Below are 144179 nucleotides of genomic sequence, written 5' to 3' on the forward strand. Positions count from 1 at the left end.
GTATAAAGATTTACTTTTTTGTGATTAATCATTAGAATTCTAATAGAAATCTTGATTTGCATTGAAAACAATTAATTTGAAACTTCTCAAGCTTGAGAGGGGTTGAGAAGTGAAATCTTTTGAGAATATTAATGAAAACCATGAAATTACTTCTTACCTCTAGATTTGGCTTGCTTCTTTATCTTCGAAGGAAGCCCCCAACCAATCAATTGGTTTAGTATGTTGAGAAGACGGCTCCGAGGATTGTTGAAGAGAGAGAGAAGCTCCAATCTCTCCAAAAGTAGAGGATTTTTAAGGGATAATAGAAAATATCATTATTTTAATGTAATATTGGCATGGTATAGTTCACATATTTTTTTACAAAAGAATAAGGATCTTTTTATAGGTGAGCGAGACTACTAACCGAGTCCAACTGGGTTCTAGAATTTTCCAGGTTCAGTTTGACTCAATTTGGACAAGATTTGGATCAGTTTGGCTCCCTTTTTTATTTGGTTTGATCCAGGAGAGAGGATAGATAAAAATATCATAATTTTTTTGAATTAAAAACTCATCCACATGGAATTAGGTGCCTATCTCAAGAGTCCTCCTCTCCTTACCAAGGTGTCAAAAATGCATCATTATTCCAAAATATCTCTTTTTTTTAGTAATATCTCATAGTTTTTAACTAATAAACTTTGTACTCAGTCCACTCTTCATCTTATGTGAGCATTTCCTCATTTTTAGGTATTTTCTTTTATTCTTTGGATTTATCTCATCCCAACACTTGGATTAATCCAATTGGCCCATTAGAACCTTAATTGGACCATAATCCAAAAATTTCTAAAAATATAGACCCTTAGGCTAAGGTCCTTTTATACACATTTTTAATTAATTCCAAATGCACATTGGAAAGTTCCTTTTGAATTTCTAAGGGGAATCCATTTTAGACACTAGGAAGATTTTTATATCCAAAGATATCTTAATTTAGGATTATATCTCTCTAGGCCAAAACAGGGTAAAACAAGATCTTTCTTCTATTTCAGAGAGGGGAATAATTAAAAGAACAGAAGGGGAGGTTTTTACACCTCAAAAGTTAGAGGGAGGAATCTTACATGGTTCCCAAGGTGAGCATAGCAAGGCGATGACATTTAGTCATATCAAGAACCTTCTTGTTCTCTAGTAAGGAATCATAGTGCTAGTGGTTAGACCACTTGTCTTGGATCATGGAAGTGAGAGGCTAAAGAAGCCAAGAGGTGTGTCAATCCCTCTTGTTTAAGTCCTTTCTCTACTCTCTAATCAACTAAGAAATTCTTCCTAAAGGCAATGGTTAAGCTAGGAAGCTTGAACCACCCTCTTCTATAATTATGCTCCATTCTCACTCAAGCAAGAAAGCATGCACACTCCATACACTGCTACTGATTGATGCGACAAAAGCAAGGAACGAGGCCATGATGGGTAGTTGAGAACGAGGCCATGATGGGTAGTCGAGAACGAGGACACAAATGGAGAGCTAGACAATAGATAGTATGAATGAGTTTGATCTAACTTATACTCATATTTATATTTACATTCAATTTTATACTATTTGTAATAAATTTATACTTATATTTTTTAATAAATTTACACTCAATTTTATAATTTTTAAATAATTTTTTTTTTATTATACTTATAAATAGCTATAAACTCATATTTATTTTTATATGTATATCTATCGGCTTACAAATTAACCACACTTCATTAAAACATAATAAATCAAAAAACGTACTTATATTTCTAATATAGTTACTTATACTTAGATATTATTTGCACTTAGACATGTACTTATACTTATTATTGCGTTTATACTTACCTAAAGGTTATCATTATTTGCTTACATATGTAGAAGTTTGAAACACAATAAACTTAAAAAACCACAAGACTTTATTAAAATTAAATTTACAACACTTTTAGAGAAATGGTTTCTTGTATTCACTTGGAAGAATAAGAATTACATTGACTCCACAATCTTGAGGATGTCTGGAGCAATATACTGCTTGCATGTTTTTTTTGCAACGTTCACTCCAAATCCTAACCTTCCTACCATCCATCGACTCCTACATTAACGCTAAAAGGGTCATAGCTCTCCCAAAGAAAAACCACATCAATGAGTGATAAATGCATGCCATCTTGCATGTCTTAGTCCAAGCTGAGCCAGTCCCCTCTCGTAGAAGTTTTTTCACCTCCTACACTTGAAGCGAATGTACAAAGTTTTTCTTGCAAATGAAGAAGTACCTGTCATTAAAAATAAACAATGAGCAACATAAGTGCAATGAAGTACTTGTCAATAAAAACAATCAACAATCAACATAAGTGCAATCTTACCTAAAGGTAAGATCTGATAGAGTGATGCACTCAATGATATCATTATGGTGAGTTCTTTTGAGATTTCATGACTCACGCAGTAATTGAGTCATCCAATCCTTAGATGGGCACTTGCATTTGTAAGTAACCTTAGTTTCCTTCACTACTTTAGAGGATCCAAACAAATGTGCAAACCAACCAAATGGAACAAACCAACTTAGATGCACATCTATAGAGCCTATGGAGGGTCTCTTCATGGCACCATGAGCATCATTTTTTATATTGACCTTACATGCTTCTAACATGTCCAGGCTAGGATAATACCATTCTTGGCTAGACAATAGTGGTAGTGGACTGTACTCCAAACTACGAAGACTATTATGTCTCTCCACAACATACAATGAATCATAAAAATATACATTCTGAGATGCCAATTCACTTGCACTCTCGTGTTATCATGAATCAAGCCACCTATCTTTGCACGGAAAACATATAGCTTTCTGCTTACATTCTACCATTCATGGAGAGTAGATGAATATAAAGCTACAGGCAAACTCTATCTAATTACCATGGACTTAAAGCACAAGAATACAAAGCAGTGAGATATAAACCTATTGTTAGGCTTATGTTTCGTACTCAAGTTTTCATGATTCACTTGAATCTCTTTGTGCATATAAACATGCTGAATAAAAGCGTCTATTATTGTACTCATACCATCGGTGTGTTTCCTGTAAGCTCTATGATTCTACCCTTCCCCCATTATTTTTTGGGGTTTGTTATATCTTTAAGCCTAACTTGAAACTCTCATAAATACTTGGTCGCATTAAAATCCAATTTAACTTACTGATCAGGGATTCAGTTACCTTCAACATATGTCCTATTTAACATCTCCATTTTTTGAATATTATTGATATCTCTCCTTCTTGAAGACATATACAATAAATAACAAAGCACCAAAATAATAAAGTTAGACTATATGATTAATTATAAGCAATAAATAAAGATTAAAATAATAAGAAATATTACCTTCTAAAATAATAATAAATCAGACTATATTATTAATTATAAGCAATAAATAAAGCTTAAAATAATAAGAAATATTACCTTCTACAAACTACTACTTTGATCCTATATTAGAGCTCATATCAAGGTGAAACATAAACAAACCTTAAACCAATGAAATGAGATAAATGATCACTACTACTTAGACTTTGTCCACAAGATGCCACTTCAGATGAAGATAGCTATAGTGTACTGCAGTGAAAACAAGACAAGTTAGATGTGGTGCAGAGGAGAGAAAGCTCATATGAGAAAACACGCATAACTCATTGAGGTTTTATCCAAATAAGGTAAAATTTTATGAGGACATAGCTATGGAGGAAAACAAGCTACCTGTAAAATCTTGTGAAGAAAGATCTAGAGTTGCAGAGGATATGATGAAATTGAATTTTATCAAAAAAGGGGGGAAAATTTTAAAGGTAGTAGAATACAAAAGGAGGGAAAGTAGAAAGTGAAACATAAAAAAAGGTCTAAAATGAAAGAATTTTAGACCTTTTTTTATGTTTCATTTTAGACCTTTTTTTATGTTTCACTTTCTACTTTCACTTTCTCACACCACTAAGTACATCTAACATGAAAGAATAGTTACTGGGGTGAGAACCACAAGGACATCTGACATTTCTCTATTTTTTTAAGTTGTGAACTCTATTTTTATATTGTCCTAGGAGACTTGGGTAAAGATATGACGAAAAGATCCACATGACATGGATCTAGAGACCTAGCTCTCTCATTGGTTAGGCCATTCTTGTATTGACTGCTTAAGTTCCTAAATGGGAAAACAAGACCACATTTTTTGGCAAATGGCCTATCCCATGAGAAGTTGATTAATCAAGATTAAGCAAGATGCATGATCAAGGAAGAAGCCCCTTTTAATTAATACTCGATTAGTTTATAAGTAAGACCAAGATGGATAATGAATGTGTAAGACAAGATAAATTTTTACTATCCCACTCCAAATGTTAATGGACACACCACCATTAACACTAGTTTGGTACCAAAATAGGACACTTGAGTGTCCTTTTTTGGGGGTTGCGAAAAAAAATCAAACTCCTAATGTAGGCTTTAAAAACCAAAATGCTTCATTGGGCATGTAGAACATAACCCTATGCTTATGTAAAAAATGCTAAATATATAAAATGCCTTTTTATTTGGAAGTACATAAGCAACAAAGTAGCATATGTCTTGAAAATGAACATTTTTCAGGATTTTTCAGGATTTTTCCAAATATGCAAGCATCATTCTCTCAAAAAAAAATCCAATGATATCAATAGAATTTTTCCCAAGATATTTTGATAGCATATATCAGTCCAAGGAGGTAGAAGTTCACCAAAAAAATCATTTTCCTTTCCTAGAATTTTTTCTAAAAAAAGTTGTATAAAATCAGCAAAAGTAACGCGTATTATCAAAACTCAATCACGCCACTAAAAAAATTGTAGCCCTATCAATCAGAATGTTGATTATTGGTTTTCATGCTTGAGATGAGATAAATAAGCCATAATTTGATGTGTATGACACTAACTTAGCCTCCACTTAAGTAGGTTCTTATCGCCGCCTAGTTCTAAAAAAACTGTAAAAAACAAAAATACAAAATTTGATCATCTTTTTTCAAAAACTAATCATAACTATGCTTGCACAAGTAGTCTACACCTATAGTTACAACAAATAATGCACTTACACAGCTTTCTCCTTTGATGAAAATCAAAATTAGGCTCATAATTAGACATTTTACGTATTAAAAACAGGTTGCGTAAAAGGCCATGTATGAGAAGAGGCCCAAAAAGTGGCTCTAAAGTTTTGGAAAATTCAAAACAAAGTAGTATTTACCCTATATAACATGGGTGCACCTCAAGTTTTACATTATTAGCTTGCATATGGAAGGAGAAAAATTCATGCTCCACCTGTATAAAAAACATCATTTCAATATTAGCGAGTCAAAAATTTATCCAATAATTATCATTTGATGATTCCAAGATTTAGTTTACATCATGGGCTTTCCATCAAGCCAAGTTTCATGATCAAACTATGTCCCTTCTAAAAGTTATGTACAAATTACTACTATTTTGAAAACAGCAAAAATCATGCGTTTTATCAGCATGTGTCTAAGAAAATTAAAATATTGCCTTGCAAAAGCTAAGAAAAGTGCAATTTAAAAAATCTCAAAATTTTTTTTGGGTCTTGAGGAACATCTATGGATGTTAAGCATTTCAAAACTCTTAATAGATTGCCCACAAAAATTCACGAAAAATGCTAACTTTCAGGACACTTTAGTGTCCTCGGGACACTTTAGTGTCCAATTACAGAACTAGTGTTAAGAAGGTTTTACTATCAGGCTTGTGGTGGTGACCAATGTTGTTTGGTATTGAGCTTGTTAATAAATGTTGCAATGAATTCCAACAATTTTTTATCACCTATGATAAGGATGGAATGCCTCGACACACTCTTATTTCTCTACAAACCTTTTGAAAAAATGTTCCATCAACTTTGTTTGATTCATTAGTCTCATGGGAACATAATATGAAAGAAAAATACATTAGTGCAACTACTAACTATTGTGCCAAATGGGTTAAAGGTAAATGGCTAAGTTCTTGCTTAAAAGGTCATCATGTGGTTTGTGTGACCACTCAAGCTTGTTATGACCTTATTGCTTAGTCACACATAGGAAGTCTTCATCCAACTACCAACCATAAGCTAGAGGCAAAGAGCATGAACATGACCATATGTGTGTTGTCATGTCCAAAATTATAGAAGCTAGCCATAATGACTAGGAACATAAGCTACTAACAATATTATAAGATTATTGGACCACCTATACGGTGGTCATAAACACCACATTATTTATCTTGTATCTATGTAGCCATGCCCATGGAATTTTCATTGCCAAGCGTACAAATCACCATCAAGGCGAGACTAAACAAAATATTTCCATTGGAGCGACTCTATGAATTAAAAAGATTAAGGAAGCTTATCAGTCTATGGAATGATTATTTAAAAACTACATCAAAGAAGTGGTTTAACAATAGACTCAAGGATAAGGAAATGAACAAAGGAAACATAAGGATAAGAAAATGAACAAAGGAAACATAAGGATAAGAAAATGAACAAAGGAGACACGATAAGGAAATGAACAAAGGAGGCATGATACTTTCTTTTTTGGCAAAAAGGTGACTTTATTATACTAAGTGAGGAAAAAGATCATCCAATACATGATGCTTTTCCCTGAAGAAGCATAAATATTTAAAAAAAACTATGAGCACTAGTGATATCATATTCAATAGGGCTAGCAAGGTTTGGATTAGTTCCAAATCTTCACTCATCAAGTTGACCTCTTCATTTGAGATCACGTTGTCCTTCTCTAGGGAGTCTTGCTAGATGCTTCTAATCTAGTTCTAGAATTCATCCTTGGCACTCAAGAATTGAATCATCTCATCCACATCATGCATAGTGTATTAAGCCTTGCACATCTTAAAACCTGCTTGATTGTCAATTTTATTTGCATAGACAAATCCATGTAGATATTGTTGCATGTTAATTTTTTATTTGTTAAATAACCACGCATTTCTACACAACCACATGGGCCAAAGGTATTCAGCTCTAATGATGTTCATCAATAGTGCTATGGAACACCCAATATGTGCACCAAGCAGTAGCTATTTCTAGGTGAGGTCCCTGTCTAGGACTAGGTGCAAGCACTCATGTAAAAGCCTCAGACCTCCTTATTACACTAACAAGTAATGAACAGATGAGCTAGCGTGCTCCTAAGCCCCCTTCATTCTTTAGTAGTGTGCAGGTTTGCCAAGCCACTTTCGGGATTCTGTACACCCCGTCATCTTGACCATAAGAAGTTTCTGCACGTGGTGTTTAACCCTTTTATTTTCCTAGCTAAGGGTTTCCAACAAGAAAGGAAGTAGATGGAACAAGAGAATGTGTTTCAAGACAACTAGCCTTGGATTGCTAGACTTTGCTAAGGGTTTCCAACAAGAAAGGAAGTAGATGGAACAAGAGAATGTGTTTCAAGACAACTAGCCTTGGACTGCCAGACTCTGCTTGTACCCCTTCCTTCTGTCAAACTTTCTCTAAACCTTGTCCATCACTCCATTCCATCTTTGGTGAAGTGTGACTCCAAAGCCCATGGGGATGCCCAAGCGCCGAAATAGCTCACCTTCTTGAATGAACTTGCAACCCTAATCCAGCAACCATGAGGGGGTTCTTGAAGGAAGGTCTTTATCCCTGTTTTTCATTGATTATCCTTAAATCCAGAGGCCAAGAAAAAGAGATGAAGGTATCTCCAAAATGTTTTAATTGATCTCTCATCATTGTGAACAAGGTTGTAGATGATCCCTTTCAAGCTCCCTTTTCTCATGGCATCCTGGACTCTACCCACCCAAGAGCATCTACAACAATCGTAAACATAAGAGGGCAAGAGGGCATCCTTCCCTAACGGATATTTTTAGATTGAAGGCTTATGTTAGTTGGCTATTGAACGTGACTCTTGCTCTAGCATGACTAAAAAGGATATTGACCCATGTGATGAATTTATCCCCCATCTGCATGTCCCTTGGGGATTGTAAAATGAAGTCCTATTCTAGTATGGCATATTCCTTGTCAAAGTCAATCTTGAAGAACATGAAGTCCTGGTTGGTTTGTTGGGCATCTTCTATTCCTTCCCACATGACAATGATGGCATCTGAGATGTATATTCCCCTTTTTATTATTTTCTAACCCAATCCTTTAGGCTTCCACATAATCTTCTCACCAAGGTTTTTGTAAATATTTTGTAGGCGGTGTTGAGTGTGGTTTATCGGTCTCCAGTTGATCAATTCTTGCCAAACCAAGAGAAGGGGGGCCACTCGGAGAGGCTTAAAGACTTGGAATAATTTTGAGGGGAATCCATCAATCCCCGAGCTTTTCCTATGTTAAGAGAGTCTATAGTCTCTCCTAGTTCTTCCAAGGTGAACTCTTGATCAAGGGCCACACAGCTAGCCGTGGAGGCACCATCTTGGTTCTACATTCAAAGATTAGCCTTTCTTTCCCTTCAAAGAGGGAAGAGGAGGTGCTAAAGACCTTGGAAAGTGTTCCTACACAATATTCAAGTTGTCTGGTATGGAAGTTACATTCTCGTTTTGTCGAAGAAGGAGAGGGATGTGATCCTTTTCTTTTAATAAAATTAGCATCTTGAACTTCTTTGCAGGGTATGTCGACCTTTCCCGCCCACCACTCTCCTCTAAGGAAGAGATTCAAATGCTGGTAGCTAATCTCGTCCTCTTTTTTTAGATCTACTCTCTTCCTTACTGGGTATTCTTGAAGATTATGGTTTCCCTTCATCAACCAGTCTCTCAAGTTCTTACAACTCATCGTATTTTCTTTCCCTTCTAAGGGTTCTTATTTTCCCTACCATTCAAGAACTTTTGAGTATCTCTAACTGCTGTCACCCTCGTTGTTGTCACATGCACACCTTCATATGGTGCCACACGTAGACATGATTATTCCTTACAGCCACATTAAGGGCAAAGTTAGAGGTCATATATGGGAAATTTGGAGCCATTTTGGTGGCCCTATAGGTGCCCAGGACATGCACCAATGGTTGGGACATATTATGGGCACAATATGAACACACTTTTTATTACTTTTTATGGCCTACAATGTGAAAACTGACTTGATTATGACTTGCTATCACTTTACTATATAAAGGCAGGTCATGGGTCATTTATAATCATTTAAAGACAGAGATTGTAGAGCCAAGACCAAGGACATGCAGTCTAATAGTTTGGACTAGCCAAGTACATCTCCAAATGAGTGTTTTCCATTAACACATAGTGGAGGACAGTAAGCATAAGTTCTTTCATAGCATTCATAGTCTAGATCTACATTGGATCTATGACAACCATTGTAATTACTCATTCATTCAGTAATATATAGTAGGAGTAGGTTAGGTAAAGAGTATCTCTCCTCTCCTTCTCTCTACTTCTCTATGTCATGAGCATGTGATTAACATCAATCTTTATTTCTTTGTGTTAATCAATCATTAAGCACGCTTCTGCGCATAGTAGTCATGTTACATTGGTATCAAAGCATGTTCCTAGGAAAATTTTTGCATCAATGCTAGGGTTTTCATGTAAATCAATAAATTAGGGTTTGCATTAAATCATCCTTTCTGCATCAGCTTTTTACTCATTGTCAGCATAGTATAGTACGAGAAAGTCTATATTTCAGTCTAGCATGGTTCTAGGGTGTCTAGGATGCATGTAGAAGCCTAGGTTTAAGGTTTTGGGACTAATGAAAAAAAAAACAATCGTTTCTTCATGGAAACCATAGAGGATATTTTTGTTTTGATGAAAAGGCAAAGTGAAGCTAGTTGGGCAATGTTCGAACTTCGAATGGGCACCGTAGGAAAGGGCAAAGATTTAGCAACAAGCATGTGAAGACCAAGATTACCGAAGGGAACAACATGAAGAAGAAGCAAGGCAAAGAAGGGAACAACGTGAAGAAGAAGCAAGGCAAAGAAGAAAATATGATGAAAGACGTGAAGTAAAGGAGTTTTTCACCACATGATGAGTCAAAGTACTCCAGTGGAAGCAAGTGTGGTAAAGACCAAGAAGAGGACAAGAGTACCGCAGTAGAAGACCAAGGCCAAAGGGATACCAAAGAGGCACTAGAAACCATGTTGGATCCATAGGTTGAGGTCAATGAAGAGGTGCAATTGTTCAAGCATGTAGAGACAAACAATTCCAGATTCCATGCGAGTTCTCGAGATCATCATAGCCATCGAGGAGGTGACAGTTCACGAGGTTCCCACAATTATCTCCGAATCCATTGATGAGGAGGAGAAGATAAGTACTTCAATTTGCTAAGATGTTCATGGAGTCTACCATGCCAATAGAGATTCCAAAGGCAAAGGGGCAACTTGCATTCCCCATGATTCCCGGGATAGTGGAGACACCATATGGGAGATCGAGTATACAATTGAATCGATAGCTTGGATCAAAGGTGCATCATGTGCACCCCAGCTCCAATTTTAGCAAGAAGGGACACCTTCATCCGGTGCCACATAGACATTACAGCCACCTTAAGGGCAAAGTTAGCGGTCTTATATGGGCAATTTAGAGCCATTTTGGTGGCCCTATAGGTGCCCGAAGGTGTCCAAGACATGCACCAATGGTTGGGACAGATTATGGGCACAATATGAACACATTTTATGATATTTTTGATGAGCTTGAAAAGTGAAAACTGACCTGATTACGACTTGCTATCACTTTCCTATATAAAGGCAGGTCATGGGTCTTTCATGATCATTCAAAGACAGAGATTATAGAGTCAAGACCAAGGACATGCAATCTAAAAGTTTGGATCAGCCAAGTACATCTCCAAATCAACGTTTTCCATTAACACACAATGGAGGACAGTAAGCATAAGTTCATTCATAGGATTCATAGTCTAGATCTACATTGGATCTATGACAATACTCATTCATTCAGTAATATTTAGTCGGAGTAGGTTAGGTAAAGAGTCTCTCTCTTCTCCTTCTCTCTACTTCTCTATGTCATGAGTACACTTCTTTGCGTTAATCTCTTCATTAAGCACACTTCTCTATGTCATGAGTACACTTCTTTGCGTTAATCTCTTCATTAAGCACACTTCCACATAGTAGTCATGTTACACTTGCTCTAGTCTCTCTACTTCTCTATGTCATGAGTACACTTCTTTGCGTTAATCTCTTCATTAAGCACACTTCCACATAGTAGTCATGTTACACTTGCTCTAGCTAGGGAAACAATCGACCATTAAGTTCTCCTTCTAGATCCTTCCTTCATCGTAGGGAGTCCGTGTGCAACCAACCCGCTTTGACTTTCTAAGTAGTTTTTTCAAGGAGGCACAAGATGGGGAAGTGGTCAAAAAGCACAAACGTTCTCAACACCTTGACCTTGAAATTTAGGGAGTTATAACTAAGGCCTGAGGACATTTAGCACCTCTCTAATCTTGCTTTTTATGAGGTTACCCATCCTCCCATTTCCCCATGTAAACTTTGGGTCAAAAACCATACGAGTGAAGATCCTTGCACTTTCGCCTTTCTTTTCTTGGCCTGTAATGACCGGCCCAAGTTCTTATATCTATCCAATGGTGAGTCCACCATATTATTGAAGTCACCCACCAAGATCAACGGCCCATACGCAATGGTCTAGACTGCAACACACCGACTACCAAGGTGTTTGTAAACCTATTTCATAACGTATACCAACCAGGACCCGAAGCATACACACAAGGGCCAGAACCATTCATTCCAAACCTGTATCTATCTGGACTACCACCCTCTAGCTACCAAGCTCTTTTGAACATGTTTAATAATGTATACCCACTTATCTAACACTCCCACCGAGGTGCCCCCACTCCCTTGGGTGTGTATTGCACTGAACCATGTGTGCTTGTTTGAGATCTTCTCGAGACCCACCCTAGTGCCCCCAGTCCCTTGGGTATGTTTTGCGTTGAGCCATGTGTGCTTGTTTGAGATCTTCTCGAGATTCTTGTGCAATTGGGGTCGATTTCTTGTAGGCAGAAGAAATCCAGTTTGATGCCGCATTGATGCAGCCATTCCTTGATTATGCAAAGACGCTTACTGTCTGTGAGACCCTTTGTGTTGAACTACAGAGGCCTTTTCTGTTGGAAGAAGGTGAAGACATTCCCCCAACGTATGATTGTCTCCTCTTAAATGTTGATGACTCTAGCGCGGCCGCGGGGGGGGGGGGGGGGGGGTTTGTTGGTTGGAAGAGGGGAAGACATTCCCCCAACCTATGATTGTCTCCTCTTAAATGTTGATGACTCTAGCATGTTGGCCAAAGTGTTCCTGATGTCATTCTTCAGGATAGCCAATGAGGGTGATTTTGTTTTTCCTCCAGGAAGAGATTCTTCTTTCGCTTGAGAAGTTCCACCCCTAAGGTTAACTACAGAGGCCTCCTGAAAGTCCATTTCTTCGCACCATTTCCTCCTCTTGCACTACTTGTGCCAATGGAGTCACCGGCCTGTGCTAGATGTGATATATCGGTGGTCAACCAACAAGGGTGTACCTGTTAGAGTTTCTATTTCGGAAGTGCTTGGATTCTTGTTGTTATTTCTGGACTTGCTCCCTACCATCTGAAAACCATGGTTTATCTTCTTGTTTCAGTTGGGGGGTTTCTTTGGCCTTTGCTATTGTGGGTGTGAATTTTGTTGGGCACTGATGCAGGAGGAGGAGGGGAGATCATTACTAATATCTACTTCTCCAGCGCTTGGGGTTTAAATCATTGGGGAGCCTCCGCAGCACCTCCTTGAGATAATAGGGTTTCGCCTCCTTGTCTTCGCCTCTCATCTTCGGGCGCTTCTACAGAGGGGCCTTGCTCTCGGTACCATGGGAGGGGCATGCCGGGCTGCTCACCATAGTTCTTTAGATTGTCAATTTACTTCCACTGTGTAATCGTTTAAAATTGGCATATGTTGCATGCACTAATCGAAGGATGGTCAAGTCATGTGACAATAGGTCTAAATTTTAATGAGTTTTTAAATGGTCATGCATTAAAGGTCCTATATGTGTCCTTGCATAAGCTTGATTGAGCACTCATCTGGTCGCTTCGGATTATGCTAGGTAGCAGGCGATAGCTTTGGGGGAGACTCTAATGGTGTTCAATCGTTCAAAACTCCAATGGTGTTAGAAAATCACATTGAAGATTCACAATGACATGCCTGCTTAAGGGACCTTTTTAAGACATTGTTAATTCAAAGATATGGTTTTCAGATTTAGTCTGCTAAAACGTACGGGAAAACAAAAATGAATAATCAGCATGTTCTCTAATTGCATCGTTTATCTAGTGATTTTGCCTTTAATGTTAGTGTCGTGGTGGAACATGAGAGGGGTCAAGGGAAAAGCCTAGAAAGTCTTTGTAGAAAACCTTGTATTTTACAGTTAATAAAAAGTCCCCCTCGCATATATATTAAAGAGAAAACTTGAGTGAACAATTAGTCCTAGCTAGACAGGCCACACACATAAGTTGTTACATCCTTGGCATGGATAGCTATGGGTTGTGGTTACTCTATGGTTATGTAAGGTGTAGCGTGGGTTGACATTTGGTTAAAGGAGAGTAAATTTAAAAATTCACTTAAGGTTCTTTATTTGCACCTACGACCTATGTAAGTGTACACAGAGAGAAGTGTTGAGCCAACAATGTGGTCTACATCAAGTTCGATGAGGATACAAGGCAAGCCGATGTTGGGGGTGGGGTGGAACGAGTTTGTCGTCCCTGCACAAGGTCGCCTATAGTATCAGAGTGACCGCTTGCTTTCAAAAAGCAAAGCAAACAGCATGATTGCTCTTGCAATGAAAAGAGAATTATGTGCTAGGATTGCCAAGAGAGGAAACAAAAGATAATTGATGCTTTTCTCACTACAATTGGGACAAGAAAAAAAAGTGCTTGCTTTCTTGAACACAATAGAGATTGTTGTTACTTTGAGACTCCACACGATTGATGCATAATCTTCTCTTCTTTGAGAGTGAAACCTTCATATGGTTTTTGGGGAGCAGGCTACTTGTTTGATGGCATGGATCAACTCATCTCATGGTCCACGAGACATCTTGATAGTGGATGAGAGCGGGCCTTGTGGGTAGGTCACGACGACCGACTAGTGATGACCGGCTTGCCCATGAGTCATGCTGGCATTCTCATTTGTTTTCTGAATCGTAGGATCGGTCACTTGCGAAGATATTAACCTTTGTCTAAGAAATCAAAATCCATTCACCTTCAAGTATTTTTGGTCCCCTCTTGGGTTGAAATTCTCAATGTTGTGGGCAGAGTCGACAACAATGTTGAGAGATTGAATCACCTCTCTGAGATGGTGCTTGAGGTTGGAATGGAAAGTGATTTTGTTGAAAGATTAAACTACCTCTCTGAGATGGTACTTACAGTTCAAATCGGAAGCAATTTCACAACTAAATGGTTGTTTTGGCAAGTCTAAGATTCTTTTCACCATTGCCAAAACCACCTTGATGGATGGTTCAAATACACCATGAGTACTCTTCTACTACTACTTTTTGTTGCTGCCTTTTTGTTCCGTCACTGCTGCTGTTAGTTTTTGTCATCCTCCTTGTAGAAGTCGTTAAATCTGCGAAGTTACCTATTCAGATGCATTTGCATAAGATTATTTAATATGTAGGCTTCTATTCACAAAGTAGGCATGCCCAAATTAAATAATCAAATTGTCATCAAAGCAAACTTTAGTGAATATTTGGTCATGCCTATTTTGGACCACCCCAACAATGACAAGGCCAAGAAACCTCACACTAATATTGGTTCAGCCACCATGATGAATTTGAGAAGACATTCTCTCTCTATCAGTGTGAAGCCAACTAGATAGAATATAAGAAAGGACATCTAGTGCAGATGTGCAGCTGTCTTATGGGCAGGGTGGTGGTATAATGGCACACCTGTATGAAAGAACCAAACAAACTGATGGAACAAGATTACCAGCTAGCAATTAACTTTATATTCTACCAGGTTTAAAAAACCTCATCTATTTAAACAACCCACTAGCACAACATGACGCCCTATAATTAGTCCTCTAAAAAACAAGTAAAATGCGGCCTTGCATGGGGGGCACACACATTATCCACCTAACCCAAGATGACTGAAAGAGTGCCGTTAAAAATATGGAATCGTGACCATTTACAAGATACTATAGACAAAATGGCAGCATATGTCCCATAGGCCATTTACTTGGAGGTGATGAGGATAAATAGAGATACAGCATTTTTTACCTCCAGATATCAATATGAACATAGAAGGCTCAGTAAGGAGAGATGGTTGTGTACTTCCTTATAGAATGACACCAGCTCTCGAAACACTGCTGCAAATTGGGCCATTCAGAAGACGAGGAGACATACTCTCTCAGCCAGCAAGCAAGGACTGTTTCCTGATCAGAAACTGAAAGAGAAAGGATGTTCTGTTCAAGGGCCCTTAGTATCTCAACCTTCTCAGAAGGTGTAAAAGTCGGACAATCGAACCCACTCTTAGCATGGCAGAACAAAGGGAGCCACAACAGTAGCAGATTAAATTTCAAACTGCTACTCAAACTGTCTGATTCGCATAATGCCAATTCTTTAAGCAAAAGCACTGTAACACAAAAAAACATCATCCATATCAACACTGATATTTTGCCAGCCCATTCACCTGTTGACAGAAGTACTTATTTCTTTTATGAAATAAAGGGAATAACACAAAAATAAAGGTCAAGCTTCCCTTTTTACCATAAATAAAAAAGTCAAAGCAGCAAGTAGCAGAATCCAGTAAATAAATGCATACCACAAACTCGCAAAAGAGAGGCCTGAACGCGTGGATGAGCAGACAGGGACAGCTTTGCAAGACAGGACTGGGTACTCCATTTTCTAGCAGCTTCATCAATGAATGAGCACTCCTTCAGCTTTTCAGTGATCCAAAGGAGTTCTTGTGCAAGCTTTTCTGCCACTGCACTCATGCTAGCTCTTCCACCACTTGAAACCAATGTTAAGGGTGACAGCTCTGATGAGAACCTTGTAGAGTCAGTCGCTGGGAACAAAAAATTACTTATGCACATGCGCACATGTTCTAAAGAGAGGGTGTGAGGAGAGGTAGCGAGGCCTCTGAAGAAAACCGAATGAAGTAGAGTCCATGACCAGCTACCTCCCTTCACTTCTTGCTGCTGCTGCAGTTCTTCAAGTGCAAGGTTTAGCAGGTCAAGAGTCCTCGAAAAAGCAGCTTGAAGTGCTACTTTATTTGTGTCCCATAATGTGGCATCACCTTGAGCCATGTTCTGTACAATAATTTTGTCAACCAATGTCCGTGCAAATTCATACTTCTCAGATAAGACTGGGGTGTCATTGACCAATGCAAACACCTGAATGCAGAGATACCAAAACAAATCATCCTTTTGATCAGCCATGTACAACAGCTGCATCAGCACAAAACTTACGGATGATTTAAGTTGCAAAACAAATGGCACATTGGTCAGCAAAACCATCACCTGTCCTAACAATAAGCATTGTCACCTGTCCTAGCAATAAGCATTGTAGAGGTTTTACTTACCACAGCAGCATTTCAATAAATGACATAAAGCTTATAACATTTACATACTCCAGTCTTTCCCTGTTAGGATACTTTATCGAGGCAGCATTCACACTCAAAAGACAGCAGTTTTTCAAGCTATAGAAGTAGAAAACAATCACCTGACAAAGTGCTCTACCCATGGCACTATCTGAGGCCCGAGATACATTGCTGGTGGCACTTTCCTCCATTATCTTAACTGAAGGAACCTGACTTGGAAGATGCTCACGCAGCAAGTGGGTTATCCAAACAACAAAATCAAAGGCAAGCACAACCGTTCTTCTCATGAGATCCAAAGCTGCCCCTTTTTCCCATCCCACCTTATTCGAACTTGTTATGAACATCAAGAAATTCAGGACACAAGCCAGCGGAAGCAAGATGGGGCTTCCAATGAGAGACTTGTACAGAGGATTCAACTGATTTGCCATTTTTAGAATGTCAACAGCAGACAACCTTTCTACCTCACAATATTTCTGGTGTCAAATTTGACCCTTGGCCAATGCAAATTTTATCTCCTCTTTGCTTCACCAATCTTCCAAAGGTATAGTCTCCTTTATGGCATGCATTGTAGCTTTTCCCGAATCAGGAACAACCTGGCAGTTGCGTGAAATAGAATACCTCTTGGTCATTAACTGCAGACGGAAAATTTAGCACTACAACACTCTTAAACCCAATAACCTAAAAACAGAAGAAAAAAAGCACACATACTACTTAAAGAACAAGAAGAAAAAGAGCTATAAAAATTAATCACCAGTCACCGAAGCCAAATTGAGGGGAAGACTGCGAGCTTGAATTAAAGTATGGGAACCATAAAATTTACGGCAGCTGTGAACATGTTGACCACCACCAAAGAAAAAGAATAGCAAAGCCATGATGTGCTCACCCACACGAAGACACCATAGCCACCGCTACAACTATGCACAATGGGAGAAGCCTCATGTGAGCTTGTTGAGACTTGCCTGGTGCACTCTGTGTATAGGGCCAGTCTCTGCAAGAGAGCAAGGCAAGAAAGACCCTCTCACTGGACCTCTACGTGCTGCCAGCCAACTAAAAAGAATCATATCTTCTCCGTCCCTCTTTAAGTGTGGTAGCAGAGCGAGAGTGGCGTCCAAAGTCTGGGGGACCTGCGCCTCACCGACATTGTCACTCACTTTTCCATCTCTCCTTGCTTGCTGCAACTATGTTTGTGTTGTTACATTGATCTCCACTCCAACATAATTAGCCGTTAACTCATAAATAGCTATAACTTATGGGATAACACTAATAAACCTTAACCCAAGTAATTGCACTAATCCTCAAGGTTCCCTAACCCCCAGATTAGGCCCCACTAACCATGTGGTTAGTGTCAGGTACGTAACATCTATCCTCACAGGTTTAATCAGCTTTGCCTTCGCTATGGTCTTATGGAAATGTCCAGAGATGAGTTTCTTATGCATTGTAAGGTACATGTATAGTAGCTACATGGCCATGAAGAGAAGTGTTTCCGCATATATTTTCTGCAGATTTTGCACTGAAAATGCAGCTCTGAATGCACTTAACAACCATCAAGGCCTTGGAAATCTGTTCAAGATACTTGGAAATATCTTTTGGTTGTAAGATGGTGACCATGTTTGCAGGTTATAATCAGCTCACTCATTGGGAGATAAGGGATGCTTAGCAGCATGTTATTACCATAGATGGTATTGCCACTTGAAAATGCATGCCGCAAATTTGGGAATGTTGAGATATCTTGTGGTTGCTAAAATGTGGCTATATTTGTAGCCCATAGCCAGCTCATGTCTATGAAAGACAAAGGGATATTAAGATGCAGGATAAAACCAACCTATGATGTATTTCAAAAGGCTATGCAACCCAAGTAGGGATCAAATGCAGTTACATATATGCAACCTTCTAAAGCAAGAGGGTTCGTGTATGCATTCAGTGGGACATGCAAGATGCTAGTGTGACTAGTTGCTATGTTCTACAACTCAATTGCTAGAATGTGGCCATACGCGTCTCATGTCTATGATAGACCAAGGATATTAAAATGTATGATATGAAATGAGAGCCATCTAGCCCCTAGGGATCACCATGTGCTGAGGGAGGTTCTTCAAAGAGGCAATGAGCACTCAAAGAGTATTGAGGCCTGCCGCCCAAGCAACAGTTGCCACTGCCGTCTAGCGAAATATCCAATCACAAGCGCAAGCTCATAGTACTCTTTAGGCCTACCAGGATATCAGAAATATCACATGCTAGCCAACAAGAGGTGTGTGTGTGTGTGTGTGTGTGTGGGGGGGGGGGGGGGGGGGGGGGGGGGGGGTTGGGTGACTGTGTTGTTGTGCAGAGAGAGGAAGGGGGAAGGTTGCTGGGTTATGAGGCTCTCCAGGTCCATCTGGGATTCTTTTATTTGATTTGGTTTGAGCTGTTGTATATATTTAAGACGATAATGAAATCTTGCAAGGCAGCGCCTTTACAACCCTTGTTGATGTTAGATACCAAGGAATTGCTCTGCCTGTTATGCTTGCAAGACCCTTTTTTTTTTTTTCAAGAAAGAGACTTCTATTAAGTATGAAAAAAAGCAAACAACAATCAAGGCTATAAGACGGAATAGAATAGAATCACCCCAATATGCAAGGTGATTTCAACTACTGAGGAGCATCATGATGCCATGAGAGACCTATGGGACTAGAGGAAAAGAAAATGCCATGGCCCCACTCCCGCATAAATACAAAGCGCTTTGCCTACGCGGAACGAGAGAATCCTTGAATACGAGCCCAAGTAGCCATGAGAGTATGGATGATATCACCCCCTATACAATCACGGCTATAAGCCGGAATAGAATAGAATCACCCCAATATGCAAGGTGATTTCAACCACTGAGGAGCATCATGATGCCATGAGAGACCTGTGGGACTAGAGGAAAAGAAAATGCCATGGCCCCACTCCCGCATAAATACAATGCGCTTTGCCTACGCAGAACGAGAGAATCCCTGAATACGAGCCCAAGTAGCCATGAGAGTATGGATGATATCACTCCCTATAGTACTAATGCACTGAGACCCAAAAATCTAGACACCCTCAATAGCCTCCGTGCATCTAGCTCTCCAAATCTGTCATACTGTAATACTGGCAACAATCTCCCAACTGGTGTCAATCCTCTATCAGGGGGGTGTATAATCAGAGTGAGGGACATCCTGCAATAAACTATGCTGGGCAACAACTCTACGAATGAAAATAGTAGAGTCTGTACCATTGCCCTCATAGAAAAGCTGCGGACCAAACTAGAAAAGCCAAGCAATTGCCCCCCAAGTCACATACATGGCACAGCCACTCAATTTGCCCACAAGTTGTGCTATAGAACCCCAAATATGATGTGCAATGCTGCATCCCCATAAACAATGTTGTACAGTCTCATAATGTGCTACACATCTTGGATAGGTAGGTGCTACACCAAAAATTGATCTCCACTGATTTGTGAGGAGACAACCATGTAAAATAACCAAAAGAAATGAGAGATCTTGCTCCTTCTGTATGAATGCCAAAGCCTATGCCAATATCTGCGTTGTATCACTGGAGAGATATCATAACTCTCCCAATGAGGCTTGAGAGAAGGGATCCTATGCATCTATCCAATGTGAAGAAGCCTGGCATTCCGGACCATGACACTGAAAAAGGGAAGGCATCAATCCACTCCCACTCTCCTGGATCCCACTGAAGATATCTAATAGGACTGCCACCATATAGCCACAAACACCAGGAGCCATGAGTCACTATCTACTAAGGGATCAATGAACCAATGCTTCCCCGAACGACCAACAATCCTCACTAGACTAAGCCTAGTATCTGGGATGATCGCCTCAATGCCTGCAAGACCTTGGTCTTGCCTTTCAAGGTCTTGCCTTTGTGTACAAAAGTAAATTGGTTAGGCCAACCATACAACTCGACAAGAGAAGCCTTACCAGAGAATCTTTCAAAGGCAATCTTCATAAGCCAATCACACATGAGAACCTGATTGGGTAATATAGGTAAATGTTGCAACTTTCTGGGCGAGATCAAGAAGATTTACTGAGCGGGGACGCCTGCCAGTGAGTCGTGAAGTTTGCTTTGTCTTCTGACGAGTTTTGGTGCATGTGAACAGGTGGTAAGTATATTGCACATGTTAGTTTAATAGTTTATCTTCTAACCTTTTGTTTTATAAGGTTATTTGTTCACACACTTAAAAGTGGGCACCCACTTAGGGGCCAAGGTGGGGAGCCACACTAGACTTATGTGTGTGTGGGGGTGGGTGCATGGTCACCTACCCACACCCCCATGGAACTGGCTGCCCACATGCAAACGTGGGGAGCCAGCCAAATCAAATGGTTCTACTCTACTCCAATACCTTAAAAAAAGATGGCAACCACCCTTCTGAAGGAGAGAAAAAAAAAACACATGATCGTGCGCCTCTATCTACAGCCTGCGCCACCTTCACCTCTACTCCCTGACGGCTGCACACAGCAGGCGGTGGTGATTTCCTTTACAGGCTGCAGCCCGGTGGTTTTCAGCATCACGGCAGACATTTTGGATGCGTGAGGCTGCTCCTCCATGCCTCTTCCTCTTCTGGCTGCAACCAGGCGACTACGGCAACACAGAGGCGGCTGCTCCTTCAGCCCTGCAAGTGGCTGTTTTACCTTTGTCCAGCAGGCTGCGCCTATTTGCTACAGGCGCTTACACCACCTGCTCTCCTGCAGGCGGTTGTACTGGTTTTGGTGGCTGCACCAGTTCTCTTACAAGGCGGCTGTTCACTCTGCACTACAGGCGGCACAACCCGGCGCCCCCAATCCTTTAGGCGGCTGTTGTGCTCCTGCAGCCAGGAGGCTATACCTTACTCCAGGCAGCTACTCCTCTCGACATGCTGCTGTGTCTCAGTGTCTCTTTCAAGTAACTGCACACAGACACCATGAGGATTGATCTTCAATCTACAAGTAAGTGAATTTTCAGATTTAAGTAAAGTACTTTGTGATAAATCTGGTAAGGGACTCTCTCCACGGCAACACCGGTTCGGTGCCGAGTAGTCCAAGCTCTTGGAGAACCACGGTCCAAAGGGATATCGGGAGAGCCAGGCGTTAGTACGAGAGCGCCTGTTTGTGCGTGGTCTTGGAACACCAGTGGAGCGCTCTCCGCGGAGTCCAGTGAAAGCACAGGACCGTAGAGACTGGACCATGCTAGTGGTCGTTCTACTTCGAATATCTACTTCGAGCCTTTTGCTTGGTACTGTATTCATTTGTACATGGACATCATCTGGTTCTTGGAACCCATGGAGCATTGTATTTGTTAAATATTCCCAATAAATATATCATATATTGAGATTTGTGTTCTCCTGCACATAGGGAATTGCATGTACATTAGCCTTGGTCTGCTTGTCCTCGTGCTTTGGTTTGCGGTCAGGGCATTGTCGAAACATGTGCTCTTTGCTACCACAAGAAAAACATTTTCCCTCCTTGGCATATTGCTCTCTTTGCTCTGGGGTCAAGCCGAATTTGTTCTTCTTTGGGCCCTGATCTTTAGATGAGGTATTTTCAGCTCTATCTCCCTTGTGGGTCTCCCGGAAGTTCTTTTTAGGTGGCTGTCCACCTTTTTGCAGATTTGGGACAGCCTTGTCTTTCCCCTTTGAACCGCCCTGATTCTGCTTAATTTTGAGCACCAATTGCTCTGTAGCAAGAGCAGAGGCTGAGAGCTGTTGCAAAGTATGTTTCGAGTGTAATTCAATGCCCGAACGATAAGTTGGTTGCAGTCCGGAGCGAAACTTCCTCTTTCTTTCATCCTCAGTGATTTGCATAAAAGGAGTTACTTCCAGCAACACTTTCCAAAACTTGTTGACATTGTGTTGCACGCTTTCATTATATCTTTGCTCAAGTTTGTCCCACTTTTGGGTGAGAGTTTGCTCCGCATTTGGTGGCAAAAACCGAGCATAGAATCTATCCTTAAATTCCTTCCAGGTGCAAATGGGATCCTTGGTAACTTTTTCAGCGATCCACCAATGAGCAGCAGTCCCTTTCAAAAACATGCTAGCATGGCGTACTTTAGACTTCTCAGTGAAGTCCTCATCGCTAAAGGCAATGTCAAACTGTGCCATAAATGCTAACACTTTGGAAGCATCATGCTCTCCATGAAAGACATCAAACTTAACAGACTTGTCACTTGCTTTAAATTCCTTGAGCTTTCTAGGATGAGGCTCATGGTCTTCTCTTTTTCTTTTCCTCTTATTCAACGGGGTAGCCCTATTTGCATGGGCTCCATGGGCCGTCATAGAAGTTTCATGAGGCACGGTTGCATGTGCTCGACGAACTTGAAACTCAGATGCATGTGACTTTCCTGTATAAGGCATTGTCTCTCCATGAGACAACTCAGAAGGCAAAATTTTTCTAGTGGGAGACCTGTCACCCTTACCATGGGATACATGTCTTGAATGCATGTGACCTTCATGCCCTCCATGAGCACTAGCATACATATATCTGTCATCAAGCTTTGTGCCTTGTGGGGAAGACGCATGACGAGAGGTGACTGTCACCTCTTCCTTTTGCATAAAAGACTTCAGCCTTTGAGATGCGGGATCTCCATGCTTCAAGCGGGGTGGATTTTTGAATTTCAGCTCTCCGTTGTCCCTCTCTTTGATATCACCTTGCCAACTCCCTTGGCTTCTTGCCCACTTCCCGTGCCATGGACTCAAAAGTTACATCCACGATTGCATCAGCTTTCCTAGCTTCAATGGCACTTTGCACATGGGGATCTTCATGCAAAAATTTTAACTCTTGCTCTTGTGCCTGCAAAAGTTTTCTCATATGTTCCATTTCAGCCCTCATTGCATCAGGCTCTTGTTCAAGCATGACTGTCTTTCCTCGAGACAGTTGACCCTTTGATTCACTATCATTAACCCTTTCAAGGGGCTTGTGTCTTCCTCGCAGAGCATCAGAACCACGAGAGGCACTAGATGGACCCCTCGAATTAGGCACTTCCAAAGGGTTGCCTTGGCTGTCCATTGTATTAAGTGTGCTAGAAGCGGGGTGTCCAGTACATAGGTTTGTTTCCCCACTAGGAAGAGGAAAACAACCGTGCTCTGATACCAATGAAACCAATCCCGTCAAGTGGGAATAGACTCCGTTGGACACCCACACGCGTAATAGCACAACTTAATATCACAATTTGAAATGGACAACTTAATAACAACTTGAAATTGAAAAGAAATGAAATGAGATAGATGGACACCAGCATTGGGGCCAGAACGGGCCGACCCCCCCCCATGATGCAAAAGAGCGGATGGTATAGAAGGCTTGGGGACAAATCAAGGATCAGCCCGCCTTATTCATGTTTGATGACTGTGCAACCGATAACTTCATCTCTATGCAAACGGTAGCTGCTTTGGATATTGAGGTTGAGAACATGGGACCTCAGATTGAAGCCGAAGCTGCATTTATTGGTAAAGAGGTGCAGGTTACCCCAATGATCTACCTTGATAATGAACATTTCTTAGTTGCACCACTAAATGGATGTGATGTATTGTTGGGCAAGCCATGGCCTCATAGGCTTGAGCCCCGCAAAGAGTACAAGACCAATATGATTTCTTTTATGCATAAAGGCCGCATGCATTTCATTGATGTTGGCAAAGAAGGGGATTCCATCCCACTTGTATCACACATCCAAATTAATAAAGCAATGAAAAAGAGTCTTTCTGTGTACTTGGTTTTTGTTTGTGATAGCATTGTGCCAAATCATCAAAATGTGGATGCTATGACTAATGATAGGCTGAATTTTCTTCATGCATTCAATGACTGTTTTGCTGATACTTTGCCAGGAGAATTACCTCCCCAAAGGCCCGAAGTTCATCGCATAGATCTTGTGCCAAGTAGTTCTCCACCCAACAAACCCACATACCGAGTGAGTGCTGCACAACAAGAGATCATGAAGCAGGTAAACGAGCTTTTAGAGAAAGGTTTGGTTCAGCCCAGTTCCTCACCTTACTGCTCCCCTATGCTTCTTGTTCAAAAGAAGGACGGCTCATTCCGCATGTGTGTGGACTATAGAGCTTTAAACAAGCTTACCATCAAGAACAGATTCCCAATTCCGCGTATTGATGACATTTTGGATAAGCTTGATGGTTCGGCTTGTTTTAGCAGACTTGATTTGAAGAGTGGGTATCACCAGATACGAATGGTGCCACAAGATGTCCATAAAACTGCATTCAGGACAGCCTTTGGATTATATGAATTTTTGGTAATGCCTTTTGGTCTCACCAATGCTCCTGCCACGTTTAATCGTATGATGGATAGGATATTCCGACCCCATCGCAAATTTACACGAGTATTCTTTGATGACATCTAGGTTTTCTCCAAGAATGAGCAGGAACACAGAACTCATTTGGTCACAGTGTTCGAAGAGTTGCGGAAGCATAAACTTTTCATTAATGCCAAGAAAAGTGAGTTTTTCCTTTCAGAGATTCATTATTTGGGACACATTGTATCCAAGGATGGAGTTACAATGGATCCTGCAAAGATAGAGACCATTCGGAATTGGCCAGGATTGCAAAACGTACATCAAGTACGTAGTTTTCTAGGATTATGTTCGTATTATAGGCGTTTCATAAGGCATTTTGCTATGATAGCCACCCCTCTACATGATCTCACAAAGAAGAAAATCACTTTCAAATGGACTTCAAAAGAACACGATGCTTTCTTGCAGCTCAAGCATGCTATCATATGTGGTCCAGTTTTAATTGTTCCTGACTTGCACAAGTCATTCGTAGTTGAATGTGATGCTTGTGGTGATTGTATAGGAGCTGTCCTAAATCAAGAAGGGCATGCAGTTACATACGAGAGCCGTCGTTTGCATGATGCTGAGCTTCATATGGATATCTATGAGAAAGAGCTCTTGGCTGTAATTCATGCCTTAAAGATATGAAACATTATCTTCTTGGGGCTGAATTTGTAGTCAAGACAGATCATCAAAGCTTGAGATATTTTCTATCTCAAACAAAGCTTTCAGAGAAGCAGATGAGAATGGCAAACTTTCTTTCCATGTTTCATTTTCAGATTGTGCATACTCCAGGAAAGAAAAATGTGGTGGCCGATGCATTATCCAGGAGGCCTTATGTAGCTGCAGTCTCAGTGGCCTCTCATGGAGACTTATCTGCTATGCGAGATTTGTACCATTTGGATGCTGATTTTTGCCATATATGGACTGATTTGATGGCTGGTCATTCACATGCATTTTATGTTCTCAACGAGGGTTATCTTATGAAGGATAATTGCCTATGTGTGGTGAAGGATTTGCGTCCAAAGGTTATGGAGAAACGTCACGCTCCACCTTATGCTGGTCATAAAGGTATTATGCCCACTACACGCATGATTCAGAGATATTTCTTTTGGCCAACCATGCGTAAAGATATTGAGGCTTATGTACGTGCATGTATTACTTGCCAAAAGGTGAAATTTGATAGGCAAAAACCTCCAGGTTTGCTTCAGCCATTGCCTATTCCCTTGGGAAAGTATTACTATGGATTTGCCTAGATCCCAGCATGGGAATGATGCTATTTGGACCATTGTGGACAGGTTTAGCAAGCAAGCTCATTTCTTGCCCGTCAAGAAAACCATTAAAGTTGATCATATGGTAAAGCTTTTTCTTGCTAATATTATCAAGCATCATGGTATGCCTAAATCCATTGTTGGGGATAGAGATCCCAGGACTACAAGCCTCTTTTGGAGGGCTTTATTTGATAACATGGGTACTAAACTTGAGTTTTCATCAGCTTATCATCCCCAAACGGATGGCCAAAGTGAAGCTGCAAATTCAGCCGTGTTGGATTTATTGAAGTGTTATGTGGCAGATCAAAAGACTGCATGGGAGAAGTATCTTCCATTTGTTGAGTTTGCCTACAATAATACGATCCATTCCTCCACGGGAAAGGCTTCGTTTGAGATTATTTATGGCAGAGCGGTATTACCACCCATCCTTCGTACAAAGGATGAGATTTTTGCAAGCTGATGAATATGTTCGTGACTCACGGTCACAAGATAAGCATAAAATGGCTGCTGACAAGCATAGAAGGGACATGCAAGTCAAAGAAGGTGATTGGGTTTTGCTGAAATTTGAGAAGGCCAGGCTTCGGAAGAGGCTAGGACGAGAAGGATCATATCCTAAGCTTTCTCCTCGTTATTATGGACCCTTCAAGGTGATTCAGAAGATCAATGAAGTGTCCTACAGGCTTGCTTTGCCTAGTCACTGGAAGATTCACAATGCATTTCATGTGAGTCTATTTCGGAAATATGTGGGGCCAGATCCTAACGAACCTGTCACAGAAGATCCTCCAAAGATTGATGAGCTTGAGGAGATCCTCTAGCTAGAACAGATTGTTTTTCACAAGGAGCGAAAGCTACCTGCAGGAAAGCTTTCCAGGAGATACCTTGTGAAGTTTAAGAATTATTTACCTATTGATGCAAAATGGGTAAATGAGGACTATTTTGTTGATTACCCACATGTGTTGCAGGCATATCTTGAGGCTTTTCAGTTGAGGACAACTCTTTAGAAGCCCGGGGGGATGTCACCAATTGGCCGACCATTTGGTCCATCTCCAGATTTTGTGTCTCGTCCACTTGAGGCCAGGCCGGTGTCTCATGTGAAGAGGCCACTATTTTGCTGACATGGACGGGAGCCAAACTGGTGCCACCCGTGTGTTAGCAGGATGGTGTCGTATGGACAGGAGCCAGTCTGGTGCCACCCGTGTATGACCTGGACTGTGTTCTATCCATGGGATTGTCACACCATGGAAGAGCCAGTATTCGTGCCGTGTCTTGCCTATGGGACTGAGGGAGGCTCGTGCCTGGAACTGTGTCTTACCTATGGGACTGTCACTCCATAGGAAGACCAGGATTTATGTTTTACGTCGTGCCATTTTTGTGCCAACAGATATTTTGTACTTGTTCCATGAACGGGAGATATGTCCATGATACTATTTGCACATGCACTCATGTTCTACATGTTTGAAACTATTTTCGTATGACTTGTATTTTTGTGTTTGCCTGTTTGACGTGTCACTTACTGAGCGGGGCCTGCCAGTGAGTCGTGAAGTTTGCTCTGTCTTCTGACGAGTTTTGGTGCATGTGAACAGGTGGTAAGTATATTGCACATGTTAGTTTAATAGTTTATTTTCTAACCTTTTGTTTTATAAGGTTATTTGTTCACACTCACTTAAAAGTGGGCACCCACTTAGGAGCCAAGGTGGGGAGCCACACTAGACTTGTGTGTGTGTGGGGGTGGGTGCATGGTCACCTACCCACACCCCCATGGAACTGGCCGCCCACATGCAAACGTGGGGAGCCAGCCAAATCAAATGGTTCTACTCTACTCCAATACCTTAAAAAAAGATGGCGACCACCCTTCTGAAGGAGAGAAAAAAAAAACACATGATCGTGCGCCTCTGTATACAGCCTGCGCCACCTTCACCTCTACTCCCTGACGGCTGCACACAGCAGGCAGTGGTGATTTCCTTTACAGGCTGCACCCCGATGGTTTTTAGCATCACGGCATACATTTTGGATGCATGAGGCTGCTCCTCCACGCCTCTTCCTCTTCTGGCTGCAACCAAGCGACTACAACGACACAGAGGCGGCTGCTCCTTCAGCCCTGCAAGCGGTTGTTTTACCTTTGTCTAGCAGGCTGCGCCTGTTTGCTACAGGCGCTTACACCACCTGCTCTCCTGCAGGCGGTTGTATTGGTTTTGGCGGCTGCACCAGTTCTCTTACAAGGCGGCTGTTCACTCTGCACTACAAGCGGCACAACCCGGCGCCCCCAATCCTTTCGGCGGCTGTTTCCTCGTTTATCTCTCAGGCGGCTGCACTACAAACTGTGCTTTGCAGCCACGCCGTTGTCCACCATCAGCAGGTTGCACTCGAGCAGGCGGCTGTCCACAGTGTACTTCTACTCTACAGGCGATGGCTGTACCCTGTATACAAACAGCTCCTGCTTCTTCTCCCTCAGGCAACTGAACCTTCCATGCGTAGCTGCTATTTCTTCCTGTTGGTAGTTGTGCTCCTGCAGCCAGGAGGCTATACCTTACTCCAGGCAGCTACTCCTCTCGACATGCTGCTGTGTCTCAATGTCTCTTTCAAGTAACTGCACACAGACACCATGAGTATTGATCTTCAATCTACAAGTAAGTGAATTTTCAGATTTAAGTAAAGTACTTTGTGATAAATCTGATAAGGGACTCTCTCCACGGCAACACCCGTTCGGTGCCGAGTAGTCCAAGCTCTTGGAGAACCACGGTCCAAAGGTGCTGAGATCGGGAGAGCCAGGCGTTAGTACGAGAGCGCCTGTTTGTACGTGGTCTTGGAACACCGGTGGAGCGCTCTCCGCGGAGTCCAATGAAAGCACAGTACCGTAGAGACTGGACCACGCTAGTGGTCGTTCTACTTCGAATATCTACTTCGAGCCTTTTGTTTGGTACTGTATTCATTTGTACATAGACATCATCTGGTTTTGGAACCCATGGAGCATTGTATTTGTTAAGTACTCCCAATAAATATATCATATATTGAGGGGGGGGTCGGCCCGTTCCAGCCCCAGTGCTGGTGTCCATCTATCTCATTTCATTTCTTTTCAATTTCAAGTTGTCATTAAGTTGTCCATTTCAAATTGTGATATTAAGTTGTGCTATTACGCGTGTGGGTGTCCAACGGAGTCTATTCCCACTTGACGGGATCGGTTTCAGTTGCAGCCAGGTACACACACACAGGCTCGTACACACGGGCAGGCACGCAAGCAGGTATACGCGTGTATACGCAGGCGGGCAAGTATGCGCACGCAGGCAGCAACTTCAGTTGATGCTATCGTTGCTGCAGGAAAACGCGGAAAGCACACAGTCGACGAATCGTTTTTTTTTTTTTTACGCACGTTGCTTTCGTTTTTGAACCTTCAACTTATAGCATTACCCGATCCTAGTCGGCCTTCTGTTCTTGAAACTGATGCCAGTGACTATGCCATCGAGGCTGCTCTATTTTAAGATGATAGACCTATTGCTTTTGAAAATAAAAAGCTAGACGACACTCAATCTCGTTGGCCAACCCTTGAGAAGAAGCTTTATGCTGTGATTCACGCTCTCAAGGTTTGGAGACATTATTTATATGGCTCCAAGTTTGTAGTATTGACTGATCTCATCAGTCAATCAAGTATGTGTGTGATGCGGATGATTTGAGAGGAAGGAAAGCTCGATGGGCTGAATTAATGCAAGATTTTGATTTTGAGATTCGTTATAGAAAAGGGTCCATGAATAGTGTTGCAGGTGCGCTTAGTCGCATTAGAGAGGTGAATACTTTGTCGTTCACCGAGATTTCTACTGACTTATTTCAATCATTGAGAGGGCTTTGCAGGACTGATAGTTATTTTGGTCCATTTTGGCGGAAAATCCAGGACGGGAGCTCATTGATTGACCAAGACTCGATGACTGAGCAGCCTACCATGTTGGGGTAAAGGCACTATGCCCACCTTTATAGTGTGTACAAGCCCATAAGTTCTAGTACATAGTACACTTAGTACTTTTAATGTACTAAGTGCACTATGTGTACTAGTGCAATATACATGTGTGATAGGGGAGTCACACACTCAATGCTTGAGTTGACTTATCCCCACAACTCTCTCTCTCTCTCTCTCTCCCTTGCTTCTCTGTGTATGTCTCACACACATGAATCTCTAACCCTAATTCTCTCTCCCATTCAACTGGTATCAGAGCCAGTGCTGTCTTGATCCTCACCCTTTGCCCTAGAGCTTGCATTTTTCCGAGGACACTCTGCTCGCGTTCTTTGTGCATCTCTGCTGATGTACAAGCCTAAAGCCTGCGCATTGCTGTACCTGCGTGACCTGAAGCTCTGCAGCAGCACAAGGAGCTATCAGCTGGCTTAAGCAGTGCTGCCCTCAGATCTCCCAGGCGCAGGTGGAGAAGAAGGCGAAGGCAGGGGTGTCAGCGTAGGCAGCACACTTCCAATTCAGGCGGACACGTGTCAGCGTAGGCAGCACACGTCCAATTCAAGCGAACACAGGCGAAGGCACACAACGCGTGTAGCGCTACTAGGTGGAGGCGGCGAAAGTTTTGGTCGTCGGCTGGCTATTAAGCGAGTGGCGCTCAGCAGCGAGCGCATAGGCGAGACAGGCTACGGACCAGAACCAGGATAGGCTGCGTACCAGAACCAGTCGCATACCTGGTATCAATGCTTGTCGTTTCGGCAGATTTCGTCTCCTCGACATAGCGGGCCCCCCTTCGCCCTCCCGCATCTTCGTGTTCAAACAAGTACTACATCAGCTGCAGCACAGCAGGCGCATCTCCATCAACACAAGCAGCATCAGACGTGCCCCCCCCTTTCTCCTGCAACAACTGAAATTCAACCTGCAGATCAGAGAAATTCAAAAAAATTAAGAGGTATTTGCCTTCAATTTTGGGAATTTCTTATTAATTCAATCAATTGAGCAGGTACAGGTGCCGAATTGCTCAATTTCTGAGCAAAATTGGCAAAATTGGGTGACATTGGTCACAATCAGGATCAATTTGCAAGAAATTGGATGTCGAAATTTGGGGCTTTTGATGTAATTGTGCAATTAAGCATTCATACATGCCGTATGATGTGAGAAATCGCACATTTGGGCAAAATTGCAGCAAATTGCAGTGCAAATCAAGGGGCTTTTGTGCTGATTGGATTGATTTGCATGCACGCAATCGCATTTGATGCTGTGGATAATGTGTTGATGCCTTACAAGCACTCAATGTGCCTGTAAATCAAGGGGCTTTCATGTATTGAATGTATATGTGGCCAGGGGGAAGCATCGCGAAGACTCAGGATGCCTTCATGTGCGTCAATGTACCATGTATGATCAGCAATTGATCTTAAATCAAGGGGCTTTTCAAGATTTTATGCTTGTTAAGCTTGGCAAAGCAGCAGGCAAGACTTTTATGCCTTGAATCCTCAGAAATCAGCTTGCAGTCAAGGGGCTTTTGCCCAATTTCTATTCGAAACTGTTGTATGCAGTGTTCGGGACTGTAAAAGTCTGATTTTCACTCATTTGGACAGCCAGGATAGCATTTATTGCTACTGTACCTGCTGGTACAGATTTGGTACAGTTTTGTACAAGTTTTGGCATGGCTGCACATTGATTTGAGTGAGCAAAAGGTTCATTTACAGCTGCTGTACTTGCCGGTACAGGTTTGGTACATCATTGGTGAGCACTTGGTACTGCTGTACAGTGCTTTGGAAGGGGAACAGAGCACATTTAAGGTGCTGTCCTAAATCTGCAGCAACCAGATTTTGGTGATTTCATCACATATAGTGGGAGAAAAGTTGCATTTGTGCTTCCGCAGTGGGAGATAAAGCTTGGGAGAATAACTGTGAGCACTTTGTGTGCTTTTGGTGCAGTGTTTGCACATTTTGCAGGGAGTCAGGCATTGACAGGTTGCATATTGCTATGGCAACCACAGGTGAGAGCTCTTCATTGCTTCACATCAAGAAGCTTGAAGGCTCACATAACTATGATATTTGGCAAACCCAGTGCTATAATGTGTTGCTCCAGAAGAAGCAGCACAAGCCTATCAAAGAAAGGGGTGTAATGCCCGCTTCTCTTACTGCTGAAGAGTGGGAAGATATGGATGAGCTGGCAAGATCTACTATCATGTTGTCTGTGTCAGACTCATTACTTTTCAGCATTCGTGAAGACTCAAGAGAAGACAGCTTGGGGAATGTGGCAGAGATTGCAAGACTTGTGTGCCTCAAGCAAAGTGTATTGGTTGAAGAAACTCATAGGTCTTCAGATGAAGGAAGGGGCGTCTACGACAGCCCATCTAAATGAGTTTAATGGTATTGTCAGCCAAGTTATAAATCAAAAGTTGGCAATGGACGATGAGTTCAAAGCCACTTTTCTCTTATGCACTTTGCCAGAGAGTTGGGACACATTCAGGACAGCCACTAGCAATTCGAATGCTATGTTGTCATATGCAGATGTTGAGGGTGCTCTTCTCCAAGAGGAGATGAATAGGAAAAACAACTCTATTGGAAAGTCCAATGCAATGAATGCACGTAGGAGATCCCAGCAAAGGGGTAAAAGCCAAGAACGGGGAAGGAGCAAGTCTCGCTCCAAAAAGGATTTGGAATGCCATTATTGTGGCAAGAAGGGACACATTAAAAAGCAATGCTACAAATGGAAAAATGATCAAAAGGAAAAGGGAAAAGGCAAAGACAAAGACAAAGATGAAGCCAAAGATGTAAAGCCAAAGGGCAAAAGTGGAGTCAAGATTGAAGAAATCAATGTGTCACATGCAGGTGACAGTGAGGATGAGGTCCTATTCACGTCTTCACTTGATGCCCATTCACTTCTTACAGGTGGTCATGGTATGCACTCATGGATCATTGATTCAGGTGCCTCCTTTCATGTCGCAGGTTGCAGAGACTTGTTTGTCAGGTATACTGCTGGCAATGAAGGAGTGGTTTATTTGGGTGATAACCATGCATGCAAGATTCTTGGCAGAGGTGATGTGAGGCTTGTGTTTTCAGATGGCTCACAGCTTATGCTCCATGATGTCAGGCATGTGCCTGAGATCAAGAAGAATCTGCTTTCTACTGGACAGCTTGATGATGCTGATTATGTTACCACATTTGGTCGTGGAAAGTGGAAAATTAGTAAGGGCTCACTGGTTGTTGCCAGAGGCTCTAAGGTGGACACTCTTTACTTTATGCATGCAGGTGTTTGTCACCATGCTAATGTAAATGCAACCGAGCTGCCGGAAATCTCTATGTGGCATAGCCGGTTGGGACACATGAGTGTCAAGGGAATGGAGCAATTGTCTCGTTTGGGTTACTTGCCTTCTCTAAAGTTTTCAAGTTTTCAGTTTTGTGAGCATTGTATATATGGCAGGCAACTGCAGTGCCCCCACAAGAAAGCTCTTGGACAGAAAGATGCTCAGTTAGAGCTTGTGCATACAGATGTATGTGAGATGCCTCAGCTTTCTTTGGGAGGGGCAAAATATTCTCTCTTTTATAGATGATGCCACACGCAAGGTGTGGGTTTATCCTCTTCGTTTGAAGAGTGATACATTCTCAGTGTTTGAGAAGTTTGTTGCTCTTGTTGAGAATCAAACTGGCAAAACACTGAAGGTTTTGCGTTCCGACAATGGTGGAGAGTATATATCCAAACAGTTTCAGGACTTTTGTGATGCTAAAGGCATCAAGAGGGAGCTCTCTACTCCTTATGATCCTCCACAAAACGGGACAGCAGAGAGGATGAACAGGACCATTCAGGAGAAGGTCCGTTCTATGTTGTCACATGCTGCATTACCTCATGGTTTTTGGGCTGAAGCTGTTATGACAACCGTTCATCTAATAAACAGGTCACCTAACACGAGGCTTGGTGGGAAAGTGCCAGAGGAAGTATGGACAGGGAAGCCTCCGTCATACAAGCACTTGAGAGTGTTTGGTTGCGTTGCGTACGTGCACATACGCAGGGAAATGCGCACCAAACTTGATCCTAAGTCTCACAAATGCATATTCCTAGGATATGGTGACAGAGGTGAAATGGGGTATAGACTTTGGGATCCCGTGAATAGAAAGATCATACGCAGCAATGATGTCATTTTTGATGAAACATGCATGTATAAGGAGCCTGCAAGGCAACAGGAGCCTAGCAGAGTCATCTTTGATGATGATGGACATCATGGACAACAACCAAGGGCTGTAAATCAGCCATTACAGCAGGAAAACCAGCCCTTAAATGGTGCTGAAAATGGTCCAAATGGACAGCCAGAGATGGCAGAAGATATCCCTATGGATATACCACAGTTAGAGGAGATACCGGGCATGATTTTTCAGCCTTATGGCATGGAACAGGAGCCACCAATAGGTGATATGCAGGCTGGACAGCAACCTGCAAATGATGGTCATTGGGTACGGAGGTCCACCAGACCCTCCAGAGCCCCTGACAGGTTTGTTCCAGGGGTTGACTACTTGATGCTTACTGACTGTGGGGAGCCCTCATGTTATAAGGAGGCTTTACAGAGAGCAGACAAAGCTCTATGGGAGCGTGCCATGAAGTCAGAGATGGATTCTCTGCACAAAAATGGAACATCGAAGTTGGTGCATTTGCCTGCAGGCAAGAAGGTTTTGCCATGCAAGTGGGTTTACAGGCTCAAAGTTGCACCTGATGCAAAGCCAAGATACAAAGCCAGGTTAGTGGCTAAGGGCTTCAAGCAGGAATATGGTGTGGACTTTGAGGAGATCTTCTCTCCAGTGGTCAAAATGACCACACTTAGAGCTGTGTTAGCTTTGGTTGCACATGATGATCTGGACTTGATTCAGATGGATGTGAAGACTGCTTTTCTTCACGGTGATCTCCATGAGGAGATATATATGCAACAGCCAGAGGGTTATGCAGTAAGTGGAAAGGAGAAGCTTGTATGCAAGCTAAAAAAGAGTCTTTATGGGCTCAAACAGGCACCAAGGGAATGGTATCATAAATTTGATACATTCATGAAATCCCAGAAATTCAGGAGAAGTGACATAGATCACTGCTTGTACACCAAGAAAGCTTTGGATGGCAGTCTATTGATCCTCATCTTGTATGTTGATGATATGTTGATTGCCGGGAAATCTCGTAAGGAGATGGATGCCTTGAAGCAGAGGCTGCATCAAACCTTTGATATGAAGGATTTGGGTGATGCAAATCACATTTTGGATATGCGGATACTTCGGGACAAAAATCAACATGTGTTGTATTTGTCTCAGAAGGAATACATTGGCAAAGTTTTGCAGAGGTTCAATATGGACGGGGGGAAGAAGACTAGTACTCCTTTGACTCCATATGTGAAACTCAGTGCTATGGACAGCCCACAGTCAGATAGTGGCAGGGCTCATATGGCCAAGATTCCGTATGCTTCAGCTTGTGGCAGTCTCATGTATGCCATGGTTGCTACTAGGCCGGACATTGCATTTGCAGTGGGAGTGGTTTCTAGATACATGGCCAACCCTGGCAAGAAGCATTGGGAAGCAGTGAAAGGTGTCATGAGATACCTGAAGGGCACACAGGATATGTGCATTTGTTTTGGCAAACAGGATGCATTAGTGCATGGTTACACGGATTCGGATTATGCCGGTCATCCAGATAACCGGAAGTCTACTACCGGTTATGTGTTTACATTCACAGGAGGTGCTGTGTCATGGATATCCAGGATGCAGAAGTGCACTGCCTTATCTACTACAGAAGCCGAGTATATTGCAGCCACAGAGGCTTGCAAGGAGGCATTATGGCTATCTCGGTTAGTGGTTGATTTGGGTTATACAAGGGATATTCCATTGTTGCATTGTGACAGTCAGAGTGCCATCCAGTTGGCAAAGAACCCTGTCTTTCATGCAAAGACGAAGCATGTGGATGTGAAGTATCACTTCATCAGAGAGGTGCTAGAGAACAAGCAAATTCAGCTTGTTAAGATTCATACGGATGACAACCCGGCTGATCTGTTGACAAAGAGTTTGTCTCTGGAGCGGTTTGCTCATTGCAAACACTTGATGGGCATTGGATGAGGCGAGTTTCAGCCTTGATATGGCCTTGTATATTATCATGTACATGCTGATTTTTTCTTTTCCTTTACTTAAGGGCACTTTGCCTTTAAGTGGGAGGTTGTTGGGGTAAAGGCACTATGCCCACCCTTATAGTGTGTACATGAAATGGATGCCAGAGGGGTACTTCTAGGACTATCCAGATATACTTCAAGCTTAGAGCATTGAGGAAGTGGTTGGTCGAGATGTATTTGAAGTACAGATATGGACGTCTTGCGATCAAGACAAATTCAAGAGGGAGGGATCATACCTCTAGTGTCACAAATCCCTATATTCTAGGGACATGCGGATGCGTGTCAGGCCTAGAAACATGCGGATGCATGTATGTATTATACCTGGGCATGTGTATGGATCATATGAGTGGATGCATATGAGTCCAAGGACATGGCAGGACATTTGTGGACTTTCGGGCGCTGCCCGTGTGGATTCCGGCCATGCACACATGGTGTGTTATGATGGCAGGCGGAATATTTTCAAGTACAAGAATGATGATAGGTGGTTCTCCAAGTTTACATGTGCACAATGCATAAATGATGCATGCCATAACTTTATTTTACTTTGTGTGACATTGTCTTGCTGCCTGGACAATGCTTGTTATTTTGGCTTGTGAAACCCGAGGGACCGGGGACGCCCGGGCACCTTGTGGACCCGTGTGTGCACTCCTGTTTGGGCCTAAAACTGTGGGCTTATGGGTTTTGCAGGTGGTAAGTGCGTCCACACTCAATTTACAGCTTATTTCATTTACTACTAAAGTTTATTGGTTTGCAGGTCCACACTCATTAATAAGTGGCCGCACAACTTATAATGCATTCGCATTTGGTTGGACCAAAATTAATGAAGTCCGGACAACTTATGGCCATTTCCCATTTGGTTGGACCTAAACTTATACAAACAGGACAAATGGAGCACTATGGGCTGGACACCTACCTGGACACCTTATGGGGACACTTGTCAGCCTGTATGTGTACCCACCAAGCCCCTTAGGTGGCACTGGAGAAAGGCGCCTCCTTCAAGAGGCCTTTTGGGCTGTTTTATTCACTACTCAACACATTGGAGAGCTGGTTGAAGCTTTGGGAGTTGCTACAGGGCTGGTTGCTTGCTTCCCAGCTCACACAAGCTTGGATATCGATCCCCACACTCTTCTAAAGGGCTGGTTGGTAAATTTCAGACCTGTAATTTCTGGTTATTGCGAGTTTTGGGCTGGTTACAGGTGTCCAAAGTCAACTTGGACAGTACAGGACAGCTCTAGGGACCTCCACAGGGCTGTAGGACCCCTTACAGGTGGATTTCTCGCGATAGAAAGTTGCTGTTTTGGACTGGTTATTGCACAAAACAGGCCGGACAGCAATGGAATATGTGAGCATGGATGTGTCTCAAGGATTCCTCGTGTAACAGGTGTTTAGGGCAAGCATTGGGGACACTTGCTCGCGGAGAACACAGGTTTCTGGATCAGTTTCTCGCGTGGAAACAGGGCCTAAAGATCCATTTACATCTTGTGCAGGGCGGAGTACCTGTGAGGATTGTGATACTCTTGTGCAGGGCGGATGTACCTGTGAAGAGGCTTGTGCAGGGCGGATGTACCTGTGTGTAGGGCGGATGTACCTACAGATTCTCTTGTTTGAAATGTATTCATTCATGATGTATTTGGAAGAATCAGGTGCAGGCTGGTGGTGAATCCCCAGGCACCCGTAATCTTGTACTTTGCAGACTCTTTTGGTAATATAACCTAAAGGGGGGGGGTCAGCCTATCATCGGCCCCTTTATGTGGTGTACTGTCATTTTCAGCTTTGTGGTTGTAATGCTCAAGTGTTAAGTGCTCAGAATCTTGTTCACATTTATACGATTCCAATACACGCGTCCGCCTCCCGTTTCATTGGTATCAGAGCTCAATTTTTCCCCTCATTGGAAAACGGTCTGAGGCTTGGAATCATAAGTGGTGACCTGATTTGAGTATCATGGACAGCCACATTTCTGACAGTGTGGAGAACACACAGGACCGTGAATTTCATGGTACAAGGGATGCAAGAGATACTGCAGGCAATGATGTCTATGGAGATGCAGGTACTCATGACACTATGCATTCTGATTTGGAATCTTTGAGGCGTCAAGTGCGACGCTATAGGGCTGAAACCGAAGAGCTTAGGTCATTGAAAAATGACCCGGATGTACAAAGGGTGTTGGCAGCGAAGGCAAAGGCTTCCGTCCATGAAGTCACTTTTGAAGCAATTGCAAAGGAAATGGATGTTGAGAAACCCCGAGAGCTTGCACTTGCATACCTAATGGTTAAGGGTGATGTATACACTGAAGCAGATGGTAGTTTGGCTTTCAAGAAGCCACCCCTCATGGCTGCCCGTGGTGATACACATGATGCACAACAAGCAGAATGAGCACAGCAAGTGCCAAATGCTGAAAGGACAAGAGTCCCTGGTGCTAGGCTTGATGCAGGTCAAGAGAAGAGTAAGGATGAGGGATCCTCTACTCATTCCCGCTTTGCTCCAAGAAGACATGTCCGTTCTCGTGTTGAGCTTTCCACTCATTTGGAGAGTGTGGCTCAAGAGAGAACGAAGAGGGATCGTGAATCTTCATCGCGGCATCATCATTATGCAGATGAACAGGATGTACATAGGGATGCATATAGAAGGAAGAAGCCTCGAGAGTTCAAGTCCGGTGACAAGGATGTAAAGTTTGAAAACTTTCAGGGACGGATGGACTCTACCAAAGCACTTGCTTTCATTAGACAGTTTGAGATAGCTTTTTGCAATGAAGACTTTTCGGAAAAGTCTATGCTCAGGCATGTGGGAATGCATCTCAAGGATACGGCAAGTGATTGGTGGCTTGCAAAAATACTTGATGGAAGTGCTGCCCCAACTTGGTCTTCTTTCAAAATTCAGTTTTATGATCAATTCTTACCACCAAACTTTGCAAAGGATGTACGCAAGGAGTGGGATTGGCTGTCCCAAGATGAGGGAGAGTCTGTTGCTTCATACATAGCAAAGTTTTGGAAAGTCCTTCTCAAGGTTACTCCCTTCATGAAGATTGGAGAGGACGAGAAGAAGAGAAAGTTTGAATCGGGGCTCCATCACATCATCCAACAAAGCTTGGGAGTGTACCCAAATAAGACCATACAAGAGCTTATACACTCAGCCATGATTGCGGAGAACTTGCACATAAAAGCACCCACAAATAAGCCATTTGCAGGTCAAAACAAGAGCAAATTCAGGGCTGGTTATGACCAGAAAAAGGGTGGACAGCCACCTAAGAATGCTCCCAAAGATGGCCGAGATGCAAAGGATGACTCCGAAAAGAAGCCGGGGGGTAAACGCCACAATTTTGGGCTCTCAAAACAGCAATTGGAAGAGTACAGGAAGGCTGGAAAATGCTTAAAGTGTGGCAGTAAAGATCATATATATCCTAAATGCCCACAGAATCCTAAGAATGCTAAGCCTAATGTGCAAAAGCCTCTTGTGAATGTTGTACCCGATGTGCAGGGTAATACAGGGCATGAGCCCAAGAGTAGAGTCATATGCAAGGCTTGGGGCAAATTGAAGGATCAGCCCGCTTTGTTTCTTTTTGATGATGCTTCCACAGATAACTTTATATCCGTACAGATGGCTGCCGCCATAGGTCTTAATGTGGAAGACATGGGAATGCAAATGAATGCAGATGCCGCCTTTGAGGGCAAACAGGTTGATGTAACTCCGGTCATTGGTAAGCTCCGTGTACATATACAGGACTACCTCGACCATGAGAGCTTTTTAGTGGCTCCTCTTACAGGTTGTGATGTTTTGTTGGGGTGCCCTGGCATCACTGTTTAGAGCCTATTAAGGCTTACAAAGAGAAGAAAATCAGCTTTGTACATAGAGGCCGTGAGCACTCTATAGATGCTGGTACTACTGGAAGTACCATACCTCTTGTAAGCCATGTACAAATTAATAAGGCAATAAAGAAATCAGCTTGTTCTTACTTGGTTTTTGTACGTGATACCATTGAACATTCTAGTGTTGATGTTAGTACATTAGATCAAGACAAGCTTAACTTTTTGAATGAGTTCAAATATTGTTTTGCGAATGCTTTGCCAGCAAGGTTGCCACCAGAGAGGCCGGAAGATCATTGCATAGATCTAATTCCCGGTAGCTCTCCACCTAATAGGCCACCATACAAGGTGAGTGCTAGTCAACAAGAAGAGATTATGGCACAGGTGAATGAACTTTTGGAAAAGGGTTTGATTCGGCCTAGTTCCTCGCCATATTGCTCGCCGGTACTTCTTGTTCAAAAGAAGGATGGTACTTACAGGATGTGTGTTGATTACCGTGCCCTCAATAAGATAACCATCAAGAATCGGTTTCCCATTCCGCGTATTGATGACATCTTGGACAAGCTTGAAGGTTCGGCATGTTTCAGCCGAATAGACCTCAAGAGTGGGTATCATCAAGTGAGAGTGGCACCTCAAGATGTACACAAGACTGCATTCAGGACAGCCTTTGGTCTTTATGAGTTTTTGGTGGTACCTTTTGGTCTTACAAATGCACCCGCTACCTTCAACAGGATGATGGACAGGGTGTTCAGAAAGCATAGAAAGTTCACAGGTATATTCTTTGATGACATTATTGTATTCTCAAAGAATGAAGCTCAACATCGTGAGCACCTGGCTATTGTGTTTAAAGAGCTTAAGGAAAATCAGCTCTACATAAATGCAAAAAAGAGTGAATTCTTTCTCCCAGAGATTCACTATCTTGGTCACATTGTATCAAAGGATGGTGTGCGCATGGATCCCGCAAAGATACAAGCCATGCAAGAATGGCCAGAGCTGAAATCAGTCCATGAAGTGAGGAGCTTCCTTGGTTTATGTGCTTACTTACAGGAGGTTCGTCAAGCATTTTGCTTTCATTGCCACTCCGTTACATGACTTAACGAAGAAGAAAGCAATCTTTAAATGGACACAAGAAGAGAGAGATGCCTTTCAAAAGTTGAAGAGTGCAATCATCTCGGGACCGGTACTCATTATTCCGGATTTGCACAAACCTTTTGTCGTGGAATGTGATGCAAGTGGGGACTACATAGGGGCTGTTTTGAACCAAGAAGGACATGCCATTGCCTATGAGAGTAGACGCTTGCAACATGCAGAGCTTCACTTACAGGTTTATGAGAAGGAGTTGTTGGCTGTAATTCATGCCCTTACTATTTGGAAACACTATCTTTTAGGGGCTGATTTTATGGTCAAAACTGATCATCAAAGTTTGAGATACTTTTTGACTCAAAGCAAGCTCTCAGAGAAGCATATGAGATGGGCAAATTTCCTCTCAATGTTTCATTTTCAGATTTTACACACTCCAGGAAAAAAGAATGTGGTGGCGGATGCCTTATCTAGACGACCACAGGTTCATGCTATTACAGTTGCATACCATGAGGACTTATCGGATATGCGTAATACTTATCATCTGGATGAGGATTTTGCACATGTATGGGCTGATTTGCAAGAGGGTATTGCTGTCCCATCTTATGTCATAAGAGATGGATATCTCATGATGCAAAATCGTATGTGTGTGGTAAAGAACCTTCGCCATAAGGTTATGGATGAGTGCCATGCTCCTCCATATGCAGGTCATAGAGGCATTTTGGCCACAGCACAAGCTTTGGAGAGATATTTCTTTTGGCCACATATTCGCAAGGATATTAAAGCATATGTACGTGAATGTATGGTGTGTCAAAAGGTCAAGTTTGATCGACATAAAGCACCTGGATTGCTTCAGCCTTTGCCTATACCAAATGAACCATGGGAAAGCATTGCTATGGATTTCATTATGGATTTGCCAAGGACGCCACAGGGAAATGATGCTATTTGGACCATCATTGACAGGTTTAGCAAGCAGGCACATTTCATTCCCGTGCGCAAGACAATAAAGCCAGATCATATGGCTAGGATGTTTTCGGCACAGATATTCAAACACCATGGCATGCCTAAATCTATTGTGGGGGATAGAGATCCTAGAACCACAAGCTTATTTTGGCGCGCATTGTTTGACAATATGGGTACAAACCTGATCTTCTCATCAGCTTACCATCCACAGACAGATGGGCAAAGTGAAATAGCAAATTCAGCCGTCCTCGACTTGCTGAAATCTTATGTATCCGACCGCAAATCGGATTGGGAGAAGTATTTACCACTTCTGGAGTTTGCCTACAACAATACGGTACATACTTCTACGGGCAAGGCGCCCTTTGAGATTATCTATGGCAAGGTGGTACTACCACCCATCCTTTGTACAAAGGATGAGATTTTTGCAGCAGATGAGTATGTCAGAGACTTGGATACTGCATTTGCACAAGTACGGACAGCCATAGAGAGGTCTCAAACTAAGAATAAAAAGGCAGCTGATAAGCATAGAAGGGATGTACAATTCAAACAAGGTGATTGGGTCTTGCTGAAATTTGAAAAGGCACGCCTTCGGAAGAGGCCAGGGAAAGAGGGAAAGTACCCTAAACTTTCCAACAGGTACTATGGACCTTTTCAGATCTTGGAGAAGATCAATGATGTTGCATTTCGGCTTGTACTCCCAGATCATTGGAACATGCATAATGCTTTTCATGTGAGCCTATTGAGGCCTTATGTGGGACCGACACCGTTTGAGCCGGTTTTGGAAGACCCACCCGAGGTGGATGAGCTGGAAGAGATTCTTCAACCTGAACAGATTGTTTTTCACAAGGAACGAAAGCTTGCGGGAGGCAAACTTGTTCGTAGGTACCTTGTGAAGTTCAAGAATTATTCAGCTTTGGATGCGAAATGGATGGATGAGGCCTACTTCGAGGATTACCCAGATCTTTTGAAGGCCTATCTGGAGGCTTTTCAGTTGCGGTCAACTGATTAGAAGCCGGAGGGATGTCACAAATCCCTATATTCTAGGGACATGCGGATGCGTGTCACGCCTAGAAACATGCGGATGCATGTATGTATTATACCTGGGCATGTGTATGGATCATATGAGTGGATGCATATGAGTCCAAGGACATGGCAGGACATTTGTGGACTTTCGGGCGCTGCCCGTGTGGATTCCGGCCATGCACACATGGTGTGTTATGATGGCAGGCGGAATATTTTCAAGTACAATAATGATGATAGGTGGTCCTCCAAGTTTACATGTGCACAATGCATAAATGATGCATGCCATAACTTTATTTTACTTTGTGTGACATTGTCTTGCTGCCTGGACAATGCTTGTTATTTTGGCTTGTGAAACCCGAGGGACCGGGGACGCCCAGGCACCTTGTGGACACGTGTGTGCACTCCTGTTTGGGCCTAAAACTGTGGGCTTATGGGTTTTGCAGGTGGTAAGTGCGTCCACACTCAATTTACAGCTTATTTCATTTACTACTAAAGTTTATTGGTTTGCAGGTCCACACTCATTAATAAGTGGCCGCACAACTTATAATGCATTCGCATTTGGTTGGACCAAAATTAATGAAGTCCGGACAGCTTATGGCCATTTCCCATTTGGTTGGACCTAAACTTATACAAACAGGACAAATGGAGCACTATGGGCTGGACACCTACCTGGACACCTTATGGGGACACTTGTCAGCCTGTATGTGTACCCACCAAGCCCCTTAGGTGGCACTGGAGAAAGGCGCCTCCTTCAAGAGGCCTTTTGGGCTGTTTTATTCACTACTCAACACATTGGAGAGCTGGTTGAAGCTTTGGGAGTTGCTACAGGGCTGGTTGCTTGCTTCCCAGCTCACACAAGCTTGGATATCGATCCCCACACTCTTCTAAAGGGCTGGTTGGTAAATTTCAGACCTGTAATTTCTGGTTATTGCGAGTTTTGGGCTGGTTACAGGTGTCCAAAGTCAACTTGGACAGTACAGGACAGCTCTAGGGACCTCCACAGGGCTGTAGGACCCCTTACAGGTGGATTTCTCGCGATAGAAAGTTGCTGTTTTGGACTGGTTATTGCACAAAACAGGCCGGACAGCAATGGAATATGTGAGCATGGATGTGTCTCAAGGATTCCTCGTGTAATAGGTGTTTAGGACAAGCATTGGGGACACTTGCTCGCGGAGAACACAGGTTTCTGGATCAGTTTCTCACGTGGAAACAGGGCCTAAAGATCCATTTACATCTTGTGCAGGGCGGAGTACCTGTGAGGATTGTGATACTCTTGTGCAGGGCGGATGTACCTGTGAAGAGGCTTGTGCAGGGCGGATGTACCTGTGTGTAGGGCGGATGTACCTACAGATTCTCTTGTTTGAAATGTATTCATTCATGATGTATTTGGAAGAATCAGGTGCAGGCTGGTGGTGAATCCCCAGGCACCCGTAATCTTGTACTTTGCAGACTCTTTTGGTAATATAACCTAAAGGGGGGGGGTCAGCCTATCATCGGCCCCTTTATGTGGTGTACTGTCATTTTCAGCTTTGTGGTTGTAATGCTCAAGTGTTAAGTGCTCAGAATCTTGTTCACATTTATACGATTCCAATACACGCGTCCGCCTCCCGTTTCATCTAGCCCTCTTCACTGTATATATATTGGACTAGAATTGATCATTATTTTGCTTATAATGGTTATTTGGACATGCTCTAGTTTGGGTGGCAACGATGCCAGAAAGCCCAAGGAGCAAGATTTGTATATGGACGACAACGATGCCAGAATGAGATGACCCATTGGATGGCAACGATGCCAGAATGAGATGACCCATTGGACAGCAACGATGCCAGATATATTGGACTTCGCAATCGGGCGGTCACTGCGACCAGATGGCCCAGATGACTGTATTGGATTTCGCAGTCGGGCGGTCATTGCGACCAGATGGCCCAGATAGTCGACTGTATTTGACTTTGTGTACTGTTTTTGATGTATGGACAATGCTTGGATTTATGGCATGTGATAGTCCACTTGGCTCCAGACTACCTGACCAGGACCTGGAATACCTAGTAGACGCGAATGATGCATACTTGTTTGTTGACTAGCTTGTGTCTAGTTTTTGCAGGAGGTAAGTATGCATTTATTTTATCTAACACATGTGGTAGGCCATGAAGATGTACCATCAAGAACAAGGACATCGGTCAAAGAAAAGGCATTGAGATGTTGCGAGATGAGCAGATGACACCACGGATATGAGGAAAGACCAGATGCACAAGCTCACCAGATGGAGCTAGTACCTTGCAACATATGGATGTACTTGATGTATCTTCAAACATATGGAAGTACTTCATGTACTTGGAACACACGGATATACACGGAACATATGGATGTGCTTGGAACACTTGCAGTCCCCACTTGAGGACAACTGCGATGTAAGAGGGAGGGAATGTAAATATTTGGCCCTCCTAGCTCTATTTCACATAATGGAATCCATGCCCGGACACCAAACAGGTGGAAGAAGAAATGGGGACAGGGTCCATAAGGATTGATTAAGAAAAAGCACCATTCTTGGTCAAAAAGCAAGAAAAAGTAAAAAGTCAAACAAGGTTGACCACGAGCCAAGGACACCATTGGAAAGAGGAGACTAAGCCAGACCAAAAAGCTAAAAGCCACTTTCTCAAAAAGCAACTCTAGGGCCAAAAAGCAAGGCCCTGAAGTTGTAAAAGCACAAATCAAGAACTTTGGCTATTATTAATAATATTTAATAAAAAGACAAAAGCAAAGCAAAAGCATTACTTTTTGGCAAAAAGCAAGGCTTCCCCAAGTATGAAAGCAGCATGAGCCTCTCTTGAGCATCAAGTTGAAGAAGAACCTCTTCATCGTGTTGCCATCTTCGTTCAAGCGTGGAGATTATCTTCTTCATCATCATCTATGAGCCAAATCATGGAGTTTTTCATCGCTACCCACTAATTTCAGAGCGCCTCCAGCAACTACAGTGCCATGTCACCATCTTTCCGTGCGACTATATGGATCCGTACAGCTGTACGGACTGTGCGGACAGAAAATTTCAAAAATCCTAAAAATTGCTTTTTGGAAGTTTTTATCACCCAAAAACCATTAAAACAGGTTTTATATCAGTTTTCTTGCCAAAAAGAGCTTCTCTAGGGTTTTCATCATCGACAAGGCTATAGGAATTGTGGAGATTATTCAGATGGATTTAGAGCTTGGACATGGAACTTGGACATCGAGCTTGGACATGGAACATGAAGCTTGGACATGGAACATGAAGCTTGAGCATAGACATGAAGAACTTGGACATAGAACTTGGACATGAACATGGAACACAGAACTTAGACATGGAGCTTGGATTTTGGACTGGGATTTGAACTTGGACTTGGACTTGGACTTGGACTTGGATTCATTGGACTTGGGATCCACTTGATTTGGATATTGGATTTGGTACTAGCCCGGTGAGAGATACTTGTGGGTCATCCCCGTGGTGTGCTTGACATCAAAGATCTTGTGCGTCGACATCAACATCGACTTGGATATCCTACATTTGCATATTTGTTTGTTTTGTATTCATTGATTGTATTGATCCTGGCCAGCATGCCCGTGGATTGTTCCTGAATAAATTCCTAAAAGGGGACGGGGCCTGTTCCCTGCTCAATGTGGTGTACTGTGCCAGATCCCCATTCCCTTTTCTCTCTCCCCTCTCTCTTTATATTTTTATCTCTTGGACACGTGGTTGAGTCTGTCACTGCACGCCCCGCTCGGCTTACATGGTATGCCTCCATCCATGGTGTCTCCATAGTCATTGGATCTATGGAAATGCCTAAATCAAATGCAAAGCTCTCAAAATCCGTGTGATTTGTTACGTGTATGCATACTAATGCCGTCGCCTGCGAGGTCTCACCTCAATGAAATCATCACTATCCTCATGCGCTATACTTGACTGCTCAAACACAAACTATATCCAAATGAACACTGCCCAAGTACACTTTGAAGGCTAGGAGTATTGGTCAACCCATAGATCTCCCCACATATGAACTCTCTAGAGAGATAGCCCAACACATCTAGCATAAGAACCTCACGCCTAAGCCCCCCACAGTCCATCGTATGCTCATGGGTATCCTGTGGAGTATCTCTAACCTCGTATGCAATAGATGAATAACTAAGATCCTCTAATCGGTCCTCGCTATGATCTCTAGAGAAGAAGGTAGACATACTAGACGTATCATCATCTACGATGCTCGATGTGCTCGATGCCATTCCTGCTCTCAAGATCATGCCCACATGATCTAAATCACACTATCCCTGTCACATACATCTTCATCGTGTGTGTGTGTATGTCATCATCCTTTGCGGGTATATCAATACCATGTGCATGTGTACGTGCATCAATATCATATATGATACATGACATGAGATGGCAAATCAAAATAGCAATCGTAGAGCCACGATGATAGTGCATAATATGCTAAACAAGTCTCAATATGCACGCTACGCGCAAAGTTCTCACAAGTCCAAAAGAATGTAGAGAGGGAATGACTTGGTAGAGGATACAGGGTGATGAAAGGCGATGAAGCCACTACCGGTGATGATCAAGGTGCCGAACTGCACTGTGCTGAGCCTCTAAGAAAGGTAATGAAGCTGCTTATATATTATATATGTAATTATATAATTATATATATATAATTATATATATATTATATATATTTTATATATATATATATTATATATTTATATATTTATATATATACAATATATATATATAATTATATAATTATATATATACAATATATATATATAATTATATATATATAATTATATATATATATAATATATATATATATATATATTATTTTATTTTATATATATATATATAATTATATATATATATAATTATTATTATTATTATTATTATTATTATTATATAAAAGTTTTACACTACGTGCTTGCATGTGCGCTACAGCAGCTGAGCTTGGAATGCAAAAAAAAATCTATGCTCCCAGACTGCTCTAAAGCAGATGATCAAGGTGCTGAACTGCACTGTGCTGAGCCTCTAAGAAAGGTGATGAAGCTGCTTATATATTATATATATAATTATATATTATATATATAATTATATTATATATATATATATATAATTATATAATTATATATATATATAATTATATATATATATAATTATATATATATATACATAATTATATAATTATATATATATATATAATTATATATATATATATATATATAATTATAATTATATATATAATTATATAATTATATATATATAATTATATAATTATATATATATAATTATATAATTATATATATATAATTATATAATTATATATATATATAATTATATAATTATATATATATAATTATATAATTATATATATATATATAATTATATTATTTATATATATATAATATATGTATATATATCTAATTATATATTTTATATATATATATATATATAGTTTTATATATATATATATATATTTATTTATTTATTTATTATTATTATTCGCCTACGCCCATGAATGATAAATTGTATGCTAGCTTTGTTAGTTTTGTTGGCTCTACGTTAACGATATGCTCAAGAAAATACTGAATTGATACACTGATGCTCAAGAAAGCACTTGCTCAGAGCTTATCTTTCTCTCTTCTACTTTGGTCTGGTAGGGACTTTGATAGAAACATAATGCGATCTGCATACTGTTACAGGTCAATAGACCATATAGCCAAGCTCTAGCCAGCACACTTGGATAGTGAGCTCTAGTTGTAAAGGACGCCAAGGATTGAGTGATCAAAACAACCAATGTAGATCTAGCATCAAGCTTGAGGATGCTCTGCAGCCCAGATGGAACTGTGGTCAGAACTGTGGTTGGGCCAGGAACCCCTTTGATAACCTTCTTTGTTGCAAGATGATGTTTGAAGGCTTTCACGGACTCCAGCCAGAATTCTGGGAGCTTTGTGCCTATTTGATATTGGCCTTAGTCTTGTTGGGATCTGGTCGATCTTTTGGGGTCTGGGCGATCTTTTTTTTTATGTGGAAGTGTGATGTTGCTCTACTAAGACGAGTGGAAATCTAGCACCAGCTTGTGATTGTGTGTTTCTATGTTATCCTTCCGATCAATTTCCCTGTTGTCACATGCACGCCCGTGCCATGGCTAATCCTATACAGGAACTGTCTTAATCCCTGACTAATCTTCAGTTGAGTCAGCCATCAATGTAGCAGCATGATCTACAGCATCTTCATCAATAGCATCACATCAGCATCATGATCATCAGTATTAGTTTTCAGCGTTATCATGGGAGTGCATGAAGCCCTGGCGGCTGGCAGCAGTTCTTGTGTGGCAGGCAGCCAGTTCCATGGCATGGCAACAGGTGTGGCAGGATCGGCAGGCATATCAAGGACAGCATTTATTCATGGTCCGTGTCTTCAGCAGGCCGACAGCCTATGGTAGCTGGTCAACTGCTTCCCAAGAGCATATATAATCATTCAGTCATAATTCAGCAAATCAATCAAGTTCATAAATCAGTTCATTCATTCGCTAGTCAGGTAAGTCATGTAGAAAGGGGGCCAGGGTCACCCCAATGGAGCTGATCAAAAGGCCTAAGTCATGTACAAGCATTAAGCAACCTTTTTGTACCATATGAATAAAGAAAAATCCTCACACCAATCTCTCTTCTTCTCTCTCCTCTCTCTTAATCATGCTTATTTAGCATCAATGTTCTTAATGAGGCTTCCGCTCATGTAACATTGGTATCAGAGCATTCACTAAGCAATGTCCCAAGGAATGTGCACAGTTTCTGGCAGGAATGCACCAGGGTAACAGATGGAGTGGCTTGCATCAGGCGAAGCCAAAGGAAGCATTCCCGGAGAGTATTTACTCAAAACCAGTACATCACTAAACTCTCAGATCACTCCAAAGGCCTAGCAACAAGCATGATCAGTTCCGGCAGGTGGCCCGACGCTATGTTAAGGGTAAGGGAAAGCAGGCATGGGGACAACAGTTGAACAGATGCTCAGTTCTTCAGCAAGACTTGGAAGTGGAGATCAGGAGTGAAGGTGTTCAGTCAAAAACAGCAATCAGATAAAGTCAAAGTTAGTAGCAATCAGTCAAAGTTAGTAGAAATCCAGGGAAAAAGGATGACGAAGTGTCCACCCCGTCATCAACTTTGGCAAAAGGGAATGTCACGTGCATGCCCGTGCCATGGAATCCTGTGCAAGAACCGTCTTAATCCTTGACTAATCTTCAATTAAGTCAGTCATCAGTGTAGCCGCATTATCCACAACATCTTCATCAATAGCACATCATAATCATCGCATGGCAAGATCAGCAGGTGTCATGGCCCTGTGAAAATGGAGCAGGACAAGTGTGTGCATGGTGGTTGCAGAGTCAGAATATTCTATGATTCACATGGGGGGTGCCCGGACAGTGTTTAAGATGTGTGGACATCCCTAGGTGTGAAGGGGGAACATTAAAACATTAAGTTTGAATGTTTATTGAAGTTTGCCCCTAGGCCTTAGTGGCCCTAGGAACTTATTAAGTTGGGGCCCTAGGGATTAACTTGGAAAGGAGTTTTCTCTCTCTTCACTCTCTCTCCTCCCTTTTTGGGGAGTCGTGTAGCAAAAGTGGAGAAAGCCCTCATGCGCTTGTATCCTATCGTGGAAGAGCTCAAGGAGGAGGAGGCGGCTGCTGAAGATCAGCTTTGTTGCTGTTTTTCTGAGAGAACCAGCCGTACAGCACTGTACGGCCAGTACTGGACTCTCTCTCTCTCTCTCTCTTTCTCCTCTGTTGCTGGCGGCGCACAGAGCAGCTGCTGGTGGCTGCGCAGAAGCCCTATACACGCTGGACAGTCAGTTTTCCAGCCCATACCTTACTGTACGACTGCCGTACAGTGTACGGGCAGTCAGATACAGCTCATACAGGTGCAGGCGGCGCTTTACTGGGTGCTGGACAGACCTGTGCAGGCTGATTCAGGCAGGTACAGAAGTGGACAGCAGGTTGTTTATGCAAGTACAACGCCTGGCACGTATCCCGAGGCGGTACAGACGGGTACTGTGCTGATTTTCAGATCTGTACTTTACAAGGACAGCATAGGAGTGAGCATCAGGAGGAAGATACAGGCAAGTGCAAGCACATGTGTGAAGCAGGATTGTGGATTCAAGTGCCTGCAGGCACAGATTGGTGCTGTTGCTTCCTCAAGTGTTGTTTCACGAGCTGAACTTGGTAAGCCTTGACTCTGTTCATCCATCTCTCTTTCTATTGCTTGATGTCTGCTACAGGTATGTATTATCTGGCTCCTTGTGAGAGGAGGAGTATGGCAGATTGACAAGGGATTAAGACAGGGATTGAACAGCACATGTATGTTGAGCTGAGAAAATGTATCATGCTCTTGAGTTATGCCAGATGTATGCCCATGGCTGGCCTGCTTTGTGAACTTGGCTGATCAGAGGGAGGCACAGTGTGTTGCTTGAGGACACAGATCTGTGTGCATAGATCCTCTGTGCTGAGAAGGATTTGTGGGCAGTCAGATTGGACTTACAGGTGTAAACTCTTGGCTGGTTTTTGTGTTGTACTCAGCCATACATATTATTTTAATGGAATAAAGAAATACCGCAAGGGGCGCCAAGCTTTGGGGCCAACAGATGTTGCTGTGTTTTCAGATTTGGGCACTCTAGCCCCAATCTGTGTTTTGTTTTTCATCTAGACTACAAGTGGACGGGTGATTGCTCCTACCGCACTCTGGTTTTCTATCACAGGCCGGTTTCAAGGTTCCGTCCCCGGGACCAATCATCAACTTTCTGAAGGGGGTGAGCTCGTGGTTGTTTTGGAGAAAGCCATCGCTGAAAATTCAGCAATCATGTCTGATACAGAGGAAGAGTACTTCTATCATGAAGAAGAAGAGCAAGAGACTTCTTCTGAAAGAGATGTATCTGAGGATATTTTTGCAGGAGAACAGGCTGCAGATGTTTAGCCTTATGAGGATGTAACACAGCCAGAAGATGTGCATGGTAAAGAGGATGACGATGCTCGGTTCAAAGATCGCTTGGCTAGTGTTATGGATACTTTTATGCAGCTCACACAGAGTGAGAGATTTGCTGAATTTTTGAGATCTCGCTCAGAGCCCCGCACAGAGCCCCAGAAAAAGAAGAAGAAGGTTCGTTCGAAGAATCTTTCTCAGGGTCATAGTGGTACCACTCCACAGGATCCATCTCCTGCCCAGTTTCCGAATATGCAGCATGCTTTTGGTGCTAACCCACAGAGTTCCTTCTATGGACAGCCACCTATTCCTCAGCAGAACATGCATCCAGGGTACTTTGGTGGTGGCTCGGTGTTTCAATCCATGACTGGGGGTTATCCTCAGGGAGGCATGGGTATGTATGGGCCTTTTGGAGCCAATTTTCAGCCTGGCATGCAAGGGAATATGTATGGTGGTATGCAGTCCGGTATGCAAGGAAATGTGTTTGGAAGCATGCAACCTGGGATGCAAGGCAATATGTTTGGTGGCATGCAGCCAGGTATGCATAGTGGAATGTATGGAAACATGGCTGGGATGTATGGTATGCCTGGTGTTGGAATGGGAAATGTTGACCCAATGATGGGTATGAATGTTGGGGGCAGCAATCTCACGAAACCACTTCCTTATGATAATCTAACGCCTATGGGAAAGGCGAAGGATTACAAGGAAGGGGGAGCTGCAGTGAAGTTTGACACTTTCAGTGGGGCCAAGGATAAATTGAAGGCACTTACCTTTTTACAGCAGTTTGATGCTGCTTTTTCTGGTGGAAATTACACAGAGTCCTCGAAGGTGAGGAAAGCTGCCACTTTTCTCAAGGGCAATGCTTTGCAGTGGTGGTCTACTCTTCTTTTGCAGGGCATAGCACCCACCACATGGGTCCAATTCAAACAGGTTTTCTCTTCCGTATGGCTCACATCTACATTTGAGGTGGATGTTATGACTGCATGGCACAAGCTGGATGCTTCAAAGTGTGATAGTTTGGAGGATTATAACAAGAAGTTTTGGGAAGCACTACTCCCAGTGACTTCTTATCGTGCCGTGCCATTATCTGAGCAGGTAGAGAAGTATTGTTGTGGGCTGCCCAAGGAGGTACGAGACTATTGTATAAAGACAAGAGTAACGAACATGTCACAGATGATTGAAAATGCTATGACAGCTAATGCGTTACTCACAGGTGGTTCATCTGGATTTAAAGGCAGTAAGAAATTGGGCAAGAAAGCTGAAAAATTTGGGCATGCTTCCCGTGATGCTAAAGGGTCTTCAGAGACAAAGTATAAGAAGTTGCCAATGCCCAAAAGGACTTCTGAGGAAAGACAGGCTTTGAGAGATGCTCAAAAGTGTTTTTACTGTACTGAAGAGGGGCATATGTCATTCAATTGTCCCAAGAGAACGTCCAAGAAAGACCCTGACAATAAAGGAGAGCCCAAGCCAAAGAAACAAAAGCCTTCTGCAGGCTTAGTTCCTGATCTTGTGGGTGAGCAGCTAAGTGGTGAAGCTACAGAGTTGTGCAGGGCATGGGGCAAAGTGAGAGATCAGAATGCTTTGATCTTCTTTGACACAGGTGCTAGAGCCAACTTCATTTCACCAGATTTGGCTGGCCGATTGGGGATTCGCACAGAGGAGATGGGGCCGTTACATGAGGCAAATATGGCTTGTCCAGGGTATGCAGAACCCGTTACTCCTATTATTGGGAAGCTTCGGCTTCATTTGCAGGGTTATGTGGACAGTGAGGAGTTCTTCATCATGCCTTTGGATGGCTGTGATGTTTTGTTGGGGATGCCATGGTGCTACAGGGTACATGCGGTGGTGGATACTTACAATAGGAAAATTACTCTGACTCATAGAGGAAAAGAGCATGTTTTGGATGTAAAACTCAAAGGGGAATCTGTTCCTATTGTATCCGCTTCGGCGATTTCATCAGTAAAATGAAAAAGCATCTTTCCGCGTACTTGATTTATGTAAAGGATGCACAGGATGATGAGTCTAAGTCTAATTTGTCAATGTTAGATAAGGACAGGGCTGATTTCTTAAGTGGGTTTCAAGACTGTTTTTCCGAGTCATTGCCAGGAGAATTACCTCCTGAGAGGCCAGAAGATCATGCCATAGATCTGATTCCTGGTAGTACTCCACCGAATAGACCGCCGTATCGTGTTAGTGCAGCCCAACAGGAAGAGATTATGAGTCAGGTGCAGGAGCTATTGAATAAGGGGTTGATTCAGCCTAGCTCATCACCCTTTTGCTCACCTGTGCTCTTAGTGCAGAAGAAGGATGGTTCTTGGCGCATGTGTATAGATTACAGGGCGCTGAATAAGAATACCATCAAGAATCGATTCCCCATACCGAGGATCGATGACATCTTGGACCGCTTACAGGGCTCCACAGTTTTTAGTCGTATTGACTTGAAAAGCGGGTATCATCAGATACGCATTAGACCCGAGGATGTGCATAAGACAGCATTCCGAACCACATTTGGGTTGTATGAGTTCTTGGTTATGCCCTTTGGTTTAACGAATGCGCCTGCCACATTTAACAGAATGATGGACAGGATCTTCAGACCTCATAGAGAGTTTGTGGGCACATTCTTTGATGATATGATTGTGCATTCACAAACTGAGGAAGAGCATAGAAGGCATTTAGCCATTGTGTTTGCAGAACTCAGAAACCATAGGTTGGTGGTTAATGGCAAGAAGAGTGAGTTTTTCTTGCAGGAGATACATTTCTTGGGGCATATTGTGTCTGGTCATGGAGTCCGTATGGATCCAGCAAAGGTGGAAGCAATACTTAATTGGCCAGCTTTGAGGACCGTGCATGATGTACGCAACTTTCTAGGATTGTGTTCCTATTACAGGCGTTACATACGGCACTTTGCTGAAATTGCTTCGCCTCTTCATGCTTTGACGAAGAAAGCAACTCCGTTTAGATGGGCTGATCGGGAAATTACAGCATTCAAAAAGCTCAAAGAAAAGCTTACTTCGGACCCAGTATTGGTGTTACCGGACCTCCGAAAGGCTTTTGTTGTCCAGTGTGATGCATGTGGAAGTAGCATTGGTGCAGTTCTCATGCAAGAGGGACATGTGATAGCCTATGAGAGTAGAGTTTTGCAAGATGCCGAGAAGCATTTGCAGGTGTATGAGAAAGAGATGTTGGCTGTAATTCACGCTCTTTCGACTTGGAAACACTACTTGCTTGGGGCTGATTTCACTGTGCAGACAGATCATCAGACCTTGCGTTATTTCCTCACGCAGACTAAGCTTTCAGAGAAGCATATGCGTTGGGCAAACTTTTTGTCAATGTTTCACTTTCAGATTGTGCATGTGGAAGGCAAAAAGAATGTAGTGGCAGATGCTTTGTCACGCAAGCCACAGGTCTCTGCAGTTTCACTTGCTTATCATCATGAGCTTGATGAAATGAAAGAGCAGTATGCCCATGATGAGGACTTTGAAAGGTTGTATGATCAGATGTCTGAGGGTCAGCGGCATGAGCATTACACTCTCAGAGATGGGTTTTTATTGATGCATGGCAGACTGTGTGTTACCAGGTCATTGCGACTCAAGGTTATGATTGAAAGTCATGCTCCACCGTATGCAGGTCATAGAGGTATTGACGCCACGGTCAAAGCAGTGGAGACTTTCTTTTATTGGCCAACCTTGAGAAGAGATGTTGATGCCTTTGTGAGGCAATGCATCGTATGTCAGAAGGTAAAGTTTGACCGTCAGAAGACACCAGGGTTATTACAGCCTTTACCTATTCCGGATAGACCTTGGGAGAGCATTGCCATGGATTTTGTATTTGATCTTCCACGGACACAAACGGGAAATGATGGCATCTGGACTATCATATGCAGGTTCAGTAAGCAGGCTCATTTCATTCCCGTGCGGAAGACAATTAAAGTGGATCATATGGTGAAGTTGTTCATGGCGAACATCTTCAAGTATCATGGCTTGCCTACGTCTATCATTAGTGACCGTGATCCACGGATGACGAGTTTGTTTTGGAGAGGGTTGTTTGACAACATGGGTACAACTCTCAAGTTTTCATCGTCATTTCATCCACAGACAGATGGTCAGTCAGAAGAGGCTAACTCTACAGTGTTAGATCTTCTCAAGTGTTATGTGTCAGAGCACAAGCAACAATGGGAAAAGTATCTTCCTTTGGTGGAGTTTGCATATAACAACACTGTACATAGCTCGACAGGCAAGGCGCCTTTTGAGATTGTAGAAGGAGGGAAGAAGGTACCGCCCATTTTGCATACAAAGGATAAGATCTTTGAGGCTGATCAGTATGTGGAGAGCTTGGATGAAGCTTATCGGAGAGTTAAGTTGGCCCTCCAGAAAACTCAGCAGAAGCAAAAGAAAGCCGCAGACCGTCACAGACGTGATTTACAGTTTGCATTGGGTGATTGGGTTCTTTTGCGCTTTGAAAAGGCTAGACTCAAGAAGATGAAGGGTAAAGAGCGCTTATTCCCTAAGTTGAGTATGCGATATTATGGGCCTTTTCAGGTTTTGGAAAAGATTGGTGAGGTAACCTATCGTTTGAAGTTACCAGATCACTGGAGGATTCACAATGCTTTTCACGTGAGTCTTCTTAGACCTTTCCGTGGGGATGTGCCTGAGGATGTATCAGATGAGGCTCAGCCGGAAGTTGAGGAACTTGATGAGGTTCTGATTCCAGAGCAGATACTGGCACATAAAGAAAGGAAGGTACGAGGTAAAGTTTCCCGTCGCTATCTTGTGAAGTTCAAGAACTATTCACCGATGGATGCGAAGTGGATGGAGGAAGGTGACTTAACAGATTCACCTCAGGTTTTGCAGCTTTATCTCGATGCCTTTGAGTTAGAGCCGACTCATATTGTGGCTCATTCAGGTTCAGCAGAGCATGGGTCTGGAGCATTACCTGATGCTCAAGAGGGGGGTAGCACCTCCACTCCCTTGATACAGACAGGCTCAGATGACATCTAGAGGTCGCTTGGTGCAGATTTTATCTCATCCGAAGGTACTGAGGCTGACAGTACATCTGTTTATGGGACTTCTATGATATATGTGTACTAGTCACATGGAGATTTTTGTGGATATGTATGGTTCACAGTGGTATACAACTTGGACTATTACTATGCCATTGGTTTGCAGTGAATGTTGATACAGGTGTATGTCTCAGAGAGATTGGGACGCTGATCTTGCCATATTGTATATTTCACTTTGGATATTTTGATGCATCACCAGAATGCAATCGAGGACGCTTGCCATCTTTCAAGAGGGGGGTATGTCATGGCCCTGTGAAAATGGAGCAGGACAAGTGTGTGCATGGTGGTTGCAGAGTCAGAATATTCTATGATTCACATGGGGGGTGCCCGGACAGTGTTTAAGATGTGTGGACATCCCTAGGTGTGAAGGGGGAACATTAAAACATTAAGTTTGAATGTTTATTGAAGTTTGCCCCTAGGCCTTAGTGGCCCTAGGAACTTATTAAGTTGGGGCCCTAGGGATTAACTTGGAAAGGAGTTTTCTCTCTCTTCACTCTCTCTCCTCCCTTTTTGGGGAGTCGTGTAGCAAAAGTGGAGAAAGCCCTCATGCGCTTGTATCCTATCGTGGAAGAGCTCAAGGAGGAGGAGGCGGCTGCTGAAGATCAGCTTTGTTGCTGTTTTTCTGAGAGAACCAGCCGTACAGCACTGTACGGCCAGTACTGGACTCTCTCTCTCTCTCTCTCTCTTTCTCCTCTGTTGCTGGCGGCGCACAGAGCAGCTGCTGGTGGCTGCGCAGAAGCCCTATACAGGCTGGACAGTCAGTTTTCCAGCCCATACCTTACTGTACGACTGCCGTACAGTGTACGGGCAGTCAGATACAGCTCATACAGGTGCAGGCGGCGCTTTACTGGGTGCTGGACAGACCTGTGCAGGCTGATTCAGGCAGGTACAGAAGTGGACAGCAGGTTGTTTATGCAAGTACAACGCCTGGCACGTATCCCGAGGCGGTACAGACGGGTACTGTGCTGATTTTCAGATCTGTACTTTACAAGGACAGCATAGGAGTGAGCATCAGGAGGAAGATACAGGCAAGTGCAAGCACATGTGTGAAGCAGGATTGTGGATTCAAGTGCCTGCAGGCACAGATTGGTGCTGTTGCTTCCTCAAGTGTTGTTTCACGAGCTGAACTTGGTAAGCCTTGACTCTGTTCATCTATCTCTCTTTCTATTGCTTGATGTCTGCTACAGGTATGTGTTATCTGGCTCCTTGTGAGAGGAGGAGTATGGCAGATTGACAAGGGATTAAGATAGGGATTGAACAGCACATGTATGTTGAGCTGAGAAAATGTATCATGCTCTTGAGTTATGCCAGATGTATGCCCATGGCTGGCCTGCTTTGTGAACTTGGCTGATCAGAGGGAGGCACAGTGTGTTGCTTGAGGACACAGATCTGTGTGCATAGATCCTCTGTGCTGAGAAGGATTTGTGGGCAGTCAGATTGGACTTACAGGTGTAAACTCTTGGCTGGTTTTTGTGTTGTACTCAGCCATACATATTATTTTAATGGAATAAAGAAATACCGCAAGGGGCGCCAAGCTTTGGGGCCAACAGGTGTTGCTGTGTTTTCAGATTTGGGCACTCTAGCCCCAATCTGTGTTTTGTTTTTCATCTAGACTACAAGTGGACGGGTGATTGCTCCTACCGCACTCTGGTTTTCTATCAGAGGCCGGTTTCAGCAGGCATATCAAGCACAACATTTATTCAAGCATTTATTGTCCATAGCAGGCCAACAGCCTATGGTAGCTGGCCAACTGTTTCCCAAGAGCACATATAAGCATTCAGTCATAATTCAGCAAATCAGTCAAGTTCATAAATCAGATCATCCATTCCCTAGTCAGCATAAGTCATGTAGAAAGGGGCCAGGGTCACCCCTATGGGGCTGACCAAAAGGCCTAAGTCATGTACAAGCATTAAGCAACCTTTTTGTACCATATGAATAAAGAAAACCCTAACACCAATCACTCTTCTTCTCTCTCCTCTCTCTTAATCACGCTTATTTAGCATCAATGTTCTTAATCAGGCTTAAGACTGGATCAGTACAGCAAGGCTTCCGTGCATGCAACACCTGTGATATCATTAATAGAATTTTCCCAAATCTGACTGAAGATCCATAGCATTTTCAACTAGGCTATTCCCTGATTGTTGTAGATTGCTGATTATATATTCTCTTTCCTTCATAGAGTAGTGAGCTTCTTTGATTTTCTATTTGGCATCAACCAAATCATCCTCGGTTTGCTCAAGCCTTTTTTGTGTTGCCTCTAGATTAGCAATTAAGTATGCACAAAGCTGGTCTTGGGATACAAGCTTCAAATCTTGAAACTCTCCTCTATCTTGCCTCTACTCCCTACTGTGAAGCCTTGTGCTTGAAGTTATAGATCAGTCCTCAACAGAGCTAACACAATACTTAAACCAGCAATCTGCTTGAAGTGTAGGTATCAGAGACATTGTTTGAGAGACTGCAGACCTCAAAAGTCTTCAAGATATTTTTCCAAAATATCAAGAAAGGCTTCTTAAACTTTCTTTAGCACCAAGACCTTGCAAAATAGACCTCAATCAAACTTAGGGATCTCTCGTCAAGCTATTGCAATTGTTAACCAATCTGGTAGAGATTAATCAATCCACTTAATCTATAGTTAATTGTTGTAGCTTGCTATAAATTTCTTGATTTGCCAAGATTCATCAATGAATTGGAGTGATCATAAAGCTGAGATAAGGGACAATCACCATGGATTAATACAAGATTAAGGAGATAATACGGATGGAAATAGCCTTCCACAAGCCAAGGTATGAAAGCCATGAGGCTCCAAGAGTCAAGATACCCAAATATCATAAGATGTAAAAAAGATATCTAAAGGTACAATAATGGTCCATGAGCCCCCTTTTATACTTGAGCCTATGAGCATGGTCCTAAACCTAACCTAAAGTTGATGCTTCATTACAAACCATCCCATCCTATCACAAGCTTCAACCAACAACTGCGCCGACTTCAGCCGGCGTTGCCAACCCCTGTTCTGCCTGCTGCCGCCTTTCTATACCTCCTGCGCCAACTCGCCTACGCTTCTCAGCCAGCAACGCAACCAACCAAACTTGGACTAGGGTCTAGACTTGGATTTGGATTTTTGATCTGGTACTAGCCCAGTGAGAGATTCTTGTGGGTCATCCCCGTGGTGTGCTCTGCATCAGAGATCTCATGCCTCGACATCGACTCCGACTTGTGTTTCTACATTGGCTTATTTGTTTTGCTTTTGTATTCATTGTTGTATTGATCCCGGCCAGCGTACCCGTGGATTGTTCTTGAATAAATTCCTTAAAGGGGGCCAAGCCTATTCCCCACTCAGTGTGGTGTACTGTGCAAAGTTCCCTATCCCTTCTCTCTACCTCTCTTTATCTTCTCTCTCTTTATTTATATCTCTTGGATACATGGTAGAATCTGTCTCACAACACAGCCCGCTGGGTTTACAATGGTATCAGAGCAGAATTTCTCTTTAAGAAACTTTCTTAGGGTGACAGAGCCATGTCAAGAGTTGAGGGAAACCAAGGGCCTAATGAAGGGAACAATTATGAGGCAGATCCACCACTCCAAGATGGGAACCAAAGCTATCGATCCATTTCTCATGAGACCACGGCCATGACATCAACAGAGTACCAAGACATTCAACAGTTCAGACAATTTCTCAGAGACGAAGAATTCCTTGCTTGGAGAGCCAAGAAGGAACAGGACCATAGAAGGGCTCAAATGTTTGAAGAATTCATCAAGGATCGAGGCACCGAAGCCGAAGGAGTTAAAGCTGCTAAAGCCTATCTTCGGGCCAAAGGAGTCACCATTGCAGAAGAATCTAGAGCTACCCGTTCTATTACTTGTGGAGAAAACAGGGAGGCTATTACTAGGCCTGCTTTCTCAAATGCGGCTTCTTCGGAACACGTAAAGGAAAGAAAGGCAAAGGGGCCTACATCAACCGGCAAGATGGACTTCAAGCCAGGGGGGGATATGGAAAGAGGAATACACAAAAAGCTTTATTCTTTATCAAGGAATTTGATGCCGCTTTTGGAGGAGACGACTGCTCTGAAAAGTCAAAGCTTTTCACATGCATTTGAAGGATGCTGCCTTGAATTGGTGGCTAAAAATAGTACAAGAAGGGACCGAGCCAAAGACATGGACCGACTTCAAGCTTATGTTCAACAAGAAGTTTCTACCTGCAAACTTTGAAGCAAACTTTGAAGCAGATGTGCAGAAGGAATGGGATGAGGTAAAGTAGAAAGTTGGTGAGAATGTGGCATCATATCTTAACAACTTTTCAACAGTTTCTTTGAAGTTTACTTCTTATACTCCTATTCCATCGCTAATGGAAATGCGAAAGTTTGTGAATGGACTACAACCAAAGCTTATGCAAGCAAGTTATATGGCTGGTCTGAAAACTTTGGAAGAAGCTTAAGACAGCTTTCCAAGCCAAGCCCTTGTACATGCCTTGGATTGACAGTAAGACAAAGAACGACAGTTGGGATCCACCTCAAAGGAAGAAATTTAAAGACCGATCCCCATCAACAGTCAAGTCTTAAGAGAAGAAAGATAGGAGTGAGGACAAACCTCCACTCTTTCGAAGACGATTGTCCCTCAAGCAACGTGAAGAATACACCAAAGAAGGGAAGTGTTTTCAATGTGGAAAGAAGAAACACTAGGCTGTAAATTGTCCTAACAAGCTTAACAAGAAGCCAAACAGCTCTCTGTTGGGGCAGGTTACATTGGATTGTGGGGTCTCTCTCTCTCTCTCTCTCTCTCTCTCTCTCTCTCTCTCTCTCTCTCAGAAAAGATGATCCAACTCCACTTCCTTAGGAACCTCCATGAAGTTTGCCGATGTCGTTCCTTCTCCACTGGGTTTGCTGTAGCAGTCTCTTGCCATGTGTCCTGGCTTTCCACAGTTGCGGCAAGTGAAGGTGCTTTCTCCTACTCTGCCTCTTCCTCGTCCTCGTCCTCGAGAGAATCCTCCTCGGGTGACGGGTGAAGAAAGCTTTTTCTTCTCCTGCTATTGAGTCGAGCCATTTCTTCTCTTTGCCTCTGCTCTCTTGCTCTAGTAGAGCTCCTTCTATCTCGTATAGCTTCAATTCAGGTATATTCTTTAGTGTTGCTACAATATTTTCATATTCACCTGCTATTGAGTCGAGCCATTTCTTCTCTTTACCTCTGCTCTCTTGCTCTAGTAGAGCTCCTTCTATCTCGTATAGCTTCAATTCAGGTATATTCTTTAGTGTTGCTACAATATTTTCATATTCGCCTTTGTCCACACTCTTCAGAAGCACTGCTAGTGCCTCATCATCTTCTACCTTTTTGCCAATAGCTGCCAGTTGTTTCTTAATGCTTTTATATTTGTTCAAGTGTGTGACTAAAGGTTCACTTTCCTTCATACCCAATTTGTAGAATTGCATTAACAGATTTATCTTTGAATTTTTAGCTTGTGTGCCAAATAATTTATTGAGTTCATCCCATGCATCTTTTACCCATTGTATCCCTGTGATGTGATGAATGATTTCATCATTTAAACTGAGTGCAATAAGTCCCAATGCTTTTTCATTCCTGCTCTTCCACTCATTTTCCCTTCTCACCTCTGGACATTCATCTCTTCCTCAACTAGCCCCCACAAATTTTTCCTCATACATGATTTTTGTCTGCTATGTGTAAAATTGCTCCCCATTAAATTTGGCTATCTCTTGTGCTGTACTTAATGGTATGAAGGGGGTCTTACCTCTTGATCCAATTTCAAGATTCAAGAGCAGTGTCGACCAAACATTGAATGCTTAATCTCTGTTTTACCAAAGTCACCTGCAGATTTGATGAAGAGCTTGGATCTCACTGTAGACTTGATCAAATCAAATTTTGACTTCACCAGCTTGTAGAGCATGCTTGAAAACCCCTAGGGCTAAAAGAAATTAGACCCATTGCAACTGGAGAAGACAAGATCTCATTTTTCCTCAAAAAAAATGACGCCTGCAAATCAGCGAAAATTGGGAGCTCTGATAGGCGGTTTGCTGCGCTGACTTGATGGGCTAGAGCACAACTGAGTTAGCTATGTTGGGCTAGAAGCATTTTCCCTAATGTTTCTCCTGGAGGGAGATCAAGCCCCTCCACTGGCTGGGGGTACAGTGAGCTAGTTGAAAAAGAGGTGAAAATATTAATTTTTTACTTTCCTAATTAGCCAGGTGATTAGGAAGATAATAGGCTCACAAATTGATGGATTCTAAGCTAGGCTCTGATACCATATTAAAATTACAGCAATGCGATGAGCTATGGTGGATCAAATGCTAGAATCAACATCATTAACAAAGAGATTAGACGATAATTAACACGTGATTAGTGAGTAATTAACTAATAGCTTAATGTAGACATGGATAATCAAAAACCAACAAAATTCTCATTAGACCAATGTCTCAATTTATAGGGTTTACATCCAAGCATCTAATCCCACTAATTTCTCCTTGATTCACTCCACCTCTTTTGCTTGATTCTCTCCACCTCTCCCAAAATATCTCCACACCTCCTAAATCTCCTCATGCTACCCTTTATTCTCTCCCAGTAGATTCTTCTCACCTTTTCACAGGTTCTCTCACATTTACAGATTCTATTTTACAGCCTCTAGCCAAGGGCTTGTTCCCACACACACCCTATTCATTTGTATATTTCAACAAGGTATGCATTTATTTTAACTAACACATGTGCCGGGCCATGAAGAAGTACCATCAAGAACAAAGCTAAAGTTACATGCAATCACACAAATTGCGGTCTAGTCCAAAGACATCCTGTGACACTTTTGGCTTTGCTTTGGTTAATTTTTTGCCATAACCAATACACATGAACAATACATCGATGAATAATAACCAAAATCACTTGTTAAATAGTTATTGAATAAGAAAAAGAAATTATCAACAGCCAGAATTAGAAAACCAATGAGTTGAAGACGGGCATATGAGAAGAAGTTTCTCCTAGGAAGAACAGCAAGAACTGAATATCATATATATTCCGATGAGAAGTTCAAATTATTTCCCAAACTTAACAAAAACCAGAGAGCAATCTTGACTCCATAAGAATCTACTCACAAGGCTTCAAATCATCAACTCCATCATACACAGCATAGACTACATGCTATGACATCCCAGTCATGTCATCAGCAGCCAACAGAAGGTGCAGGTTCAAGCATAAAGATATGTCACCTTAATAGACAATTCTTCATATATAGACCATCCAACTGAATTTCTGTCACTTCTCCAGAGATCAAGGGCAAACTCAGCCACGATGAAGGCTAACAATAAAGCATGCATGCACATAGACACCCAGCTAATTTGGGAAATTGTCGGTGCATGCACACACACACACAAGAACAAGCGCAAACGCATACGCCCACACCATGGCTCATTTGGCAAATTACACTGCTTTGTATAGAAAGGATTAACATAAACCAACTTGGACAAAGAATCCAAAGGAAATCTGCATGTCCACTAATATGGTAGAAAGACATACCAATGGAGAGTTTAGGTTGTTTCCCATACTTAACAAAAACCAAACTGCGATCTTGACTCCCTGAGAGTCTACTGAATATCACCCAGATAAACACAAAAGGAATCTTGACTCCCTGAGAGTCTACTGAATATCACCCAGATAAACAGAAAAGGCCCTGAGAGTCTACTGAATATCACCCTCTTTCCAGATTAAATAAACACAAAAGGGATTCAAGGCTGTTAGTCCGCTGTTACATGCATCTACATGAGAAAAAAGGCAGTACGCAGCGAAAGAGCCTCTCACTCGAAATGTTTTTTAGTATCATTTTTTTCGTTCACAGGCCCCTGGTTTCAGCACTTACAACCCTCCTCCCTCATACAACCCTAAACCCTACATAGTAGACAGAAAAACATCTTGCGAAAGGCAGACGGACCGGTTGCCAAATTGCCTGGCGCTCTCTCTCTCTCTCTCTCTCTCTCTCGCTCTCTCTCGCGCGGAAGAGATGCATAAAATCAATCAAAATTACCAGCATGCACGTCAAGGGAAAGAAAATACAAATTTTAAACCATTCTTAATTTAATCACGAGATTACCGGAGCATGAGAGCCGGAGGTAAGACGCGCAGGAGTCAGCAGAAACAAGGAGCGAGCTGGAGGTAGGAAGCCGTCGAGTCTAGAGATTTCACACAGCCCCACCCGGACAGCCTGTGGGATCTACGTCCGGGCATTCATGTGTGTATATGTGAGCACGTGTGTGTCTATACGTGTCTCTGCATGCACATGTCAGGGTATGTTTCTCAAAAAATATGTGCACACACTTACACTCAAGTGTGTTTGTGCATGTACGTGTGAACATGTGTGTGGATGCATGATTGCAAGTGTGTCTGTATTTATATACATATATAAATACATACACACACACTATATATATATATATACACACATAAAGTTCATAAATATGATCCACCCCCACCCCCACACACACACACATGCATGTGAAATAATACATCTTTGACACATCATGCCAAGTTCCACATACATGCATGCACATATAAATCTACATTTGTGTGTGTTTATATGTGTGCACCAGGGTATACATTTATGTGTATTTGTGTGTGTATGTGTACGCGTGTGTGTGAGGGAGAGAGAGAGGGTATATAAATATTATATAGGGAATGTATGTGTGTGTGTGTGTATACATAAGTGTGGTGCTCTCTCTCTCTCTCTCTCTCTCTTTCTCTCCCTCTACCTTCGACCCCCTCTAAAATTGTAAATTTGTGAGTTGAAATTATATATTCCGGGTTGCATATATGTGTGTGTGTGTGTGTGTGTGTGTGTGTGTGTGTGTGTGTGTGTACACATATATGTATATATTATATATATACATATATGTATGTATGTATATATGTATGTATTGTGTGTGCCCTCCCCTTCCCCACTCTCCTCCCAACCTTGCGCTTCCCTCCCTCCACCCAACCCCCAACCACAAAACCCCTCTCTTCCCCGTAGGGTAATGTGTGTGCATGCGCGTATTTGTGTGTATGTCCCTCTTATCTCCCTACCCCTAGGTTTGTGTGTGTGCGCGCCCGCGTGCACGTGCGCAATATTAGCTAATTCTAACCCGAAAAAAGTGTGTCATTTTTTGAGCCCCCTCCTCCTTGAGGTCCCCTGTTACCCACCCAACTCTCTTCCCCCTTGGGTAGTGTGAGTGTGTGTGTGTGTCCCCCCCGCCCCCCCTTTCGCCCTACTCTCTTTGCAACCGGAATCTTATTCTAGGAATTGATTGTGGAAGAGTAGAGAATTAATTCAACCATAGAAACCATTGCTTGTAAGCTTCAACTAAATCAAATCAATTGAAAAATTAAACACTTAAACAAAATTAAAAATACTTAGCTCATAGACCATATTGGATGCAATCTTCCCCCCTCTTGTGCGTGGCCTCTCCCCACACAAGAGTATTTCTTTATTAGCTTTCTTTTTCACCAAAATTAGGCCATAGCCCCCAAAATATACAAGATGTGCTTTTTAGAGAGCACGGCACTCTTCTTTTACAAAAATAGAGTGTCAAATTGGGACTAGGGTAAAGCCATAGGCTTTAATAAATTCCACATAAATAAATGTATCTTTCCTAAAGTTCAAAATGGAAAAATCATTTGATAAGGTTACAAGCTACTATACTTGCCAAAAATGAAATGTGATGAACCAAGACATTTCTTCCAAAGTAAACTCTTCGATTCCCATAGTCTTCATCACCTGAAAATATAAGCCCAATTAATTATTAAATTAATCCCACAAATATTAAACAGGCACAAATCATCACCAACTCATGACTACCAGGCGTAAGTACCCCAGGAATCACCCTGCCATACAAACCTAACTGAAATAATCATAGGTGGCCTCAAACATACGTCATATACCGCACGTATTAATATTTATAGTGGTATCACCCACGATATTAACCTAGCCGGCATGACGTAAGAGTAATCTAGGCGTCCCCAAATTACTCAAGAGGGGATAAATAATATTTTTCTAGAGGACTTAAAATATATTCTCATGACATCCCTCTTGCTTGAGTTTGCAATTGTCCTCAATTGCGGATTTGCTGGGTTTGAAAAGAATGAAGAATTTCAGGGTAAACTCGGAAAAATTTCTCAGGCATCCATTTAGCATCTTCTTGAGGATGATTCTTGAAAGTCAAAAGATACTTGAAATATTGATTACCTGTCCTTGTTGTTGTTATCTCTTGGTCAATGATAGCATCAGGAACTAGTACTTCTTCCTCTCCTTCAATAAGAGGTGGTTCCTCATATGTTGGGTGAGTAGGAAGTGTTCCTCGAAAAGGTTTCAAGAGATGGATATGAAAAGAATTGTGGATATTCCAATTAGATGGAAGCTCTATTCTATAGGCCACATCATTAATCTTTTGAAGGATTTTAAATGGCCCATAATATCTAGGCGCTAGCTTCACTGTGCAGGGAATTTTTCCACACTCTTTAATCGACGTTTTTCAATTCTCAAAAGTATATATTCACCTTCTTGAAATGAAAAATCTTTACGCTTTCTATTTGCTTGAGATGTATACTTCTCTTGAGCTCTTGCAATACAATCACGCACTTCAGATAGAATGCGATCAAAGTCTCTAACATATTGGTCGGCAGCTTCAATCTTATGAGAGAGTCTAGTAGCTGGAATAGACAATGCTCTTCCATAGATAATCTCAAATGGTGCTCGACCAGTAGTAGCAGTATGAGGAGTATTATTATAAGCAAATTGGAGTAGGTGTATGTACTTATACCATGCACTAGGTTGCTGGGAAACATAGGCTCTAAGCATATCTAAGATAGTGCTATTTGTGACTTCGGTTTGTCCATTCGATTCCGGATGGAAAGCCGTGGAAAAATCTAACTTAATGCCTAAGTTTGAGAAAAGAGCAACCCAAAAGTGACTACAAAATTTAGAATCTCTATCAGAAACTATCACTTTGGGTAGTCCATGATGAACAAAAATTTGCTTAACAAATATGTTCGCGACTTGCTGAGAAGTTAGTGTCTTTTTACATGGAATGAAATAGGCTTGCTTACTAAATCTGTCCACTATTGTCCAAATCATGTCATGGTGACTGGAAGTAGTAGGAAAGCCAGTAATGAAATCCATAGACACTTGTTCCCATGGTCTATCAGGAATAGGTAGAGGCATAAGCAATCCTAAAGCTTTGCCTTTGTAGCTTTTAATTGTTTGGCAAATGTTACATTCAGCTACAAATTTAGCTACATCATTCTTCAAATGAGGCCAATAGAATTCTCGAGAAACTACTTGAAGTGTTGCGGAAACTCCTCTATGTCCCACAAATGGTGGTTGGTGCATCTCTTCCAAGACAAGTTGTCTATAAGGTTGAGTAACACACAATCTTTTCTCAAAGAAAAGATAGCCATCATTATGAGAATAACTTCCTTGAGGTGTCCAATTGTTTTCACGCAATTTGATCCATATTTGAGAAAAATCTGGATCAACTTCGTAAGTTTCTTTCATAAGTACAAATGGTTCACTTTAAATTATGGAAATGTTGTTGATATTTGGTCTTCGACTCAAAGCATCGGCAACAACATTTTCTTTTCCAGGTTGATATTGAATCATAGGTTGGAAACTTTGAATGAAAGCTGCCCATTTGATATGCCTATCTGAAATAAGAGGTTGGGTAAGCAAATGCCTAATGCTTTGTTGATCTGTCTTGATAAGAAATTCAGAGCCCATTAGGTAATGCTTCCAAATTTTCAAAGCATGCACTACTGCTGCTAATTCCTTGTCATATGTGCTATAATTTTGCTCTGCAGGCTTAAGCTTTCTACTTTGATAAGCAATAGGATGGTTGTCTTGCATAAGAACAGCTCCAAATCCTTTGCCACTAGCATCAGTCACTACTATAAAGAATGGTCTTTGAAAATCGGTAGTGTTAGAACTGGTGCTTGTGTTAAAGCATTCTTGAGTGTTGCAAAAGCTTTATCTTGCTGTTCAGTCCAATTGAAATTTGTAGCTTTCTTAAGGAGTTCAGTCAAAGGATGAGCAATACAAGCAAAATTCTTGACGAACTTCCTATAATAACTACATAAGCCAAGAAAAGATCTAAGATTATGTATGTTTCTAGGCGTAGGCCAAGAAGCTATACACTCAATTTTCTTAGGATCTACACGAATCCCTTCAGCCGACACTATATGACCTAAGTATTCAATCTCCTCTTGAAAGAAAGAACTCTTTTCAGGATTGACATACAATTCATTTTCTCTCAAGAGGTTGAACACTTGTTCCAAGTGTTGTTCATGCTCTTGTCGATCCTTGCTAAAAACAAGAATGTCATCAAAGAACACTATAACAAAACTTTGAAACTTAAGGAATATGCGATTCATCATACGGCTGAAAGTAGCTGGAGCATTGGTCAAACCAAATGGCATAACCAAAAACTCATAATGACCAGTTTGGGTTCTAAAAGCTGTCTTGAAAATATCAGATTGAGTCATACGAACTTGATGATACCCAGACTTTAGGTCAATCTTGCTAAAGACCTTTGATCCTCTAAGCTTATCAAGAAGATCATCTACCCTAGGAATAGGATATCTGTTCTTAACAGTAATCTTATTCAATGCACGATAGTCTACACACATTCGGTAAGGTCCGTTCTTCTTCTTAACAAGAAGTACTGGAGCTCCAAAAGGTGAACTACTAGGTCGAATAAGGCCTCTCTCTAGCAAGTCTTCTATTTGGCTTTGGATTTCTTTTTGCTCTAAATTGTTGACTCTATAGGGAGCTTTACAAGGCGGAGAATTTCCAGGCAATAAGTCAATACTATGATCCTCAAGCCTAGACTTAGGTAATCCTGGAGGTAGATCTTCCATGAAACAGTCACTAAATTTGGAGATAAAAAGATCAAACTTTGGACTTTTGGAGGTGTCAGACTCAGTATCAAGCTGGTTAACCCATACCATATAAGTCTTGTCTCTTTTTCTTAGAGCTCTCTTTGCTTGAGTGTGACTCAACAAAGGACTCATTTCTCCTTTGACTTGACACGGGAGGATAATATTTTCATTGTCCTTCCTTAGAGAAATACTATGAGTGTCATAGTCTATAATAGGATTGTATTTGTGTCTCCAAGGCATACCCAAAATTATATCTACCCCTTGTAAAGGTGCAACTAAGAAATCCCTCTTTTCTGTTAAAGGTTTGATGCATAAATCCATATCTTTCACCTCTTGCATGCAATTATACTTTGTTCCAGTAAATGCTGCTTTGACTTTATAGTGCGTAGGTGAAGAATGAAGATTTAATGCTTTAAGTACCTTTTCAGAAATGAAATCATGTGTACTACCATCATCATGCAAAATAAGAACTTCATGTCCATTTATCGTTCCTTTTATTTTAAGCAAAGAATGAACATGAGGTTTACCTTCTTGTTCTGAGTAATCTGGATCGGAATTACCCTCTTGCTCGAATGATTCTTCTTCATTGTCGTCTTCTTCAATCATGTTGACTCGAGCTGCTGCTGCTCTGCTGGTGTTGAATTCTTGGTACGCTCCAGACAATTCAGTGCTATGTGACCTTCTTTGTGGCACTTGAAACATTTGATAGTAGATGTCTTCGGTTTGCCACCATTGACTTTCTTATTGGTACTCATGTTGCCTTTAGCCTCGTCCTTGCCTTTGTCATAACCTGGTTTATACATCTTCTTTGAAGCATAAAAAGATTTAGTAAATGGTTTAGAAGAAGTACCCTCATGTGCTTTAATCTCTTTAGGAAAACCATTTTTACGTTCTGAATTAGTTGCCAAAGATATTGCAGAAGATAGTGAATGAGGTCGAAACATATTCACATCGGCCCTAATGGTAGATCTAAGGCCCGATATGAACTTCCTTTTTTGGTCCTTCTCGCTGACTCTATCCACAACCTGCACGTGTAATAAAGTATTCCAGAACTTTTCTACATACTGTGACATAGTTTCCTTTTCCAATTGATGCAAAGTGTCCCATTGGTGCCTAACTTTGGACTTGAATTGTGAGGGTAAAAAGTGCTTTTTAACCAGTCGTTGAAATCTTTTCCAAGAATCTGGCTTGTCACGACCTTGCTTTATTACACTCCACCATAAAGCTGCACTGTCTACCAAATGATTGACTGCACATTTAATCTTATCACTCTCTGAAAATTTTTCTCCAGAAAAATAGTCATCTAGTTGACTAAGCCAAGCTAAAATGACCCTAGCATCCTTCTTTCCATCATAATTTTGAAATGTGAAAGCTTTCCGACTAATCTTGGATTCTTTTTGTGACCTTTGTGCTTTCAATGTAGCATTTACAGCCCTTTGAATAGTGTCATCTTCGTTATCAAAAGATAGCGAAGAGTCATGCTTGCGTCTACGACTCGTGAGCTGTCTCTCCAATTCAATACGCTTCTCTCTTTCTTCTACAATTTGATGTTGTAAAGAAAGGAGTTGCTCTTGAATTGATGGCGAGATAGGCAAATCTGCCATAGTGCTTGTGCAAATGATGTAGATAAATAAAATTTTACTTTATTTGATATAAATAAATAAAGCAAAAATAAGTACTTATCTTATCTTTCTCCCGCAATTTGATCTTGGTTGAAGCTGAACAAAGACATTGTTCAATGGCTGAATTGAATTCTTGTCGCCTCAAACAAATCCCGAACGATTCCGCGTGATTCAAGAGTCTTGGGCTAGTCGAATTGTTGATGAAATAATTTTTGTGCACTTTGAAACCTGCTGAAACAGTCCTGTAAACCTTGCCCAATCTCTGTAATATTTTTTGAAATTTTTCAGAATTTTTCAGAAGCGATTTCGAAATTTTCTGGCCTTTTCTAGGCAATTTTCAAGCCTTTTAAAACCTGTAAATCACTTTTCTGCACCCAGAAATTTTCAGAATTGAAAACCTTTGAATTTTCTCTTCAAATTTGAAAATAGAAAAAAGTAAAGGTTCAAAAAGTGATGTGACTTGCATGGGGATTGGGAAAAGTAAGAGTAGATTAGGATTAGAAGGTGATTAGGCTTATGGAGGATTAAGCTTTTTTTTTATCTCCTCTCCACGCCGTTTTGTGCCGCCAGGCTGCCGCCGTGCGCCTCCTTCTCCAAAAGTTTCTTGAGATTTTTGTGATGGCTTTTACACAGATTTATCTGCTCCATCCATTATAGATTTGTTCATCCTTGAAGCTTTCTGATTTCTGAGAGATACCCGTGAGGTTTTTGGCTATGAGGATTTCATCCATACGGTCAGATTTTGATTTCACTGAGTATTTGGAAAAACCACTTTTTCATAGAGAGGGATGGTTTTGCAGGGTGGTGAGTGGGTTTGAGAGTAGATCTAGTTTTGAATCTTTGACCTTTGGGTAAAGATCTACAAAACACCCTTCTGTCCACTGGATAATTTCCTGCACTTTCTTGATTTTTGAGAAGTTGAAGCCCTTTCCTACCTTCTCCACAAATCTCCTAGCCCAAGCTCTGATACCACTGCAACCGGAATCTTATTCTAGGAATTGATTGTGAAAGAGTAGAGAATTAATTCAACCATAGAAACCATTGCTTGTAAGCTTCAACTAAATCAAATCAATTGAAAAATTAAACACTTAAACAAAATTAAAAATACTTAGCTCATAGACCATATTGGGTGCAATCTTCCCCCCTCTTGTGCGTGGCCTCTCCCCACACAAGAGTATTTCTTTATTAGCTTTCTTTTTCACCAAAATTAGGCCATAGCCCCCAAAATATACAAGATGTGCTTTTTAGAGAGCATGGCACTCTTCTTTTACAAAAATAGAGTGTCAAATTGGGACTAGGGTAAAGCCATAGGCTTTAATAAATTCCACATAAATAAATGTATCTTTCCTAAAGTTCAAAATGGAAAAATCATTTGATAAGGTTACAAGCTACTATGCTTGCCAAAAATGAAATGTGATGAACCAAGACATTTCTTCCAAAGTAAACTCTTCAATTCCCATAGTCTTCATCACCTGAAAATATAAGCCCAATTAATTATTAAATTAATCCCACAAATATTAAACAGGCACAAATCATCACCAACTCATGACTACCAGGCGTAAGTACCCCAGGAATCACCCTGCCATACAAACCTAACTGAAATAATCATAGGTGGCCTCAAACATACGTCATATACCGCACGTATTAATATTTATAGTGGTATCACCCACGATATTAACCTAGCCGGCATGACGCAAGAGTAATCTAGGCGTCCCCAAATTACTCAAGAGGGGATAAATAATATTTTTCTAGAGGACTTAAAATATATTCTCATGACACTCTTCCCTCTCTCAGGTAGTGTGTCTTCCCTCCCTCTTATACCTCCCCCTTTCCCCTTAGTGTGTATTTGTGTGTGTGTGGCCCCCCTCTCTTCCTAACCTTGCACTTCCTTCCCTCCTAGACCCCCCCAAAAAAAAACATCTTCCCCCCTCAGGTATTGTGTGTGTGTGTGTGTGTGTGTGTGTGTGTGTGTGTGTGTGTGTGTGCGCCCCCTTCCCCCTAGGATAGTGTGCGTGTGTGTGTGCGTATTTGTGTGTGTCTCTGTGTTTGTGTGCATTGGATGCGTGAAGCATCCCCATGAATCTGCATAATAGAATTTGGCCACTCTAAGTAGAGTATGCACCATGCAAGCATATGAATAGTGTGCATGTGTGTGTGTGTGTGTGTGTGTGTGTGTGTGTGTGAATCCTCGCCCCTCAGGTATTGTGTGCATGTGTGTGTTTGTGTGTGTGTGTGTGTGTGTGTATTAGTATTTGTGTGTATATATATATTAGTGTGTGTGTGTGTGCATCCTCGCCCCTTGGGTACTGTGTGCATGTGTGTATTTGTGTGTGTGAGTGTGCGTGCCCCCTACCCCTAGGGTAGTGCTTGTATATGTGTGTGTGTGTGTGTGTGTATGTGTGTATGCACGTGTGTGTGTCTATTAGTGTGTACGTGCGCGCATGTGTGTCTGTGTTTACATGTGCACTTGTGTGTGTGTGTGTGTATCCCCGCCCCTCAAGTACTACGTGTGCATGTGTATTTTTGTGTGTGTGCCCTTGCCCCTAGGGTAGTGCGTGCATGTGTGTGTGTGCGTGCATGTGTACATGTGTGTATATATATGTGCACGTGTGTGTGTGTGTGTCTGTGTGTGTGCACCCCCGCCCCTCGGGGAAGGTGTGTGCAATGTATACATGTGTGTGTGTGTGTGTGTGTGTGTGTGTGTGTGTGTGTGTGTGCCCCTTGCCCCTAGGGTAGTGCTTGTGTGTGTGTGTGTGTGCCCCCTGCCCCTAGGGTAGTGCCTATGTGTGTGTGTTTATTTGTGCATGTGTGTATTTATGTGTCGTGTGTGTGTGTGTATGTGTGTACGTGTATATGTGCATATTTGTGTGTGTCTATGTGTTTATGTGTGCACGCGTGTGTGTGTGTATTAGTGTGTGCGTGTGCACCCCCGCCCCTCGGGTACTATGTGATGCATGTGTGTGTGTGTGTGTGCGTGTCCCTGTCCCTAGGGTAGTGCTTGTATGTATGTGCGCGTACGTGTGTGTGTGTGTCTTTGTGTGTGTGTATATATATGTGCACACATGTGTGTGTGTGTGTGTGTGCAACCCCACTCCTTAGGTAAGGTGTGTGCATGTGTGTACATGTGTGTGCGCGTGTGTCCCCATGCCCCTAGGGTAGTGTGTGTATGTGTGCATGCGTGCATGTGTGTATTTGTGCGTATGTATGTGTATGTATATATGTGTGTATACATGTGTGTGTGCATGTGTGTGTGTGTGTATGCGTGTACGCATGTATATTATATATATGTATGTATATGTATGTATAGTGTGTGCATATCTATTATGTGTAGTTATATATATATATATATATATATATCTATACAAGATTAACCACAACCCCACCTCCCTCCACGTGGACAAAGGAGAGGTGGGGCTAATTCAAAATAACCACTCCTCCTGCAAGCGTGAGGAGGAGCCAAATCTCACATCTTCTAATGCAATTTTGAATTTGAATCTAAGAAGATCTCATCTCACATCTTTCAATGAAATCTTTGTATACATGCTTACATACCTATAGATACACACACGTATATATATTATGTATGTATGTGTATCTATAGGTATGTAAGCATGTATATATAAATAGATTTATATGTATGTCGATGCACACACATGTATGTTCATGCACACACAGACACCAGCACATGATATGTGCACACACGCATACAAACACACATACACACTCGCATGCATGGACACATGTGCAACATAGAGAGAGAGAGAGAGTGCGTTTAGATTAGTGTATGTGCGGTGTGTACATGTGTGTGTGTGTGTGTGTGTGTGAGAGAGAGAGAGAGAGAGAGTGCGTTTAGATTAGTGTATGTGCGGTGTGTACATGTGTGTGTGTGTGTGTGTGTGTGTGTGTGTGTGAGAGAGAGAGAGAGAGAGAGAGAGAGAGAGAGGGGGGGAGAGAGAGAGAGAGAGAGTATATGCATGCATGTGCGTACATCTGCATCTATGTGTAGAATGTGCTTGAGAGAGAGTGAGATGGGGCACACTTGGAGAGAGAGAGAGAGAGAGAGAAAGAAAGAAAGAAAGAAAGATTTTATTAACGTCTTCCAAAAGACCGAACTCGGCCTATGAGACAAATCGGTGTACATGTATGGGGTATCCTCTGTCATCCCAACAAAATAAAAAAGTACTGAACTAAAAAGCTGAATCTAGGTGTGCAATAAGTACAATGGGTGGTGGAGGGGATGGAGCTCTACTACTAGGAGAATGCAAAGCTATATGCATGGAGTATACAATCATGATATGCAACCTAGCTAGCTCCATCCTGTACCATACTGGGGGTATAAAATGGTATACTGATATCAATAAAGGGGGTGTCCACAGCTCCCTGAAGAACATGCCTGGGTGTGCTCTGAAACGAGCCAGTCGCTTCGCACCCTCTCTCTGAAACTGAGCTCTGATCTCTGTCATCTCTCTCTGGTATAGGCGTGGTGTCCGAAAGCCAGGTGTCCTCTGTCTCCTGCGGGCTCTGAGTGTCTCTGCTCTCTGGAGAGTAATTCCCTGCCGTGTAGGGGCTGGGAGTGGGATGGATCTCTGAAAAAATGTAGTAATCTGTGTCTGTCGTCCCCCCTCTGAAGTTGTCTGAGCCTGTAATGATGTCTCTCTGTGGCGCTGTATGTTTAGAATGAATCTCCCTAGTATGCGCTGGTCTGCTGCCTCAAAGATCTGGCGTAGGGAATGTGGCTCTCTAAATAAAATGGGATATCTCTCTCTGATGGGCTGTATATGCTCTGCATCTGCATACATAATGCTCCTCACTCTCCACCTCCTCTCTGCACAATCTGCATACCCTCTCCTCTCGGGGGATCCGTGCTGCTCTGCCAGTCTCAATCTCCAATCGGTGTGATGAAACTCTAAGCTGACCAATAGCCACTCGTTCGGGAACCATGTGGTAAAAAGCCCTCCATGTATCTAGGCCTCTCTATAAATCCATCATCAGTGATACTCATGAAGTGATCTCTGTAGTATAGCATCTTCGGTGGAAGAGGTTGTAATGAGGGAGGGTGAAAAGAGAGAGGGAGGCTGTAATGAGGGAGGCCTCTCTCTCTCTCTTACGTACATTCATGCACACACACAAACACACTTCTTTCTCATGCACACGTGTACACACACACACGCACTCTCTCTCTCTCTCTCTCTCACACACACACACACACACACACCCACATGTAAATATATATTATCTATAATATTATGTTTTATTATATTTAGAGATGTATACCTATATATGCATGTGCATTTATAAAATAAATAAACACATATAGACATATATTTTTAATTAATATTAAATTTTAATACGCGGGGATGCATGATGAGGTGTGTTCACTCTTAAATAAGTGTATCTTATATAAATTTTAATACATGGGGATGCATGATGAGGTGTGATTGTGTGTGCACATACACACGTATGTGTGATTATGTAATGTCTTCATGCGTGCATGTGTCGTGCATGTGTCTTGATTGTGTGTATGTGTTAGTGTGTATTTGTTGTGTGTGTGATACATGGTGTGTATGTGTTAGTGTGTGATACACAGTGTATATGTTTTTATTTATGTGTATCCATAGCGAGTGTCTGCATGTACGTGTGTGTGAGCATGTGAATATACTCGTGTATACATCTATGTGTGTGTAAGTGCAGGTGCATATGTGTGTGTGTGTGCATATCCATGTGTGTGCACATGTACTTGTGTATGTGAGTGTATTTATGTGCTTGTGTGCATGTATACACGTGTGTATGTGCAAGCTTGAGTATGTGTGCAAGTGTGCATATCTCTATGTGTTGCACGTGTGTCCATGCATGTGAGTGTGTATGTGTGTTTGTATGCGTGTGTGCACGTATCATGTACTTGTGTGTGTGTGTGTGTGTGTGTGTGTGAACATACATGTATGTGTGTTTGTATGCGTGTGTGCACGTATCATGTACTTGTGTGTGTGTGTGAACATACATGTATGTGCATCGGCATACATATAAATCTATTTATATATACATGTTTACATACCTATAGATACACATACATACATAATATATATACGTATGTGTATGTATATTCTCTCTCTTACACATGCACATAATATATATATGTGTGTGTATATTCTCTCTCTTACACATGCACATAATATAATATTAGAAGATATGTATGTGTGTGTGTGTGTGTGTGAGGAGGGGGGAGGGGTGGGCAATTTGCTTTCTAATGTATTATATATATATATATAAAAGAAACTCATTCAATGAGTAAATGGTTTGATGGTGACAACTAATTGTGAGCCCTAATGCATCTAGACATGTGGGAAAGAAACCCCCAAACACTTGTCTTCTCTTCTCTTTTCTCCTTTTCAAAAATTCTCCCTCTCCTTTCTCCACGCGTGAAGGGGTAGGCACTCTTCCTTTATCTTGTATAGACTAGTTGTTGGGAACCCGTGCTTCGCACATCTTTTGAGGCTTCCAAAATCAAATGCTACCCAAACCTCCTCCTCCCCTTCCCAAACCTCCAAATTCTTGACACGTGGCAGCTTTGTGAAACTCTTCCTTAAGATAATATAGAGATAGAGACCATGTGTCCATAAATGCTCACACTACATGTGCTCCCTTGCACTTTCCATGTTCTACCTTTTTGAACTTTGACTTCACCTTTTACAAATGACCAAACAAATCAACCTTTGATAATGTACCCTTATTCTATTCCTTTTCTAATGTGCATGCTTCTTCTCTTGTTCATGTGACTCACTCCCTACCTTCCTTATGCTCTTTGGCACCACATTTCTCAACACCCCCCCCTTGGTGCCAAATCTTTGGGCTGCTCAAGGTGGTTGGATGCGAGGTTTTACAACATATTTTCACCCCCCCTTGATGGTGACTTGACCTATGTTTGAGGCCTGGAGGTCATCTCTAAGAGTGAGGTCCCAACCTTGATAAAGACGACCTATCTTTGAGGTCTAGAGGTCTCTTCTAAGAGTAGGGTTACAACAATCATTACTCCCCTTGGGTGCTTAACTAGCTACTCTCAAGTGGTCGGGTAGATACAAATAACAAATGATTTTTGGCCTACTTATTTGGTGGCCTTTACAATGTTGGCTTAGGTAGTGAGAAAAATTTTTGCGTGCTCATTTGGCCACGTTTCATGAAGGGTTACATTGTTTTTCAACTCTTGGTCATGAATTTGCCTACTCATATTGGCGGCGGCAAGTAAAAAGGTCACAATTTTTTGGTGAAAATGTTTTCTCAATGATGTTGTTGTTGCGACGAAAGTCACTGAAGACTTGATGAAGTCCACATCACATGAAAATTACTTTTGAAAAACGATGAGCACATGTGAACTATCCCTTGTCTAATACTCTTTACACTATTAAAAGAAAACAATCAAGGATTTCAACCCTTAGGGTTTTTATCATAGCCACACAATAACGAAATCATTATCTCGAATAGCAGCAGCTATGGCGGCGGCAACTAGTTTCTTTTTTCTGCTGAGAATGCTGGCAACGCATTCTCTTCTACAATCACCTCCCCTTCACAATAGCAGTGCCAACTTCCCATTATCAATCGTGTGTTGTTGGAGCCGACAAACTGAAGAAGAACATGACCCACTGCCTATGAGATGCGCCTTCCTGGGATGAGAAGCTCGAGGTGAAGTTATTGAATATTGTTGTAGGCTGTGCTATGTTGAGGCCCCATGCTGTTAGCAACTTTTCTCTCTATCTTAGTGTAGGCTCCAAGGATGCTAGCTAGGCATACTGTGAGATCTTCTTCTTTGCTCTGGCGATGGCTTTCTATGCTGCTAGAGATCTTTGCCTCTTCTAGATTTGCTTGTGTCTTCAGCTCTCTCTCTTCTCTTGCATTTCTATTACTGATGGCAGCCGCGTTGGAGGAGGCTGCTAGCTTGTGGTTTGAGCTTTGCTTTTGTTGCTCACTTCTCTCTCTCTCTCTCTCTCTCTCTCTCTCTCTCTCTCTCTCTCTCTCTCTACGTCCAACTATTATTTACATGCTATGTGCTAGAGAGAGAGAGAGAGAGAGAGAGAGAGAGAGAGAGAGAGAGAGAGAGTGACTTAGCAGTGTGAGAGCAGAGTGTGAGTGCTAGAAGTGCCAAGGCTGAGTTGAGTTCTGAGTGTCCCCACCATGACCACTCTAGAGTTGGTGTTTGAATCAAAAAGCTCTGGCGGGTGGCTACACGTCTCCCATGGCATTTCTTGATTGGTTTGACACCACAGACTACTATCTTGCCATTCCGTTGATAGGGAAATTGGTGAGAAACACCGGTCGATTGGGCATTGCCGACACCCCCAACAAGGATAATCAAGCTTCGTCGTCGACAATCCCCCTCAACTATACATCCTTGACTACTTACACAGCAAACACCACGTCCTCATACCTTTATCGTGACAATGATGGTGGGTGCCCAAGAATCTTCTTGTAGCTCAGGGCTTCTATGATGGCTACATAGAACTATGGATCCCTAAACTGCCATCTCCACCACCCAAGTGCAAGAAGCCAACTAAGCCAACAAAAACCAACCCTAAGCCAAAGCTTCAACATTGGCTCATCCGCAAATCGATCGCTTGTTACAAGAAAAAGGCTAGTATGAAGGAAACACTCACCTCTCGCTACCCAAGCATGCCACCTGTGCTCATCCCCCATAGCCACTCCCTAGGAAGCCGAACAAAAGGCCCCACAGCTGCCGGTCAACAACCCCAAGCACAACAAAGCCAACAACACTAGGTGCCTAAGTGATTAGTGCTAATCACTTATTCTCTCATGCTTCCCTCTTCCGTTTTACCGCAATCATAAACCTGTTAAATTTTTTTATATATGCATCTCAAGTGAGGTCCGCCAAGTCCATTTGTGGATATATAAGCACCCTAGCTCCATTGTAAAATTCATCTAATTCATTGCTGTTGTGTTGGTTTGAATACTCTCTCTCTCTATCTCTCTCTACCTCTCTAGCGTTTGTGCACCCTCTCTCTCCCTTACTCTGTCCTCAGCGTTTTCTCTCATCCTCTCTCCCTTAGCGTTTTCTCACTAATGCAATACTGCTTCCGCATTGTCAACTTTGACATGGTATCAGAGCTGAGGCACGTCAACGCCTAGGGGACCGGAGCACGAGGAGAAGGCAGATCTCGGCTGCGTTTTTCAAACGGGAGGAGTGAGATTGATTTGCTGTGTTTTCATCGCAAGAAGCACCCTTGGACCAGCGTTTTTGCTATAAGAGGGGGGCAGATTGGATCTAGCAGCGTTTTCAAATCTGCGTTTTTTAGCCTGTAATCGATGGAGGAGTGCTGCTGATTTTCAGCGTGAAGTTGGACGAGATTTGGGCTACATTTTTTTGGAGAGGAGGATCAGATTGACGAAGGAGATGGGTCTCCCGTGTTCGAGCAAGGACGACAAACTGAATGGCGACAATTATGCGCATTGGAACTTGATCATGAGGCTATGGTTTAGTAGAAAAGGCTTATGGGACATTGTTGATGGCTCGGAGGAACGTCCCCGAAGGGATAGCAATCAGTTCACACGTCTTCAGGAGGAGGAGTTTCACACGTCTTTAGGAGGAGGAGTTTCTCAAATCTCTTGTGGATTGGGATGCTCACAATGCGAAGGCAATGTCGGCGATGCAAAATCTCTCACCAAGGAAATTTCCCCTGCCATACAAACTTTGAAGACTGCCAAGGAAATGTGGTCAAAGCTTGCAGGAATGTTTGATCGAGACTCAACAATGCGAGCAGTAACCCTTCTCGGCCAGTTGTTTTCCATCAAGTTTGAAGCCGGGACCTCTATGCAGTCATTTCTAATGAAGGCAAAGGTTATCCAACCATGATCCAGTTATCGGCTATGAATAGTGCGTTACCTAGTACCCAGTTAGCTGCCTTGGTTCTTATTACGAAGTTGCTTGAGGAGTACGAGATGGTCTCGAGGGCATTACGCTTACAAGTCACACGAAGGAAAAGCTAGAATTTGATGATCTCAGCTCTTTTCTCATTGAGGAGGAAGCAGTGCTCATTTCCCAAGGCAAGATTCGAGTTCCGAAGGATGTAGAATCGGCACATGCTGCATCGGAATCCAATAAGAAGTCTAGGAGCCGTTGTTATAAGTGCGAAAAGCGAGGGCATTTGGCTCGGGATTGCAAATCCAAAGCTAAAGCTCAAGGCTCGACGAATGACAAAGGCACAGGCAAAGCTGACCCAAGGATGGTAGTGACAGTGATACTACCAGGGATGATACAGCTTTTGCCGGTGTGGCGAGGACTACACTGGCACATGCTCCAGCATTCTAGCTTGGTGGATGGATGCTACCACGTGCTTCAGCCAGAGAGAGGCATGTGAGTGGCAGAGAGGGGTAGTCTGTGCTCCCGTTTTGACAATTTGGACCCGTGTGTCGGAGTTCAATTTTTGGGTGTTTGGATCCGTGTGTCGGAATTCAAAGCACTAGGCATCTGGCAAGGAACCAACATGGCGTATAAAACACTATGGATGTGCTGCAGTCATTCATTATTGTTTTCGGGATTATGGACAGGGTGTGTACCAAAGTTCATTATGGACAGGGTGTGTACCAAAGTTCATTATCTTGTGGAGTTTTTTGGACGTGATGTGTTCACAGTTCATGAATGGGGATTCTTGGACGTAGTGTGGCTTACAGTTTAATGTTCTTTGAGAGGCAGTTGGTGCTCAGGATGGCATTTTTGGTGGTGACAAGCTGGTGGTTGCAAATCCGAGGTGTACCTAGTGGTTGGCCACTGCTCGGGTGTCCATGGTAGCTTCTTCATCGACTTGGTATTCCTACTTATGTCCACTATGAGCTGCAGAGAGGGTGTTAAATTTTTTTTTTAATGCATCTCAAGTGAGGTCGGCCAAGTCCATTTGTGGATATATAAGCACCCTAGCTCCATTGTAAAATTCATCTAATTCATTGTTGCTGTTGTGTTGGTTCGAATACTCTCTCTCTCTACCTCTCTAGCATTTGTGCACCCTCTCTCTCCCTTACTCTGTCAACGTTTTCTCTCATCCTCTCTCCCTTAGCATTTTCTCACTAACACAATACTGCTTCTGCATTGTCAACTTTGACAAAACCGCCTCTCCAAACTCGAGAAGGGATTTGACAAAATCCAAGAGCTCGAAGAGAGAACATCCAAGCAAGAGGCTGAGATTTCAGCCTTAAAGGAGGAACTAGTGGAGGCCAAATTGCATGCTAAAAGTCAAGCGGTTGAAATCTCAGCCCTCAAAAAGGAGTTGGAAGCCACTTCAAAAGGCAAGCTTGAGGATGGAAAATTTCAGCCCTCCTTTATGGAAGAGCTGAATACCATCAAGGAACAAATGAGGATCATTCGAGAGGAGGAGGAGCAACATAAAGAGAAGACATCTTCATGGGTGGAGGTAATCACAAAAACACAAAAGAAGATGGACGAGGCAGAGAAATGGATCGAGGTCACCAAGAAAGGGAAAGGTAAAGAATCGCCACCCATCCCCACTCCCACCATCATCAACATGACCCTTGAAGAGGAGCAAAGGAGGAAGACCCGAGCCTTACATGTACGAGTGTCCGGTCTAAAAGACCGTGGTGATGATGCGGAAGGGGAAACCAAGGAGCTCTTCTCTATGATGGGCATTGAAGCCATGCACACAAAGGCATGGAGAGTGGGAAAGAAGAGAGAAGGTAGTGGCGAATCTTCTAAGGAGAGAGCACTTATCATTCGTTTCCCCTCCATGGAAGCGAAGAAGGACTTCTTGAAGAGACGTCCTACACTCAAGAAGACGGGAATATTTCTTGGAGATGACCTCACACTCTCGCAACTTGCCCACATGAAAGAAGTTATGCCCGAGATAAGGGCAGCACGAGAGAAAGGGAAAGTGGCCTTATATAGAGATGGTAGAGTGGTGATTATGGAGAGAAAGGGAAAGTGGCCTTCTATAGAGATGGTAGAGTGGTGATTATGGAGAGGCGCTCTTGATGACGGCACGAGACCTATGGGACTACACTCAAAGTTGCTACTTGGAATCGTAATGGATCTCTACGCCTTGATGTAGGGGCTTTTGAGGATAGTTTCACTGGGAGGGACATCATCTTCTACTGTGAGATGCATCAGGCTCCTGGACAGTCCATGCCACATGTTAGTGGATACCGATGGGAGACAGCTTGTAGACAGGAGACTCGTTCAGAGCATAGAGGATGGGGCTCAGGAGGAGTGGCAGTATTGTTTAGAGAGGAGCTACAGCCACTGATACATATAGTCCACAGAGATGAGCAGACTAGGTACATGTGGGTTAGACTGAGGGCGGCAGAGACGGGCAGATATCTCTACATTGCTATATGCTATTTTGCTCCTAGTACATCAGTGTATGCATCACCTAGCAGACAGTCTCCCTTTTCTATTTTGGATTGTGACATTTGGGAGTTCTCTAGGGATGGTGATATCATTCTCCATGTTGAGGGAGCTTGATGTTAGGGATATGGGCCTATCTAGACTCTCACAGGATGAGGAACATACAGTGTATGGGCGATATTTGATAGACATGGGGACTGCACATGGATTGGCCATCCTGAATGGCCTACAAAGATTCTCGACATCGCGCGGTTTCACTAGCTTTCCACATCGGCATGGTGCTAGTACAGTGGACTATGTTATGGCTCAGCCCAGTCTCATTCCCTCTTTTCAAGATTTTATGGTAGGCACTAGGCCGATTGGAATAGCAGTGGATCATGCTATCTTGTCCTTCACTCTCACATTTCAGTTCAGCACCGCTCCATTGGGACAGGTCTCCACACACACTCGTTATACCTTTATGAGGGAGACTGACACCATGTACACGGATGAGATATACAGACGCTTATGTGCCGAGGAGCTGGGACGGCCATTAGATGAGCTCACTCAGATATTGATAGAGAGACGCTTCATGCTGCAGCATTAGAGGCATATCCCCATAGTCAGCCTACACGGAGACGATCTGGGAACATGCCCCAGAACAGCTAGTATGATGAGGAGTGCAAAGAGATGAGGATCAGATTACAGAGAGAGGTGCTCATGGGTGTTACCATTCACAGATAGTCACGGATTACCTTCCGGCACCTAGTGCGATGGAAGAAGAGGGCTTATCTTGCTCAGTTAGAGAGGGATTTGTATCAGTTATTTTATGAGTTAGGACTCAGGCAAGGTATGGAGACTATTACATGAGCACTCACCATCACCAGCCATTACCTCCACAGAGATTTGGGGTGAGTATGCAGCATCCCTTTACACAGCACCACGACAGCCGCCCCTGCCAGACCCATCGGCAGAGCCATGCCCAGAGACATGTGCTTTCTTTACTGCTGCGATGGTAAGGAAAGCTATTGAGACAGGATGAGGACTGGGAGAGCATATGATCATGATGGTTTGGTAGTAGAGCACTTTATTCATGCAAGAGATATGCTTGCAGAGCTTATTGCTATGATGTTTAACCGAGCCATGTGTGAGGGTTTTCCTGAGACTTGGAATATGTCCACCCACGATTGTGCCTATCTTCAAGTTAGGGGATCCCATGCTTCCTGGGAATTATCGTACCATCATGATTGGCCCACACATTGGCTAGATTATATGCATCTATTCTTGAGCAGGAGTTGAGTAGATGGGCAGAGAGAGAGGGCATACGTGTGTGCATCAGGGCAGGCAGGGTTCAGGAGAGGTTTCTCCACTCTTGACCATATCATGACACTCAGAGCTATTATTGAGGAGGGTAGATTATATGGCAGGAGGATTTATTATGCGGCTTTGTGGATTTTCGCAAAGCTTTTGACACAGTACCGAGAGCGAGACTGATGAGCAGACTATAGGAGATGGGAGTGCCCATAGAGCTGATTTGGGGAATCGTGGCTTTATACAGGACAGTTGTGGGGTAGGTATGTACTACTCACTGAGATGGTTCACTCCACTATTGGGGTGAAACAGGGCTGCCCCCTTTCTCCCACAGCACAGCTAGTAGGGACATGGATTCTGCTGTTATTGTATGTTGATGATATTTTGCTAATCTCAGATTCTCCAGAGGGGATGCAGTGTCATTTGGATGCATTGCACACGTTTGCATAGGACAATGGATTGTCTGTTAACCTTGGTAAAACCAAGGTGATGGTGTTTAACACCACAACACAGTGGGTTAGGAGGTCAGTACCCAACTTTACATATGGTCAGGAGATAGTGGAGTATACAGATGCATATACTTAGCTTGGTGTGGTTTTTAGTGGCCCACTATTTTCCTTGAGGAGAGCAGCGGAGATGAGATTGACCAGATTGACCAGAGCTTATGCAGCATTGGGGAGACTAGAGAGGATGTGTTCGCAGGTTCAGTTTCAGGAACCTCGAACAAAGCTCTGGCTCTTCGACACTTTGGTCACTTTAGCCATGCTGTATGGAGTGGAGATATGGGGACCCTCAGTGGATCACCACAGCCGAGCTAGTAGCACTGATGGATGGAGATGTATGGAGAGGCCCTTGGTTTCTATGATTTCTCGGATGATTAGGGCCAAGGCCTCCGTACCACATGATATTATCCGTGCAGAGATGGCTGCCCCCCATTGGTAGAGTAGAGGCACTCACTCGATAAGTCTCCTTTATACATAGCACTTGGGCTCTCCCTAGAGAAGACATATATGCTCGCTTAGCCCTGGAGTCTTCACAACAGTTGGCATCACAGGGAGACGGATCATGTTGGTATGCACAGATGACAGCTTGGTTCCAATTGCATGGCTTTAGTATGGACATGCTACCTCCATTTCAGTACTCCCTTGCACCCTCCCTCTCTCTCACATGGGCAGAGATTACTAGACTTATCAGGCAGGACTTGACTCAGCTGGACACTAGGAGGACATGACTCAGTTGGACACTAGGAGGACATGGATACAGCCGACACATGAGCTTGGTACGAAGATGGCTTTCTATAGAGATCATCTTCTCCAGCTCCTCACGGAGGATGGGTTTGTGATTAGACCCAGCTACATGGATACTCATCTTTCTCATGGGGTACGGTGTGTTATTGGTTAGGTGCGCACATCCTCACACCAGCTAGAGATTGAGACTGGCAGATTCAGAGGAGTACCAGTTGAGGCCAGGACTTGTCAGCTGCTACCAGTTGAGGCCAGGATTTGTCAGCTGCTATGCTAGATGGAGCCAGAGACAGAGTTACATTACATATGTCACTGTCCAGTATATTATGAGATACAAGGCCGTTTTCACTGCCTGTTTAGAGAGGGTTTCGGACCACTTTCTAGAGTCATGAGATACCAAGATCAGAGATGCCTCGGATTATACTTCTGGAGTGTGTAGACATAGAGAGGGTCTCTTGAGAGGGAGAGACACCTACAGAGGTAGATTACAGACTTCTTTCGACCAGAGATTGAGTAGTCAGGCCAGCAGGCATTGCAACTAGCCCCAGAGTATAGCCGCACACCAGAGAGCTGGGGCAGTCTAGGCACCCCAAGATGAGAGGCCCATCTCGACACCGGCGGAGACTACAACAGAGGATCAGGGCCATACTAGCACGGCATGGGAGACGTCCAGTCAGAGTACTCACCATGGAGGACATTGAGGATATCCGCCATCGAGACTGATGAGAGACATCTTTGGATAGTGATGTATATGATGCTGCTTACCTTTGTTGCTGGAGTTTTCCTCCCAGATGTTATCCATTAGGAGCTCCTAGTACCTTACTTTTCCTCATAGTTGTTTCAGTTTTAGTTAGTTGTTTAGTTGTTTTTAGCTTTTCTTACACAAACATTGTATATCAGATCCACCAATTGTTGTAACCTTTTTGGTCTCATAGGTCATTTTGGCCTTCTAAAGACGTTAATATATCATTTCATTTCATCTCTCTCTCTCTCTCTCTCTCTCTCTCTCTCTCTCTCTCTCTCTCTCTCTCTCTCTCTCTCTCTCTCTCTCTCTCTCTCTCGCTTAAGTGATTAGGCTACCAACGCGAACGTCTCCCGCACGGAGATCCCACACAATCTTTGCAAGAGAGGTGACATTAGTTGTTGGATTAGAGCAACTACCTCGGGGTGACAACGAGTGTAGGAGGATGGTGGTGATGAGCGACTACGGTGGAGCTCTTGAGCCTAGCTCGAGCTCGGTGGATAGGCGACTTCCCATGACACGTTAGGGTAGGGTTTCCTTGAGAGAGAGAGAGAGAGAGAGAGAGAGAGAGAGAGAGAGAGAGAGAGAGAGAGAGAGAGAGAGAGAGAGAGAGTAAGTGAGAGAGAGAGAGATGGTCTAGGAGATTGAAAATGAGTACAAATAATCCATGAATAATTGGATGTTGAAAAACAGAAAAAAATAAACATCTACTAAACAAAATGGGCCCATGTAATGAAGCAACAACTTTATAGATTAGGTCTAAGACCATGGTCATGGGCCTCTCATGGGCTCAAGTATATGAGAGACGCATTATAACCATTATGATCTTTTGATTATTATTTGTACCTTTTATGACCATTATGATCTGTTGACTATTATGTCATTTATTGGAGCCTTTGGCTACCATAGGCCTATGGAAGGTTTATTCCATCCTCTTGGTGTGAGATTAAACCACTTAGGCATCATGGTTAGTAAGCTTAATTGCAATCTTCCATGGTGATTTATCCCATATCTCAGCTTAAGCCTCACTCAATTACATTTGGTATTAGCGCTCTTGGCTTAGATCTTGATGTTTTGGATTATGAAGTGATTAGTACCTAATCCATTTTTGGATTATATTTTTACACAATTTTTAAATTCTCTTTTGATTTTGTTGTGATGCAATGAGATTAATGATAATCATTTTTTGGTATATGCTAATCAATTGATTTTAGAAATCCTAATTCCTACACAGATTTGAGAGAATTTTGATTTTCTTGATTTTTGAATTAAGGTTTCCACCTAATTTCAGAGCAAATTTCTTTGAACTTTCTTTCTAAATCCTTTTGATTAGTGCTTTCTTTCATTAAATCTATTCATAAACCTTAGTTTCCATCTATATTTGCCTAGTTTCTGTGGATCTTGGCAGTGTAGAGGATATTGAAGGTTGTTGTGCAAGTTTTGGTGGAGTTTTCATCAAGAAGTGTGTAGTTTATATTCAGTTGCAAATTTGTGTGTAGTTTATATTCAGTTGCAAATTTGTGTGCAGTTTATATTCAGTTGTTGCAAATTTGTGTGCAGATCTACTATGTAGAGTTTTATAGATTGTGTAGAGTATAGTTGATAAGTGTGTAGAATTCAAGTTCTTGGTGTTGTGATTAAGGTTCATTGAAGATTTATGCAAACTTATAATAGAAAGAGTATTTTCAAGCTTAATCTACTATTACTTTACATTTCTTGTTACTTTCTTGCAAGAAGACGTTGGTGAAAGATCATAAAATCTATTAGATTAGTGCTAATCTACATAGATTAGTATTGATCTTGATGTACTGCAAGTAAAGAAACACTATTTGTAAGCACACTTTATGGATAGCCATGTTTTGATGCATTTTTCATTAAGAAAACGTATAGAATGTAGTTCTATGCAATGCAGAGGACATATTGGTGAATTCTTGATATGCAAAGGTATAAAAACTTAACAGTTTTGTGTGCAAAACTAACAAAATTTTACTTTAAGGCACTAGTGGATCAAAGGTATAGACACTATGCAAGCAAGCTTAGCAAACACACAGTTGAGGTAAGGCTTCATAAATAGAGTCTTCTCAAGGCTAGAATCTATGGATGCCACAGGCAGATCTTGATCTATGTTACAAAGGCTTTCATCAAGAAGTCTAAGGAAAGGCAAACAGTCGGCAACAATAGATTGGGTTCTATTTGTAGGGCATGACATAAGGTGTCAATGGATACCTCTAGGGTAGCCATGATTTTCTCTTGAGAAGGATAACATAGAAACACATAATCACGAGCTGGTGGAAGATTTCCACTACTCTTGCCTTAGTAGAGCAACATCACACTTAAAAAAAAATTTGACCAGATCCCAACAAGACTAAGGTCATATCAAATAGGCACAAAGCTCTCAAAATTTTGGCTGAAGTCTGTGAAAGCCTTCAAACATCATCTTGCAACAACAAACATACTTGAAAAGGTTATCAAAGGGGTTCTTAGGCCTAGCCACAGTTCTAACCACAACTCCATTTTGTCTCTAGAGCATCTTCAAGCTTAATGCAAGACCTAGATTGATCGTTTGCACCACTCAATTCTTGGTTTCCTTTAAAACTAGAGTTCACTATCCAAGTGACTGTTGGCTAGAGCTTGTGGTTGTGGTCTATTGAGCTACAACAGTATGCAGTTTGCATTATATTTCTACCAAAGTCCCTTCCAAAACAAAGTATAAGAGAGAAGATCAAGGAGATAAGATCTGAGCAAGACTTGGCATTTCACCAAAGCAGCATAATTCAATGTTTTCTTGAACATCAGTGTATCGATTTAGTGTTTTCTTGAGCATCAACATATCATCAACGTAGAGCCAACAAAACCAATAAAGCTAGCATATAGTACATCAGTCACACGAGAGTAGGTGTGACAATGCCATCGTCATCTATAGGATTTGCTTCAACCTTCTTCGGTGGTAAAGACAAGATGGGTGGCAGGAAGATGAACTCTGAGTTTGTAGCATCGTGAGACAATAAGGAGCAATTGGTGTGATGTGTTTCTAAGAATGTCCCCGATCAAAGCTCCAAGGTTGTGTTTGCAAATGGCTATTGGGTGATGAAACCCTAGCCATGTAAAGCCATGTAAAGCTAGAAGAAAAGTGGAAGAGAAGGTAAAAACATAATTATCAAAGAATTAACACTAATCACTCCCACTTAGTTCAAATTTGGTCCATAGCCTTTTAAAATTTGTCATGTGCTTAAATTTGGTCCAAGAACCATAGTCTCACAAAAAATTGGCGAAATTCAATGGAACCATGGATCAAAACAGATGAGCTCTAATACCAATTGAAATGGAGTGGCCATAAGCTGAGATTTGGGACAAATCATTATGTTGATTAACACGCAATTAGCAAGGAATCATACACAATGCCCAAGTGATTTATCCTTTCACCAAAGGATGGAAATAACCTTCCATAGGCCAAAGTATGTTAGCTCCAAGCTCCAATGTACATTCCAAAAGTCATATGATGAAAATGTACAAATGAAGACCCATGAGACCTTTTATAATTGAGCCCATGCCCATGCCCTAACTAAAGTTCCTATTTTATTATAGAAGGATCTATCATCCCCCAACCTCATGTATCCATCTCTTTCTTTTTTAGGGGTCTTCTTCCTTGAAAGGTTGGTTTAGGTACAACTGCATTTGGCAATACCTCGAGTTTGTGTATACTATGGGTGGATTCTCTAAAAAGGGAAGGGACTTTGCCAGCCTATAAATGGTATCATCATAATCACGCAGATAGTTGGTAGGTATGAGAGGTCCCATAGGATGTCCTATTGCATCCTTTTCTTCTACTTTAAATAAGAGGTTTGTTGGGTTGAAAGTTCCTAGGAGTGGGTCTTGTGCCCATTGAGGCCTAGAACTTTGATGAGGACCTCACTCTCTTCCAGTGACTTCTAGGGTTCTTGTGGGTGTGGTGGCTCATCAAAGGGTTGGTGTCGAGATCAGGGAACTTGGCACCCTAGGGCCTCTCACTTTGCTAGTTCTTTGGGATTACTCGACATCTCTTTAGGGTTATTTAGTGATAATTTCAGAGGGTGGCTCCATGTTCCCTTGTTCTATGTCCTTCTTAGCCCCTTCGACATCTTTACCTAAGCCCTGAGGGTTTGGACTTCCTGACTTGTGGAAGTTGTCAAAATAGTCCTTTTTGTTTAGATCATCAATGAAATACAATGCTTCATCACCTTCCATCATATCAAAGGTGGGATATGCTACATGTGGTTGTAAAGAAGGCATTTCTCTATAGTTTAGGTGGTAGCAGACTATAACATTGATCAAGTAGGCATTGCTCTATAATTTAGGTGGTAGCAGACTATAATGTGGATCGAGTTATAGGTAGGAGATGGACTAGCCTATAGTGCTATGTAAGTAGCCTAGCCGCATGAGTGCGAGGAACCCATTGTTCAGCATGGTCCATTTTGTGCCAGCAAATTCTTTGGCATTTAGCATTATCTTCTTTGTGCGTGGGTTGTTTAGTAAAGAGCACCAAGCTTGGTACTTTACAATAATTAGATGCACCTTTGGAATGTAGATGTATGCTACTTATTGGAGCCAGATATCTCCTTTAAAGATCAACTTATTTACCAGAGGTATGTACTCTATTGGCACTTTTTGTAGCATAGGTCTATAAATAAGGGGAGAGTGAGAGGCTTCTCCAAGGCATACCCTTAATATATAAACATGAGTAATATTACCTGGAGAACTACATGGAGATATTGGGCTAGGCCTGACATAGCCTCGACATAGCTAGGAGAGTGAGAGGCTTCTCCAAGGCATACCTTTGATAAATAAATATAAGTAATATTTCTTGTGGAGATCCAAATGGAGATATTGGGCTAGGATTGACAACCACATCCAAGATAAGTTGCTCCATTAGAATTGCATTAGATCATGTTGACTCTAGAGAGTCTGAGATTGCTGGCTCTTGAGCTCTATCTTAGTTCTTGTTGTAGCTCTTTGATATTGCATCTTTATGAAAGGCATTGGTGTCTTGGATTGTTTTCCTATAAGTTAGTCCACCTCGCTTTGTTGCTCGGCCGCCCAATGCATTGAGGGATGACTCCCTAATGTGCCTATAGCCTTGCCTTTCTTTATGAGGAGGGAATGGGTTTGCAAGGAGCTAAGAGGAAAGTCTATCCATTTTGGCCACATGTTGCAATTGCGCTTTTAATTGGGTCCTTTTTCCATGTCATGCATTGTTGCAGATAAGGCATCTCGTGACCCCATGAGCTCATATTTTTGAGCCTCCAGTTGCTTGGATGTGTTCTTGTAGGATTAGCACTTTTTGGGCATTCTCTATAGCCTTTTGAGCTTGTATTACTTGCATTTATGATAGTTGTGCAACATAGTGCTGGACTATGTGTGTGATTGGAGGAAATGGCACTATGCCCCTTGTTATTTTTGTCCCTTTGGTAGTGGCCTCTTTCTCATGTTGGTTTCCTGCTACTACTAGACCTAGCTAGTTGCACCTCATGTTCTTTCTCCTTGCCCTTCCCTTGTGGCTATGGCTCCGGTTGGAGAGAGAGTTCTTTATGAGTCAGTTTTAGACTTTGAGACCATCAATATGTCTATGCTCTTGAGCAGCAGCTTCTACTTTTGGTGCTTGCTTTTTTGTAGTGGTCTATCTTGGGGTCTCTTCTACTCTAGGTTTCTTCAAGGGTAGGGGATTTGGTCTTAGCAAGTTTGTCTCTTTCTTGTTGGGATTTTAGGAGTCTGAGTAGACGCTATTGGGAATCAAAGTCTTACCTATGTGAACCCACTCATATAATTGTGGTGGTATGTTTGTGTGTAAGGCTATTAAGCTTGGTTCTATGTGTGAAAGGGTATTAAGCCTGAATATATGTATGCATGTGTGAACAAAGGAATAAAAACCCACTTATCTATTTGCGTGTGTGAACCACCTCTTAGAGGGGTATCAATATTATCTAGAAATTTGTGTATGATATGACATAAACAATGATGCTAGGAGGAGAACCTTTATACTTATAAAAGGTACATGTACTTCATTGAAAATCAATCAAGAAACTATCACATCATTCTTGAGTCGTGTACTTCTTGCTCTCTCTTTCTCTCTCTACCACTATTTGCTCCAATTCCATAGCCATGGTTACTATCATCTATGAGCCTCCATAGCTAGTTACTCTTGTCTTATTCTAACATGGTATCAAAGCATACCTTTCCTCCCTATATGCACCCATTCTCACCATCATTGTTGCTACCTATCTGCATGTGCATGCCCTAAATGATGATGTCACCTCCTATCACTCTGTTGAAACTTGGCCCATGTGTGTGCTCAAAGCTTCTGGCCCCTATCATAGCTAAGCTAATTTTAGTTAGCATTATTTGCTGCCTAGCACTATAGTCATATCAACACATATATCAGTAGTGCCGATAGTCACCAAAGTGCACACAACGGCTATGGCTCGAAAGCTCAACTTGCGCAAGCAACTACATCAACTGTAGCAGCACACATTTTGAAGAAAATCATTTATAGATATTAAAAAATCAACAAATCCAATTGCTTTTGCAAAATATCACTCAAGAAAGGTACAAAAAAAAAATCAATTTGGTGCTTTTTCATTAAAAAAAATCCTACATAATCAAAGCATTAGTCTCAAATCCCCCAACATTTTTTGAAATTGAGGGTATATATCAAGCATTAGATTCAAAAAGCCCTAATTTTGGGAAAACCTAATTTCAAGGAAATCCTAATTTTTCGAGGGCATAAGATGAAAAATTTGCTCTATGTAATGATGCAACCTCGGAGCCACCAAATGCATAGGCCAAGTTGGTATCAATGGGTGGTGATGATAAATGTGATGCTATAGAGCATAAATGTGTGTTTCCCTATGTGTGTCAAAGTCCTTTGTGTCTTTCTATGTCAAGGTATGTGTTCAGGGTTTGTTTGTTAGACCAAGTTGTGTTTTTTGTTCAAGATCAAGTGTTTATCATAGTTGTAACCACCTCTATTGACCTTATGATGTAGGCTATGTAGACTATGTGTGATCTGGTTCGTCCTTCTTCCTGTGCTGTTAGATGTACCCAAGGTGCACCACTATGCATGTGAAACGGGACTACATGTCTTGATTTAATGAGAGATAGCCCTTGAGGGAGGTTTGTTGGGAACTAAGGCCTTATCTCTATGATTATTATGGTTAGTGTGTGTACTTGATCTAAGTGTGTGTATACTTGGTCAACATTGCATGTTATTTTCAGTTATGTTTGTTGTGACCTGATCCTATGTGTACTCTACCCTTGGGATCCCATAACTAGCATGAGCCATGAGCCTAGAGGGGGGATTGTTGGGGAATCAAGGTCTCCACTCATATAAGTGTGGCAATATGTTTGTGTGTAAGGCTACTAAGCTTGGTTGTGTATGTGAAAGGCTATTAAGCCTAAATATGTGTGTGCATGTGTGAACATCCTCTAGCAAACGGAGTAAACACCCACTTGTGTGTTTGTATGCGTGAACCATCTCTTAGAGGGGTATCAATAATATCTAGATATTTATGTGTGATGTGACATAAACAATGATGTCACAAGGAGAACCTTTGTACTTATAAAAGGTACATGTACTCCATTGAAATTCAATCAAGCAACTATCTCATCATTCTTGAGTCATGTACTCTTCACTCTCTCTCTAGCTCTCTCTCTTTCTCTTTATATCACTGTGAGTGCCAACACCATAGACATGGCTATCATCTATGAGCCTCCATAGCTAGTTGCTCTTCTCTTATGCTAACATATGCCTGGTCTTGAGCTGGCCTCTCCATGGGCTCTGGAAACTATGTGAGGGCTTCAAGGCCGGAATAGATGATTCTAGTAAGTAGAAGTCTTGCACCAAGGTACTGGTCTCCCAGTGTTAGGAGCTTCTTAATCTCCCTCTAAACATACTCTATAAAATGGAGGATAGTGGGCTTCACATCATGCTCTCTTTAAGCTATGTAGAGTTTTAGCAACACCCTGGAGTTAACTTTGGTGGGCTTATAAAAAGAGAAGTAGGTGCATAAATCTTTTCTAGGTTTAATGAGGTACTATAGCCACACATTTGTATATTGGGACTGGTGATTTTGGTTTGGCCAAACATAGGACTTTGATGCATTGTGTTTACCCATGCATGGCCTTGGCAACCAGAGCACATTTGATCAACCTTTTAAGGCTCTCAACTGAGCAGGCCAGCAACCTAGTGTCATATCCAAGCTCATAATCAACGCAAGCTCATAATCAACGCATGTCATGCTGTAAGGCTGGTTGGCCTTGTTGGGCTAGCTATGGAGACAGGAGAGCAACTAGGTGCATCAACGCAAGTGTTTAAACACCAACCATCTAATCCTCTTAGAGTCTCGAGCGGCATCTGTCTAATCATCTCAGAGTCCCGATCACACGTAACTTTCATTATGCGTAGAAAACAAGGCGACGTTCAAGCAGCTGTTTGCCGGCTGGTACAAGAATACAGTGGTGTAGAACTTGTCGTCGAGACCACCAGAGCTTATCATGGAGGAGGCGACCTTGCTCTGTGCAGTATCATCAGCATTGCAATAACGCAACGCAACATTGCAACGTTATCAAGCACACACAATCGCTTTACATCTATAAAGTCCCTTGAGTTGGTGATTTTCAAAGCTCAACATTATTGTAGCTCGTGGCAGCCAGGCACCAGCACTGAACTTTGTCGGGCTAGGTGGGTAGAGAGGAAGATGCAACATAACAAGGCTCCGTGCATAGTAAGGTTGCGTGCACAGCAGTGCAGAGTGTTGCAGTTCATCATTGCCTTGTTTCAAGGCTCAGCATGGACCATTGTTTATTCAAGGCTCAGCGTGGGCAACATTGCTAGCGTAGAAACGGATGCATGAGGTACAACACAGGCAGTGTTGCTAACTCAGAAGGCACCATTGCTTGCTTACGCTGATTTGTCAGACGACAATGCTGAAAACAACAACACAGGCTTGGCTACGATTCACCAAACGCTCAGTCTACCACATACAGAAGCGTTGTATTTTTTTAAAAAATTTAAAAAAAAACACACTACAACGGGCCTAGCGTAACATCATCAGCACGCAAGCGCACAATCAAGTCTCAGCGCTTTGCTTGCAGCAGTCCAGTGTTGAGGTCTGTGGTGTTGAGCGAGAGTAAGCAGCTCTTTTGGTCAACCACAGAGGGGAGAAGAAGCTGAGCGAGAGTAAGCAGCTCCCTTGCTTAAGCGCAGAGGTGAGAAGAAGCTGAGCGAGAGTAAGTAGCTCCGTTGCTCAAGCGCAGAGGGGAGAAGAATCAGGCACAGCTAGAAAGGAGGGAGACTCCATCATTGAGCTTTCTAAGCTCTTAGCTCTCTGCTTGTGTGTGAGGGAAGAAGAAGGATAGAGAGAAAAAAAGAAGGAAGTCGCCGCCAGCGTGAGGTGAAGTGGGTAATTTTTGGATCTTTTTTTACGGTTGGCCTTCCATACTTACGTACCTCTTCCCACATTTTTGTCTACCCATTTGTCCATTGCTTGTGGCCATTTACTATTCACTCTTTCCCCTGCATTTCACACACTCCTACAGGTTTTGGGCACATTGATGCACATGTGTTTCACATTTGGGTAGTTGGTGTTTGATTTTATCATCTTGGAGGTGTTCACATGTTGCTTACATTGTGTTTTTATTTCGACCATTGGGATGGATTTGTGCTTGGATAGCGAGTGTTCATGCGTCTTGGAGCATTTTGGGTGTTCTTGAGTGTGTTAGTTGGCCGCTTGCATGCATTGTTTGAGGTGTTCACATGCATTGTGTTGTTGGCATATGTTTATCGATTACTCTGAGATTGTTCACATACATTGGAGCATTGTGGTTAGTGTTCACACACACACTTTTGGATTGCTTTTCACACCTCACCGCTAGTATTGGACGCACACTTTTGGCCATTTGGTTTATTTTGAGGAGTTCACGTGCACACTTTTGGCCATTTGGTTTATTTTTAGGTGTTCACACGTATATTTTTGTCCATTTGAGCATATTGGGGCTTTTTCCATATGCGGTGTGGCATTCTTGAGCACATTTGGGGATGTTTCCACACTTTCGGGCATTGGTGGGACAACATGGGCATCCATCACATACCTATGATGATGTATCACACACACACACACACACACACACACACACACACACACATGATGATATTGATGTATTGCACACACATACACATGATGATAGTGATACACGTGCACATGATGCCACTGACACATATGCACATGATGATGATGTATGTGTTATAGTGAGAGTGATGTGTGTGAGTCAGATCATGTGGGCATGATCTTGATGGGAGGGATGGTAGCGAGCATTCTGAGCATTGTGGTTGTTGATACACCTATGTCTACCTACCTTCCAACGGATCATAGTGATGCATTAGGAGATAGTGATGCATTAGACTATCATGGGGATAAGCTCTTGATTAGTGATGCATCCATTACAGTGTTTGAGATTCGGGATGATGATACTTCACATGTTGATGATCACATCATAGACCATGAGGAGCATAGACCCAAGGTTCTAGTATTAGATGTGTTGGGCTACTCCTCTAGATTTGTTACATCTGGAGAAATTTTGGATATGATCACTACTAGTTTTCATAGCATTCCTAGCAGCATTCATGTGGATCGAGTTGTTGTGATTGAGTAGTTAGGGATAGTGCATGAGAGTAGTGATGAGTTTGTGGAGGTGAGACATCGTAGGAGTATGCCTATCGATAATACCTTTACCATATCCTATGACATTGACATCGAGAGTTTTATATTTGATCTAGGTATTTCCTTAGATCCAGTATTATTGGAGATTGATTTATCATGGGATTTAGGTCATAAAGGGACACCAGTGATACAATTTGTCTAGATACCTTTGGGGATGACCTTAGTGGCCTTGGAGATTCCATTGATAGTGAGTTGGTTGATACCACTTATCTCTCTTGTGTAGACACTTTGTCAGTACTTAGTGATGATGATCTTTATGATGATCCAGCTTTTATCTTAGAGGGACACACACATATAGAGTGTCTTGCACATGGAGATATTGTGCATGGGTTGGATTATACTTATACATACATTGATATGGTGGATCATGCCTTCGATTTTTTGAGTGGTGCTACACGTGACGGTGGCATGAGTTCACATTTGATTCTACATGAGGCCGACCTTGATCTATGTTCATTTGGCTCCTACGGATGTCGACACGATCCTTTTTTCTTTGGAGCCAGGACATTTACTTTTGGATGCAGTATATGTCATTTGGGATGCATGGTTTCTGATTATATGTTGCATTATGTGGATTTACATGCATCACATCCAGATTCTCACCTCAGTAGTTATTTGGACCATGGATTTGATGATATTTCTGGTGGTCATTTCACTTTGGACGAGGATCTTGGATACTTCCTTTTTGATCCAGGTGGTCATACTTTTATTCCATGGTGAGATGGTCTACACTTTGGATATCCATTTGAACCAGGTGGAGTTATAGCGAGCTATGTCATCGACATGGGTGTCTATCCATTTGATCCAGGAGGATTGGTCAGCCCACGACACTGACATTGGCTCTCTGCAGTGTCCATTCGATCCAGGTGGTTTGAGAGTCATTGCTTTAGAGCCTATATGGTATGGATTTACATTCTATATATGTGGTCACACTTGTGTAGATTACCTCATCTTCAGGGTGATACTAGTATCTTTTCCATTTGATCCTAGAGGATACTCGACTAGCTTCATCATCGATGGTGGTTCCTTATCCTTTCCACTTGCACCAGATTATCGAGGGACCATTGCCTTGGATTTTGTATGCCTTGGAGTTCCTTTCGATCCAGGTAGTTATAGACATTCCGCCATGGATGTGATTTTTGGCTTTTGTACATAGGCACTTGTATATGTCTTTTCTTTGGGCATAACCACCCTTTGATTCTGAGGATGAAATCATTATAGGAGGGGATGGTTTGTAATAAAGCAACACCTTTAGTTTAGGTCTAGGACCTTGGTCATGGGATCAAGTATAAAAGAAGGATCATGGACTATCATTGTACCCTTTATACCTTTTTACATTTGATACCTTTTGACATTAATCATCTCGTGACTCTTGGAGCCTCATGGCTTTCAACCTAGGCCTATGGAAGGCTGTTTCCATCCTCTTGGTGGGAGGTTAACTCACTTAGGCATCATGGCCATTGTATGAGATTATCCTTAATCTTGTATTAATCCATGATGATTTTTTTCCTAATCTGAGTTTTATGATTCACTCCATTCTAGTGAGTAATGACTTCTTATGTCCCTGATCCAATTCATAGTCTATAACCTCTTTATCAATAAAGCTTCATCCCATGTAAGAAAATGAGGTTTTCTAGCCAACAGGTTCTTTTTCTCTCACTATTGCTGTGAAAGTAGGGAATGCGAGGATATATTCCATAGGAGTCTTCTTGAGGCTAGAGGTCAATGGGAGTCCTCGGATTTGCTTTTGGAGTTGTTCCCTTTTCCCCTAGATCCATTTCTCTTCTACCTTGGCCTTACCTTTGTCAAACGTTTTAGGCACCTATATCTACTTTGGTGTGGCATGTTAGTGTATCATCTTCGAGCATGATGATGATTTTTGAAGCACTTTAGTTCTCAGGCTCTATTGGTTGCACCCTTGAGCTGGCTTCACCTTTGGTACCCAATTTAGTCTCTATCCTTTCGGTAGTAGCCTTGGTCTTTTAAGGAATGTTTTGTGGTTTACCCAACCTTATGTGGCTAGATCATTATTCCGTTTATGACTTCTCCCTTTCTTTGGGATCCATACTAGCTTGTCACATATAGTCCATTGTAGCCTTGGAATGTTGGATTTTAAGGAGTGTTTTGTGTTTTACCCAACCTTGTGTGTGGTTGGATCATTCTTCAGTTTATGGCTTCTCCCTTTCTTTTGAATCCATACTAGTTTTTTCACTTGTCATCCATTATAGCCTTGGAATGTTAGCTTTTGGGATCCGTATTGTTGGGGTTAAAGGCCCCATGTGGCCGGGACCCTGTGTACAGTTGGATGTACCATTCATTCATATAGTGAATAGCCTGAAGATAAGGGTGATCAAGCACCCACCAAATTGTGTGTTCTCTCTCTCTCTCTCTCTCTCTCTCTCTCTCTCTCTCTCTCTCTCTCTCTCTCTCTCTCTCTTTGTTGCTCTCCGTTGCATCTCCAATCCTTCAACTGGTATCAAAGCTCTTGGTGGCCGATTGGGAGAGCATCTATGAGCTTTAGGTAGCCCTGATTCAGGTCGTGGACATTTTTTTTGTGGATTGAAACATCAACAAGTCTCAGAGCAGTCTACAGGAGGCGTTGCCACATTTCAAGACATCACTTCACTATTTTTGCCATATCTTTTGCGTTCAATATCCGTTTTGGGCGTGCTCGTGCGCTCAAAACGAAGAGCACGATGAGATCTACAAGTTCATGTGGTTACAGATCTGATTTTTGAAATATAACAGGTCTCTATGTGCTGCTAAACAGAGACGAAATTATCGGGACTGCACTTTTGTTGAGGGAGAGACAAATGCCCAATATATGCTCAGAGCAATTGTTTGAAGCATTTGGATGCTTGTTGAAGGAGCATGTTGAGAGGATATTTATTGGAAACTACAAACACTATATGCCTAAGGCTGGAGCAGCCACATTTGTGTAGTTTATGCTCACAGAAAGAGCAAGTTTCCTTGATATGCATTATTGCTAAGAGAGGCAGGTTGCGATTATGCCTCTATTAAGAGCATATGTACAAAGTAGCTATCCAGAAGATATGGCTTGTATATGCTGATTTGATGCTCATATTGCTTAAGGATTGAGTTTGATGGTGGCTTCTGTTATGTTGGTGTTGGTCTCTTTCTTAGCTTCACCGACACTCTCTTAAATACCCTTGCATACCACAATTGTTACTCCCCTTGAGCCATTCATTACCTCATCACAGGGCCGGGCCCTCTCTTTATCTAGTACATGGGTGAATACATACATACTCGTGGATTGCAAGTGCAGGTGTGATACAGTCAGTTTGCCAATGGTGTGATAAGGCACTTTCATGCAATTGATGCCTGCAGTGATGGTTGTTTTGATGCCCTCAGTTTGATGCATGACAATGGTTGATGCCTTTATGCATGTGACAGAAGTTCAGACATGGACTATGCCCTGACAAAAAGTTGCTTGTAGTAGTTTTGAGCAGTAGATATCAGAGAATCCTCAAGGATTTTGACTTCAAGACTAACATGAGTTTATTAGATCTTTGTTCAGGCTAAAACTTTGATGTTTACAGTATTATCAACTCGGCTACGGTTGAGGAGATATTGTCTACTCAAAACACACATAAGTTGCTGTAGACTACTATACAGGCAGTACAAACAGAGCAGATAATAGAGAATCTGTAGAGATTCGGGACTTGAAATCAACAGAGAAATTGTAGAGCTATATGTGAGCTAAAATATTACTGTTTATAGTATCTGCATCAGAGCTACTGTTCAGAAGTTATTGACTATCAAAAACATAGAAAAGTCACGTAGAGAGGAAAATTCGAGAACTTTGTCTGGCCACATAATTTGCATCTTTTGGTTTGCTTCCTGGTTTTACATCTACATCTGTTGTGATGTCTTCATCATCAGAGAATGCTCTCTTCAACATTGAGAAGTTGGATGGCATGAACTTCTCCTACTGGAAGGAGTAAATCTATAATGTCCTGTTGTTTGCAAAAGAAGTAGGTTAAGCCAGTGAGATGCAAAGGTATAAAGCTAGAGGATATTGATGCCGATGATTGGGCTGAGTTAGATGAGCTTGTCGCTCTACCATTACGCTGACACTTTCTAAGTCAGTCTACTTCAATGTCAAGGATATTGTAGGAGGAGCTTATGGAGTTTGGCAAAAGCTTTATGATCTTTATGAGAAGCAAAGTGCTGCCTCCTAGGTCTACTGGCTAAAGAAACTCATCGATCTTTGCAAGAGAGGACATCTATGTCCAATCACTTGAATGAGTTCAATACAATTTTTAGCCAACTTTCATCACAAAAGATTGCATTTGATGATTCGGTGAAAGCAATGTTTCTGCTGCCTGTCACTTTGCCTGAAAGTTGGGATACTTTCAAGACAACTATAAGCGACTCGGCTCCTGCAAGTGGATTGACATGTGCGGATGTCGAGAGCAGCCTACTCACAAAGGAGGTCAATCGGAAGAATCATGCTGGCTCAAAAGGTTCTAGTGCATTGACAGTTAGAGGGAGATTATGACAAAGGGGGAAATCTTGTGAGAGAGGTAAATCCAGAAGCAAGTCTCGCAGCAAGAAGGATATTGAATGCTATTACTGTGGTAAGAAGGGCCACATGAAGAAAGATTGCTACAAGTGGAAAAAGGCAAAAGGCAAGAGCAATAATCAGAAAGATGATGCCAAGAAGGAAGAGAAGCCTAAGGCAAGGATACAGGAGGTCAACACCATTCACCCAGTGATGGTGATGACGGTGATGTCTTGTATACCTCTATTTTGTCAGATGCATTTCTGGCTACCACCACGGATGATGGTATGTCACAAGACTGGATTATTGACTCAGGAGCATCCTTTCATGTTACTCCACACAAGGAGTGGTTTGCCTCTTATGAAATGTAGGAAGGAAAGGATCTGTGCGGTTGGGAAATGATTATGCCTATGCTTAATGAAGAATGCAACTTGGGATTTGGTTTCATTGCCCAAAGGCAAGCATGCATTTCCATGCAAATGGGTGTATAAGTTGAAGATGTCTCCAGCAGATGCATTGCCTAAGTATAAGGCAAGATTGGTTGCCAAGGGTTTTAAGCAGGAGAAGGGCATTGATTTTGATGAGATCTTATCACTAGCGGTGAAGATGACTACCCTCTTCGTACAGTGCTTGCATTGGTTGCCAAACAGAGAGGATATGGAGCTTGTCCAGATGGATGTCAAGACAACTTTCTTGCATGGGGATCTTCATGATGAGGACATCTATATGCAGTAGCTAGAGGGATTTGTTGTGCAGGACAAGGAACAGATGGTATGTAAGCTTCAGAAGAGACTTTATGGGCTGAAGAAAGCTCCACGGGAGTGGTACCATAAGTTTGATGCTTTTATGATCCCAGGGATATACAAGGAGTGAGATAGATCATTGCCTCTACACTAAGAAGGCATTGGATGGCAGCCTTTTGATTTTATCCTTTATGTGGATGATATGCTAATTGTCGGGAAGTCTATGCATGATGTGGATGCTTTGAAGAAACGGTTGCATGAGACCTTCGACATGAAGGATTTGGGTGATGCCAGTCACATTCTTGGTATGAGGATTGTTAGGGACAGAAGTAAGAAAGTGCTCTCTCTGTCACACAGAAGGAGTACATTGGCAAGGTCCTTGAGCATTTCAATATGGAGAGGGGGAAGCCCATAAGTACTCCGTTGCCTCCATATGTGAAACTCAGCCACCAAAAGGATAGCCCTAAGTCAGATGATGAGAGGGCTGAGATGGAAAAGATCCCTTATGCATCTACAGTTGGTAGCTTGATGTATGCCATGGTAGCTACACATCCAGATATTGCTTTTGCAGTGGGAGTTGTTAGTAGGTATATGGCTAATCCTGGCAAGAAGCATTAGGAGGCAGTGAAGAGTATCTTGAGATACTTGATTGGTACAAAGGACTTGTGCATTTGATTTGGGAGGAAGGATACATCTATCCTTGGTTATGCAGATGCAGATTTTGCAGGGAATGTAGACAATGAAGGTTTATGACAGGATATGTTTTCACATTCACTGGAGGTGCAGTTTCATGGGTCTCTCATTTGCAGCCTTGTACAGCTTTGTCTACCACTGAGGCGGAGTATGTTGTAGCCAGTGAGGCATGCAAGGAAGTTATATGGCTTACACGTCTAGTGGGAGACTTGGGCATCACCGGAGAGGTTCCAGTTTTGCACAGTGATAGTCAGAGTGCCATCCATTTGGCACAGAATCCTATCTGTCATGCTTAAGACAAAGCATATTGAGGTGAAGTATCACTTCATCAGAGAGGTTCTTGAGGACAAGCGCATTAGGCTTGTCAAGGTTCATACAGATGATAACCCTGCAGATCTTCTTATGAAGAGTTTATTCTTCGAGCGGTTTGCACATTGCAGACTGTTGATGGGCATCAGATAGCATGTCCACTGGGTTTTTCTCCCTTAAAGCCACATTGGCCTTTAAGTGGGAGGTTTTTGGGGTTAAAGGCCCATGTGGCTGGGACCCCATGTATAGTTGGATGTACCATTCATTCATATAGTGAATAGCCTAAAGATAAGGGTGGTCAAGCAACCACCAAACTGTGTGTTCTCTCTCTCTCTCTTGCTCTCCATTGCATCTCCAATCCTTCACGTACCTGCTCTAGATTTTTTTACCTTAGATCTCGGAGAAGTGAACGATACAATTACTTGGTTTATTGAGGCTTTTGGTACCCACACTTGTAGTATTTAACCCTTAGGCATCTTTTGGGAGTGTCCTTGGCAGTTCTTTGGTTTCTCCTATAATTCCTCGGTTTATGCTTGGGCATAGATCCTTGTTTTGTGAGATGCAAAATTTTGCTTGTTGGTCTTAATAAGCTTGGAAAGGGTTGGTTCACTGAGGCTTAGAGCTTGTGGATAATTTAACTTACTAGCTCAATAGGACTTATTGTAATAGAGTGAGTAATTTTAGATCTCTGAGGAGATTTTTCCTGGTTCTCTTTCTATGAGAAATTTTATAGCTCCATCTTGGTATAAGACTATTTGAAAGAGAGGATTGTCTAAAAGATTATTCTCAAATCTTCTTGATGGTTCTCCACTCAAGATTCTTGACAAATGGTTAGCTCTTACATGCGTTAACCCTTTTCTCACAAAAAAAGTGAAATCAAACTCAAGAAGAAGCAATAGCCACAGTGATTAATCCATGGTGCACGATTTGTTTTTGAGATAGAGTAAGGCTTGATGGTCCACATAAAGCACAAAATTGTTTGCCAATGAATAAATAATGGTAAAAGTTCTTCGTAGCATATACCATGAGAATCCTTCTCTCTTCGTGGTTGTATAGTTCTTTAAAGGCTTGTTTAACTATCTGGCAAAGAAGATTAGAAAATCCATGTTCTTTTCTCCTAGTTGAGCTAACATGCACCTATGGCATAGGTCAATACGTCAATATGCACATGGAAAATGACATCCCACTTTGGTGCTCTCAAAATCAAAGTTGAGATCAAAGCTTGTTTTAGTTTGTGGAATGCTTCCTCACATGCTTCAATCCACAAGAAACATACCAACATGGCATATAAAGGTCTTGTAATCTCCGCATACATGAATATAAATCTTCTATAATACCCTATGTGTCACATAAATCTCTAGACAACTTTTTGGCTTTTTGGTCTTTCAAGTTCTATAATAACTTGGATCTTTCCTTCATATGTGCTTATCCCGTTTTTGGACACTACATGCCATAATATTCTTTCATGCATAACTATAAATTTATATTTATTTGGGTTTAGGCATAGCCTATAGTGTTTACATATTTTAAACACTTACCGTGGATGTGGGGATATGCTCTCTTCTTGAGTTTTTTGAGTTCGCACACAAAGGTTTTTCATGAAGACTTCTAAGAAGTATGTAGAAAATCCTTGTAATTGCAGTGGGACATCAATCGTTGGATTGTAGCAACAAACAAGCACGAATTTGTGAGTCCAAATAGCATTAATTGGTATATGAATGTTCCCCACTCAGTTACAAATGTTGTCTTATGTTGGTCTTTGGGATCTATGGATACTTGATTGTACCCCAAAAACCATTAAGAAGCTATAAGCTTCTTTTCTTACTTCTCTTTTGAGCATATGTTTAGTGTATGAAAATGGGTAAGGGTCTCTCACTCTGGCATCATTACTGTGAGACCCTCGCCCCCCCTCCGTGATGCCCCCTCCTTGGGTGCTGGCGGCGGAAGCAGTGTCAGCTTCTTGCACGGGACTGCGATCCACACTCGGGGGCCTTGCCCACGGATGTCCGGACAAGAGATTAGCCCGGCGGTCGAACCTGGAAAAACTTCCCTCGCCGAAAGGCATGGGTGATTCCACCTGGAAAATCATCTAACGGGAGAATTAATCTATCGAGTCAAAGTCTTAACTAACCAAACTGATCTGACCAAACTCGAAAGTCACATGGCTAGATCAAGGAAGGGACTTGCACTTGGTCCAGAGAATCACCGCTTTTTTCCCCCTTTAGGGAGGCACAACATTCCCTCCCATAGAACAAGGGTCTTCCTAAGACTTAATCTAACTAACGTAACTTCCATGGGTTAGCCAACCACCCAACCAATGTATTGGTGGGATTCCTTTATAAAAATTTTATTATGTTTTGCCCGGGTACCAAGAAAAAGAGTTCCCAGGTCCCCCTAGTTGGCGCTTCAAGCAAAATTCAAGGTAGTTATACCACTACACACCCAGTATAAAATTGCCATTTTAACAGATTCAGCTGTCTTTATTAAAATAATCTTTCAATGAAACCATAGTATTACTAATCATAATCCTCCAAAATATTGAGTCCATTGTTTTACAAAAATATATCATCCAGACTCTCCGTTGAAGACCAGCTGGTCAACCAACGAGATCCAATATCAAAATTCAGTTCATAAAATTAATTCCTTCAAGTTCATCCATATCTTCCTCGACGTACGCATGGGTGTCCTAACAACCGCGAGCCCGTGCATCACCTAGTCAGAACCCTCTAGGATCCTACTTAGGTATCCTAGCACTTCACTCAGGGACCGCTTCGTCGGTCCTCGCTCATTGTATCGGAAGGCGCACCATTTTAACCATAGCGAGGCTGGTCAAGACCTTGGCAGGCTTTGCCGCCACGAGCAACGTCTCAACGACTCCCCGTCAGCTGTTGCAAAAATGAGTCTCTCCTTAGTTAAATCACAAACCAAATGCTTCCTCTCTAACATTCTGGCATAAAATAGTCCTTTAAAAAAAAGAGAGGTTCTATGCAAGTAGAATTCTCGGTTTGAGTTTGATTCACAAAACCCTTTTTCCCACAATCTAGATTTTCTTAATGAGAATCATTGATCTCACATCAGGGTAATCTACCCATCATTTGGTTGAATTTCCAACTTGATTCTTGGTGCTTTTGGTTAAAGGAAACCTACTCTAATTCAACAGTAGTCTATTCTTTGTGTCAAGATTTAGAATTGGTCACGAGGTTTTTGCTCGATTCAGATTTGAGAGATGGGCAAGTAATTTACTGGCCGCCATTCTCATGGTCGTGGTCTAACAAAAAATTATTCGGTTTACTTCTAACTTTGATTCCTAAGGATTTTCTTCAGATGAATTAACGAAACTTCTAATCGTAAGATAAATTCTAACTTTATGAGTTTCTTTCCATCCTAACCACAATAAAATTAAAAAAATAGTTATATACAAGAGTATCGGGAAAAAATACTCTTCTTCCACGAATCCAATTTTGGGTATAAATCAATTTTTTGATTTATCCACATATAAATATCTTAAAATATTCTTTCCACCAATTTAATCATTGACATCAGTATACCTTAATTTTCTATGTAGGATTATGGTGAAAATTTCTCTTTTATCATCAAAATTAATTTAGACCTTTTTCTGCTTAAATACCATGAAAATTTCTCTTTTTTAAATTAAATAAAAATATCCATTATTTTGGAATATGCCAAAAACTCCTCTTTTAGCATTTAAATATTTGAGTACCAAATGTCATGGAAATTCCTCTTTTAACATTTAAATTCTTATGCATAAAAAATAAATTTATAAAAAGTTTCTCTTTTCTCTTGATTAAATAATTATGCATAAATACAAAAAAGTATTCTTTCATGAATATGATAAAAATCATTATTTTTGCTTAAAATTTCTAAACCTAGAATATGGTAGGAATTCCTCTTTTAGTATTATGCATAAAAATAAGATATGTATTTTTTTTGAGAAAAATTTACCATAGCTTCGCTGCTATAACTGAATAATTCTTAATTTTCTTAAAAGAATAAAAGCTTCTAATGAAAATATGATAGAAGTTCTTCTTTTAAGCTTAAATTTAAACTATATACTCATATCATAATTTTAACCATAATTATAAGCATAATTATTATTATTCCACTAGATTAAGCTAATTTAGACATTCCTCTTTTCCCAATTTGCTAGGATAATCCTTTTCTCATTTAGAATGAATTAAAGCAATTTTTATCTACTAAAAAAGAATCTAAAAAGAAATAACCATTATTTTTACTAGCACAAAATCATGAAAATATCAATTTCTTAATCTCTAGCTCATCAAGACTAGAGTTTAGTTTTGAAATAAGAGATTATCATTGAGAAACATTCTTTTGCTAAAGATTTAGCCATAAAGATGACTACTCTTTTTAAGAGAGAGTTTTTCTTAAGGAAAGCATTACAAATAAGCATAAAGATTAACTTAATTCTAATTAGACATTAAGAATCTTAGGGAAAGCTTGATTTGAATAAAAACAATCATTTTGAAAGCTTCTCAAGCTTGAGAGGGGTTGAGAAGAAGAAAGTTATTGAGATAATTGAAAAAAACCATAAAAATTAGTCTTACCACTAAGTTTGACTTGATTCTTTAATTAGCAGTGAAGCCCCCAACCAATAAATTGGTCACCAAGAGGAGAAGAACAACTTCAAGAGTTGTTGGAGAGAGAGAGAAGCTCCAAGCTCCCCAAAAGAAGAGGAAAATTAAGGGATAATAGAAATATGATTATTTTAAAGTAATACTGGTATGGTATAGCTCAAAGATGAGAATACAAAGGAATGAGGGTCTATTTATAGGTGAGGGAGGCCTCTAACCAAGTCCAACTAGGTTCTAGAGCTTTCTAGCTTCAGTTTGACTCAATTTGGACAAGATTTGGACCAGTTTGTCTCCCTTTTTGATCTAGTTTGTTCTAGGAGAGAGGAGAGAGAAAAATATCACATTTTTTGGATGAAAAAACTCAAGTAATCATGAAGAAAAAGGTGCCTCCTTGATGTGGCTAGGAGAATTTTTATATCCAAAAATATCTCAATTCGAAATTATCTCTCTCTAGAATATTTTCTCTCTCTAGGCCAAAACAAGGGTAAGCAATATTTTCTTGCATTCTGAAATAGGGGATGATTACAGGGGATTGAGGTAAAAGCTTATTCATTATTTAGGCTGAGGAGGAATCTTACATCCTCTCCCACTTGAAAAATGCGAGATGTCCTCATCTCGCAAGGTGGGGTAATCTTTTACCAACTCTTCTTCTTTGTCCCCAGTGGTGTCTTCTAGAGGGAAGAACTTCCACTTGACTAAAAACTCTCTAGGGACTCTGCTCCTGAGAACCTTCTCTCAAAATTCAAGGATTTCTTTAGGTTGGAGTACCATCTAGCCTTGAGTTGGAGAAATCAATTGTTCATCATCAAGCACGTGACTCGGGCTGGTGGGTACATACTTCTTAAGCAAACTGACATGGAATACATTATGTACCTTGAGATGGGGAGGCAGAAGAAGTTTATAAGCTAAATCTCCTACTTTCTTTATAACAACATACGGTCCATAGTATCTAGGAGAGAGTTTCTTGTACTTCCCTAAAGATAAGGAACTTCTTTTGGGTCATAGTTGAATGAAGACCATATCTGATTCTTCAAATACTCTCTCTGATCTCTTTTTATCAGCATACTGCTTTTGCCTATCCTGGGAAACCTTAATATCTTTACAGATTGATTGCATTTGCTGGTCCATGTCATCAAGCATTTGTCTGGACATCTCGACCTTGATTAATGGGTCGGACCAAGTTAATGGCGTAAGGCAATCTTGTCCATACAGAGCTTTGAAAGGGCTCATCCTAATGCTTTGATGATAAGAAGCATTGTAAGAAAACTCAACCAGGTGTGCAATGGCTTAACCACTGCTTGGGTTCCCTGCAGCATGACTGAAGGATATCTTCTATTACCTGATTCACTCTTTCAGTCTGGCCATCTGTCTCAGGGTGATAGGTTGTACTGAGATCAAGAAAGTTCCTACTGCTTCAAAGAATGCAGTCTAGAATTTTGATGTGAACTTAGGATCTCTGTCACTTACTATCCTCCTCAGTAAGCTATGCAATCTGAAGATCTCCTTGAGGAAAAATCTGGCAACATCCACTGCAGTGTAGTTCACTGAAATCAGATGGGCAACTTTGGTTAGTCTGTCAACTACCACAAAAATGGAGTTGTAACCTGATTGCACTGAAGGTAGTCATCTCCTCCACTTACACATCACTGGCATGTTTGGTAGGATGCTGACATGATAGATCTTTGCCAGTGATTCTACAGCTAGACTACACCATCTTACTACTAGTGCACCACTGGGTTATGGCATACTTATCTTGCCAACTCACTCACTTAGCATGTTCACATTATGGATTGCATGTACATAGTACTTTAGTACTTATGTTGTAATTTCCTTATTTTTTGGTAGAACCCTTTTATTGTAGAAGAAGAAGAGAAAATTTTCAACCTCTCATCTTGTGTGTTCTCTTCTAGGGTTTGTGTGAGTGTGTCTACTTGAAGAGCTCAAGCTCTCATCCTCCCTGCATATTTTCATGGTATTAGAGGTTCATGCTAAGAAGGTGAGAGGCAAGCAAGAGAAGCACAGGAAGTGGTATGAGGGTAAGAGCTTCACCTACTATTCCCCCTTTGTGTTGGCTACTACACCCTTGTCAGGAGCTCTTTGGAAGGCACTCGCAAACGAACTCCAATTGAGGAGCTATCTTTGCGACGGGAGAGAAGCTACAGGGCAACTATATTATCATTTTGCATATAAATTTTGCGACCAAAAATGTGTTTCGAGCGCGTCTTGACCTCCAGTTTTCAGTTCGGCATTCATGTGCATTGCGTGGGTAAGTTTTGATTCTCTACAGAATTCTACTTTTGGAACTGCAGGAAGGGCATTTGGTTGTGTAGACACTGTGTGTACTGCAAAGAGGTCTTACACGTGCTATTGGGTGTATGTATGCAAATTGAGGTCACTGGTTATGATGGTTTGGGTGCAGTATAGTACCGTTGCAGAGAATATAATAGTTTGTGTAGTTCAAACAAGAGTTCTCTTTCTGGTGAGTTTGTGTTGTAGATAAGATGTCAAATGATGGAATTAACCAAATTGTTACAGAGAAGCTTGACAAGAACAACTTCCATGCTTGGAGGTTTAGATTAACAAATTTTCTGATGGGAAAAGGCTACTAGGACTACATTGAAGGTGAACATAAGGAGACACAAGAGATACTTGAGATTAATCTAACTGCTCTGCATATGTAAAAGAATATAAGGATTAGAATAAAGGAGAAAGGAAAGTCATGCATTAGCTTTCTATTAGCATATATGACACCATGATTGGGCATATACAGGATGCCAAGTCACCCAAGGAGGCATGGGACACCTTGGTGAAGTTGTATGAAATTAACACCAAGGTACGAAAGATTCAGTTAAAGAATGAGATTCATACTATGGAGAAGAAAAACATGTCTGTGTGAATGATTATGCCTTGAAGATCAAGGGCACTGTGTAATCCCTTACATCTATTAGTGTTTTTGTTGTTGATGATGATAAGGCGGAAGTATATCTACGTGGTCTCGGGCCACAATACAAGGCATTTGAGATGTCTATTCATAATCGGGAGAACATTCCCAACTTTATAGATTTGGTGTCAATGCTAATCATCGAAGAAAAGAGTTTGGGTGAAGACCAGTCTCCATAAAACAAAGGCAGTTTGGAGCAGTTTGGAGTAACAGGCCTTCTACATAAGTGCAGGTAGAGGACGAGATAGAGGTCGAGGCCATGGCCAAGGTGATGGCCGAATAGGTAATCAAAATTATGGTCAACAACAACAGTCCCATGAATCGCAACAACACACAAGTGGAAGAGGCCAGCCTTAGAGGCAAGGGGAGTCAAAGAGGTCATGGAAATTGGCAAAGGTAGCAAAATGATACACGAGGTTGTTTTTATTGTGGCAAATCTAGGCATGTGCAGGTAGATTGCTATAAGAAGCAAAATGACATGAGAAGTGGAAAAGTATAGCAAAATAATTATGCATCCTCTAGCCAAAGTAATGAGGAAAATGAAAAGTTGTTTGTTATGCGGCATGTGCTTAATGTTGTGTCAAAAAATGATGTATCCGCATGCAATGATGATGTATGGTATGTGGATTCATGTCCTTCAAACCACATGACCAATCATGGGCGAGTGGTACAAGGATATGACAAATCCTGAAAAGACAGGTTTTGTTGAAACAAGGGATGATACTACTCATCCAATTTCCCATGTTGGAAATGTGCCACTGTCTATGTAAGATGGTAAGGTGAAGTATCTTGTAGATGTACTTCATATTCTAAATATTACAAAGAATTTGGTTTATGTTGGCCAGATGATTGAGCAAGGTTTGCATGTGTGCTTTAACCGTGATGGTTGTTATGTCGAAGACTTTAAAGACAAGTGCAGGTTGGTTGCAAAAGGCAATAAAGTGGGCAGAATGTTTACACTAGATGTAAATATGCCTGAAGTAAAATTTGTAATGTTTGCACAGGGTTCAGGAGTTGTTGCAGTAGATACACACATTTGGCATAAGAGAATTGGGCATGTAAATGTGTGAACAATGAAGTCTATGTAGACCAAAGAAATTGTGATAGGCTACCTAAGCTTAAGGTTGATGGTATGCAGGAAGTATGTGAAGCATGTCAATTTGGAAAGCATACAAAGCATGTACTTTCACATGATAGAAATGTGAGTAGGAATGTACTAGATGTTGTGCATTCAGATGTATGGGGTCCTGAAAAAACTATGTCTATGGGTGGGTGTAGGTATTATATAATATTCATTGATGATCACACGAGGAAAGTGTGGGTTTATTTCATGAGAGGAGAAGAGTGAAGTTTTCACTTATTTTTAGAATTTCAGGGTGTTGGAGGAAAGCATGTGAAGTGCCTAAGGTCAGATGGAGGGGGAGAGTACTTCTCCAATGAGTTCTCTGATTTTTCTATGAAAGAATGGTATTCAGAGATAGGTTACATGTAGATACACTCCGTAAAAAATGGAGTTGCGAAGTAAAAAATCAGGCACATTGCAGAGATAGCACAAGCATGACAGTGAAGAATATGCCACATAGCTATTAGGCTGAAGTTGTTTCCACAATAGTTTATGAAAGATCCCCGCCCTCTCCGTGCAAACGAATTTGGGGGTGCTAGCAGTGGAAGTAGCACTTCTTGTGCAGGGCAGAGCCTCTCACTCGAGGCCTCGCCCACGGATATCCGGACAAGAGACTAATCCCTTGGTTCTTCCAAAACCGAACCCGAAAAAACTTCCCCCGCCCAGAAAGCACGGGCGATCCAGGATATTTTTATTCTAACGTAGTCAAGAGCCTTAACTAACCGAACTGATCCGACCGTACCCGTAAGTCATATGGTCAGATCAAGGAAAAGACTTGCACTTGGATCATAGAGACCAACGCTTTTTTCTCATCGAGAGGCACAGCCGTTGATTCTTTTCCATAGAACAAGAACTATGCGGGATTTACTTCATCTATCGTACTATAACAGAATTGAGTCTCATTTTAGGGATCCATCAGTCTAGCCTAACCCCATCCAATCCCATGGGGTAGCCAACTGCCCAACCACTGTAGTGATAGGATCCATTTAGGAATTTGGTTATGTTTTGTCCCGGGTACCAGGGAAAAGAGTAGCTGGTGCTTCATGCAAACTTCAAGATAGTCACACCACTTACACACCCAATATGAAATTACCTTTTTCACAGATTCAGTTGTCTTTAAAACAATCTTTTAATGAAACCATAGTATCACTGATCATAATCCTCCAAAATATCCGATTGAATATCCAGTTGAATTCTAATTTCTAATCATTCCTTCATTGGTGTACCTATGGCATCATTGGCAACCAAAACGCTTACCACCTGTCCACTCTGGGGCCTTTTCAATAGTTCCTAGCTCATAGTACCCAGAAATATAATCACATAACAAAATCCAGATGGACTCTCCATTGCAGATTAGCAAGATCAACCATTGAAAGAGCCATGGACTCATGCGTTGAGGACTGGCAAGGTTAATCAACCAGATCCATGCCTGGTTTTAGAAAACAACTCTAACTCCTTGTTCCATTTTCTTCCTTGATGCACACATGGGTATCTTTGGTGACCCAGAGCTGGAGCACCATATGGTCAACACCCTCTAGGATCCTTCGCAGGTCACCTAGCGCTTCACTCATAGGCCGCTTCCTTGGTCTCTCATCCACCGTACCGAAAGCTCACCATTTAAATCGAACCGAGGAGGCTGATCAAGACCTTGGCCGACCTTGCTATGCGAGACGTCCTCCATTGACTCTCCGTCAGCTATTGTAACTTTATCACTTAGGTCTCCACGACTTCATTCACAAGACGATCAAAATGCTTCCCCAGCATTCTTGACATAAAACAATCATTTAAAAACAGGTCATAAATACAGTTTCTATAACGAACTCTCGTCTTTCCACATTGTTTCACATCAATCTACATTTCTTAATCCAAGTCCAATCATATGTATTCCCATCGTCCTTCATCCATTCTCATCCAATCACATGTATTCCCATCGTCCTTCATCCATTCTCATCTAATCACATGAGATTCCATCTCATCACATCTATCCATATTTATCCTTATCACATCTCATCCATTCGCATCTACCCATGTCCACATCTCATCACATTACATTCATTCATATCTCATCTATTCATATCTACCCCGATCCACATCACATCACATCACATCACATCCATTTCACATCACATCTCATCCATTCACATCTATTCCGATTCACATCACATCTCATCCATTCACATCTATCCCAATTCATATCACATCCCCGATCCATATGACATCACATCCATTTCACATCACATCTCATCCACTCACATCTATCCCAATTCATATCACATCACATCACATCCATTTCACATCACATCTCATACATTCACACCTATCCCAATTCATATCACATCCCCGATTCATATCACATCACATCCATTTAACATCACATCCATTTCACATCACATCTCATCCATTCACATCTATCCCAATTCATATCACATCACATCACATCCATTTCATATCACATCTCATCCATTCACATCTATCCTATTTCACATCACATCACATCCATTTACATCCATCACATCACATCCATTCACATTCATTTATATCACATCCATCACATCACATCCATTCATATCCATCATATTCATTCTCAGCACCATCCCATCACATACATTCTATCCACATTACATCACATCCATATCTATCCACATCATATCTCATTCATACACATCCCATCTCATTCATCCACATCCATCCAATCATTCACATGCAGCACGACTATCCACATCTATCCATACATTCACATCTATCACTTCACATCCACATATATTCACATCACATCACATTTCATCCACATCTCTTTACATCACATCACATCTCATCCACCTCCACATCCACATCCACATCACATTCACATCCGCATCTTTTTCTCGACGACTATTTCCATATTCTTTCTCAATTTCTCAAATGAATTATATTCAATATTCCTCTTTTGAATAAAAGAATTCATGGGATTTATAAAAATCAATTCTACCTATATTTCCACTTTTGATGATAAGTATTCATAAATTGAATTATACTAAAAATTTCTCTTTTTTTCATTTAATTTCTTGGATCTCAATTATCATGGGAATTCCTCTTTTTACATTTAATTACTTGAATTCTAAATGTCAGGGGAATTCCTCTTTTTCATCAAATAAATTTATCTAAAATTCCTCTTTTCTTTAATAAAAATATCCATTAATTCAATATGCCAAGAATTCCACTTTTACCATTTAAATGATTGAATTCCAAATGTCATGGGAATTCCTCTTTTATCATTTAAGTAAAATATCAAAATTTTCTTTTTTCTTAATTATTTAATTATGCATAAACCTTAAAAATTACTTTACCATGAATTTGATGAAAATCATTCTTTTAGCCTAGGATATTCAATCCTAGAATATGGTAGGAAGTCCTCTTTTCATGTTATGCATAAGAATGAATTATGTATCAATTTCTTAAAAAATTTACCATAGCTCTGCTGCTATTACTGATAATTTTTAATATTTTTGAAAAGAATAAACTTAGTAATACAATTATGATAGTATAACTATCTTCTAAACTTAAATCTAATTTATGGATTTAAATCATAAGATTGTCATAATTTTAGAAGCATAAAAGTATAAAAAGCCACTTTCTTAACCTCTAGCTTCACAAGCCTAGAGTTTGATTTGTGAATTGAGAATTTCTCAATGAGAAGCATCATTTGAATAGAGAATTGGTCATAGGAATGACCATTCTTTTGGGGAGAGAGAAATAAACATAAAAACATCCTAAATTAAGCATAAAGATAAACTTTTCTTAATTATTCATTACAACTCTTAAGAAAAGCTCGATTTGCATTATACACACTTAATTTGGAAACTTCACAAGCTTGAGAGGGGTTGAGAAGTGAAAACATTGAGAATAGTGAGAAAAACCATAAAATTATACTTTACCTCTTGTTTTTGCTTGTTTCTCTATCTTAGAAGAAGCCCCCAACCAATCAATTGGTTAGTGTGTTGAGAGGAAAGCTCCAAGGATGGTTGAAGAGTGAGAGAAGCTCCACTCTCTCCAAACGTAGAGGATTTTTAAGGGATAATAGAAAATATGAGTATTTTAATGTAATACTAGCATGGTATAGCTCAAAGATGAGAATACAAAAGAATGAGGGTCTATTTATAAGTGAGGGAGGCCACTAACTGAGTCCAACTAAGTTCTAGAATTTTCCAGCTTCAGTTGGCTAAATTTGGACAAGATTTGGACCAGTTTAGCTCCCTTTTTGATTTGGTTTGATCCAAGAGAGAGGAGAGATAAAAATATCACAATTTTTTTGAATTAAAAACTCATCCACATGTGTGAAATATGCACCTACCTTAAAGGTCCCCCCTTCCTTACCAAGTGTCAAAAATTCATAATTTCTCTAAAATATCTCATTTTTTAATAATATCTCATAGTTTTTAACTAATAAACCTTGTACTTAGTCAACTCTTCATCTTATGTGAGCATTTACTCATTTTTGGGTATTTTCTTTTATTCTTTGGATTTATCTCATCCAAACACTTAGATTAATCTTATTGGCTCATAGGAACCTTAATTGGACCATAATGTAAAATTTTCAAAAAATCTTGATCCTTAGGCTAAGGTCCTTTATACACATTTTCAATTAATTCCAAATGCACATTGGAAAACTCTTTTTGAATTTTTTGTTTCAGGGAAAACTATTTTAGACACTAGGAGGATTTTTATATCAAAAAATATCTCAATTTTGGATTATCTCTCTCTAGATATTTTCTCTCTCTAGGTCAAAATAGGGTAAAACAGGATCTTTCTTCTATTTTAGAGAGGGGAATAGTTACAATAATAGAAGGGGAGGTTCTTACACGTTTACACCTCAAAAGCTGGAGGGAGGAATCTTATAGTTTATATCATGGATATAGGACCCCTACTACAACCATACACGATGTAACGCTAGAGGAGAAATTCAATGGCAAGAAACCTAATTTGTCTCACTTGAAAGTTTTTGGATGTATTACCTATGTGCATGTGCCGGATGAGTTGCATAGTAGTACGAAGTTGGATCCAATGTTAGAAAAATGTGTGTTTATTGGATATTCCCTTGAGCAAAAGGGATATAGATGCTATAACCCTACTACACGTGAGTTGAGGGTAAGTAGAGATGTTGTGTTTGATGAAATGAGTAGTTGGTATGCTACTGAAAAAGATACCATTGGGGTTGATGTAACTGGAAATGTGATTGCACAAAATGCAAGTCACTAATTATAGTCATTGAGTGGACCTCGAGAGTCCTCTTGTGTTGGGTTTGTTGATAGACCATGGAGTGGTAGGCTATGTCAAAATACCAATCTTAAAAATGTAGTTGTTAGTACATCACAAAAAGGTAAAGAGAAGGTTGGTGAGCATCTTGGTATGCCCGCCAACATTTTTGAAGGATGTTGATGGAGAGTCTAGTGGCTCGGAGCAGAGCCTTGATGATGAGCTTGGGATTGCAGCTACTAGAACACTTGGTGTAAGAAAGGGAAGAGAAGCTGCAAAAATGCCAAGTAGTAATCATGGACAATGTATGTGAATGTATGTGAGAGAGATTTAGAACATGTTAACAGGTTGACATATGATGGTAGCATCTTGGTATGCCTGCCGAAGGGCATTCTTATGTTGATGGAGAGTTTAGTGGCTCGGAGAGCAGAGCCTTGATGATGAGCTTAGGATTGCAACTACTAGAACACTTGGTGTAAGAAAGGGAAGAGAAGCTGCAAAAATGCCAAGTAGTAATCATGGACAATGTATGTGAGGGAGATTTAGAACATGTTGACACTTTGACATATGATGGTTATGTGGCTCATCATTATGCATATATGGCTAAAGTTGTGCAATATGTTGAACCCACATGTCTTGAAGAAGTTATTAGGAATGTAGATTGGGAGAAAGCCATGGATAAATAAATGGCTGCATTGGATGCAAATGAGACTTGGCACTTGGTGCCATTGCCTGAGGACAAGAAGGCTATTGGATGCAAGTGGGTGTACAAAATAAAACACAACTCAGATGGAAGTATTAGCACGTATAAAGCAAGATTGGTTGCCAAAGGTTATGCTCAAACTTATGGCATTGATTATGAGGAGACGTTCAGTCCCATTGCCAAGATGGCAATCATGAGAGCTGTTATTATGGTGGCTACATTAAAAGGATGGGTTTTACATCAAATGGATGTTAAGAATGCGTTCTTATAGGTGATTTGCAAGAAGAAGTGTATATGGATCAGCCACCAGGTTATGAAGATATGGGTCACCTTGATTTTGTATGCAAGTTGCGTAAAGCATTATATAGCTTGAAACAGGCACCGTGAACATGTCATGATAAGATAGCACAATATCTTATCAGCATTGGCTTTCATGTGGAAGATGTTAATCATTCACTCTATGTGTGGAAGAGTGATAAGGGCCTTGTGGTCATCACAATTTATGTGGATGACTTGATTGTTGGGGTGATAGTGGAGAGGAAGTTGAGAGTGTGAAATGTCTCCTCAAGTAGAAATTTGACATGAAGGATTTGGGTGAGCTGAGATACTTCCTTATTAGCATTGAGGTTATTAGGACAACCAAGGGCATATGGCTATCATAGAGGCAGTATGCATTGGACATGTTATCCAAATATGGTATGATTGGTTGTAAGCTAATTTCTATGTCATTAGATTCAAATGGCAAGTTGAGTGTAGTTTGCGAGTGAGATATTAGAAGAACTCCACTATGTATAGGAAGATAGTGGGTAGCTTGATCTACATGACAATCACTAGGCCAGATTTGAACTATATAGTTGGATTGTAGAGTCAGTTTATGCAAGTTCCTCGGAAGCCACATTTGGATGGTGTGAGGCGCGCATTATGCTATGTGAAGTCTACTGTAGACTATGGTCTCTTTTATGAGGCTCGTACAGAGTTGTAGGTGTTTGGATACACCGATGCAGATTGGGCTAGTAGTATCACAGATAGGAGATCTACCAGTGGATTTATGTTTTTCTTTGTGAGTGGTGCTATGACATGGAGAAGGAAGAAGCAACCAACAGTTGCCTTGTTGAGTACGGAGGAAGAGTATAGGGGTGCTACAATGGCAGCATGTGAGGTAACTTGGTTGTGCAAGCTACTTGGTGATTTGGGGCTACAGGTTAACAAAGAGGTTGTCATCTATTGTGACAACCTTAGCAGTATACATTGGCGAGGAACCTGATTTGTCATGCGTGGACCAAACACATGGAGGTCCACTATTATTTCATCAGAGAGACTTAGCAGGAGACATTGATCTCATATATGTTAGCACAGAGGAGCAGGTAGCTGACATTTTCATGAAAGCCTGGGAGCAGAGAAGCTTCGCAGATTATGGACTATGCTTGGAGTCCTAGAGATGGAGTTGATCTTGAGGGACTGTTGAGGTGTCAAGCTCAACATGAGCTGACACTTATGATATATCTGGGTGACAATTTTTGCCACTTACATCATTGGCATGTTTGGTAGGATGGATGCTAACATGATATATCTTTGCCAGTGATACAAATAGACTACACCATCTACTAGTCCACCACTGAATTGGCATACTTATCTTGCTAGCCCACTCACTTAGCGTATTTACATTATGGACCGCATGTACATACCGCATGTATATAGTAGTTTAGTACTTATGTTGTATTTCCCTTATTTTTTAGTAGAACCCTTTTGTTTGTGAAGAAGAAGAAGAGCAATTTTTAGCCCCTCATCGTGTGTGTTCTCTTCTAGGGTTTGTGTGAGTGTGTGTGCTTACAAGAGCTCAAGCTCTCTTCCTCCCTACATCTTTTCACCTCATAGCTTTCTTATCGTACGAGGGGATATATCAGCATCCCTTATAGCCTTCTTATCCTAGGAAGTCCAAGGCTTGATAATTTCTCTTTAACAAGGAAATTTTTAACTTTGGAGAGACTTATCAGACTAGATAAATTAAAATTTAAGAGCCTAAACATGAAGAGGAGGAGGATGATCCATGCCACAATGAGGAGTGCTCTCCTTCTATACCCAAGATAAAAGGAAAGCCAAAAGTTCCTTGAACAAACTGGGGAATTACTTTGAAGGAAAAGGAGGAGGATGAGCCATGCTACAATAGTGAGGAGTTCTCTCCTTCTATACCCAAGACAAAAGAAAAGCTAAAAGTGATGAAATAAAGGTCGTGTTACTTTTCATTTATGAAAGAATGTTTGTCTCTGCAATCTTGGATGGTGTGGTGCTGGTATTAGCATAATCACCAAGGATTTCTAGAAGGCCTCGGAAAGCCCACCACTTAGAGGCACAAGCCTTGTGGTCAAGCTTTCTCAAGAACATAATTAAACCTTTGGGAATCCTTGAGGATGCAAAGATTAAGACTTTCACGCTAAGATGCCACCACACATTCGTAGTAATGAATGGATTTTCAGAGAAGAGGCTCATACAACATAATCCTTGGAAGGCCTTATATGAGAGATGCAAGGTTGGTTCACGATTGAAAACTAATCATATTTTCATAAGGTACCAATCCTTGAGGACAAACCTAGAAACAAAGAAGACTCATCCCATGGGGTGAGGCATTCTCGCCACCACTGGTATGAGATTTCTTAAAAGGGAATGGTGGTAAGAGAGTACATAAAAAAGTTTTATGAAGTTATCCATGTATGTGGAAGGGTTCAATGAGAAAATGAAGATGAAGAAGTTCATACATGGGTTGGATTCCTTCATCAAGGTTGATGTATCGGCTCAAAGGCCAAATACTCTCAAGGAAGCTATGAGGTTGGTGGAGATTTATGAGCCTAAATACAGAAAATCATAGCCCACTTCACTCATGAAGGAAGCATACAAGAAACCAAATACTTCTTCTAACATGAATAAAAAATTTCTCCCTCCACCACCCACTTCCATTCCTAGATTTCCAACCATATATGGGGGTGGATAGCCCAAGAGTGGAGCTCACTTTGATGCAAAGAAAGAGAACAACTTCAACAAGAAGCCTCCTCAAACCTTTAACAAGAACCAAAGGATGGATGACCCAAAGATTAATGAGTTGAGAAGCAAAGGCTTATGATTCAAGTGCAAAGAGAGATGGTTACGCAGATATGTGTGTAAAGCTAAGAATTTAGTGGCCATTATGATCCTTATGGATGAAGGAGAGGATGCCAATGAGTCTCATGATGTTGAAGAGTTTGAAGATTGCCACGAGGTGACACTAGTAGAGGAATAAAATGATGACAATTCTTTCATACAAGAGGATAGAGAGTTTCCATTTGACCCTGGTGGAGGAAATGATAGCAATTGGTGAGGGTGATATGACACTTCAAAAATCTTAAAATTTGGAATTTTTAGCTTGTGTATGCTCTATAACTGAAGAGCTTATGGCGGGATATGCAAGTTTCCAAACACCCTAAGGTTGGTGGGATCCATCAATGGAATGGTTGCTCACATTCTAGTGGATTCAAGGAGTACCCATGGATTCAGGGAGTACCCACGGATTTAGGGAGGAGCACCCATAAATTTATCAATTCTAAATCCATCAACTCTCTCAAACTTACTCCAATGGAACTACCTATAACCTTCAAAGTGCAAGTGGCTAATAGGAAAAATGAGGAGACTAAGATAGCATGCCCTTCTACTAAGGTGATTTGGTGGTGGTCTTGGACATGGGTCCTATTGATGTAATATTAGGGTGTGATGGGTTATCAACATTGGGTGATTTTCACATGAACCTTCAACAAGGTGTTATGAGCTTTAAACATCATGGACATCAAGTAACCCTTGCTAGAAATCACTTAAAAGAGCTCTCTTTGATCACCCCAAAGCAACTTAAGAGGGAATGCAATACTCTTGGCACTATCTATGTGTTGCATCTTGCTCAAGAAGGGATGGAAAGCAGTTGGATAGCATAAGGATAAGGATATGATAGCCCTTCTTAAGGATTTTGAAGATATTTTTTAAGCGCCAAAGAGTTTGTCTCCTAAGAGAGAGATTGATCATGCCATTATACTTGAACCAAATGCAAAGGCCATCAACAAGCCTCCCTATTGGTTGTCCAAGGTGGAAAGAGAGGAAGTGTCAAAGCAAGTGCAAGGTTTTCTTCCATGGGTCTTATTCAACCCTCACAATCTCGATTTGCTTCTCTTGTTCTATTGGCGAAGAAGAAGGATGGGTCCTTTTGCATGTGCATTGATTATCGTGACTTGAACAAAGTCACAATCAAGAATAGGTACCCCATTCCATGCATTAATGATCTCTTAGATGAGCCCAAGGGAGCAAGATTTTTCATCAAGACTGATTGAGCATCTTAAATTTCCAAACAATTCATGGAGCATGTATTCAAGTTGCATGGTTTACCGCCGCTCAATATAGTGTGTGATAGAGACACCAAGTTCATGAGGACTTTTTAGATACCTTTGTATGAGAACATCAGCACACAAAGGACTCCATCTACAACCTATCATCCTCAAACAGATGGTAAAATTGAATGTACCAACAAGTGACTTGAGGTGTACTTAAGGAATTATTATCATGATATACAAGCTTCATGGGATGAATAGTTGAATCTTATTATTGAATTTTGCCATAATTCAAGCAAGCATTTGAGCATTGGGATGTCTCCCTTTAAGGCTCTTTATGGGTATCAAGTGCATGTGCCTTTAATAACCTTTCAAGAAGACAAGCTAGTCAACCCATTAGCTAAAGAAGCGTTGAAGAGAATAAGGCAACTTCTTGAACTTTGTAAGAGAAATATGAAGAAAGCACAAGGGGTTATGAAGGCTAATGTGGATGAGCATAGGCACAATGTGAAGTCTCAAGAAGGAGATTATGTACTTTTGAAGCTACCCAAGAGCCATCACAACACTCTCAAGGGGTTTACCAATCCTAAGCTTGCTCATTAGGTACTATGGTCTATTCTGAGTACTCAAAAGGGTTGGTGATTTGGCCTACAAGCTTGACCTTCCCTCTTCTACAAGAATCCAAAATGTGTTTCATGTATCTAGCCTCAAGAAATATATCTAGCCTCAAGAAATATATCTAGCCTCAAGAAATATATGTGTTTCATGTGTTTCATGTATCTAGCCTCAAGAAATATATGGATTATATACCTCATGTATCTAATCTCAAGAAATATGTGGATTCTATACCTCATGAAGTGCAAGAGCTTCCACCTATGGATGAAGAAGGGAAGATCATTTATGAACCACAGAGGATTGTGGGAAGAATAGCAAGAGAGTTGAGGAATAGAAGCATAGCGGAGTTTCTCCTCAAATGGAAGCACTTACCTATGGATAAGGCTACATGGAAAACATTTATTTTTGTACCAAAATAAGGTCTATCTATGGAGAATGTTTCTGGACCATGTGGAATAATTTCCATGGACTTTTTGCCTCTTATATTGGGAGATATACATTTTGTAAATTTTTGGGGATAGATTTTGCAGAGGCAATTTTGATGGACAAGGACGTGTTATGTGGATGCTCTTGTGGATCCCTTAGGTTTGAGGTGGTCCCAAACATTGACTCTTTACCCTTCCCCATGGTCAATGTTCCTCGTCAAAATTGAGGGGAACTAGAACTTGGTTCCATGGTGAAGAAGCTTGTGTAAAATGGGCTTTTATGAATGTGCTACTCTTGCTTGCACTATATTTTGGAGGTGGCAGGGGGGAGGGTGTACATGCACCACACCTAAAGGGTCTAGCGGCGGGGGGTGAAGGTGGCAAGGGGTACGTGCATGGAGGCATGCCCCAAGGAAAGGATGACAGGCATTGTCTGAGGGGGTTGGAGGGGGTGGCACTCATGGATCCGGGGTGTTGGTGGTGGGTACGCTCATGTGATATGTTCATGTATAATTTGGTGAGAAATGAACTCTTGAGTGTTTGGGGAATGTGTTCATAGGCATAGTATATCACTTGGGTGGGGGTCGTATAGTGAGGCCCACCACACGTGTGCCCAAGGCATCCGTCGGGCCATCCAGATATTGTTAGGGAAATTTTTTAGGGTTTCCTCAAGATCCCGTGGGCGCTTTTCATTGATCATTTGGACATCCATAATGCTCCTAATTTTGGTCTAAAGCTGCCGTATTTCAAACCTTCATGGGTCGATTTTGGCCACTTTGATTACTCGTTTTTCAATCCCGAAAAAATCCCTACCCGAAATATTATCATACTTAAGATTTTAAATTTGAATTCAGTTTTCTCATTTCTTAAGTAGAAAGTGTTTAACTTACAATCGCCTCAAAATAGTAGCTTCTTGGGGATTAAAGAATAACAATTGAATGCAACCATAATGAATTTCCTAAACTATACTTGCCATATTGTGCTCAATGTGCTATATTTACAATGGGTATGTTACATCGAGATGTCCTCATCTCGATATAAACTCTAGGTAATCTTTTAAGAGGGTAGATTCATCTTCTTAAGTTGCATCCTCTTCAAGGTAATCTTTCCATTGTACTAAGTATTCTGTGAGGCTTTTATTTCGAAGGGTTCTTTCCTTGGTGTCTAAGATCCTATTTGGTTGCAACTTAAGGACTCCTTGAGTTGGCATTACAACTTGTTCATTCATCAAGAATGTGATCAGAACTAGGCACATAAGGTTTCAATCGGCTTACATGAAATACAGCATGGACCTTGAGAAGATGATCTGGAAGTCGAACTTTGTAAGCATGCTTACCTTGACACTTGATGATTTCATAAGGTCCATAGATATTTTTATACTTTCCAAGGGATAGAGAACTTCACTTGGCTTGCACTCATAGTAGAAATATCTTGTCTCCTTCTTTGAAGGTTCTTTCAGATCTCTTGGCATCTACATAGTTCCTTTTCCAATCCTGAGCACCCTTAATGTCCTTGCAGATGGCTCTAGTTTGCTCTTCCATTTCCTCAAGCATCTTCCTAGAAGCCTCCAACCGTTAAGGTGGGGTCAAAAAAATTCAAAGGGGAAAAACATTCCTGACCCCATAAAGGGCTTTGAATGGTGACATGCCTATGCTTTGGATAAGATGTATTGTAAGCAAAATCCACTAGAGGAAGGTGCTGAATCCACTTTTGATTCACGACCATAATAATCCCTAAGGGTTTCTTCTATAACCTAATTAACTCTTTTAGTCTGGCCATCTATTTACGGATGGTAAGCTATACTGAAACAAAGTTGTGTTCCTATAGCTTGAAATAGGGATATCCAAAACTTTGAAGTGAAGTCAAAGTCCGGGTCACACTAACTATTCTCTTTGGCAATCCATGAAGCCTAAAGATCTCCTTGATGAATAGGTGGGCAATATCACAAGATTTAAATGTTTTCTTTACTAGGATGATATAGGATACTTTGATAAGCATATCCACAACTATGAGAATGGAATCATACCCTCCTTGTACTATGGGAAGACTTGCAAAATCCATATTGATGTACTCCCACTTCATCTGAGGAATGTCCAAAGGTTTAAGTTCACTAGACATTTTAATTCTCTCAGTTTTAAGCCTTTGACAAGAAAGGCATTGCCTAACATATTGAAGGACATCTCTCTTCATTATTAGCCAAAAGTAGCTTCTCTTTAAGGCATTCAAAGTTTTTTCATAGCTTGGAAGTCTTGCTACTATAGGGCTATCACGAGCTTTGTGCAGGATCATCTTATTTAGAGTAAGATCCTTAGGTATACATAACCTATGTATGAAGTAAAGATACTCATCATCACTAGTGTAATCCTTGATTAAGGCCTTCTCCTTTACTATACTTCCTTCCTTTTCAACTAAGTGCACCAGATTTTGGTAATATGGGTCATGAAGTGAGGCATATTTTACCTTCTCTAGGATAGGGTTATTTGACATAGAAATTGCACTTAGAAAGGACTTATAGCTAAGGGCATCTGCTACAACATTATCCTTTCAAGGCTACAATTTGATATCAAAATCAAATTCTTGCAAGATTTCAATCCATCTCCTTTGCCTCATATTAAGATTGGGCTTGTCGAAGATCCACTTTAAGCTCCTGTTGTGGTGGTAGGTTATAAGTTGGAGCTTGTGGCCTAGGAGATAGTGTCTCCACACAACTTGAGACAATGAACAACTGCTAAGAGTTCCAAATCATGGGTGACATAATTGACTTCATATGGTTTCAATTTGTGAGAGGTGTAAGCCATGGGTCTTCCTTCTTGGATTAAGACACCATTAACTGCAAGGCTACTAGCATCAGCTCCTTGGTGAAATCAGGGAGCTTTAGAACTATTTTGAAGTAAGAATGACTTTAAGCTGGTCAAAATTGGCTTGGTGGACTGGTAACCACACTATTCTACACTCCTTTTTGAGGAGGTTAGTTAAGGGTCTGCTATCATGGCATAATACGTAATGAAGATTCTGTACCATCATGTGATACCTAGAAATCCACAAATTCCTTTAAGTGAGCTAGGGGGTGGCCATTGTAATATATCCTTGACTTTGGTGTGGCTATCATGGCATAATACTTAATGAAGATTCTGTACTATCCTACGATACCTAGAAATCCACAGATTTCTTTGAGTGATCTAGGGTGTGGCCATTGAAATATATCTTTGACTTTGGTGGGGTCTATTAAGATGCCATCTAGGGAGAAAATGAACCCTAGATATTCAATTTGAGGAGTGAAGAAGGTACACTTACTCTTCTTGGAATAGAGTTTATGTTCGTGCAATTTTTGTAGCACTACGCGTACATGCTCCTTATGTTTCTCCACTCACTAAGGATCGATTCGAATGTCATCAAAGAAGATGATAACAAATTCATCCAAGTAGGGTCCAAATATATCCTACATCAACGGTTGAATGTAGCTACTGGGACATTGGTTAACCCGAATGGCATTACTATAAATTCATAGTGGGTATTGAAAGTGGTTTTGGAAATATCTGCTTCTTTGATCCTAATCTAATAGTAGCTAGATCTCAAATCTACCTTGGAGAAAACCTTGGATCCATAAAGCTTCTCAAGAAGTTTGTCGAAGGAATAGGGCACTTTTTTTTATAGTGACTTGGTTTAGCCTACAAAGACGAAGAGTATTGTCCTTCTTTATTTGAAAAAGGACAGGTGCTCCTTATGGAGAATTACTAGGGAAAATAAATCCTTGCTCAATGACTTGATGAAGCTGTTCCTTGAGCTTAATAGCTTCAAGAAGGGAAATCTTCTAGGGTTTCTTTGAAACTGGTTTGGCCCCAGGGATTAGCTAAATCCCATGATCTACTTCTTGAGACGGTGGGAGCTTTATAAGTTCCTCAACATCAAAAAATTCTTGGAGCCAAGAGGGTCTTGATTCTGAACTAAATTCCTCTACCTTATTGAGTTTGACAAGAAAGATCTATTGGCCCTTGTGCGCTCCCTTAAGAAGGTGATCTTGAGGAGACACATCACTAATAACTATCAAATCGATCAAGTTACATAGACTTCAACAATTATCTTGAGCAAGATAGCATAAAATAAAAAATTTGAAAAAATCACATGAGATACTATTGGGTACAATCCCCCCCCCTCGCCCCCAAGAAGTGTCAGCATACTTCCACCTCTTGGGTATTTATGTCTTTATTAACAAAAATAGCCCACATGCCAAAAATAGTTGCACGCTCTTGCATGGGCTGCTGGCCCTTTACAAAAAATAGGAGTTGCTTTGACCAAAAGCTTAAATAAATCCTTCCTATCCAAATCACTAGGAAAAATACATATAAACCCCCAAGGGCTAGTTCATGTGCAACCAAATTAAATTGTCCACACCCATGTATAACAAAAGTGGGAAGCTGATAAAATACAAAAAAATATCTCGTAGTAGTAAATGCCATGGCCAAAATACCAAAATCATTGGTTGTCCTGCCAATGCCAAACTATTAAAGGAAAACCTTCCTAGTAATTGCTGACGCCGCCAAATTGCTGCGTGCGCCATCATGTCCTAGCCATACTGGCTTACGAGCACAAAACTCGTCAATCTCGCCAACCTACAAGTTGTCCACTAAAACACATTACACATTAGCAACACATGCTAAAATTACACTACATCACATAAGCATTAAATCTAACACTTAGTTCCACCCATCCCTAAATTCATGTCCTACACATGGAATATTCAGAATCACCCAAGTGCCATGCTATGAACATAATGGTAATTAGGCATCCCGATTTAACTACAGAGGGACGAACGGACAAACCGTAATAGTTTACTTGTTTTTCCTTTGGGCTAACACTACTTGGCCTTGGCTACTCTTGGAAGTGATGTTTCCCTTTGCACAATGAATGTCAACACTATTTGCAACTAACCAATCCATCCCAATGATGGAAAAACCGTAATAGTTTACTTGTTTTTCCTTGGGCTAGCACTACTTGGCCTTGGCTACTCTTGGAAGTGATGTTTCCCTCTACACAATGAATGTTGACACTGTTTGAAATTAGCCAATCCATCCCAAGGATTCCATCATAAATTCCTAGTGGCAAGGCTTTGAAATGGCCATGGTTTAATTCACCACCCAATTCAAAATACCTCCCATGTAGTAATGGGATACTTCCTCTTTCCCATTGGCTAACCCTACCATCATTTTCTGGCCTGTTTTTTGACTTAACTGTAATTTTTTCAAGCATTTTGGAGAAAGAAATGAATGTGTATTGCCACAATCCATCAAGAGTTGAAAAGTTTTACCTTGATAGTGATTGGGGCTTGGATAACAAAAAACTGTTGGTTGGGTCCTTGATGTTCCACTGCTACGTGGATGGTGGCTTGCTCTTCTTCTTCCATTTCTAAAGTCCATTCACCAATCATGGCGCAAGTCCGAGCCTGTGCCGCCACATCCACCACCATCACCTTATCTAGTTTGGTGGTTGGGGACTCTACAACCCTGGTTTGCTCTGCCACCTTGTGGAATAGTACCAGGAGTAGAAAAAGGCATTTAGCTCTAAAGTGTCCAGCTTTATTGTAATAAAAACACCTTTGGTTCCCATAGGGCTTCATGGTAGAAATAGCATAAGTGTGGGGGATGGATGGATGCCTTGACATCGCCATCCTTTGGATGGGTGGACTTGATGAGTCAAGTAACTTTCCAACATATTTATTATTTACAATCCATTAGTAAAAATAGGGCCCCAAACAAGTTTTGTTTTAGGGGACCAAGCCAAGGGCCATGCCTCGTAAAGAAAAAGGGGAAAAATGTGTTGGCTTCTATGAACCAAGTGGTGCAGAATTGTTCCATTCCTGATCATGCACATGAGTGCCATTTGATCAAAGAAATAGATTCTTGTTAGAATGACTATGTTTTCTTTGTGAGATAGAGTTAGGTCCCTCCATTTGCTCGTATCCTCATATTTCCAAGAAATCGAGGAGTCATCAATCAGAGGCCAAGGTTCTTAGCTACATATCAAAAGGATCCCCTTGTCCCACAACTAGGGTGGGACCTTACATGTGGTATCAGAGTGCGCTTGAGGTTTAGGAAATTGTATGTTGTCTTATTTTTTGATTGGTAGGATTTATTGTTAGAATAATTTAGCGATGACTGGATGTAGGATGAAATGGATCACTATTCTTGATTCTTGGTGTTCTAGTACATGTTCATGGTCTCTATCCCTCTCCAAACTTTGGGTTCCATGATTCCATGATGCACATCATAGAAAAGCTAACTCTTCCTCACTACACTCATTGAAAGGAAGGGGATGGAACCGAGATGAGCATTATAGCCCTGCGCATGTACAAAATGCCAGTTCCTAAAGCCATCAAACTCAAGGAACATCTTAGACAGCTATTGGAACAAGGGTTTGTAAGACCCAGTGTTTCACCTTGGGGTGCGCTAGTTCTCTTTCAGAAAAAGAAAGATGGAATGCTAAGACTCTATGTGGACTACAGAGGTCTAAATCAGTGACAGTTAAGAATAAGTATCCTATCCCCAGAATTGATGAGCTTCTGGATAGGCTAAGTGGAGCCCAGATCTTCACAAAGATAGATCTCAAATTAGGGTATTATCAAATCAGGATTAATGAGCAAGATATCCCAAAGACAGCCATCAATACTCGGTATGGGCATTATGAATTCAATGTCATGCCGTTTGGATTGACAAATGCCCACTTACATTCAATCGCTTAATGTAGGACATTCTCAGAGAATACTTGGATGATTTTGTTCTTGTTTTCTTTGATGATATTCTGATTATCAAATCAGGGTATTATCAGATCAGGATTAATGAGCAAGATATCCCAAAGACAGCCATCAATACTCGGTATGGGCATTATGAATTCAATGTCATGCCGTTTGGATTGACAAATGCCCAGTTACATTCAATCGCTTAATGTAGGACATTCTCAGAGAATACTTGGATGATTTTGTTCTTGTTTTCTTTGATGATATTCTGATTTACTCAAAGAATGTAGCTAACCATGAAGCTCATTTCAAAAAAGTTCTTGAGATTCTAAGGAAGCACCAACTCTTTGCCAAAAAGAGCAAATGCACTTTCTCTGCCGACCATGTCGAATACTTGGGCCTTCTGGTATCAAAAGATGAAATTTCTCCAGATTTCGCAAAAGTCCAAGTAGTCATAGATTGGCCTGAACCAAAGACAGTGAAAGAAGTCAGAGGATTCTTGGGATTGACTGGTTGGTATAGAATTTTTATACCAAAGTATGCTCTCATAGCTTCCTCCCTGACTAATCTTCTCAAGAAGAATATTTCGCTTCAATGGTCTGCCAGGTGCCAGAGTGCTTTTGATAAGCTGAAAACCGCCTTGGTAACCAATCCTATTCTGAAGCTGCCAGATTTCTCTCTACCCACTCATGCAGGAAGGTCATGCAGTGGCCTATGAATCTTGAAAACTCAGAACGCATGAAAGGAATTATGCTGTCCACGACCTGGAACTACTTTCAGTAGTATATGCCCTGAAGTTGTGGAGACATTACCTACTAGGTCAAAGATTCACTTTGATGACAGATCATCAGTGCTTAAAGTGGATCTTCACTCAGAAGGATCTCAACATGCGCCAAAAGAAGGTGGATGCAAACCCTGTAGGAATTTGATTTTGAAATCAAGTACCATCCAGGCAAAGAAAATGTGGTAGCAGATGCCCTCAGCAGAGAAACCTCCTTGCTTGCAATTACTATAGTGTCAAATCCTTTGATTATTGAAGCAAGAGAGAAGATCATGCAGGATAGATTCTTTGGCCCTATTGCTACCCTACTTATGCAGGAAAGCAAAACTCCACAAAAGTTGAACCGAGTTCAAGGGTACAGCCTGGATGATGGAATTATGTATTATAATCGCAGGCTATGCATTCCCAATGATGAGGGAACCAAGGGACAAATTTTGAATGAAGCACATGATAGCCTTATTGCAGGACATCCAGGTTTCGTCAAAACCTACATGTCTGTGAAGAAAAGCTTCTTTTGGCCTTGTCTAAAAAAGGATGTGCTTAATCATGTACGTCAATGTTTGACCTATTAGCAAAAAGTCAAGGCCGAGAGAGTAAAAATGCCTAGGAAGTTACATCCTCTAGACATCCCCCAAATGAAGTGGGAATGTATCAGTATGGATTTTATTATTGGATTACCCTCAGTGCAATCAGGTTACAATTCCATCTTCGTGGTAGTTGATAGATTAACCAAAGTTGCCCATCTGATTCCAGTAAAAGAAACCTACACTGCAGTGGATGTGGCCAGAGTGTTTCTCAAGGAAATCTTCAGATTGCATGGCCTACCCAGAAGAATAGGAAGTGATCGAGACCCCAAATTCACGTCAAGATTCTAGACTGCATTTTTTGAAGCAGTAGGAGCTCTCTTAGATCTCAGCACAGCCTACCACCCTGAGACCGATGGTCAAACTGAAATGGTGAACCAAGTAATCGAATATATACTTCGGTCATGCTGTGGTGGCAGGGAACCCAAGAAGTGGCTAAGCTATGTGCACCTAGTCGAGTTCGCCTACAATGCTTCTTATCACCGAAGTATTGGGATGGACCGTTTCAAAGCTCTATATGGACAAGATTGCTTAACTCCGTTAACTTGGTCTGACCCATTGATTATGGACAAGATTGCTTAACTCCGTTATAACTTGGTCTGACCCATTGATTAGGGTCGAGATGTCCAGACAAATGCTTGATGACATGGAGCAGCAGATGCAGGCAATTCGTAAAGATATAAAAGATGCCCAAGATAGACAGAAGCAGTATGCAGATAAGAAGAGGAGTGACAGAGAATTCAAAGAAGTAGATATGGTCTTCATTCGAGTACGCTCCAAAAGAAGTTCTCTATCTCTTGGGAAGTACAAGAAGTTATCCCCCAGATATTGTGGACCATATCTGATTACAAAGAAAGTAGGTGAATTAGCCTACGAGCTTCTTCTGCCTCCTCATCTCAAAGTACATAATGTATTTCATGTCAGCCTTCTTAAAAAGTATGTACCAAGCCCGAATCATGTGCTTGATGATGAAATCTTAACTTCTTCAACCCAAGGGCAGATGGAACTCCAACCTGAAGAAATCCTTGATGTTCGTGAAAAGGTTCTCAGGAATAAAATTCTGAGAGAATTATTGGTTAAATGGAAGTTCTATCCTTTTGAAGATGCCACCTGGGAGAAGGAAGCCAAACTGTTGCGAGATTACCCCCAATTTGCGAGATGAGGGCATCTCGTGTTTTTCAAGTGGGAGAGAATGTAAGATTCCTCCCCAGCCTCTCAAGATGTCCATCATCTTCTCCCTGTAATCAAATCCCTCTTCAGAAATATAAAAGATCTTATTTCTACGTATTTTGACCTAGAGAGAGAATATTCTAGAGAGAGAATATTCAGATTTTGAATATTTTTGGATGGAAAATATCTCTTCTTATTAAAATAAGTTCCCTCGAAACAGAAGTTCAAAAAGATTTTCAGAAGGTGCATTAGAAATCAAGTATAATTTGTTCAAGAGGCCTTATCCTAGGAGTCCAGATTTTTGAAAAATTTCAAATTAAGGTTTTGAAGAGCCAATCAAATTCATCCAAACATATGAAGAAGATAAATAGAAGAAATAAAGAAAATCCCCCCAAAAAATGAGTAAATACTCACATAAGATGAAGAGTGGACTAAGGACCAAAGGAAAAGCTAAAAAAAATGGATTTTTGACGCCTCACAATGGGGATTCCCCCTCCTGAATGAGGTGCCTACTTCACATGTGGGGTGGAGTTTTACATCTTCAAAAATTGAGATATTTCATCTCTCCTCTCTCCTACTTCAAGTCTAGTTCCAAAAAGTAAGCTAAACTGACCTAAAAATGGTCAAAAATTGACCAAACTCATTTGGAAAATTCTAGAATCAGTTTGCTTGGTTAGGAGCTCACTTTTTCCTATAAATAGAAGCCTCCCCCTTTTTTGAAAAATAATAGTGTTTATGCACTGTTACTCTACTCCTCCCAAGAGCCAAGAACTGTGAATTTCTTAATAATTCACTAGTTTTTGACCTTTCCCTCTTCCAAAGATTTGGTGGCCACTCTTGTTACGAACAAGAGTAGAACCCTCAAACCATCAAGCCAAAGGAAAGCTTCCAGAATTTATGTAAGTTAGAAATTTTATATTTTTCTTTATTCTTTTTATGCTTTTCTAATTTTTGTATTGTTTGAAATGATAAATGGACGCTATGCCTTGGTGGAAAGGCTTTCCCCCTCTCTCATTCTTAAAAACAGCCCTTCTTTATCCTAGTTAAGTGAACTAATAGTTGGAATTAAACTTTCATTTATTTCTCATTTAAAAGTGAAAATTATTTAGTTTAGAATGCTTAAAAAATTATTAAGTAAAAATAAGTAGGAAAATTTAAAAAATGGTCAGCCATACAAAGGAGGTTATGGTGAAATTTTTTAAAAAAGTTGAAAATAAGTATTATCTTTTATTATTCTAAAAGAGTAATCCCTATCGTTTCTATATTCTAAAAGTGTCATTTTCATGCATAGAAGATGCATATTGATTATTTTTTTATGCATAAAAGAATATTTTTTTTATTTTGAAAGTGTTACTTTCATCAAAATGGATTTTTATGCATAAAAGAATAAATTTTTTTATTATGAAAGTGTTACTTTCATCAAAATGGATTTTTATGCATAAAAGAATAATTTTTTTATTATGAAAGTGTTACTTTCATCAAAATGGATTTTTATGAAAGAATAATTTTTTTATTATGAAAGTGTTACTTTCATCAAAATGGATTTTTATGCATAAAAGAATATTTTTTTTAATGAAAGTGTTACTTTCATCAAAATGGATTTTTATGCATAAAAGAATATTTTTTTTCTATTATGAAAGTGTTACTTTCATTATGCATAAAAGAATAATTGTTTTTAATATGAAAGTGTTACTTTCATCAAAATAGATTTTTATGCATAAAAGAATAAATTTTTTTATTATGAAAGTGTTACTTTCATCAAAATGGATTTTTATGCATAAAAGAATAATTTTTTTATTATGAAAGTGTTACTTTCATCAAAATGGATTTTTATGCATAAAAGAATATTTTTTTATTGCGTTACTTTCATCATTATTGATTTTTATGCATAAAAGAAAATTTTTTATTATAAAAGTGTTACTTTTATCATTATTGATTTTTATGCATAAAAGTATGCATGAAAGAATATTTTTTTATTATAAAAGCATTACTTTCATCATTATTGATTTTTATGCATAAAAGAATTTTTTTAATTATAAAAGTGTTACTTTCATCATTATTGATTTTTATGCATAAAAGATTTTTTTTTTTGTAAAAGTGTTACTTTCACTAATATCGATTTTTATGCATAAAAGGATGCATAAAAGAATTTTATTTTTATATCAAAATAACAGTTCTCTTTAATCCTATGTCTAATTCCCATGAATATTGGTAAATGATTAAGTAAATACTCTTCCTGTGAAAGAAAATCCTACCGTTTCATATTCTCTAAGATGACAATGAGAAAATTCAGTGAAGCTATCGAAATCGAAATTTAGATAAATGATTCCTCATAGGAATTCGTGAGTTTTAAATTCAGTAAAGTAGTAATTGAAATATTTCCCTTTGATAAAGATAGTTCAAGAAGAACCTTTCCAGACTCAAAACCTGAATCAGACTATAACCAACATATAACTCCTTCGTTAGTTTCAAGAAATGACGATGTGACCAGTCCCATAATCTACACTCAAATCACCCACAGAATCGGAAACTAGGTTGAGACCTTTGATTTTGATCTGAGGATTAAGAATTCAGAACTCGAGGAATTCTGCTTGGGAATCCAGACTATGATCTAGAAGTCTTGGGATACGGAAATAAGATATACTCATTATATTCAAAAGAAAATCAAAACTGAAAACTTGCATAGAAACCCTGTTTTCTTAAAGGATTGTCTTATGCCAGAATGCTGGAGGGAGCATTTGGCATATGTGTTTTCTAAGGAAAGTTCGGTTGCAATAGCTGGCAGGGAGAGTTCAAAGGACAGCTCACGCGGCAAAGCCTGTTCCCAGGTCTTGACCAGCCTCAATATGGTTAAAATGGTGCACTTCCAGTATGATGGACGAGGGCCGACGAAGTGGTCCCTGAGTGAAGTGCCAGGACACCTAAGGAGGATCCTGGAGGGTTCTGACCAGGCGATGCACGGGCTCGCGGTGCCGAGGCCACCCATGCGTATGTCGAGAAAGATATTATATGATGGACCAATGTTTATTGTAATCTATTACTAGATCTCGTTGTTGACCCGCTGGTTTTAACGGAGAGTCCAGAGTGATACTGTTTTGTGAGAAACAAAGACTCAATGGGAATTTTGATTTATGACATGTGTAACTAGTAATTGTTTGTCAATGGATTGTTTTATAAGTTAAAGTTTAAAGAGGAGTGTGTGCGTATCTGTATTCTAAAGCAAAAGTTAAGAAAGGCATTCAATTATGGGTGGGTGAGTACTTGTCTGGTTCTACTATTCCAGTGGTTGGGCGGTGGCTAACCCATGGGCTGGATGGGGTCAGGCTGGAATCTATAGAGTTTTAATATAAAATTGATAGATAGGAATACGCTTAGAACTCGAGTAGTTAATTAGAATCCTGAAGACTTCTCTAAAGAATAAATCAACAACTGTGCGTGATTCAATGAGAAAAAAAGCATTGATTCATTCAAGTTAAGTCTGTAATAGTTTCCCTTCTATCTGGTTTATTCAGAGAAAGATTAGTTCAGTATCTTGACCTCGTTAGAAAAATTCGTTAAGAACATAAAAATGGTGAAATTGTCCCCGCATTCCGGGCATGGAAAATTTTCCCGGTTTTGGTTTTTGGAAGGACTACTAGCTTAGTCTCGTGCCCGTACATTCGAGGGCGAGGCCCCGAGTGAGAAACCCTGCCCCGCGTAAGAGGAAGGTACTTCCGCTGCTACTATCTGGGAATCTGGTGTGCAGAGGGGGCAGTGGGATCTCACATTACCCAGGAGGATAGTGAGTGACAGAGATCCCAAATTCACATCAAAATTCTGGACTGCATTCTTTAAAGCAGTAGGAACTTTCTTGGATCTCAGTACAGCCTATCACCCCGAAATAGATGGCCAGAGTGAAAGAGTGAATTAGGTAATAGAAGATATCCTTCGGTCATGCTGCAGCAGCAGGGAACCCAAGAAGTGGTTAAGCCATTTTCATATGGTTGAATTTGCTTACAATGCTTCTTATCATCGAAGCATTGGGATGAGTCCTTTCAAAGCTTTGTATGGACAAGATTACCTTACACCATTGACTTGGTCTGACCCATTAATTAGAGTTGAGATGTCCAGACAAATGCTTGATAACATGGACCAGCAAATGCAATCAATCCGTAAAGATATTAAAGCAACCAAAGATAGGCAAAAGCAGTATGCAGATAAAAAGAGATGAGAGAGAGAGTTTGAAGAATCAGATATGGCCTTCATTGGAGTAGAACCAAAAAGAAGTTTCTTATCTCTAGGGAAGTACAAGAAGCTCTCTCCCAGATACTGTGGACCATATGCTGTTATAAAGAAAGTGGGCGATCTAGCCTATAAACTTCTTCTACCTCCCCATCTCAAGGTACATAATGGATGAAAATGGGAGCTAAACTGGTCCAAATCTTGTCCAAATTTAGCCAAACTGAAGCTGGAAAATTCTAGAACTTAGTTGGACTCAGTTAGTGGCCTCCCTCACCTATAAATAGACCCTCATTCTTTTGTATTCTCATCTGTGAGCTAGACCATGCAAGTATTACATTAAAATAAGCATATTTTATTTTATCCCTTAAAAATCCCCTACTTTTGGAGATATTGGAGCTTCTCTCTCTCTTCAACAATCCTTGGAGCTTTCTTCTCAACATTCTAAACCAATTGATTGGTTGGGGGTTTCCTTATAAGATAGAGAAGCAAGCAAAATCTAGAGATAAGAAGTAATTTCATGGTTTTCATTTAATATTCTCAATGATTTCACTTCTCAACCCCTCTCAAGCTTGAGAAGTTTCAAATTAATTGTTTTCAATGCAAATCAAGCTTTCTATAAGAATTCTAATGATTAATCACAAAAAGGTTAATCTTTATACTTAATGAGGATGCTTTTTATGTATATCTCTCTCTCCCAAAAGAATAGTCATTCCTATGACTAATTCTTTATTCAAATGGATGCTTCTCATTGATAAATTCTCAATTCAAAAATCAAACTCTATGCTAGTTAAGCAAGAGGTTAAGAAAATGGATTTTTTTATGCTTTTATGCTAATAAAATTATGGTAAACTTATGATTTGATTCCATAAATTGGATTTAAGTCTAAGGATAGTTATTCTATCATAATTGTATTACAAAGTCTTATTCTTTCTAGAAATATTAAAAATTATCAGTAATAGCATAGTGAAGCTATGGCAAAATTTTTAGAAATTAATACATAACTCATTTTTATGCATAATGTGAAAAGAGGACTTCCTCCATATTTTAGGATTAGTCATCCTATGCTAAAAGAATGATTTTTATGACATTCATGGAAAACTAATTTTTAGTATTTATGCATAAATAATTAATTAAAGAAAAGATAAATTTTTGCTATTTTTATTTTTATGCACAAGAGGAATTCCCATGATAATGGAGATCCATGTAATTAAATGGAAAAAGAGAAATTTTGATATATTAAAATAATGAATATTTCTATTTAAAGAGAAATTTTAGATAAATTTTTTTTTATGCATGAGAAAATTTAAATGATAAAAGAGGAATTCCCATGACATTTGGAATTCAATCATTTAAATGGTAAAAGTGGAATTCTTTGCATAAATAAATTAATGGATATTTTTATTTAAATTTAAAGAGGAATTTTAGATAAATTCATTTTTATGCATGAAAAAATTTAAATGATAAAAGAGGAATTCCCATGACATTTGAAATTCAATCATTTAAATGGTGAAAGTGAAATTCTTGGTATAATTGAATTAATGGATATTTTTATTTAAATTTAAATTTATTTTTATGCATGAGAAAATTTAAATAATAAAAGAGAAATTCCCATGACAATTGAAATCCAATCATTAAATGAGAAAAAGAAAATTTTAATCTTATTAAAAAAATGGGATATTTATTTTTAGTTAAAAGAAGAATTTTTATGATATTTAAGTAGAGAAAGATTTGAATTAAATTTTGGTGATAAAAGAGGAATTTTCACCATAATTCCACCTAGAGAATTAGAGTTGATAAATTAAAGTGGTAGAAAGAATATCTTTAGATATTTTATGTGGATAAATCACTAAAGTGATATTTACCCAAAATTAGATTAAATGAAAGAAGAGTATTTTCATAAAAATATGATATTCTCATATAAAATCATTTCTTAATCTATTATGGTTAAGAAGGAATGAAATTCATAAAGTTGGAATTTTCTTACGGTTAGAAGTTCAGTAGATGTTATCTGAAGAAATCCTTAGAATCAAAGCTAGAACTAAACCGAATGATTTTGGTTAGACCACGACTATGAGAGGGACGGTCAGTAAACTACTTGTCCATCTCTTGATCTGAATCAAGCAAAAACTTCGTGACTAATTCTAGTTCATTCTTAATACAAAGAATAGACTACCATTGAATTAACCTAGTGTTTTCTTGACCGAAATCACCAAGAATCTAGTTGCACAATCAGTCAAATAATGGGTAGATTACCCTGATGAGAGATCAATGATTCTCATTATGAAAATATAGATTAAGAAAAAGGGTTTTGTGGAACCAATCTCAAACTGAGAATTTTACTTGCATAGAACCTCTGTTTTCTTTTAAAGGACTATTTTATGCCAGAATGCTGGAGGAAGCATTTGAAATGTGTTTAAACTAAGAAGAGGCTCGTTGCAACAGCTGGCAAGGAGTCGTCGAGGGACGTCGCTCATGGCAAAGCCTACCGAGGTCTTGACCAGCCTCGGTACGGTTAAACTAGTGCGCTTCTGGTACGATGGGTGAGGACCGACGAAGCGGTCCCTGAGTGAAGTGCTAGGACACTTAAGTAGGATCCTAGAGGGTTCTAACTAGGTGATGCACAGGCTCGTGGGCTGCTAGGACACCCATACGTGCATCGAGGAAGATTCGGATGGACTAAAAAGAATGACTTTTGTGAATCAAATTTTGATATTGGATCTCGTTGGTTGGCTAGCTGGTCTTCAACGGAGAGTCCAGATGACATATTTTGTAATACAATGGACTCAATAGTTTGGAGGATTATGATCAGTAATACTATGATTTTCATTGAAGGATTGTTTTAAAGATAGCCGACTCTATTAATAATGGCAATTTCATATTGGGTGTGTACGTGGTATGCCTACCTTAATTTTTGCATGAAACATCGGTGGGGGCCTGGGAACTCTTTTCCTTTGGCACCCAGGCAAAACATAACCAAATTTTTATAAAGGAATCCCACCAATACATGTTGAAATATGCAAGTGAATAGGGTGTGTGCGGGAACAAGCCCTTAGCAAGAGGCTATAAAAGAGAATCTGTAAATGTGAGAGAACCTGTGAAAAGGTGAGAAGTATCTACTGGGAGAGAATAAAGGGTAGCATGAGGAGATTTAGGAGGTGTGGAGATATTCTGGGAAGAGGTGGAGAGAATCAAGCAAAAGAGGTGGAGTGAATCAAGGAGAAATCAGTGGCATTAGATGCTTGGATGTAAACTCTATAAATTGAGGCATTGGCCTCATGAGAATTTGCTGGTTTTTGATTATCCATGCCTACATTAAGCTATCAATTAATTGCTCACTAATCACATCTTAATTATCGTCTAATCTCTTTATTAATGATGTTGATTCTAGCATTTGATCCACCGTAGCTCATCACATTGCTGCAAATTTAACATGGTATCAGAGCCTAGCCTAGAATCCATCAAGTTTATGAGCCCATTATCTTCCTAATCACTTGGCTAATTAGAATTAGTAGATAATTAGATTTTTTTACCTCTTTTTCTAGTAGTCTCTGCACCCCCAGCTAGTGGAGGGGCTTGATCTCCCTCCAGGAGAAACAATAGCTACACTCTCCACACATAAGCCAGTCAAGACAAATCGCGAAACCACCAAGGGAAGCTACAAAAATTTGTGATTTTTCCAATGCCTCTTTTTTTTGAAGAAATTGGAGATATTGTCTTCCACAGATGCAATGGCTCTAGTTCCTCTTGGCCCTAGGGGTTTTCAAGGGTTCTGTACAAGTTGGTGAAGACAGATTTTGATTTGATCAAGTCTACAGTGAGATCCAAGGTCTTCATCAAATCTATAGGTGACTTTGGTAAAACAGAGATTAAGCATTCAATGTTTGGTCAAATCTTGTGTTTCTTGGCTTAATCCTCTACTAGACTAATTGCTATTGGTGGCCTTGAAAGGATTTGAGCTCATTTGAACTCTAAGGCCTCAGATCTGGACTCCCCGCATACTCTGTTTTCTGCACACAAAATAGAGGATTAATTTGCTAATCAATGATTAATCAATACTAATCACTATATTTTGGTGTAATTGAGGGCTCAAATTAACCATTAGTATCTAATATAGATCCCTATAACTTCATATTGCACTTCGGAGATGGTTTGATACTCCAACCATTTCGTACAGATTTGTAACCCTTGGTTTAATGTAATTTCTGGTGATTTTATGCTGATAAATCTATTGTAATCATCACCTAAACACCAGATTGAGTTGTAAAAGGGTAGACACTGCCCTTGAATCTTGAAATTGGATTAAGAGGTAAGACCCCCTTCACATCATCATGAGTACGGCACAAGAGATAGCCAAATTTAATGGGGAGCAGTTTTACACATGGCAGACAAAAACCATGTATTTGCTCATGAGGAAAAGTCTGTGGGGGCTAGTTGAGGGAAGAGATGAATGCCCAGAGGCGAGAGGGGAAAATGAGTGGAAGAGCAGGAATGAGAAAGCATTAGGACTTATTGCACTCAGTTTAAATGATGAAATCATTCATCACATCACAGGGATACAGTGGGCAAAAGATGCATGGGATGAACTCAATAAATTATTTAGCACACAAGCAAAAAATTCAAAGATAAATATGCTAATGCAATTCTACAAATTAGATATGAAGGAAAGTGAACCTTTAATCACGCACTTGAATAAATATAAAAGCATTAAGCAACAACTGGCAGCTATTGGCAAAAAGGTAGAAGATGATGAGGCACTAGCAGCACTTCTGAAGAGTGTGGACAAAGGTGAATATAAAAACATTGTAGCAACACTTGGACTCATCAGTAGGAGAAATGGCTGGACTCAACAACAGGAGAAGAAAAAGAATTCTTCACCCGAGGAGGATTATCTCGAGGACGAGGACGAGGATGAGGCAGAGTAGAAGGAAAGACCTTCACTTGCCACAACTGTGGAAAGCCAGGACACATGGCAAGAGACTGCTACAACAAACCCAGTCAAGAAGGAACGACATCGGCAAACTTCATGGAGGCTCCTAAGGAAGTGGAGTCAGATCATCTTTTCTGAGAGAGAGAGAGAGAGAGAGAGAGAGAGAGAGAGAGAGACCCCACAACCCAATGTAACCTGCCCCAACAGAGTAAAACCACCTATGTATGTGTGAGCACTTTAGTCAAGGTCACGGGCACATGTAGTAGCCTTGGACACATAAAGAGAGAGAGTGTCAAGGATTATGAGTTTAGGGACTTGAGGCACTGGTCGTGGACTATCAAGTAAAAGGGAAACTTGGTATAGGGTCCAAGTGTGCTAGGATTATTCACTTGAGGGGAGGTGTTGAAATATATAAGTGAATAGGGTGTGTGCGGGAACAAGCCCTTAGCAAGAGGCTGTAGAATCTGCAAATGTGAGAGAACCTGTGAAAAGGTGATAAGTATCTACATGGAGAGAATAAAGGGTAGCATGAGGAGATTTAGGAGGTGTGGAGATATTCTGGGAAGAGGTGGAGAGAATCAAGCAAAAGAGGTGGAGTGAATCAAGGAGAAATCAGTGGGATTAGATGCTTGGATGTAAACTGAGGCATTGGCCTAATGAGGATTTGCTAGTTTTTTATTATCCATGCCTACATTAAGCTATCACTAATCACGTCTTAATTATCATCTAATCTCTTTGTTTTAATGATGTTGATTCTAGCATTTGATCCACCATAGCTCATCACATTGCTGCAAATTTAACAATACAGTGGTCGGCTAACCCATGGGTCGATAGGCTGGATCAGGGGATTCCTTCGATACAATTAAGTTACGATTAGTTATGTTAGTTAGATTAAGTCCTGGGAAGACCCTTGTTTTGTGGGAGGGAATCAACGGCCGTGCCTCGTTAAGGAGGAAAAAAGTAGTGATTCTATCAACCAAGTGCAAGTCTCTTCTTTGATCTGACCATGTGACTTCAGGTTTGTCGGATCAGTTTGAATAATTAAGACCTTGAACTGTTAGATTAATTCTCCCGTTAGATGATTTCCTAGCAGAATCGCCCATGCCTTTTGGGTGAGGGAAGTTTTTTCAGGTTTAGTTTTGGAGGAACCGTTGGACTAGTCTCTTGTCCAGATATCCGTGGGCGAGGCCCCGAGTGTGGATCCCTGCCCCGCATGAGGCTGATGCTACTTCCACCCGCCAGTGCCCTCGGAGGGGGTGGGGTCTCACAAAAGGGTCAAGAACCTCAAAAACCAAACAAAACCAAGGATAAACAAAAAGTGAATTTTAAAAAAAGCTCAAATGATGATAGGAAAATAAAAAAAAGTCTCATCAAAGGGACTCAAGAAGCTCTTGATATGCAAGAACATCCACTACACAAGAAACATCAAAACTTGCATGTGAAACCATTGATGTTGATAGCAAAAAACAAGTTTCTTTTTTGCTAGTAGACAAAGAAACTAGGATGCAAGTGCTACATGGAGGGAAAAAAACAAAAAACAAAATAAAATTTTATCCTATGCCACCACATGGGAAAACAAGGCATTAGAAGCACGTGCACCCTTCCAACCAAATGAAGAAGAATTGAC

General features: G+C 41.1%; 1 protein-coding gene across 2 annotated transcripts; it reads right to left on the reverse strand.

Moving 5' to 3' along the window:
* Nucleotides 1-14860: 14860 nt before the first annotated feature.
* LOC147621985 (uncharacterized) lies at nucleotides 14861-65220 on the reverse strand. Of its 2 annotated transcripts, none has more exons than XM_086823013.1 (4): nucleotides 65063-65220; nucleotides 16595-17065; nucleotides 15696-16266; nucleotides 14861-15506 (listed from the first exon to the last, which is right to left on the reverse strand). In XM_086823013.1, exons 2-4 carry the CDS (start codon nucleotides 16898-16900, stop codon nucleotides 15181-15183), a joined length of 1203 nt encoding a protein of 400 aa, XP_086679139.1. In that variant the 5' UTR covers nucleotides 16901-17065; nucleotides 65063-65220; the 3' UTR covers nucleotides 14861-15180. The 2 variants fall into 2 exon arrangements, with proteins under 2 accessions (XP_086679139.1, XP_086679140.1); XM_086823014.1 differs by having other exon boundaries at nucleotides 16595-17104; nucleotides 65063-65200.
* Nucleotides 65221-144179: the final 78959 nt, after the last annotated feature.

This window comes from Cibotium barometz, chromosome 29 (genome assembly GCF_041138505.1).
Source record: "Cibotium barometz isolate CiBa-2024 chromosome 29, ASM4113850v1, whole genome shotgun sequence".
Classification (NCBI taxonomy): domain Eukaryota; kingdom Viridiplantae; phylum Streptophyta; class Polypodiopsida; order Cyatheales; family Cibotiaceae; genus Cibotium; species Cibotium barometz.

Excerpts from the sequence above, each read along its gene's own strand:
- LOC147621985 (XM_086823013.1), bottom strand. The coding sequence starts at position 16,900 with ATGGCAAATCAGTTGAATCCTCTGTACAAGTCTCTCATTGGAAGCCCC. Across the intron at positions 16,267-16,594 it reads TGGGTAGAGCACTTTGTCAG|GTGTTTGCATTGGTCAATGA; the intron begins GTGATTGTTTTC and ends CTCTGCATTCAG. Across the intron at positions 15,507-15,695 it reads CTCTCTTTTGCGAGTTTGTG|TGCTTTTGCTTAAAGAATTG; the intron begins GTATGCATTTAT and ends TTTGTGTTACAG.